The sequence below is a fragment of the Onychostoma macrolepis genome, chromosome 19 (assembly GCF_012432095.1).
Source record: "Onychostoma macrolepis isolate SWU-2019 chromosome 19, ASM1243209v1, whole genome shotgun sequence".
In the NCBI taxonomy this organism is placed as follows: Eukaryota; Metazoa; Chordata; class Actinopteri; order Cypriniformes; family Cyprinidae; genus Onychostoma; species Onychostoma macrolepis.
Genome location: NC_081173.1, coordinates 30,048,661 through 30,192,839, shown reverse-complemented (window position 1 = coordinate 30,192,839; position 144,179 = coordinate 30,048,661). Strand labels below are relative to the sequence as shown.

Genomic DNA, 144,179 nt, shown 5'->3' with positions numbered 1-144,179 from the left:
TCTATCACACACACACACACACACGGGACGGCTAACATCTGCACCTGCGGCTCTGAGCTGTCTCTGAGCGTCTGCTGCTGTCATTATGGGTCCTGTGAGGTCAGGGAGTGTCTCTGCCAGCGTGCCAACCGTCAAATAATCACAGCCTGTGTCCATGTGCCCCGCTTCACTCGTCACATGATATAATTATTCATATAAAAACAACCGCAGCAGTATAAACAAAAAAACCTACAATATCTGAGGGCGCCACAAGAATCCAGAAAATCCCGTGCAACGCCACACACAACCGCAACTAGAGAAACACACACATTCAACACTTACCAACATGCTGGAGAGCAAAACACACCCCATACGGATCTCAACGCACTGCTCCAGAAACACATCATAACATTACAGCTTTGTTTCTTCACAGAACGATGACATATTGTTATTCAGGCCAGCTGGGTGAGTGTCAAACCTCTGGCACTAAGCACGCTGCCTGATGCCGAGCGTCTGCAGCAGAGACGTGGAGCTACGCTTTCTGCAGGAGGTCGCGACCCCGCAGAGGTCAGCAGGGGAATTTTTGGAACTATGACATCATCTTTATTTTCCATTTGAATCTCGTTGCACACGTGCATTATTTTTCATTATTGTTGAGAGTGGTTTTTGAGTTGCATGTTGATGTGTTGTTACTAGGGTGTTTTCGATGGTTGCTAGGTGGTTACTTACTGGAGCGAGTCGAATGAGTCCACCCTCAAGTGATTTTCTGGTCTTATAAATATGGATCCGGTCCCACCTTCATTTATGTCTAAAGCACAAGCGGTGCAGGGATTCGCACACCATCCAGTTAAAAATAAGATAATTAAATAAAATAAACAACCAACAGCATAAAATGGTGTAAGACAAAACAAAACAAACAAACAAACAATTAACAGCTTAAACTGGAATTAGATAGTTCGCCGGTCTATTTTGAAATAATAAAATAAAACAAAACAAAACAAAACAAAACAGTAAACAAAAAGGTAAACCAACAATTAACATCCTGAACTGGCATACGATGATTTGCTGGTCTATTTTAAAATAAGATAAGATAAGATAAGAAGATAAGAAAATAAAATAATAAACAATCAATGAATCAGCAGCATAAACTGGCCTAAAATGGTTTGCTGGTCAATATATTGTAAAGTAAATAAATAAATAAACAGCTTAAATTGGCCTAAGATGTGCTGGTCTACATTTAAATAAATGAATTTAACTGTCCTAAGATGGCTTGCTTGATCTGGATCTTCCAGTTAAATTCTTTCAAAATGTTTTTTTTTTTTAAGCAGAATAAGTTCAATATTTCAGGTTAGAAGACTCAAATCTCTCTTTTCAGCTTCAAACCTGAAGGTTGGTGTTAGTAACAGTATAATGGCTGTTGATCTGAGGCTGAAAGTTTGGTTTATTGGGCACCATTGCGGGGCCGGTTCTCCCAGGAGCCTCTTTCTCAGCGTGACGTCTCCGTCTAGGGGCCGCGGTGCAGGGCTGAAAGAGAAATGGAGAAAACAGAGATGTGTTAGCAAAATTTAGATTCTTAGAGTTTCTGGTGTCTTTTTCTCAGGAGAAACATTTGAGAAGTGTCTCCATTTGCTCTTCATTTAATCTCACTGCAGTCTTAGGGAAAAAAAATTAATTACAGATATTCTTTCCTGTGGATTTGAATGAGTGTGTATGATGTTAACAGGAATCTACAAGCTCACATTTGCATGTAAATGCCATGTTTCCATGTGTTACGCATACAGCTGAATGCACTGCTCCTGCAGGCCGTGTAACACAGAAGGAAACGTCCCGAGTGTTTTGCGCTGCCACAGTAAATCATCTCTAATGAATGAATGGTTGAACAGCCCTTCGGCCCGGTGTATATCTGCACGAGAGGAGTGCCGTAGATCCCCGAGCCCCAGAGAGCCCAGGAATTCTGAGCAGAACGGATAAATCTCACACTCCTCCAGAGCTGCTCGCGTTTCTGCTCACCTCCAGAGAAAAACACCCACAGACGAGAGAGCAAAAATGCTCTACAGTCTCTAATAGACACTGCCCTCTGAGCCATCTGACAGCATTTTTAATGCATTATTTTTTAACATTTTAAATGCACTTTTATGTTGACTCATATGGTTTTTTCAATTTATGAAATGACTCAAGGCGGATGTGGCAGGGCATACAGACCATCACAAATTTCAGGGGCTGTGCTACTACTGCAGGGATTAATTACTCCACCCAACTGGCAGAGGAGCTGAACTGCTTCTTTGCACATTTCGAGGCAACCCAGCAAAATACAGCCTCTTCATTTCGGCCTAAACCAGCAAGAAACACCCCCGCACTCACCTTACAGAAGCATGAGGTGAGAAGGGTGATAAGGTCAGTGAACCCGAGAAAAGCAACTGGCCCAGACGGAGTACCTGGGAAGGTACTCGGGGCATGTGCTGACCAACTGACACCGGTTTGCACCAATGTCTTCAACCAGTCCCTCTTACAAGCCATCATACCACACTGCCTGAAGTCAGCTACCATCATACCAATCCCCAAAACATCTTTGCTGAGGAGCCTCAATGACTACCGCCCAGTAGCACTTACACTGGAAATCATGAAATGCTTCGAGAGGTTAGTCTTCTATCATATTAAAGCCAGTCTCCCCTCCACCTCTGATGAGCATCAGTTTGCCTACAGAATGAATATATCTGCTGAAGATGCTATAGCTCTAGCTCTACACACTGTACTGAGTCACCTGGAAAAACATAGAAAATAAGGTAAGGATGCTGTTCATTGATTATAGTTCAGCATTTAATACCATTATCACGGACATCCTGGTCAGTAAACTGACAAACCTAGGTCTTCCAACACTCACCTGCCACTGGATTAAGGACTTCCTGACGAACCGTTCTCAGAGGGTGAAGATGGGTCCTCATGTCTCCTCCACCTGCTTACTCAGCATTGGCTCTCCACAGGGGTGTGTGCTGAGCCCACTGCTGCATTCACTCTACACATGTGATTGTATCCCAGTTCATCGCAGTAACACCATCATCAAATTTGCAGATGACACAACAGTGACTGGCCTTATCACTGGGGGAGATGAGATGGACTATAGAAAGGAGGTCCAGTAACTAACATCATGGAGTTCAGCTAACAACCTGACCTTAGACATCTCTAAGACAAAAGAGCTCGTTATAGACTTCAGAAAGCATAAGACAGATCCACTCCCTCTATACATCAACGAGGACTGTGTTGTGAGGGTCCAATGCTTCAAATTTCTGGGTACCCTCATCTCTGCTGACCTATCCTGGAAGGCACATACTTCAGCGGTTATTAAGAAGGCACGGCAGCGTCTACATTTCTTAAGGATTCTTAGGAAAAACAATCTAAATGGAAAGCTGCTGGTAAACTTTTACCACTGTTCTATTGAGAGTGCGCTGACGTATTGCATTACAGCATGGCATGCTAGCTGTTCTGAGGCAGACAAGAAGGGGCTTCAAAAGATCATTAAGACTGCTGAGAGGATCGCTGGCAGTCCCCTACCATATAACTCTCGAGCCCTCAGTAAGGTCAAAAATATACTAAAGGACTCAACACACCCAGGTTTTCACTTGTTTCAGCTCTTGCCATCAGGCAGGCGCTACCGTTGCTTTAAAACAAGGATCAAGAGATTTAAGGACAGTTTCTTTCCTAGCGCCATAAACATTATGAACTCCAATGTGCACTGACCTCATACATTCTTCACTTGAATATCAGTCTTACGGTAATGCAGTGTTTTTCTTTCTTTTTTTTTTATTCTCCCCCTTGGGGGAGACTTAGTGCAATATATACTTGTGTGCAATATAATTCTCAACTGCTTTGCTAAAATTTTATCTTAAGTAACTCAACTCTTTATTGTGTAAGTATGTAACATGGTTAAAGTTGTGACTCATGTGTTTGTTAAATGTACACTACGTGATATATGTAAAGTATGCTGGGGGGAAGCTATCATAATTTCATTGTACGTGAGTATAATGACAATAAAAGGCATTCATTCATCAACTGCTTAAGATTGCTTGGAATCACTCCGAACACCTTAGCAACTGAATAGCAACACCCTAGCAACCACTATAGCAGCATAGCAACCATATTAGAGACACTGTACTTTGTATAACTAGAACAACTCAAGATTTTGGATTCACTCAGAACATCTTAGAAACTGCATAGCAACACCCTGGCAACCACTATAGCAGCATAGCAACCATATTATAGACACTTTGCATAACTAGAACACTTCACGATTGCTTGGAATCACTCAGAACACCTTAGCAACTGCATAGCAACACACTGACCCTAACAACCACTATATCAGCATAAAAGCCATATTATAGACACTTTGCATAACTAAATCAACTCAGGATTACTTGGAATCATATCATAACATATCATATTGACTTGCCATCACTGGAACAGCTTAAGATCGCTTGGAATCACTCATAACACCTTAGCAACTGCATAGCAACACCTTATCAGCCACTATAGCTGCATAGCAAACATATTATAGAGACTTGGCAACACTGGAAAAACCTTAAGATTGCTTGGAATCACTCATAACACCTTAGCAACACCATAGCAGCCACTCTAGCATCACAACAACCACATAACAGAGACTTGACACCACTGGAACACCTTAAGATTTCTTGAAATCACTCAGAACACCCTAGAAACCACTCTAGCATTATAGTAAAAATTCCTAGCATTGCTGGAACATCTTAAGATTGCTTGGAATCACTCAGAACACATTAGCAACCACATAGCAACATACTGGCAACCGCTCTATCATCAAAACAACCATATCATAGACAATTATCATTACTGAAACACCTCAAGATTGCTTGGAATCTCTCAGAACTCCTTAGCGACTCCATAGCAACACCCTAACAACCACTATAGAAGCATAGCAACCATACCATATAGACTTTGCATAACCAAAACAACTCAAGGTTTCTTCGAATCACTCAGAGTACATTAGCAACTGCATAGCAACATCATAGCAACCACATCACAGAGACTTGGCATCACTGGAACACCTCAAGATTGCTTGGAATAATTTAGAACACATTAGCAACTGTATAGCAACACCCTGACAACCAATCTAGCAAACTAATAACCATATTGACTTAGCAATAATGGAGCACCAAGATTGCTTGGAATCACTCATAATACAATAGCAACTGCATAGCAACACCTTTGAAACCACTCTAGCATCATGTAAACCATATTATAGATACTTGGCATTGCTGCAACACCTCAAGATTGCTTAGAGTCACAAACAGAGTCAAAATACATCAGCAACTCCATAGCAACACCCTGGAAACCACTCTAGCATCATAGCAACCCATTTTTAAGGGGAAGCTGCTCATTTATTCCTTGTAAAATACATAAAAATCTAGGTACTGCATTAAAAGGCTGTGCATCAGCACTATATGGAGCATTTGACACAATTAAGCTTTGTCTAGACGACTTTAAAACCATCGAATTCCTGCAGATTAGAAGGCCCAATTAATCTAGCAGAGTTGGCAGAGGTACAGGAGACAGAGACAGGACTCTAAAACTGTGGTCGGGCCCTTGTGTGGAGAAAAACATGCATTAAAACTACACTGGAAAAGGAGGGAAATGTCAACAAATGTTATACCAAAAAAAGCACTTTAAAACAAAATACAGCCCAGTCACGGCTCTCTCCAGCAGCAGGAGGGGCTGTTTATTTGTGTCATCACTCAAGAGTGACTGTGGTAGGTACAGCGCAGGATGATATTGCTGTAAGGTTATATGTAGGATTATTTTGAAATGACACACAGTGAGACGACTATGACACACACACACCCGGGTGGGCTGATGGCAGGTAATGCCCTGTGTCACTGCGGCAGAAACCCCAGGAGACAAGAGCTGGGCAGCGTGTCAAGGAAACCAAGCACAACCACAGTAAATGTGAGAATATAACAGCAGCAATGAGATAGTAAAGATAAGCAAAAGAAATGAGCACAGAGAATTCTTTCCCCTCATGTTGTTCCAAATCCACATGAGACATATAAGGAGAAATTTTAAAGAATCATCATGCTGCTCCTTTTTTGAACACAGAAAAAAATAAATAAATAAATAAATAAAACAGTGACCAGAGGCAAATAACTAAATGAAATAAAAGGAGTAAATAGGAAATACTCCAATAAATACAAATGACTCATGCAGTATGTTCCCACTCTTCTTGGAAAAATGACATGCCAGGTTTAATATGCAGAAGTGAAAATAAAATAAATTAAACACATAAATACAGCAATATAAACAGTAAGTAGCCCAATAAATATAATCCAATTGACTCATTCTGTATTAATCAATTCTTCTTGGAAAAGTTGCATGCTAGTTTCAATATGCAGAAATAATAAAATAAATAAATAAATCAAACACAATTTACATACAAAAATCTATTTATTTTATTATAAATATATAATAAGATAAACAGTAAATATTATATTATATAATAATATAACAGAAACAGACTTCTTAGAAATGTGTCATTATAATAAAACATAAATAATTTAATAAAAGAATATAATAAAATAAATAGTAAATATTATATAATTGAATAATATAATACAAGAAGTCTTTTTGGGAAAGTGATATACCAGTTCTAATACTCAGAAGGGTAAATAAAATAAACAACATAAATATAACAAAATAAATAGTAATATAGCTCAGTTGACTTGTGCATTATAATCCAAGACTTCTTGAAAAAGTGGCATGCCTGTTTTAACATGCAGAAGTGTAAAAATAAAATAATAATAATAAACTATATAAATAGAATAAGCTAAATAGTCCAATAAATATCAGTGTTAAGTTTTTTCTAAATCATTGCACAGTATTTTTGAAATGTGCTGCTTAGAATAAAACTTTTGTCTTGGTAACTAGAACAGAAATAATAGAATAACTTTGTGCTCTGGATATTGCCTCTGAAAGTGCTAAAGACTCTTGTAAGTGGACACGAATGTAGTTTGAGCAGTTTTCTCTCTGAGACCATTCACATGTGTGCGCTACAGCACATTTACGCCCTCTTGTGAACTGCCCAGTGTTGCCAACTTAGCAATTTTGGAACTTTTCAGAGTATCCTAGAAAATGTTTCCTCCAAAAGCACCTAGCAACAAATTTAGCTATTTTTAAAATGTATTTGGAAACTTTTCATAAGTGACTAAAATGATAAAAAGGCACACATTTACCATTTAAATTACACAAAAAGAGGAAACCAAAGATGCCTAGCAGTACACACATCACGTGTATTAAGTTAGCTGCTATTTGCAATTGCTTAATTTAATAATAATTTAATACTTTAATAATTTAATAATTGTTCATTTATGATACTTTGTTCGTAGCTTGTACCTGTGATTGTTAGTACACTGTAAGAAAAATAGCTAGAAAAAAAATGGAAAAGGTACTAGTAATTTTCCAGGACATTATCCGTTATCCATTATCTGTTGTTGTAACCCTGTAACCTGAAAACACAAAATACAATGCGTAATTAAAAATGCAGGTAAAAAAACCTGTGGAAAAATCAGTTTGGAAAATTCCACCATATTAACAGAGTTAAAGCAACTTTTAGCAACAAATCGACCTTCCTTTAGCAACTTTGCCTGAAAATGAGTTGGTGTGGCAACACTGGAACTGCCATCAACACATACGTTTCCTTTTTGCACTGATTCCAGAGTTAAAATACTCACTACTTCACTGAAAATCTAGACAAGATCTCAGTGACTTACAGTGAGAAGTACTGACAGTGAACATTTCTGAAGAAAATAAGTGGGAAAATACTGTCCTGTGAAATATTGGTCCCGAACGTCATCGTCCGTTAGTGTGGATGCTAATATAGTTTCGTTATCCTCTCATAGTTATCGATCTTGGTGTGAACAAGATAACAAGAAAGAAGAACAATATCACTGTAATCACTTTCAGAATTATTTTTTCCAGCAGATGAAATTTAAAAACACTGACAGCAAGTCAGAATCCATCCTGTTGAGCTCGCACATTTAAAGCAGCAGATGACGAAACTACAGCGCTTATAATAAACAGAACAATATTGTGCATTTGTGTGTACACTATTTATCGTTATCTTTGTAGTTACGTTTCTTAGAATTTGACACCACAACTACAGTGGGGCAAAAAAGTATTTAGTCAGCCACCAATTGTGCAAGTTCTCCCACTTAAAAAGATGAGAGAGGCCTGTAATTTTCATCATAGGTATACCTCAACTATGGACAAAATGAGAAAAAAAATCCAGAAAATCACATTGTAGGATTTTTAAAGAATTAATTGGTAAATTCCTCTGTAAAATAAGTATTTGGTCACCTACAAACAAGCAAGATTTCTGGCTCTCACAGACCTGTAACTTCTTCTTTAAGAGGCTCCTCTGTCCTCCACTTGTTACCTGTATTAATGGCATCTGTTTGAACTCGTTATCAGTATAAAAGACACCTGTCCACAACCTCAAACAGTCCAACTCCAAACTCCACCATGGCCAAGACCAAAGAGCTGTCAAAGGACACCAGAAACACAATTGTAGACCTGCACCAGGCTGGGAAGACTGAATCTGCAATAGGTAAGCAGCTTGGTGTGAAGAAATCAACTGTGGGAGCAATTATTAGAAAATGGAAGACATACAAGACCACTGATAATCTCCCTCGATCTGGGGCTCCACGCAAGATCTCACCCCGTGGGGTCAAAATAATCACAAGAACTGTGAGCAAAAATCCCAGAACCACACGGGGGACCTAGTGAATGACCTGCAGAGAGCTGGGACCAAAGTAACAAAGGCTACCATCAGTAACACACTGCGCCGCCAGGGACTCAAATCCTGCAGTGCCAGACGTGTCCCCCTGCTTAAGCCAGTACATGTCCGGCCCGTCTGAAGTTTGCTAGAGAGCATTTGGATGATCCAGAAGAGGATTGGGAGAATGTCATATGGTCAAATAGAACTTTTTGGTAAAAACTCAACTTGTCGTGTTTGGAGGAGAAAGAATGCTGAGTTGCATCCAAAGAACACCATACCTACTGTGAAGCATGGGGCTGTTTTTCTGCAAAGGGACCAGGACGACTGATCCGTGTAAACGAAAGAATGAATGGGGCCATGTATCGTGAGATTTTGAGTGAAAACCTCCTTCCATCAGCAAGGGCATTGAAGATGAAACATGGCTGGGTCTTTCAGCATGACAATGATCCCAAACACACTGCCCGGGCAACGAAGGAGTGGCTTCGTAAGAAGTATTTCAAGGTCCTGGAGTGGCCTAGCCAGTCTCCAGATCTCAACCCCATCGAAAGGTTGAAAGTCCGTGTTGCCCAGCGACAGCCCCAAAACATTACTGCTCTAGAGGAGATCTGCATGGAGGAATGGGCCAAAATACCAGCAACAGTGTGTGAAAACCTTGTGAAGACTTACAGAAAACGTTTGACCTCTGTCATTGCCAACAAAGGGTATATAACAAAGTATTGAGATGAAATTTTGTTATTGACCAAATACTTATTTTCCACCATAATTTGCAAATAAATTCTTTAAAAATCCTACAATGTGATTTTCTGGATTTTTTTCTCATTTTGTCTCTCATAGTTGAGGTATACCTATGATGAAAATTACAGGCCTCTCTCATCTTTTTAAGTGGGAGAACTTGCACAATTGGTGGCTGACTAAATACTTTTTTGCCCCACTGTACAACAATATCAACACAGAAGAACGGTATCGCTGGAATCACTTTGAGAATTACTTGAGAAAAGGACCCTTTTCACATTTCCGGAAGTCGTCATAGTTGGGTTAACTTGAATTGCAGTGAACGGGAGAGTAGCACAAATATATTTTTTTGCATTCCCATTTGCTCAAATAGCAAAAGAAAAACTCCACGATAGTGTTTTCACGACTTTTTAAAAAAGGAAAAAAATTAAGAGAGACTGATAACGGCAGTCAGAAGAGAGAACGATGACAAATTTACCATCGCTCACATTGATGCTGCATTAGAAGCACCCTCGCATTAGCGTTAGTTTTTTTGTAATTTGATGCAAAGGTGATTTAATACAAAGTATAGTGTTATAAATGTACATACATTTAAAAAAATATATAAATATAAAAAACTTTAGAGGATTTACGATGCTGATGACTGTTAAACGCGTGCGTCATCACAGTCTTGTGAAAAGGGTGTCCATAATCGGCAGCCGACAAAAATGCAGAACTTATAATAAAAACACATTAAAACCCAAACAGCAGTTTTGAAATACTACCCAAATAAGGCCCATTCACATCAAGAATGATAACTAAAATATTCGTGTCCACGAGTAACAAGGTTTTTTTTTTATTTTTGTTGTATAAACTGAAAACAAAAAGTTGAGAAAACTCAAAAATCTCATGAAGCTGGTTGCCTTAAACTTTTAAGTTTTCTCAACTTTAGATTTTTTTACAGTTTGTGGTAACGTTTATTATAAGCACAGCAGTTTTGTCACCTGCCGCTTTAAAGGCCCGAGCTCTTTAAAGTCGGATGTATTCTGATTGCCTGTCAATGTTCTTCTCAAATAATTCTCAAAGTGAGAATATGGGCATTATTAAAAGCCAAACACATTAAAAGCCACTCAGCAGTTTTGAAATAATACCCAAATTAGATGTTTGGTAAACAAAGCATCTTGGACTCTTTCTTTGGGGAAATCTAAGTGTCAAAGTATGCAAGTAAAAAAGCAGAGGTGCCAACAGGCCAATAAATTTCCCAGAAATGCCTTTGAAAAAGCCATAAAAAGATTTCACGGATGTCAGTGACCCCTTTGATATGATTCAATCCCACTATTTAAGCCAAGATACGGGTCCATGTTGGGCAAGCGGGTCGGGCTGTTAGAACGCTTAAGTGTTTTTTTCTTCTGTCTTTTTCTTTTACGACTTTCCAGTGCTGGGAGCTTGGAAAGCCAGAGCAGAACTGCTTACAAATCACTAATTATCACGGGAGGTGGCCGGCAGTGGGTCCGGGGGGCCCGTGAGGTGTGTCAGCGTGTCTGGACCCACACGTCACAACCGACGACCATTTCCCATAAATCCCTGCTGCTTTCATGTGTGTGGTTCAAAGCCTGTCCGCCTGGAAAGTTTGACACAGGCTACGTGGGGAGAGCCAGAGCCAATTAGCGCATTCATCCCCGCGGCAGAGCCCGAATACGAGCGAATATCACTTCTCTAGAACCCATCCGTGGGCTTTACCCGGGACGCCAGCAGCACGGCGGTCCAAATCCTCTCCACCCATCTCAGCTCATCTCTCTCCTCTGCAAGATGCACATAAATCCCAGCTGCAGGCGTCTCATCTGTCTTATGTCACTCGTGCTGGCAGCAGCCTGTCTCTGAGATCCACCGGCCATAAAACTCAAGAACATCAAACACTGAGCAGAGATTCATTTGAAAGTTAGAATTATACAGATAAATTATGTGAAACTGTCCGTTGCAGTAATTTTACCATGCTTAAGAGGTGCTGTGGTAAACCACTGTGTGGAAAAATGCACTTTAACACTTATTGCTTAAAAAAGGGCCAGCAACATAATATAGAAAAACTGCACTAAATATGCACAATTAGCAATAAGAATAATAATAATTATAATTATTAGAATAATATTACGAATAAAAAATTATCAATATGTAATATGGCCTATTAGTCCATTATTACAGTTGCCAAGTAACAATGAAAATTATTGAGTGAATACAAACGGTGAAATGGTTGGAGTTCTGTTATCACTAGAATATCACACTCTTATCAGCCAATTAGATTCGAGGATCAGAAAGAACTGTTGTGTGTATATATCTGTGTGTGTATGTATAACACACACACACACACACACAATTAACACTTTAATTCAGCAAGGATGCATTAAATTGACAGTGACAGTAAAGACATGTTGCAGACATAATAAAGACATAATGTTACAAAATAGTTATATCTTAAATAAATACTGTTCTTTTGAACTTTCTCTTTATCTAAGAATCCTGAAAATAAAAATGTATCACAGTTTCCACAAAAATAATAATTATACTTCCACAGCGCATTTGTTTTCAACATTGATAATAATAATAAAAAAAATGTTAATCAATAATCAAAATATGAAAAGAATCTCAATTATACTAAAATAACACAGATTGAGGCACACCCTCATGTGCCTAATTGCTTTTATAAAACATTGCCAAGAGCAAACATGCTTATATGCTAATTTTTACTAATAATCACAATAAACAATTGTACATCCAGGAAATATAGGTCAAAAACAGGGTGTTTACAGTCTTTTAAAATGTGTGCCTGCAGAAGGCCAAAATTATGCAATATCACTGCTCAATAATAATCATCCAAAAGCTCTACAACATTTGACAACAAACAGCTCAATCTGGCAACATTATGTTTAAAACAGAAGCAGAGAGAATGGAAAATATTAATCCCTGAGGCTTTTCACTTATTCACACACTCAAAATGTTAGTGATACTTTAAATGTCAAATATGAGCCAGGAAAACATTCCTGTGCTAGTCAGGGCGGAGCAGGGGGGATTCTAATGACTGTGGTTCAATCGTAACAAACAACCAATCAGCCGCTTATGCCACAAATCAACAATCAAGAGGATTCTGAAGAAGTGTATCACTCTGAAGGATGAGGTCACTTACTGTGGCAAGTCGTTTTAACATTTAATCTTAAAATGTACAAGTATCTATTTTAGTGCTACTAGTACTTATTCTTTAGCTAGTGCTTATTCTTTAGGTATGAGGGCTTATTCTTTTGTTACTAGTAACTTTTTAAGGAGATATATTAATTATTTATTAATCAACTAGTGTTTTCTGAGTCAGTGTCGCAACGTCGCAAGGATGAAGTTGCCGATCCTGACTTGCCATCTCCTCATTGGATGCGGCTTTAGAGAGAAATGCATCTTTACGGATTACATAATGAAATAGTTTTTGTATTTATGTATTTGCTGAGTTTCGGTTCATTTTTGTGAAGCGCTCCTGTTCACAGAGACTGAGACGGCAAAAAGCGCATCATGTTTGTTTTCTTTATTTTATAAAAACACAATGTTTTGTTGATATTGTGAGTGCACACAAATAAAAGTAGACCCTTTACAGTTCCGAATGATGTATTACTCTTACCTTTATGAGCAAAAATTACAGCGTATTTTAAGTTGTTTCCACTATCAAGAAAAAAATGCAAGTGACCGCTCTGGTGCCTCCATGTCCTGCAAAGCGTGCTTTAGCTTACACTCTCTGCACAAATGATTGGATATGCATCTAATAGCGCACATTTATCTAGATTTAACGTTTAAACTAACATTGTTATATGCTTAAACTGTTTTATACATTTTAGGCAAGTCGTGATGATTTGAGAAGGCAAAATTTATCAAATATAGGCTATGATCAACTCACTGACTGCCGCTGGCAGCTTGGTCGTTACTTTAAAAAAACAAAAACATACATTTTACGAACAAAAATTCATTCAGATATCAACTATTCAGAAACTATTCATTAGATACTAGTACGTATTTAATAGATACTAGTAGTCATTCATTACGTACTAGTACTTAATTATAAGACACTAGTATCTTAATCGTAATTGTTACTAACAAATCTTATTATACTAGTCACGACAGATTTTTTACTTGTCTTATGTTATGAACAGTCAGTTCAACTGAAAATCGTACTAGTAAAATTAACGTTACTAGTTTACTAGTTAAAAAAACGTGCTAGTAACATTTGAAATAAGCAGTAGTAAGAAATGTTTACTAGTATGTATTAAATAAACACTAGCAACTAATCAATAATTACTAGTATGTAATATATACTAGTATCTATGTAATAGGTACAAGTATCTAATGATTAAGTATCTAAAAATAAGTACCAGTACCCAAGGACTGCTAGTATATAAAAATAGGTACTAGTCACAATTGGAATAATAGTCAGAAATGAATAATTGAAATTGATTTCCATAGAAGTCAAAAGCAAAATATGGTATGCGTTACTAGTAACAAGAGAATAGTTACTAGTCACTCTTGAAATAAGTACTAGTGTCTAATAAATAAGTACTAGTATATATTTAATATGTACTAGTGTCTAATGAATATATCTAATGAAGAAGTACTAGTATATTTAATAAGTACCATTACTTAATAAATAATTACTAGTGTCTATTTAATAAGTACTAGTATCTAATGGATTAGTACTGGTAGGCTATCTAATAATAATAACTAATATCTAATAAATAATTACTAAATAATAATAAGCACTAGTAACAAACTAGCTAAAAATAAATAAGTACGTACTAGTAGCATAAATATAGATACTAGTCGTCCTACATTTTATAGATTGATTTTTAAAGTGGCTTGCCATACACTTCCTTTCTGAGGACGCCCTCTATAAACCAACATCAGAGACGAACGGACGACCCCCAAACTCGGGATAAATGAAGTGGCTGAATGCTTTTGTTAGTAGGCTATGTCTTTGAATTAAAAACCACACTCAAGTGGCGTTAAACACAAGCCCCATCCAAAACAGCACCATCTCCATGGAGACACACGACAGATGAGTGTTATCCAATGAGAATTTGGTTAGTTTTGGGAATTTTGGGAGTTTAGTCTAGGCAAACTGCGATGAGTCAGTCGTTCCCGACAGGTACTAAAAGACCTAGAGAGCCTGAGCTGAGGGTAAAGCCCGCCATGAGTCTGATCTGGCATGCAGAACAGGTTATTCTGGGTCATTATCTGCTATACGGAGCACAGATTTATAACGGCATGGTCTTGTTATGTCAATTAATTAACAAAGCTGAGAGGCAGGAAATAAGGATATCTGCCAGGAAATTAAAAACTGGAGACGATATAAAGTAATAGCAAAAAAGAAGAATATCATGCACGTTTTGGCAGCACCTCAGAAAGAGTCTGTGGGTTTATTTATGGCGCGAAAGCAATCGCTGTAAAAATAAACATAGCTTATGGCTCCGTTCCACAAACTAAAGAGCTGCCTTGCTGACTACTTAGGGAGCCTTATTTCTATAGAAGGCAACATTCTAACTGAAATGAAACCCTAATAAGTGACTGGTTTGGAACACCCTACATAGGCAACAACTTGTGTGTCATACAAATAGCACTCCTAACGTTAAGTGCACAAGAAACTATTTCAAGAGAGTTCAGAGTTAAGATAATAATGTGATACACTAAGCAATTACACAGTAGCTACACGCAAATGCTGTATTTAAAAGCCTGTTTGTAATTAGAAAGAACTGTTTTTATTGTTACTTTTGGGTATTTAAAATATATTTTTTTATAAGCATTCATCCCGCTTCCTCCACCAGATTATCTTCACTTTTTCATCACAGTGCCTAAGAAGGCCTAATTGCTATACTGTATATTAGACAAAATATTTCAACAACATTATCAAATTTTTCATTAACTATAAAAGTTACACTAAAAGAACTGTGTAAAAACAATTTCCACTCAGAAATTAATAGTGAATTTTACAAATAATTACAAGGCAAGTAATACATCAAATTAAACATATTTTGTAGAAACACTGAAATACAACTTCAAAAAATTATCATTTTTTACAGTGCATTTAGGAACAGTGTCGGGGAAAGTTACTTTGCATTACAATATTGCGTTACTCCATAAAACATAACTAATTGCGTTACTTAATTACTTTACATGGAAAGTAATGCATTACGTCAGTTTTTGTCACCTGTGCTGGGCTTGCTCATTTGACTTTAATATCAAAAACCCAAAAGTTATATTTTAGGCAACTCTAAAAGCCCTTTCACATCAAAAGTGAAATTAATAAGCCACTACACTTACTCCCAATTTCTCTCAACATGGGGACAGGAGAGCTGTAAGTCAATAAATGAAAGAAAGAAAAAAAATGCGTTACATATTCGAAAAAGTAACTCAGATATATTCTTGTAAATGTAAAAGTAATGCATTAATTTACTAGTCACTTGAAAAAAAAGTAATCTGATTACGTAACATGCGTTACCCCAACACTGTTTAGGAGTCAGATAAAAAGGTAATGATGTATCATTAACCACAAAACTTGTTTGGTCAAATCATAATTGGTATCAGATGATTTCTATGGCACTCTAAATTATTTTCCATTGGTTGGACAAACACGTCTGGATGAAATTGGCCACGAATCACTACACATTAGTTTTGGGTCGAAGTAAAGAGTGACGTTTGCTTTCAGAGACCCTGAATATCAGAGCTTTGGTTTGTCTCACACCCTGTATAACCTCAAAAAGACATAATTCACCTCATGTGAGCAAGGGCCACTTATCAGAGGTGAAGGCCTAATAAAACCGACGAAATATCACATTCTCACCCCCACCCGAATCACAGCACTCCCAGTGATGGAAAAACTAAGTGAGAACAATTCGAACTATGAGCCCGTCTGGCCACGATCCGACCCAAAACCTCCCACGGAGCTCCCAGGATCCTTCAGGATGAGAGATCCAACTCCCCTCGAGCCGTCAAAGAGACTCGCTTTGTCTAGTCGAACAAAAGGGGCAAAAGAAAAGCAGAATGTATCAGTCTGGACATAATCCCAGCTGACTTGAACCTGAAAGGAGTCCAGGTTGAGATGTTTCCTCACATCCTGGGGCCAGTTGTTCAAAAAGTTTAATCTGATCTGGATTTGGAAATCCCATGTTTTGCTATCCAGGATCTGGTGACCCATCTTACTTTTGTGCTGGTTTTTCAAAGCAAAATTGGATTGGATCACCCTGATCCAGATACACACTTCAGATTTCCAAATCTGGATTACTAGTGCTCTATGGAGCCCCTAAAGGGACATGCTGATGGGGGAAAAAAATGACGATGTTTTGCATTGTATTTACAATAATAACTACTCTGACTGGTCCATCTCTGATTGTGCCAATGAGTGATAAAAATAAAAAAAAACTTTAAATGAAATGTAATATTTTTGTTTGATATTGACAGCTGTCTGGGGTTAAAATGTTGTCTTTTTTGGACCAGTTTTAAAGTTTTATTACATTTTGTTTCCTAAAATCCACACTTCTGCTGGGATCAGAATAATCCTTTTTTTTTTTTTTAATCAAAAGTACCCCAATCTTACTAAAATGTTTTGAACAACACAAATTGAGGATTTAATCCAGATCAAATCCAAGATTGGATTTTTTGATCTAATCCGAATTCAGAATCCTTTTTTTTTTTTCTTTTGAACAACCCATTTTCAAGATTTGATCCAATCTGATGTCCAAAATCCGATCAGATAACTTTTGAACAACTGGCCCCTGACGTGCCGTGCGGCTGGACTCAAGAGCCGCTCTGGCTGAAGACCTCAGAAACCTTCAGCAATGCTCTGTGATTTACTGTAAAGATGCTCATACATATTTCCCATAACACACAGTTACTCACGCAGGAGGAGCGCTTTCCCACGAACACCTTGAGGTTTGGGATTGCAGGATGGATTCCCAGCAGTCCAGGATGTTACAGGAATCATGAGAGAAGCTGGCATCTCAAAAAAATGTGCTCTGGCTATTGAGCAATACCTGCGAATAAAAACAGGTCAAAGGTTCAGTGACATGTAAGAATGTCTGAGAAAACGAAACATCCAAAAATATGCATGAAATGAAATCTTTGTTTTCATGTGGTTTGGAAAAACCTTTGCACCACTTTCAGGAAATGTTTTGATTTAGTAGCTCTTCATGGAAATATCAAGTAAAAAAAAAGGCTTATTTCTTTTGCATCAGAAAAAAACCTGAGTTTACACATCTTGAAGGTTATTTTCAAATATAGTTTCAATGTACAACTTATATCTTTTATATAGATATTTTTAACAGTCTTCTTGTTTTAACATTTGACAAATTAAACTAGTGTTTCCATGTCTTAAATTGAATTATTATTATTAGACTTACCTTCACACACAGCCATGAGGGTCTGTAGGTGTTTCTAATGTCATTTCCCATTTCTTTATTTGTCACGACAACAAAATGCATTCTTGCTTGTTTTTTCATTGCAAATAACAAAAAGGCATTATCATTATAAAACAAACCCTCAATAAATCCAAGAACACATTTTTTTTTTAAATTACAAATAATAAATCGCAAATATGTAAAAGCACTTTCAATTAAAAAAAATTGCAAGTAATTTATATATTTAAGCCGCTCCTCTTTTTAAATTGCTTTAAGGATTGAGATACTTTTTAAAATAATTTTTAAATGCCACAGAACTTGCAGCAATTTCCCCAAATCTACATTTGTGTAACTAAAACTGATCTGTATGATTACACAAAAATTCAACCTCTTTGTTTTGCATAAAACACTAAACTTAGCGACATTCAGAAGCAGGTATTACATTGTTATTCATGAATATTGGTAAGTACTACATTGATTTGATTAGGTTTTTACAATTTTTAAACAAAGCAGCTTAGTTACATAATTTTAATTAATAATAAAATATACAATATTTTTCAAGATATATATATATATATATATATAGGTGTAGTCAACATTAGAAGTGGATTAAAAAACATTAATCAAAGTTCAAAGACAAGAATGCATTTTGGTTTTAGGTTTCAACTTTGATGAAAGGTTTTGATCCACTTCTAATGTTGACTACACCTATATATATATATATATATATATATATTCATTCATGTCATTGTATGAATGAAATTCATTTGTAATGTTTATTAATAAGTTATCAGATTCAGACACAAACATAGAACTGCACTAAAAATAAAGAATATTTTCAAATGCAGCAAAAAAACAAAAAAAATACTTATTCAAAAATAAGAATATTATATTTGTATCATCAAATGTAAGGAAAACTCTCAACTTTTGAAATAGTAAGAGCTATTATAAGTTACATCTTTAATGTTGAGACTGACTGTAATTAATGCAACTCTGACCAAAATCTGACCAATAAACAATGATGGACCGTTTTGACTAAAATATTTGAACTATAAATGTCTTATATTATTGTCGGCACTCTTTTATAATAGCTTATTCCGTTATTTTACCTTAATCGTAAAATGTCCAAATGAGGGATGCTTATGGATTTCCCCCATTTTAACTTCATTAGATAACACTGTTTAATGAGGAGAATATGGGAAGTTTCAGGATTGTGTGTGTAACAGAAAAGAAAAGTCAAAGTGAAATGCATGCTGCCCTCTTCAGGTGGAAAAATACAAATGTGCAAATACTCCAAAGGAAAAAAACATTTATTATAATATTCTGTAAATATAAATCACACAAAGTATCTCAGTCACATTGGGCTCATCATTCGTAGTTCATGAAACAGCCTGTGAGTGAAATCATTTGCTCTTTTTCTTCTTTTTGGCGGCAGGTGCGTCCTGCAGGCCGTCGTCGCTCTCGGCCGCTCTCTTTCTGCTGGTTTTTTCGCTTACGTATCCGCTGGAGTCACTCGTCGAGAGCTCAGAGGGCAAGATCTCATCTGACTCCTGTCGTTTGTCTTTCTTCTTCTTCTTCTTCTGTTTGTGATGTCCGTTTGCGTTGGAGTCCATCTCTGTGTCGGCGGCGGTTTGGTGGTTTTCTGATGTTTGCTCCAGGCTGCTGTCGTTCAGAGACTCGTCCGCTGCAGACTCTTTCTCATGCTTGTCTTTCTTCTTTTTCTTCTTGGCTTTTGGGCTGTCAATTGTGTCTTCTGTGGATTCTGGTTCTGTAGTTGATTCTACCGTTGATTCCTTTTGTTCGGTTTGGGCCACAAGCTCTTGTACTCTGAAAATCAATAAATTATTATTAATAACAATACACTTATCTCTCAAAATGATACTATTACAATACTTGGGTGCCAAACTGATGTACTGCACTTTTTATTTATTTTTTTGCAATGTATTGCAATTTTTGCTTGCTTTTCTAATGCTGCATACAAGTTGTACATGATGTATAAGAGGAGTAATATTTATTATATTATATAATATTTAGTGAGTTTTATTTCAGGAGCAACAAGCATTAAAGTACTACAAAATGGTCATTTCAAAACACCGGACTTCATATAAAAAAAATCAGTGAAGTAAAGTTAAAAAATACTTTTAAATAAATAAATAAATAAATAAAGTGCTACACTAAGCTGCTCCTGCCAATAAGAAAACAAATTATATAAGATTTTTTTTTTTTTTTTACAAAAGCTGAAATTAAAGTTTTCATTTTGCCAGGAAAACCAAGTCAAAACGCCCACCACCAGAGCGCTAATTAAACATCACTTCTTCAGTCAATAATTCTTTCTAAACAAGGACTAAAATAAAATAATTTCATATGAATTATTATTGATTCTGGAATTACATTTTTTTTTTTTTTTAAATGTAATCCACACCACTCCAGTCCACATAAGTTAACATCTTTTGAAGTGAACAGCTGTGTGTTTGTAAAAAAAACAAATCCACCATTAAGAAGTTTTAAACTTCAAACCATTGCTTCTAGCTAAAACATGAGTCCATAATCCATAATAACACTTACTCCAGTGAAGTCCACCTCCTGCTGTCTCTCACATCAAAAAGCGAGCTGCTTTTGCTTGTAATCTGTGCAGATTTCTCTCCTTATTCAGACGAGATAACTTTTTCACTGGAAGAAGTGTTAAGGATTATGGACTCATATTTTAGCTGAAAGCAACTGTAAATTGTCTGAATGATGGATTTGTTTCTTACAAACACAGCTTTTCGCTTCTCAAGATGTTAATCAGAGATGCAAACAGGTAAGGGGGAAAAAGGTGAGAACATTTCTTTGAAGATAATTGCTTTACATGCTCTTTTGTAGTTACTTTAAGGTGTTTTTTTGTTTGTTTGTTTGTTTTTATTATTGCCTTATATGTCCAAAACCGTTTTTTTTTTCTCACACAAAAAACAAAACAAAAAAAAAAACATTTTGTTGCAACATTTTACAAAAATCTAGATATTTGAATATACTTGGTCAAAATCCCATGTTATAAAAGATGAAGTGCTATCTGCAGGCTATTTAAGACAATATTGGCTGATTAGACAGCAACGCAGACCTAAAATGAAAAATGTTTGCCCTCTCTCTTCACCGTTCCCACATCTCAGACCTCAAATACATCAAATATTACCATTTTAGACAGTTTCTGAAATAAATAGAAAGAAAATACTACACTAAACTTATTGAAACAACTGTTTTTTATTTACCCGTGTAAGATCACAAGTACCCTTGTAAGATCCCACCTCCCTCCCTCCCTCCCTCACAAAAACAGTTTCTCATTGGACGTAAGCAAATCTCACTGGGGACCTATTTTGATCTCAAAAAGGTGAGGAGTTTGCATCAATGGTTAACTGATGGACTGGAGTGGTGTGGATTATTGTGATGTTTTTATCAGCTGTTTGGACTCATTTTGACGGCACCCATTCACTGCAGAGCATCCATTGCTGAGCAAGTGTTGCAAAGCTACATTTCTCCAAATCTGATGCAGAAACAAACTCCTCTACATCTCGGACAACCTGAGGAAGAGTGCATTCACAGCAAATGCTCATTTATGCCTGAACTATCCCTTTAATAAAGCTGTTTCCAGGTAAAAATAAATAAAAAATATGTTCACCGTACCTGGACATCTCCAGCCGTCCTCGGATCAGCAGAACTCCTGCAGCATCGGCGTCCAGCTGGAAGACCTCAAACTCCAGGTTTTGTCCGACACTCAGTCCAGAGTCCCTCCACTGCTCTGAGCTCAGCAGACTGGGCTTCACCACCGACGCGTTAAAGCAGCCGTGAACCAGACAGCCCACGTGACCCACTCCCATTTTATTAATCACACCCTGAGCGACACACAAACACAACATTGAAGGAATAGTTCCCCCAAAAATTCAAATCAGCCCATGTTTTACTCACCCTCAAGGCACCCTAGATGTACAATATATGACTTTTTGCGCATATTTTTCTTACAAAAACGCATCAATTCGATACAGGTGGCCTTTATTCACCCCCCGGAGCCATGTGAGGCACGTTTTATTATGGATGCACGCGCTTTATTTGACTAATTTTGGACTGTTGAACAAAAACACCCACCTACTCCCATCCTAAAGCTTGGAAAAGCAAGGATAATTTTTAATATAACTCTGATTGTACTCGTCTGAAAGAAGAAAGTCATATACACCTAAGATGCCTTGAGGGTGAGTAAAACATGGGCTAATTTTCATTTTGGGGTGAACTAACCCTTTAAACACCATCAGCCAATTAACTCATAATCATGCACAGAACATGATCTCTAGCTCACGAAGATCTCGTCAGACGTACCACGAGCTTCGATCCTTTCTTTGGTTTGAAGACCACGAACGACGCCTCGATGTTGAGGTGAATGAATCCTTGATCGTCATAAATATCTCCGTGCTTTCCTACGACTTTAATGTTGTCATATGCCATAGGAACACCTTTCAGACTGCAAAACAAGAGCAGAGATGAACGAGTGGCTGTTAGATATTTGTTTCAGTTGTAATCTTTATTAATAATAATTGCCTTGCCTAAACAAATTTTTAAAATCACGTTTATTTACTAATTTGATTGTTTTTTAATTATAAAATATTGTAATAATAATTTTCACCAATCAATTTAGTGAATAAAAATGTGATTAAAATACATAAGAACTATATCAAAATAAAAGAGTAATCTAACATAATTGAAAATAAATAAATATTTTCCAAATAACACAGTGATGCAAATTGAAAAAAAAAAAATATGCTGATCTGAAAAAAAAAAAGAAAGAAAATTAAAGCTGTATACAAGCATCCAAACTGCACAGAATTATAAACAAACTTTTTTAATGATATAATTATGTTTTTACTCCCATTTGTTGTTGAAATGTAAACATTTAAACAGTGAGTGTAATAAAACATGACAGATTTATTTAAAAATAAATAAATAATGAAGTTATTTCAGAATCAAGGGGATGTAAACTTTTGACTTCAACTGTATATTTAGCAAAATTCTCATTTCTAAAGCAAAAAATGACTATTATTTCCAACCATCAATTAAAACTTTCCATCACGTATAGCAAGAGATAGATAATTGTTTACTAGTTTTGTAATCTGCATGTTATAATCTGCTCATTTCTACACAAACTACATGCAAGTCATAATCAAACTAGTGCACTAGTTTTATTCTGTCTTTATAAGTTGACTGTCCTAGATTCAACTGACTTTAATGAGCAGTAAAAGTATGACAATCTTGCAAAGACAGAAAAAAGGGGGCCAAAAGTGTACCTTTTGGGGTACAACTACTTGTCATTGGAGCAGTACCCTTAAAAGGACATATTTGTACCTTTTTTACCCCTATTAGTAACATATGGGAACGTATTACTTCTCTAAGGTACTAATATGTACCTAATAGGGGTTAAAAAAAAAAAAAAAGGTACACATGTGTCCTTTCAAGGGTAACGTATTGCTCCAATAACAAGTTGTAGTACCCCAAAAGGTACACTTTTGGCCCCTTTTTTTTCTGTGTGAAGAGTACCATGGTATTACCGTACTTCTATATCAAATAGAAGCAGTGACACAATGACAAGTTTACAAAAAGCACTATAATAGCCAATGGTTTTATGGACTGTATCATAATACTGAAAGACAAGCACTTCTACACAAGTATCATATAGTTTGTAGCAAAATTCCGCGACGTTACCATCATTTACCGTGGTATTTTCTCTGCAGCCAGTGGTTTTACCTGCTGGAGTATTTGAGCAGCTCGGCGTTGAGTTCCTCCTGTATACCGGTGCGTTTCTTCCGCAGGTACAGCGGCGGCAGCGCGATGTGTCTACGGTGCGTGTCCAGCACGAGACACGAGTACCGCGCGCTCAGCAGCTTCACCGCGTCCGCGAACGACGGGATGAGACACGGTACCGGCGCGGAGACTCCGCCGGTTCTGGCCGCGACATCTCCACCCGATATCTGTGCTATCGTCGACACATCCGCGGGGTTTGAGACGGGTTTCGGAGCTCCGTCCTCCTGCGTCCAGTTCGCCATGCCGTACACATGAGGAGGAGCACGTGGTGCGTTCGCATGCTAAAAGTGCGGATTGACGCGCGACCACTGGCGGAGAGGAGGGGAACTACAGATAGAAAAATAAAATAAAATAACATTTTTAACATAAAATGTATTTATGTTGTTTTGGTTAATAGTAAGGAACTATTTAAAAGTTAGAAATAATTACCTTACTTAATTATAATTATAATGAACTAAAATAAAAATAACAATTATAATTATAAAAAATTCCAAATAATTAATACAATATAATATAATACAATAAAATTAATCTCTTGTGATTTTGTTTAGATTTTTTCTGTTGTTTTTGTAAATAGTAGGGGACTATTTAAAAGTAAAAAAATTAAATAAATTAACTTTATTAATTATAATTAACTAAAACATAAAAAATATAAATTATAAATATGTTAACATAATATTGTTTATGTTGTTTTGATAAATAGCAAGGAACTATTTAAAAGTTAATAATTAACTTTATTAATTATAATTATAATTAACTAAAATAAAATAAGAATTATAATTAAATATAAATTATAAATAATTAATCAGAAAAATAAAACAATAAAATACAATTAGTCTCTTGTGATTTTGTTTGATTTTTTCTGTTGTTTTTGTAAATAGTATGAGACTATTTAAAAGTAAAAACTAATTAACTTTGTTAATTATAATTATAATTAACTAAAATGTAAAAAAAAAAATATTCAATATACATTATAAATGACTAATTTAATAAATAAATAAAACGTGATTTTGCTCGAGTTATTTCAGCTGTTTTTGATATAAGCATATCAAAATTATTTACATTATTTACATTAATAGTAAGGAATTATTTAAAAGTAAAATATAGGATAAATAAAATTAAATATAATTTACAATTAGTGAGAAATAATCAAAAAGAAAAATTAAAAAAGAAAACAAAGAAAGGACTTAAATATTAAATTAAACAAGAAAATGTTTTATTTATTAATGGAATAAATGAAAAATGGATTAAAGGTACAATGACTGAAATAAAATAATGAGACACTTCTAAAAATCTTTTGTAGAGTTAGTCTAGTATGTATATTAAAGATGTAGGCTATATTAAAACAAAACTCTTTGGTGTGTGAATTAGAAGTGTTACTGTGTGTTAATGGCTTAATCATCAGTCATAATCCCACAAATTACATTTGACATCTTTATTTCATTTTCATATGAAGCCTCTATATAAAAATACTGTAAATTAATAAATATTTTACAGGCATTTTACAGTGTGCATTTATACGATCAGGATAAAAGCATTCAGTATACCATACAATATCAGGATTACAATTTCAGATTCAACATTCCCTTTATCTAGATACAGGGAGAGAGAAAGAGATACAGAAAGAGAGAGAAGATCGTTTGCATGCTTTTTCTTACTCAAATGTCTGTTTTCTCTATGCTGGTCATCAAGGTCATCAGCTCTGACCTCTCCTGAGGTCATCAGGTAACTGGACACTGATTGGCTGTCTGTCTGCTCAATACTGTTATCTGACGCTCTGTCTAAAGGATGTCCTGTGAACACCATCTGTGCTTCTACTGTCAACTCGACTCAGCCAATCAGAGTAAAGAACTGTCAGTCTGACTGAGCCAATCAGGTGGAAGAACTGTGCTGTTAAGAGCGAGTGGGCAGCGAGCTGTCACGGCGAAACATTCCGTCCGTTGTAGGAGATTTGAGAGATGCCATTGCTGGTGTTATCCAAAACCTCCTGTAAACAGACAAACACACGGCCGAGTTTGTGAGGAGGTTTTGCTACGAGATGCACATTCAAACAGACAGACAGAACAGACAGAGGGAAAACCTCCACTTTTAGCTACTGTTTGAGTGAGATGAGTTTGTTTCATCATCAGATTTGGAGAAATGTAGCATTGCATCACTTTCCATCCAGAGTGGATGCTCTGCAGTGAATGGGTGTCGTCAGAATGAGAGTCCAAACAGCTGATAAAAACATCACAATAATCCACACCACTCCAGTCCATCAGTTAACATCTTGAGAAGACAAAAGCTGCATGTTTGTAAGAAATAAATTCATCATGAAGATATTTTAAACTTCAAACCATTGCTTCCTGCTAAATTACGAGTCCATAATCCATAATTAACTCTTCATCCAGTGAAAAAGTGGTCTGGTCTGAATCAGGAGAGAAATCTGCACAGATCAAGCACTGTTTACAAGCCAAAACAGCTCTAAACAAATACGTTTTGTGGATTTTGATTTGAGAGACAACAGGAGATGGACCTTTTCCACACATTATTATGGATTATGGAATCGCCAGGTTTGATGTTAAAAATGTCTTAATGATAGATTTGTTTCTTACAAACACACAGCTTTTGGCTTCACAAGATGTTAACTGATGGACTGGAGTGGTGTGGATTATTGTGATGTTTTTATCAGCTGTTTGGAATCTCATTCTGACGGCACCCATTCACTGCAGAGCATCCATTGCTGAGACACTGATGCAATGCTGCATTTCTCCAAATCTGATGAAGAAACAAACTCATCTACATTAACCTTCAACTCTAATATATCAACAAAACGAAACAAGAAGTTTGAATCTGGCTTTATTCAATGTTCATATTTTTGTTCTGGAAATTTCTGTATTAAGAATGAAAACTGAGTCAGCTTTAATGTAATGTTGACTGCAGTGTATGAGATACATTGGCACACACAGAGCACACAAACATACCAGCTCCTGGCATACCTTCTCTGCCATTTCGTGCGAGTGATGGAGTGAATGTTCTCTCTCCAGAAACATGCGCTGCTGTTCGCTGCTGGCCAGTCTGCAGGTCAGCCATGTGGACAGCGTGCAGCTGCTGATGCCCAGACATGCTAGAGACATGACGGCTAAATGAAGAGAGCGCATGGCATCGGGACGCTTGACCAGCGCACGGACAAACTGGAAGTTCAGGATTCCACTGATTAACCCACAAATGCAGCAGGAGGAAAATAATATCATCTGAGAGAGAAAAACATACATAATTGTTAGTTGTTTGTGTATGCATATTGCGTGCATACAACATTCAAATAATAATGCATATTGAATGCATATATCATCAAAATAATAACATTGCATGTATATAATATCAAAATAATGCATATTGCATGCAAACATCATTAAAATAATAATGCATATTGTATGCATACATCATTAAACTAATAATGCATATTGCATCAATACAATATCAAAATGATCTTGCATATTGCACACATACAGTAAAATAACGCATATTGCATGCATACAATATTAAAAGATTAATGCATAAAACATGCATTCATCATTAAAATAATGCATACGTAATTACACTATTACAAATGCTTTAATAGTTTAATTATTTATGGTGGACTAAAATCAGTAAGTAAAATATAATCAGAAAGTAAAAATCAGACAGTAAAATATCAGTTAAATGATCAAAGTGGTGTTTGCCTATGTAAAAGTAACAACCAAAGTGCTAGGGGGGTTGCTATGCATTTGCTAAGGTGTTCTGATTGGTTTCCATGCTCATAAAGGTCACAGTATATTAATCGGGAAGCATACAGCACAGCAGAAATACTGTATACGGAGGATGAAGATGAAACCATTGTTTACTGGGAGAATGGATTGTGCTGCTCTGTGATTTTATAATCGGTCAGACCACGTCCAGACGGTGACATTATCTGCCTGCAGAAAACTGCCACCTCAACACTTCAGGACAGATCTGACCTCAAATTACTCAAGAGACTTCTGACTCCACAGCACTGTCGCACATTATCACGTTATTCTGATTCCTGGAAGGCACACCCCTTTTTAGTGCGCTATAACTATAGCTACTGTCACTGCTCGGTATTGTGCACTGCAGATATTGTTGGCTCCTATGATAAACTGCTTACACTAACAAGCGTGTGCAAATTACTAAAATGTAAATGTACTGTTGGTAGACACTATGATCATACTACCATACCACTTGATTTTTGCAGCATATACGGTGCACTAGGAAGGTCTATAATAAAGCATGTGCATTTCCATTCATATCAAAGGTCATTCTGCTCATCATTTATAATGATTACATTGTAAATATCCATTATTTGTGACTTCTTATTGTAAGGCACTACAGGTGAATAGGGTAAAATTTTAACTAATAATGTAAATATAAACATAAACCCAACTGAAGACAATTTTTTGCATTACAAAAAAATAATAAAATATGCTAATGAGGCATTATATGATTAAATATGCACTAATTTGCATACATTTCCAGACCAGAAATCTGAGCAATGGATTTGTTGCTGTGTTCTTTGGGGCAGCAAGCACGATGACATACGTCTTCTACTGTAATTTCCACATGAACATTAGATAAAGCCAGATTAAAAATTCTTGTTTCATTTTGTTGACATATTAGAGTTAGTGGTTTTTACTGAAGGGATTTTGGATATCTCCTTTTATCACTCTGTAAATGAGAAAATACTGTCAACAGGTAGAAAAATATACATTTTAACCATATTTTTAGGAATATAATTTTACAAAAAAGCTATGTAAATGATATATGAACAAATCCCTCAGTAAAAACCTTCAGAATATATATAGGAATAAAACTCTAAATATTGGTGTATGTAAGTTCAACTGAAGTACAGATGAAAACTCATTTGGAGAAACCAGCTTTGAAGATATGCATTGCAAATAGATAAAGTGCAGTAATAAATGCAGGTGAATGATGTATGAACAAACCCCTCAGTAAAAACCTTCAGAATAAAGATAGGAATAAAACTGTAAGTTTTAGTGTATGTAAGTGTTACTGAAGTAGAGATGAAAACTCATTTTAAGAAACCGACTATACATATATGCACTGTAACCAAAATAGATGAGGTGCAAAATGTTTTCTTTCCATTAGTCTGAAAGAAGACATGTTCTGGAAGCAAAATAGCACAAAATAACAATGGTTTTGCATGTAGGGTCTTGGCTTCAATCACAAAATTAGATTAAAATGAAAAATTGAAATGCATATAACCTCATTTATTTTTGAAAAATTTCTTGCATAATGTTTCACATTCAAATTTAAATTATAGAAGAGAATAAGCATATTCATTCCACCATTCTGTCATTTTCTTAAATTACTGCATTATCAATTCTGCTCAAACGGCATACCATCTCTCATATTATTTTACTGTAAAAAAAAACAAAAAAAACAATAGTATGCAGAACGTACTCAGCATACTATTAAGCTAGTATTCCATTCATAGAGCAGCCCATATCACGTTACACACTGAAAAAAAACAGCCAAAGCACACTTTTTACAGTATGTTCGCTGTTTAAGTATCTAAACCCTTCTGAGATAAGACTGTCCACTGGGACTAAAAGTCAATATGATTTACAGATAAAATGCTTAAGTGTTCTTGAGTAGTTCCTGACGTTACTGTCAGGAATTCAGAACCATTACAGGCTGACGGGGAGGGTTTCTTTTAGCCGTACAATAACATTACAGGCAGAGCATGGGCCGTGAAACAAAATCAATCAGCAGCAGAGAGCGAGAGATAAAACGAGAAACGGTAAAGCATGTTTGAGGACAAAGCTGAAAGCTTGTATACAAGAAACCAAAGGTAAACAAGTAATGATATGAAAAGAGACAAGTGGAGAGTAGGATGGGAGAGACGTGAAACCTCTCAGACTAGCGTTTCACTTCGGTATGGATTTGTGATTAACACTCTCCGCTGGGGCGGCTCACTCCACTCAGAGGTGGCTAATTGAATCTCGTCTCTCCAGTCAAGTATCCTGGGATATTTACACACACGCACACACACTCACTGCGAGCTGGAGCTACTCTCAGATGTCCACATTCGTCATAAAGAACATGTGTGATAAAGATGCATTATCTAATTAAATATGCACTCATTTGTATAAATTTACAGAACAGAAATCTAAACATGTAAACCAGGTTCAAAATTCTTGTTTAAAGGTGCCACAGAATGGAAAACTGTATTTACCTTGGCATGGTTGAATAATAAGAGTTCTGTACATGGAAATGGCATACCGTGAGCCTCAAACACCATTGTTTCCTCCTTCTTATGTAAATCTCGTGAATAAAAAGACCACTGAAAAATAGGCGAATCAGAACATAACCCCGACTGTGATGTAACAGTCGGGGACACTAATAGTTACGCCCCCAACATTTGCATATACCCGCCCATGTTCTAGGCCAGCCGCCAGCCGAACCATCAGAACTTCTGCAGGTAACGTTATTGTTTAGAAACAAGCGAGGACAACAGCGAAAATGGCAGATCAGGGAAATAAATGTTATGTTCCAGGCTGTGCAGGGGATGTGAAGTGCAGGGATGGGTTGGTGTCTGTATTCAGAAAGGCACGGAAAGCAAATAACGCGTTCTAATAAAATAATGCGAGCCACTAAAGGGACATGGTTAGCTCCTTGCTAGCGGTAGCCGGTTACACTGCAGTACATAAGATTTCACTTACCACATAAACAGAGTAAGGAGAGATGACTGAGGATGATGGCGAATGATTTACAGATCCTGAGTACCACTGACAAGCATCTGATCTTGTAAAATGTGTGGTAAGTTCTGCCGCTCCATAGTATAAACAGAGTTCGTGTGATCGCGAATCTTGAAAGTGAAAGTGAAAGTAAAAAGCGATCGTGCATTTGAAAGCAGTTTCAGTGCCCCGCATATTAATAGTAGCTCCCTGATGCCCACATTTTATTTACAGTATAATTACCTGATGATATAACTGCGAGAAAGTATTGAAATATATATTTTCCCTGTGTTTCCTTCCTGTAAGCAACTGAAATAAGCCGCACTGTGAAACAGCCAATCAGAGCAGAGCTCAACATTATTATTCATGACCCTTCCAAATAAGCCAATAACAGACCGTTTCATTCTAGGGAGAAATCCTAGGGTTGTAAATGCACATGTAAAACCGTTTCTGGAGATTTTTTGCCCTTACCTAAGCCACATACCTTCTATGTAGATATCACAGAACAATTCAAAATATTGTATCAATGCATTCTATGGCACCTTTAATTTTGTTGATATATTAAAGTTTTAAGGTTTTTACTGAGGGGATTTCGGATATGTCTTTTTATCACACCATAAATCAAAACAGTTTTGCCACATTTTACATCACAAAATTGGATTAAGATTTTTTTTTAAAAATGCTAAATGTAATATGTAATTGAAATTTACAGATGCAATGTAGACAATGTGCATGAAAATAAACACTTAAATTATAATTTTGGATGTTCTCTTTTCACTAGTCTGAAATAATACATGGTAAGAAAGTAAAATAGCCCAAAATCTCAAAATTGACAAGTGCATGAAAAACCCAATGGTTTTGCCTGTACTGTCTTGCATTAAAATCACAAAATTAGATTAAAATTAAAATGCAAAATAACCGTATTCATTTTCAAGATAACAACCTGACATATTTTCACTGAATTAAACATGCAATGTATTGAGGTCATGACAGAAAATGTAGCATACTACTGTTTGAAACATTTGTTGCATATTGTTTAACATGAAATTTGAAATAAAAAATTAATGTTGTTGGCATATTCAGTTTTTTTTTTTTTTTTTTTGCATAGGGGATATCCCTTTTATCGTTGCATAAATAAACACTTTAAAATAGTTTTAAAATAATAAATATACAAATAAATACAGTAGTTTATAATGGGAAAAATAAAAATAGTTTATACTGGTAACAGAGTATATTTTACAAAAATAGTCTCATATGGCCACCAAAATTTCTAAATTAGAATAGCATTTTAAAGTGAGTTTTTACATTCTACATTATAAACAACACAAACAAATCATGAATATGTGTGGTGAGATGTGTAAGTACACTAAAGAGTATGTTTTAGATCTTAAACTACAGTTAAAGATCTTCTATTTCTGTTCTACATTTTTAAAATGTTTTAATTTGAACCAAAAACCTGTTTAACTTCCATTTAGAACTTTTTATTAGGAAAAAAAAACATCTATGTTATCAAGCTTTACAGAACTCAGAAACCTGAGAAAACTGATCTGAAGAACCTTTAAAAAATAATGAAACATCAAGAGAATAACATACAGTATGTGTAGGAGACTACAATCTTATCTCTATTGGCCGTGAACAACGTTTAACATCCATGCAACCTTTTTAATGCACAAAAGTTTCTTTATAGTGAACCAAAAATGGTTCTTTTATGGTATTGATGCAAACAAAACCCCTTATGGAACCATTTTACTACAGTACGGTGTGTGCTCTACAGTAGAGTAAGTATACAGTACAGTAGTAGAACAGTGAAGTATGTGTACTTGCACAGCAGAATGTGTGTATGAGAATACTGAAGTGCATACTCACAATCAGTCCTGTCCTTTTCCGTGCACACAGCATGCCACACAGTCCACAGATAAGAAACTATGAGACAGAAAACAGCATGTTTGAGCATCTTACCAGAAATGAACTGAATTAAAAACATGCTGAAAATGGGAGAAATGGGACCCAATCATACTGAATTCAGATTACAATAGAGTCACACCTTACATGAACTGAACTGGACATGAACACACGCAAATGAGGTTAAGTTATACGAGTTAATGAAGGAAAGATCTCACATACACTCTGAAAATGCGACAACTTCACAAAATATCTGTGAAAACACCAAAGTTATTCAAAGTTTATGTCCATTCTGCTCTGTCATATTTCCTTTACAAAAAAATACTGTACTGTACCATAGTACAATATGAGTTACATCACTGTACATTCATACTGTACAGACCATGATATAAAAATGAATTTTATGGTATTGTCATGGTACATTAAGGTACTTAATGCCATGGTATTAAAATTGTGAAAAAGAAGTGTACTTAATTGTATTGAATGTGCACTTGCAGTTCAAATCTTAAAAGTATATTTTTAAACAACTTGCAGATTATATAATATCAATGAAATAAAATTGACACTTTCATGACTATGTTTCTTAACACACTTAAGTACACTTTCATATGAAGTGCACTTTGTAATGTCAAATTAAAATTTTAAAATACATTTTAAATCATTATGGCTTTAAAGAAGCACACTTATTTACTAACATTCCAAAGCATATGTGAAGTGCTTGATTATAATTGAAGTTCAATGTGTTATTTGATATTACATTTACAGTTATTATATGTCAAATGTACTGAATTGCAATATTCGCCAGTACAAACCACATTTCAAAGACAATTTAATTATGAAATTACATATAAAAACATTTAAGCGGGTCAAAAATGCATTTAATGTAAATTTAAACTATAATACTATAATGCAAATAACATGCAATTAAGTATCCGAAAACATTACATTAATTTCTCACATAAGTACTCATTTTAAAAGTATGCTAAAGTATGCTGTACTTGTTTTTGTATGCACCCCCAAAACGTTCCCAATTGGTAACGTTCCCAATCTGGTTACAAAAAGAACCTACAGACAACGTTCCCCGAACAACCTTCCCAGAACGTTCTGAGAATCAAAAATTGCCAGGTGGGTAGTACATTTTAATACAAATACAAAACATGCACACACACACACACAAAAACTGCACAAACTTTCAGTGCTTGAGAGTTTTGATAGATTTCTGATCAGTTGTTTATGCTGAAGAAGACTAGAAAAGTGAGACGTACACACACTCCGCTCCATACCGGAGAAGCGTCGCCCTGCTGGGTCTTGTGCTCCGCTTTCGCCCGGCAGATGCCCACCGCGCCCAGGGCGATGCTGGACACCCCGAGCCCTATCTCCAGCACCGACAGAACCAACAAACTCCAGATGATCTTCCGGCTGGAGCACATCTTCGCTCGGGCATCCTTCCTGACCGGTGCGCAAAACGCTTCACTCCATGTCTTCACAGATAAACCAAACGCATAAGATCCAGGAAAGTGTGCAGACGAACATCAACTTACGTGATTTCTCCAAAACACACCAGTAGTTCATGAGTCAGTGCGCAAAGGTGCTCTCCATGATGCGTAACCACCAGCAGTTTAACTTTACCCTCCTCCTTACTCTGTTTACCATGCTTCTGCTCCTGCCCCATGCGATTTCCCTCAGTCTGACAGAGGAAAAGCTCCGCCCACTGTCACCAACGAATTTCTTTACAGTGCGGCAGCAGAATGGCTCTAAAATAGTTTTGTAATCGTTATTTGATCATATACTTGACGTAATTGCTTAGAACGGTAATTGTTACAAATGTTCCAGATCTAATCTGGCGGGAAGAGTTGAGATTCTGTCAAACAGCGGAGCAGGTGTCCTGACGCGGTTATGCGCAATGGTGAGTAAAAGCGCTGATTGTGGTAAATGCGCCCCGGTCAGTTTATTGCATAAAACCAGTGAGTTGGACACCTAACGGCACATGTCAGCACAGCGCATTAAGACACTCAGTCACATTTTATTAGAATGGTTTAGAGTGGACCGAATCCATAATAGCGCGCATAAAAGTCCTTTATATAGGATGCTGAAACAAAAAGCATGCTTTTTGTAGCATTTGGATACTCTGTGATTATATTTGTGGAATTTCCCACGCACGCGCAATTGATTTCTAAATACATTTAGAGTGACACATGCAGAGAAAAAAAACATGACCATCCAGCAATCTCTTTGTAAAAGCTGATGGAAACTGCTGTAGAGCTGAGCATTACAGTGCATTTCCAAGAGCAATAATGAACATTGTAGAGCATTTTGGTATCTCAGATCAAACTCACAGTAAATGTTTGTTTATTTGCATTAAAACATCATTTCCTCACTGGCTGGCCAGAAAAGGAAATTGCTTTTCTGGGGAATAATAATAATTTAATTTATCCAGCTACATGGCCTCTCTAAATAATTCATAACTAGGTTTCATATGGAGAACTTTGGAAGAATATTAAACAAAGCATTGAAAACACTGTGCAATTGCTCTGTGAAAGTCTATATTGAACTGTAGCACTTCACACACTCCGTACAGGATGAAAAAACATCACATGAACCCAAGCACAGTTCTTTATGTGGTAAAGGTAGAAGCCTATCCTCACTGCAGTGTGCTGGATGTGCGTGCGACATTTGTGTTTTCAGTGTGTCTGCAGCAAATCACAGACAGTTCATTCCTGAACCCAAAACAGCAACTTTCTGCAGAAGGATGTTTGCGTTACTGTAACAACAGAAAGTCTAAAACAAACAGTGCAGAATATTATTTTGCAGTTACACTGCAGGTATAGGCCTATTTGAGGTGTGCTTTGCTTGTATCCGTTTATATTGCGTTTGAATCGGTATTCTTCAGTCAACAGAAAACACAATACCAGTCACACAGTAGAAAGCTTTGCCCATCTCGCATTGATTTCCAATAATCAGTCAATACAAAGAGCTTGAAAACATATATCACATTGCAAGTTGTGGTTAATTGGGGTTTTACCTTTGCTGACAGAAAAATAATATTAAAATAAATAATATTGACGAGTAAACTAATAGCTTTTACCAATTCTGATATAAAATAACAAAATACTCACAAAAATTAAATTAATTTGTCTTTTAGAACCTTGGATAATTGGTGAATTTGAAAAATACCAGCCACAGATATTTCAGCAATATACTGCATACTGTAATATAATATAAATATTAAATTAAATAATTTAAATAATTTTACAAAATTAAATATTTAAATATAGAAATATATACTATAATAATTGTGTGTGTGAGTGTGTAATTTAATAATGTATATATAACCTAATTACAATGGAATTATTTTTCTATTTGCATAGAAGTGTATGTATACAGTATATATATATATATATATATATATATAATATCGGCACCCTTGGTAAATATGATCAAAGAAGGCTGTGAAAATTAATCTGCATGGTTAATCCTTTTGATCTTTTATTTAAAAAATTCACAAAAATCTAACCTTTCATTGGATAATAAGAATTTAAAATGGGGGTCTCATTATGAAATAAATGTTTTTCTCAAATACACATTGGACACAATTACAATTACACACCCCTAGAAATTCTTATGAGTAAAATATCTCTGAAGTATATTCCCATTCATATTCACAATTTTGAGCACTCCAGGGTGATTATGAACATGAAATTATCCAGCCATGGCTTCCTGTTTCACAGAAATAAATATAGGAGGGAAAACAAAGTCCAAATTCCCTTAATCATCCATCACAATGAGAAAAACCAAAGAATATATTTCTGATGTGCAGCAAAAGATAATTGAGCTTCACAAATTAGTGAAGTGGCTTTAAGAAAAGAGCTAGAGCAGTGAAAATTCCCATTTCCACCATCAGGGCAATAATTAAGAATTTCCAATCATCATAAAATGTTACAAAACTGCCTGGAAGAGGACGTGTGTCTATATCGTCCTAATGCACGGTGAGAAGGAGAGTTTGAGCGGCTAAAGACTCTCCAAGGACCACAGCTGGAGAATTGCAGAAAATAGTTGAGTCTCGGGGGCAGAAAACCTTTAAAAAAAAATTGTCATACAGCCCCTACATCAGCACATGTTGTTTGGGAGGGTTTCAAGAAAAATTCTCCTCGCTCATCCAAAAACAAACTCCAGCATATTCAGTTATCAGACACGACTGGAACTTCAAATGGCACTGGCTTCTATGGTCAGATGAAACTAAAAAATGAGCTTTTTAGCAGCAAACACTCAAGATGGGTTTGGTGAACACAGGGATAAAAAGTATTTTTGATGTTGTGGGCCTATATTTCTGCTGGAGGTCCTGGACATCTTGTTTAGACACATGGCATCATGGATTCTATCAAATACCAACAGATAAAAAATCAATAAGTGACTGACTCTGTTGGAAATCTTATAATGGGCCATGTTTGGATCTTCCAACCGTACAATAATCCAAACACAAACCTCAAAAACAACACAAAAATGGGTCACTGAGCACAAAACCAAGCTTCTGCTGGCCATTCCAGTCCTCTGACCTGAACCCTGTAGAAAATGAGTGAACTGAAGAGAAGAAGCACCAACATGGAGCTGTGAATCTAAAGGGTCTGGAGTGATTCTGGATGAAGGAATGGTCTCTGATCTCTTGTCAGGTGTTCTCTAACCTCATCAGGCATTATAGGAGAACATTTAGAGCTGTTATTGAATAAAAGGGTGCCGTTAATTGTGGCCAATGTGTATTAGAGAAAAACATTTATTTCATAATGATATTTCCCCACATTTTAAATTCTTATTATCCAATGAAAGGTTAGATTTTTGTAATTTTTTTAAATAAAAGATCAAAAGAATTAACAACGTAGATTGATTTTCACAGCCTTCTTTGTTCATATTTACCAAGGGTACCAATATTTTTGGCCATGACTGTATATTATATATATATATACTGTATATATCTTACATTATATCACTTAAATATATTATTTAAAAAATTTAAATAAACCTAATTATGATGGCATTATTTTTCCATTTGCATTCAGGCATCAAACAGGCTTTACATCACGCAGGTTTCATTCAATTCAAAAATGCTGATCAAGCTGTCAGGATATTTGATCTGTTTCCTGTGGTATATAATTAATCGCACCGCACAGAATCCATTGTCTGTGAATCAGCTCGGGAACATCAGCTGTCCGTAATCTTGCCATTGATTCGATAACAAGACGCCCCCGTCCGTCTGCTGAGTCATCAAACTAGTGCTTCTTCTGTGTTTTCCTCCCTCTCGCCTGTGTTTGCAGGGTTTGTGGGAATGTGAAAGTGCTGAACTGATTGTCAGTTTCAAGACCCGGTTGTGACCGGTGATCTAGAAATAGCAGCAAAGAAAAGGTGGAGATATTTTTAGAACCTGCGACCATGAGTAAAGAGGGAGGAAAGTACATGGTGTATTGTTTGCACTTCAGGTATACTTCTGTACTATCAGACAATTCTGAGTGCAGTGTTAGTACTGTATTGTCCAAAAGTTGGACTATCACTTATATAATAAAACTATCACTTCTTGTTAGTCACATTGCCATTCTCAATGCCTTAAAGGGGTCATGAACTGCCTCTGTTTTTTTTATTATTTTGTACTGTTCTCTGAGGTCCACTTATAATGTTATAAAGATTTTTACATAAAAAAAATCATAATTTAGAAGTAATAAGCTATTCTCTGTCCCGTCATCAGAACGCTCTGTTTGAATAGGTGTGGCGGATTGTAGACTCGGAAGTAAACACCCACTGCTATCATTGACTTGTGTATATTTGACAGTCTACGTCCTTCACAAAGGGACGCTGCTGTGATTTAGGTTTAAAACGCATAAATAACTCTATACAAATCAAACTATCTGTAAGAAGAGACAAAGCAATAGTGACAAAAAACAGTTACTCACACTTGTGGTGAGACATTACTGTTGGATCCAATATAGTTGGTACAGCATCTTCTTTTGGTTTCAATCTTCAATCCCGTGTAGAATTGTGCCTTGTTCCTAAATGAATCTGCGGTAAAATTAAGTGAACAAAAGACCAAGTTCTTTCCTCACGTTTCCTAACACTGGGATCAGAAAGAGAGCAGCACAAACACTGTTTTTACACGACTTGGCACTGCACAGCATCTTGTTGTCTTCGGAGCATCTTTATTGTTTTGTTTCTGTGTAGACACGTTCGCCTCTCTCATAAACGCTACATGCGCGAATGGGTGGGCGGGGCTAAACAGGCAGTGATGCAGAATTGGCGGGCGGGGCTAAACAGGCAGTGATGTCGAAGCAGGCGTTGATCTTCTTCTGCAGAGGCGGAGCTTAGTCACACTATTACATCATAGAGTAGAACATTCCACAAGCTGTCGTTTTGTAAGGTTTTTTTTTTTTTTCAGTATCATCTGTTTTTAGACTAACGACAAAGTTTTGAGTTTTGAAATTTACAAGATGTTTTTATAGTACAATGAACTGTACTATACTAGTACTATATGTGACCCTGGACCACAAAACCAGTCTTAAGTGTCAATTTTTCAATTTTTAGGATCAGGCAATATTTGGCCGAGATACAACTATTTGTAAATCTGGAATCTGAGGGTGCCAAAAAATCTAAATATTGAGAAAATCGCCTTTAAAGTTGTCCAAATGAATTCTTAGCAATGCATATTACTTATCAAAAATGACGTTTTGATATATTTACAGTAGTAAATTTCTTCATGGAATATGATCTTTACTTAATATACTAATGATTTTTGGCATAAAAGAAAAATCTATAATTTTGACCCATACAGTGTATTTTTGGCTATTGCTACAAATATACCCCAGCAACTTAAGACACAAGGGTCACATATGTCAAAAAGGTCAAGGGAATTTTGGTTTCTCAGTGCATGACCCCTTTAAAAGTTCCAAGTGCGGAGAAAGTGCTTTTTAACCACAAAAGGATGTAGTTACTACGTCAACCAGCGGGAGCTAACTGACAAAACCACTAACCAGCCAAATTTATTAATATTTCTTTCTCACTTTTGTGAGAAAATGTCAGTAAGCTGCACCAAAACTGATGAACATTAATTCTTAAAGTTCAAAATCAAGTGTGAGATATTTGATGTCCCTGACTTTAATAATGATGTGTGCTTTCAAAGCAGTGCTTCGTGAAGCTTCGAATCATTTGTTTCAAAGCAGTGGTTTGAGCACGTAGGCTATCAAATGACTAAAGTCATGTGATTTCACCAACCGAGGCTTCATTACGTAACAACTGTTTCTAAATAAGTTGTTGCTGTTTTTTAGCATGTGTGTTTGGCTCAGTGTTATTTTTTAGGATTACTGATAAACTAATGCAGTTTGATTTGTATTTGTTATCTATTTTATTTTAGTTACAGTTGTACTAATGTTGTCACTTTATTCGTTTTTTTAAGTAAAGTTTTTATTTTTTTATTAACTTTTAGTTACTTTAGTTATTTTAGTACTTCAACATACTAAATGCAAATGAAATAATATATATATTGAATTTATATATATATATATATATATATATATATATATGTGTGTGTGTGTGTGTGTGTGTAGCTGTATATACACTTAGTTTTTTTTGGTTTTGTTTTGTTTTTTTGGTGTTTGGCTTAGTGTTATGTTAGTATCATTATTATACTCATACCTTTTGTTGTTTTAGTATTTTGAATTGTTTTAAGCTTTATTTTTTGTTTTCATTTAAATGTGTGGTTTTGAAATGTTGTTGTATACATTTGTCATTTTTATTTAATTTCTTTATTTTCTTAAATGTGTATATAAAGTATTTATAGAGTTTTAACTTTTAGTTTTAGTTACTTTTTCTTATTTGTAAGTCGCTTTGGATAAAAGCATCTGCTAAATGACTAAAAGTAAAGTAAAGGTTTCGAAATTTTAGTGGTTCGCCATGGGAGAATCGATCTCTTGTGAACTCATGAATCATGTGAGTTCACTGAGATCAAGCATTGAAAAGGTTATTTACTCCAATAAATTCCACTTAACTGAAGGGGGCTTCAAAGTCGCAAAACCACATACAGTTGCTTTAAGCTGTGCTGTCAAAGACAGCAGACGAGGGATTGTAGGACTACACGTCCAATTCACATATTTAAAAGGCCCTACAAAATGGTAAAACATATACTAGCTATAATATAATGAAATATTAGCGATATATCACAGATATACACAGCTTGCATTTTAGTATTATTTATATAGCTACTATTATAGTGTTTTAATATTTTTATAGCTTTAGTGATGTTATAGTAACACCAGTCAGTAACTTAAACTGACTTTCAGTTAGTTTCCAAGGTAACATTAATTTACATTTAAATTTTTTAAATTTAAAGTTCTTCAAGTTTTTCATCTAACATTTGTATTTTAGAACATTTCAGTGAAAAAAAAAAAAAAAATTTTAATAGTTCTAGTTTTAGTTAAAAATAGCAGCACTAATTTTAAGAACCAGATTGATGTGGTTACTGTTACGGGGCGAACATGTGACGTGCGGAGCCATTTGCAGGCTGTTATTTGACAAGAGACGTGGTCATAACAGGCTTGGTTCAAGCAGTGGCAAACAGGTACATATCAGGCAAGACAAAGACTATTCCTAGGGCAAGCATGGGTCTCCGATCGGCAAACAATATCCAGAGGGCTTGACAAGAGGGGTAATCCGATAATGTGAGTAATAGTCCAGGCAGTAGCAAACAGAGTACAAAACGACAAGAATAAAGTGAGATCCAAGGTAGGCTATAAACTTCAGGGCAGGCAGAGATCAGACAAGAAACGAGATACACAGGCTAGGATAAAGATACGAATGACTCAGGTGATAAACTACTTAGTCAGGCTTCCAGACAGTCTTATCTCCATACAATCCAGGAGGGCGGTGGAGTGGAGGCGGAACAGGGGGAGGGACGGAGGGCTAGGTCCACGTGGAAGTGGAGAGGCCAGGGACTGAGGCAGAGCCGGAAGAGCAGGGCACCAAGGCGGAGTAGGGAGCCAGGGCAGAACCAGCAGAGCAGGAAGCCAGGGCGGAGCCGATGGAGCACGAACCCACCAGGACGGAGCAGCCGGAACTGGAGCCCACCAGGGCGGAGCAGAAGACCACCAGGCTGGAGCAGAAGACAACCACGGAGGGTCAGACTGATCAGGAGACCATGGCCGAAACTGAGACCTAGGAAGAGCAGAGACAGACAACACAGACACTATTCACGGCCCCAAGGACCGAGGCAGGCAACACAAAGGCTTCGGTCTCCTTAAAGATAACAGGGCGGACAGACAGTTCAAAACCAGATACATTAGGGAGAACCGGAGGGGCAGATAGTTCGTAATTAAACTCATAGACTGAAACTGGCAAGACAGATAGTTCGTAATTAAATGCATTGACTAGAATAGGACTGGCAGATAGTTCACAATCAAGGGCTCTGAAAGAGGTTGAAGTGGACAGCTCAGAATCAGACTTACTGAGGGAAACTGGACTGGTAGGTAGTTCACAAACAGATTCATGGGCTGATAAGGGATAGACTGACAGTTCAAAATTAGTTGTATTAACTGAAGCTGAACTGGTAGACATTTCAGTGACTAAAACTGGACAGACAGATGGTTCAAAACTAGACTTGGTGTTAACAGAAACCAGATCAGCAGACAGTTCTAAGTCTGATCTTACAGCTACACTTGTACAGATGGATCATTCATAACTAGGTGCATCGACTGAAACTGGACTGGTAGACATTTCAGTGAGGAAAACTAAACTGGCAGACAATTCACAGACTCATTCGTTGAAATAGGACAGACAGATACCTGGGAATCGAACTCATTGACAGAAACAGTATAACCAAACTGCTCATACTCAGACTCCTTGGTTGGAACCGGACAGACAAAAAGTTCATTGACAGACACTAGGCTGACAGGAAGTTTGCAATCAGACATATCATTAGAAATAGAACAGACAGGTGGCTCAATCTCAGGCTTATTGTTTGAAACTGGACACACAGACAGCTCAGAATTAAACTCATTGACTGGAAAGGGAAAGACAGACTGTTCACTAAAGGTCTCTTTGGCAATGACATGATTAACAGGGCATACGAAACAGGACAGGATGAGGATTCGCAGACAGCCTCCATAGCCGTGACAGGACAGAATGAGAGTTCATAAGTGGGTACCACTGACACCTCTAGAGGGTCTGCAGCGGATGTTTCCACCTCTGGGAGTTCTACAGTAGTACCATCAGGATACAAGGAGAGTTCAGCAACGGTTCCTTCGACCGTGACATGACAGGCTGAAAGTGCATTGCTGGGCACCACCACCACGCAAGGAGCTGAAGCAAGCACCGCCACTTCGGGAGGTTCTGCAGCATGCGCAGCCATCTCAGGAGAAACTGCAGCGTGCACCATCGCTTCGCGGAACACAGCAGCGAGCGCCACTACCTCAGATGGTTCTGCAGCATCAGCCGCCACATCTGAAGACATCACAGTGGACGCTGCCACCTCTGGCATTTCTGTGGTGGTGTATGCAGCCCAAACACACCAAAAACCGATCCATCATGGGAAGCACTTCAGATAGGGAAATCAGTTCAGGAACAGAAGGGGTAGACTGAGTAGGTTTGGGGATACCAGCTGGGCGTGCAGACACCAGCTGTACATCCCTCACACTGGATACCAGACTGGGATGTCGAAGGACTGACCTTGAATATCCGGGTTCAACAGACAGGGAGTGACAGGACTCTGGATGAACAGACGAGAAGTGACGAGACTCTGGACAATCAGCTGAGATGTGAGATTCTGCATGATCAACCGTGACTTGACTGGACTCACAACGATTGACTGTGACTTGACTTGATTCATGAAGATCTGCAGTGTCCTGGCCTAACTGAAGATTGGCAGCTGTGACGTGACAGGGCGCTGTTGTGTCTGCCATTTTGCGATCAGGCTCCACTATCGCCGCCATTTTGTGAGTGCACTCTGGTGCAGCCACCATTTCAGTCACAGACGCGGTGTCGCGTTCCTCCTCCGTGACACCCACAGAAAACAAAGAGCCAGCAAACAGCAAATCATAGTCCATAAAGTCCTTTAAACTACAATTAAACTTCCCCTCGGGTAACCATGACTTTATGGGCTCACTTACACCGTGTCCTAACTACACGCGACGCGGCGACGCGACGCCGCGACACGCGATAAAAGGTATCTTTTCCATGTTAATCAGAGTTTTTGTCCTAACTAGCCGCGACGGCGACACGCAAAATTTCTAATTTAGAAACGGTTTCTATTTCCGCGACGTCGCGGCTGGAACAACAACATACAAACTATATGACAGTAGATAATCTCAGGTGATTATATGCTTTATTCAAAGTTAAACGTGTCTAATATGAGTTTAAATATCATATTGCGTGACCCTATAGCCATACTGAAAGCAACAACAGATAGTTTACCTCAGATCTTGAAAAATAAATTAAATCAAAGATGACCGTTAAAACTGTGAACTCACTGCGAACCAACGAGTGTATTCCATAACAAAGATGTTATCAGTCACTCAGTATGTATATTTAATGATGTTAAAAAGCTTTAAAATTTATGAATTAGATTATAAACGTATCCATTTTGTTGCAAGAGCAGTGCGCTTCGAGAGAGCCCGCCCACACACGCTTCTGATTGGCTGTGATATTTGATTGATTCTGTCGCGTCGCGGTGTCGCGTCGCGTCTGGTGTGGACACCCAAATTGCTTGTCGCTGGAATCTTGTCGCGTCGCGTGTAGTTAGGACACGGTGTTAGATGACGTAAGGTGACATACTCCTCAATGGATAAACTCCTTTGTCGCAGGTCGAGCAGCTGGTCGACTGTGTCCATACCTGGCCAGGGTCCTTTAGAAATGCCATTGGATCCTCGTGTGGCCAAGTATTCTGTTACGGGACGAACGAGACGTGAGACATGCGGATTCATTTGCAGGCTTTTATTTGGCAGAGACGTAGTCATAACAGGCTTGGATCAAGAAGTGGCAAACAGGTACATATCAGGCAAGACAAAGAGTATTCCTAGGGCAAGCGTGGGTCTCCGATCGGCGAACAATATCGGTAATCCGATAACGTGAGTAATAGTCCAGGCAGGAGCAAACAGAATACAAAATGACAAGACTAAAGAGAGATCCAAGGTAGGCTATAAACTTCAGGGCAGGCAGAGATCAGACAAGAAACGAGATACACAGGCTAGGATAAAGATACGAATGACTCAGGCGATAAACTAGATTTAAACTTAGACTCAGAAAACACAGAGGGGCTCCGTAGAGTAGCTATCACTGGGAGAGCGATAAACACTAGACAATACTCAGCAGTGAGAAAGAGGAAGTCCATGGCTTATGTAGCATGTCTGATTGAATTCAGCTGTGTATGTATACTCAGTGCATTCAGCTGTGTATGTGTAATCAGTGCAATGGATGATGGGAACTGTAGTCTGGGGTGAAGTGCAACAGTTAGTGTGGTGCAAGAGTCCATAGTAGTGAGCGGGTGATCTCTGGTGGTGAGCGAACGGAAGTGCATGAACAGAACTCGTGACAGTTACAGCATACCAGCAGGGGTTAATGGGGTCTCGCTAACCAGCCAAACCTTGAGGCTCTATCAATGCATTTATCATTCTTGTGCAGAGAATTGAGCAGAGAATTATGGGAAATGTAGTTAAGCAGTGCAAGCTTGTTGCCTCACAAACTGTTGTGCGCTTGCACGATTAATCACTAATTTTCTAACTTTCTTAAACAACATTGTGCTGGTGTTCACATGCAATCTCATAAATTCCAGCATGGGTTGAAAGCAGCATGATTGCTCTTCAGAAAGAACAGAGAATCCCTTACAGTGCTAAAGATCAGAATGTTTTTTGAGAGAGTGTAATTTGCCTCCCGTGGCAGTTCTGTCCTGTCGTTTGTCCTCCTGTATCTCAGTTTGGCTCTTTGCACCATATTAACTTCCATTAGCATCACCGCAGTAGGACAGAAGAGCTGCTTCCTATACACACGCTCTCACATCCTCCATCTATTTATAACCACTGCAGCGCAGTCCGTTTGTGTCTGTTCATCTTCCTCCTTTCTCTTCCTCGCTCTTTCTCTTCATGTGAGGTGGAAGGTTCTCATACTGGAATAAATCACTTTGTTCCTGTCCACTTGCAAACTCGGCTCCGTTTCAAAACAGTGAGCTGCCTTGCTGTTTGCTGCCTACAAGGACGACTAGGGATGCATGGATTTGACATTTTTTACCGATACTGATATTTTGCCACTTTGGATGTTAAACAGGCCTACATTAGACACACAATTGAAGAAAAATAATTTAAAAAATATATATTTTATGACATTTTCATATAGGTTATATAACTTTTATTAATTAAAAGAACATTACAAAATTATGGAAGCATGTTTCTGCCATGGAATAAAAAAATTAAAAAATGCAATTCTTTTATATCAAAATTTCTGACTTTTTTTCTCTGAATTCTGAGTTTATATCTTGCATTTCTGTTTCTGCCATGCCAAACTGTAAGTTTAAATCTCGCAATTCAGCATTTATATGTCACAATTCTGTTTATAATTTTTTTTTTTCTCAGAATTGTGAGAAAAACAGTCTGAATTATGAGATAAAAATCTGATTAAAAATACAAATGTATTCTTCTTTTACAAAAAAAATGTAATTAGTCTTTTATAACATCAAGAAATGAAGAAAAATTACTGCCATTAATATCGATAAATATTTATTACAAAATATTTCTTATAGCAGTTCAACCATTTTCCAATTTTAGTTATATATATTTAAAATGATAAAATTCCCCCAAAAAATAAATAAATAAATAAATAAATAAAAGTTATATACATTTAAATGAACTTTTTGATTGTTTTTTTTTTTTTTTTTTTATAGTTTTTTTAAGTATCAAGCATGCTTTACATCATGCAAGTTTCATTAATTTGGGTAAACATTGATTATATTGTGAACAATAAAACAGATAGATAATGTATAAAGTTGTTTTTCAATCATTTGTTTGCTGATGTTGTATTGGTTTTGTTCTATCGTCTAATGCAATGGCATCCATATATTTTTATGTCTCTAAATACATTTATGGGGCCACTGTCACATTATTTGACTGTAACCCCATGATGTTTTGACTCTTTGCATCATTATACAAGAGCTCATTTTCCCTGCAATAACTATGTCAGTTTTGTCACACTGGAAATATGCCCATGTCACGGATTGCCCTGGAGCACTGTTTAATGGTCCACAAGGGACTGCTTGAATCCGAAGGGGTCCTGCCAACAGCGGTTTTATTGGCACATATTGAGAACATCACCGCCTGTGAAAGCACAGGACCCGGTTATAATGATATGCTGCTGCTAACCAGGCTCAGTTAAGTTTAAAGTAACTGTAATTTTAGTGAAAAATGGATTGGTGTATTGTTGTGTGTTCATCTTGCAATCAATAATTGTCAGTGCCTCGTTAAAAAGTGAAGCTATTTCTGTGTCACTATCAGTGGTGGACGACAACACAAACACTGTACTGAAGTTAAAGTAACCTACAGATACACTGTTGAAATGTTACTCCAGTAAAAGTAAGTAGCCTTCTGCCCTATTATGAATTATGTTTTTCTGTCATAATCACACGCATACAATGAGTTTCTAAATAACTCACTCTTTTACATCTGATTTAGCACATAAATGACTTGTAGTCATTTATAACCGAAATAGGCCTATGATTTTAATTTAATAATAGTAAACTTCCAATTTTCAAATTCTTTCATTTTGAATTAAGCACAGGCAAGTCGGTGAATTGTTAATCACTTTAAATCACTTTTTTTTTATTTGTATTTTTATTTTTTTAAAGAAGTTACCAGCATGATAGAACTCGGCGCTGGACAAAAAACGGTGAGTGCGTAGATTCCAACCTAAACACCTCTGATTGGTCATTGCGTTTTAGAAATCAACAAACATGTCTGTGATTGGCTACTTTGCTCCCCTCTGCGAAAATGCATTGTAAAATCATTTGACGCTTTCCAAAGCAGAAGATACACTGGATTGTTTGCCAAATCTATTTCTTTGTGCTATTATTACAAAGAAAACAGATCCTAGACCAGGAGTTATGGGCAGTTTTTCCATCTAAAAGCAATCAGTTAGACTATTTTACCTGCTAAACTAAACTTCCGGCCGTCCCCCTCGGTCCTGCTGAAAAAACAATAGAAACCATCACAGAAATTCTGATGGTTTCCACTACAAATACCATTGAAAACATTACAAATCATCAGGTTTTAGCCATTAACGTTAACAAATGGTTTGGGACATATTGCAGTAGGATTTAGTGGTTTTAACAAGCCACCAACAGAAGATGACCAATTACCAGTAGAAACCAACAGGGACTATTACAGTTTCTATTAAAACCAGTACAATTACCATTATAACCAGTAATACCATTACAAATTATGTGATGGTTTCTATTGTTTTATCAACAACAGCAAACAAAGAGTTTCATCAGAGTTTGCCAAACTTGACCTGTGCATTGCATAATACAACATAATGAAAAAATGTGTAAATGCTATTCTGAACACACTCGTATAGCACAATAATGATGCAAACAAGCTTGAGCAGTATTTAATAGTGAAATTATTGAGTCCAGCCTTCAATCTGTGTTAGCCGTGCTTGTTTAGTTCAAGTCTAGCTCGACTTTCTTGTCAGCGTAAGTAAATTATGCTAAAATATCTTGCATCTGCAGATTCTGACAGAAAATCCCAACTGGCCATTGACAGTTTCCAAAATTAATGCGACAACGATCCTGGGAAAAAAAACCCTGAGGGGACGTGAAACTCTTCAACACACAGGCATTATGAAAAAGTACCATGGTATTACCATAAAAATATATAATGCACTCTAACTTGATAGTAATACCATGGTATTCTTTGAATACATTACAAAGGTATGTAAACAAGATACCAAGTGTACCATATAGGCATATATCAAAGTACCATGGTGCTGCTGCAATATTTATTTATTTATTTCTGTGCATTCATAAATTAAACAAAGCATGAATGTTTTTGCAAGTACCTCAACATGAAAAAAAAGAGCAGTTTTTAGTTTTTGTCAGGAACTTTTAGTTGTAAAAACCTCTTATTGTTTTAATGCCCAAGGATGTTGTAAAGCTTGGTCAGGAAACAAGGACTCTGGGATCATTCTTGCATCCCTGAGGAAGATAAAGAGAAAAACAGCTAGTGGCGACTCCAGCATGAGGGCAGTGTTATATGAGCGGGAGGATCGGTGCATTGTATGCTAATTGTTTGAAAGCACCATTTTTCCTCACACTGGCCAGGATCGGACACTTGCTGATTCTGTAGGTTTCTTGAAGGGAATTAATGCACAAAGGCGATACACATTACTGCAAAAGGTGTTGCACAGCAGTGAAAATGTAAAAAAACACACGCACACTGTCAGAGGCTTTGCCTGTTTAACTTCCATTATAGGAGGAACAAGAAAAGGGACGTTTTTAGTAACACCATTATGTGACAAAGCGCTTATCTCACTGTGGCCAAAAATGAGTTAATTTGCATGGCTCTTTGTGATGGCAATGAAAAACTTGCCAAAAATCATTATGCAATTATGCAAGTGCCAGTGAAAGTAGAAGTACAGCTATCTTTAGATGCCATACAAATATTACATCAGGATTTCAAAAACCTTAATACATTCTTACGTTTGTTTCAACAGAGAGAGACATGCAATTTTAATTAGGCAATACCAATTAGTGAAGCTGTCAAGGCAAATATTCAGATTCAAAATAAAATGTACTAAAGTACTAAAATAACTAGTACTAATAAATAAAAATACATAGACATATTTAAACTAGAATTAATAAATAAAAATACATAGACATATTTAAAAAATAATAGTAATGACAAAACACAAAAAAATTACAAAAATTTGAACTAAAATGAAAGTCAAAGCCAAAATTTGGAAGAAGAAAAAAATTAAATTCAAAATTTGCCAAGGCAACATTTCTGATTTGAAATTAGTTTAACCTGACGTACTACATAAGCTAAAACTAAAAGATTAAAAATACATAGACACATTTAAAAAAATAAATAAATAAAGATGACTAAAACTCACAGCAAAATGTCTAAAACTTAAACTAAAAATACAATCTAATTCAAAATGTGCCAAAGCTCTAGTTTAACTTGAATTACTAAAATAACTAACACTAAATAAACTAAAACTAATAAATAAAAAATATATAAACATTTTAAATGATAAAACAAAATACAAAAATCTACTTCAAAATATTAACAAAAACTACCAGGAACGTGCATTAAGTAAACAGGATCACTTTTGGGAATGTTCTGGAGAAACGGATGGCGTCTCCATCTGATGTAACACAATTGATCTGCTTCTTCCTGAGCCACACACAAAATCCCTGAAGGTTTGACTTCAGCGAGTCAGATGGACTGAAGGAGAGGATGAAGAGGATGAGGAGAAGTTTCCTGTTACAGAAGCCTCTGTGTTTGATGACTTGGAGAAAGTCACTTAACCTGAGACGGAGGAGAGACGCCGCAGATGCACTGATGATGGCAGCAAAGACAGCAGAGATCAATGGGTCGGGCCTCCACTGGGCCAAAATCAATCACGGCAACACCCAGAGCCTCCAGCTCAGATTAAAACACCCTCCGACTGCTTTCCCAGCTAACAGAGAACCTTCTGGCAAGGTTATGAACAATAACAATCTCAGTTATCTGGTCTTTAATAAGGTTCTCAAAACACGAGAACAAAAATGTTATTTATCATCGTTCATGTTTCACTTCTAAAGGTTTTAGCTGAATGTTTGTCTAAGGTTTTTTAAATGTAACTACTTGTTTCAGAACATTCTAACATTAGTATGAATGTTTGCAAAATTCTAAAATGGAATGCTCTCTTAACTTTCACATAACCAAAAAAATTAAAAAATTAAAAAAATTTTGAACATTCAGAGAAATTCAGAAATAACGTTTTCATAGCTTAATGTGAATGTTAACAAAACATACTTAGAATATATTTTTGTTAGTTGGGTTAAGTACTGTTTCTTAAAAAGTAAAAAAGGTAATTGCGATGTTTCATTTCACGTTCTTGATTTTTTTTTCTCAGAATTGCAAGATATAAAGTCACAATTGCGAGTTACAAAGTCAAAACTGCGAGATTAGAATTTGCAATTCTGAGATAAAAAGTATTTTTGTCCCTCGGAATTGGACTTTATGACCAGCAATTGCGAATCTATATCTCAGAAATCTGAGAAAAGAAGTCAGAATTGTGAGATATAAACACGCAATTGTGAGAAAGAAAATCAGAATTGCGAGATAAAAAGTCACAATTACCTTTTTTTTTTTAATTTAGTGGCTTCCACAAAGACCAGACCAGCTGACAAAAACACATTTTAAGAACATTTTGAAGTTATGAGTGGTCACGAAAAAAAAATGTCTGAATGTTTTCAGATTTTCAAATTGTTCATTTTTTTAATGTACACCGAAAAAATGATTCATTGAATTTTTTGGTTGCAATCAATTTATTTTAGCTACATTTAAATAAACAAATTTAAATAAACAAATTTAGTTGACTAACTTTCAACTTTTTTTTTTTTGTAAAAGTAGCTAAAATAAATTGATTGCAACCACTTACCTTAAAATAGCTTTTAGTAAATTCAGTGAATCGTTTTTTTCAGTGTATTAATAACGTTTCTTCTTAGTTGCGTTAATGTTAGAGCAACATTCCATTCTAACATTTAGTAAACATTATGAGAACATTCCCCGTAAGTTGATCCTTCTAATGATTAAAACACTTTCTGAGAATAATAGTCAAAACAAAAGTTTTCACCCAAGATTTAGTTCACCAGATACGTATAATAAATATTAATAAGAATTTTGTTCTTAAAACATTTTCTATTAACATTATAAAAACATTAAGCAAATATTATTAACATGATAAGGACACTCTGAGAACATTGTTCTATGAACATTTCCTCTCAACATTATAAGAATGTAAATTGAATATTAATAATCTTATAAGAATATTCCATAAATATTGTTTTAAGAATCTTTTGTCGTAACGTTTATATAACCTTTGTTCTCTTTGATAGTTATAGGAGTGATCCTTGTTTACTGGGAACATTGTCCTTTGGAGAAATAAAAGGCACACATGAGTCACAGAAACAGTAAATACTGCAGTTTTTCTTTACGACTGCATGATTGTGAGCTGGTGTGATGATTTTGTGTGACCTCGGTTTTTATGCTTTCCAAAAAGCTCTTGGCAGTGAAATAGCAGTCTAAGAAAGAGAGCTGACGGCCTGTCAACAGACCTCCAGACGTGTCAGATCCTCTCAGCGCGACTGAGCTCCACATTCTGACACGCTGGTGAGTGTGATTCCATGTGAAGGACCTTTACAGGACCGAACATACTTCATGATGTCCTACGGTGCAACTTCTCTCAACACAGCCGAGGAGACGCTCAACATGCTGGACGGTACATAATAAACACTATTTTCACATCTCAAGCTATAAAATATACTTTAACATGTTCATATTATACTTGAGTGAGACAGAAGATGGAGAGAAAATAGAGAGAAACATGAAGCAACGTTGATACTTGTATTCCTCAAGGATGCATTAAATGGATCAAAAGTGGCAGTAAAGGCATTTATAATGTTACAAAAGATTTCTGTTTCTAATAAATGCTGTTCTTTTGAACTTTCTATGCATCTGTAAATCCTAAAAAAAAAAAAAAATGTATCACTGTTTCCACAAAAATATGAAGCAGCACAACTGTTTTCAACATTGATAATAATTAGAAATGTTTCTTGAGCAGCAAATCAGTATATTAGAATGATTTCTGAAGATCATGTGACACTGAAGACTAGAGTAATGATGCTGAAAATTCAGATTTGACCACAGAAATAAATTACATTTTACAATATATTCACATAGAAAACAGTTGATTTAAATTGTTATAATATTTCACATTTTTACAGTTTTTACTGTATTTATGACCAAATAAATGAAGCCTTGGTGGACAGAAGAGACTTCTTTCAAAAACAAACAAAAAAAATCTCACCCCAAACTCAGCCCTAAACAGTTGAACAGTAGTTTAAGTAAACTGCAAACAAACAAACAATCAATCAATCAATCAATCAATAAAATGTCAGCTGCAAATATAGTATTACCTTTATAGGGAATAACAAAACAACTAATGAAGTAATACTAAACATAAATGAAGTATAATTATATTATATAAAAATAACTAAAATTACTCTTTTTTTTATTCATGTTCAAGATTATCCAACTGTGTGCAGACACAGATTAACTGTGCACTTTAGAATGACCTTAAAGTGTCCTGTCTGATTTTGTCCATCTCATATAACTGTGGGAAGCATTAAACACAACCTGACATGGTCAAAACATGATCGGTGTCACATAACGAGCAGAAGTGCTGAGCAGGAGGGTGGTGTACGTGCTGCACGCTCGTGGCCTCGTCCAGAATCGCTCTCTGAAGGGCAATGCCATGTCGTGCCTGTGCCGCTTTGCCGTTTGCGATGAGACATTGTGGCTCCACGCGGCAGAAGAGACGAGACTGGCAGAAGAGAAGTCCTGTCCATGACATCCTTGGCTCTGCAGTGAGATTGGTTGCCTTCAGAGAGGCCTGAGTCAGTGCAACCCACTCACAAACTGCAGCACTGAGAGAAAGAGAGGAAACCAATCATATATTCACAACACACAGTATAAAGCATGATCATAGAGCATCAGAGAGACAGACATTAAAGGAGTAGTTAACCCAAAAATGAAAATTGTCTGAAAATGTGTTCACTTTCAGATCATTCAAGATGTAGATGAGTTTGTTTCTTCATCAGATTTGGAGAAATGTAGCATTGCATCACTTGCTCACCAGTGGATCCTCTGAAGTGAATGGGTGCCGTCAGAATGAGAGTCCAAACAGCTGATAAAAACATCACAATAATCCACAAGTAATCCTAACCAATCCAGTCCATCAGTTAACATCATGAGAAGACAAAAGAAACAAATCCATCATTAAGATGTTTCATTATTTCATCATTAAGTCCATAATCTATAATAAAGCTTCCTCCAGTGAAAAAGTGGTCTGGTCTGAATCAGGAGAGAAATCTGCACAGATCAAGCACCGTTTACAAGCAAAAACAGCTCTAAACAAATATGTGGATGGATTTTGATGTGAGAGATAACAGGAGATGGATTTGTCACTGGAGGAAGCATGGATTATGGACTAATTTTAGCCGGAAGCAACAGTTTGAAGTTAAAATCGTCTTAATGATGGATTTGTTTCAAACACGCAGTAACTGATGGACTGGATTTGTTAGGATTACTTGTGGATTATTGTGATGTTTTTATCAGCTGTTTGGACTCTCATTCTGACGGCACCCATTCACTGCAGAGCATCCGTTGCTGATTTCTCCAAATCTGATGAAGAAACAAAGTCTTCTACATTTCTAATGGCCTGAGGGTTGGCATATTTTCAACAAATTTTTATTTTTGGCTGAACTATTCCTTAAATATATTTATCACAGCTTTTGAGTACTTTTTTATGAAAGGATGTTCATTAACAGACAGATGATGTGACTAGAGAAACAGGCAGCCTGAAGCATTGTGGCATGGATTCAAGTGGACATTCATGCTTGGAGATACTCAGTGAGACAGATGCATTATGGGAACACACTGTATGCTTTATTTGGGTCAGCTTTATTTAGTGTTCGGATCTCTGTTCTGACAAACGTAAAAATAGGCATACATTATTATCCAGAACAGCACAGTTTGATAAGAGCATGTTTAAAATGGGTTTCCTCTGAGAAACAGCAATCAGAGTTAGAGAGTATGAGAGCTGATCTAAAAGGAAACTTTGAATTTTTCACAGATGATTGAAGTGCTGGCTTTGTCTCAGGTGTTTCTCCCAAAGCGAAATAATTAAAGAAAAGACAAATGAGTAAAGAGATATAAAATTACAACATTTTGTCCTGGAAAAGGTTTATGAAAAATGTTTGAGTTCATATCGAGATCTAATAATTATGCATATACATGCATACATGTGTATGCATTTATTTATGTAAATAAATAAAAGTGCAAAAATAAATGCATAAATCAATAAATAAATGTATAAATATATGCGTAAGTGCAAAAATAAATAAGTGTAAAAATAAATGCATAAAATAAATAAATAAATGTATATATAAATAAATGCATAAGTGTGAAAATAAATGCATAAATCAAAATATGAATAAATAAGTGAAAAATAAATGAATAAGTGCAAAAATAACTCAATAAATAAATGTATAAATAAATGCACAAGTGCTAAAATAAATGTATGAATCAATAAATGTATAAACAAATAAATAAATGCATAAATAAAAGCACAAGTGCAAAAATAAATGCATAAATAAGTAAATAAATAAGAGCAAAAATAAACCAATAAATAAGTGCAAAAATAAATGCATAAATAAGAAAAAACATAAGAGCAAAAATAAACCAATAAATAAATGCACAATTGCTAAAATAAATGTATGAATCAATAAATGTATGAACAAATAAATAGATGCATAAGTGCAAACATAAATCCATAAACCAATCAATAAATGTATAAACAAATAAATAAATGCATAAATAAATGCACACGTGCAAAAATAAATTAGTGCAAAAAAATAAGTGTATAAATAAATGAATAAGTGCAAAGATAAATGCATAAATAAATAATTGCATACATAATTAAATAAATACTGAGTATATACAGCTCAGAATGAACAGGAAAAAAAACTTTATTATAACTCCAATTTAATAACACACAGTATTTGGCTTCTGGATCCAGCAGCTGCTGAGGTTTAGGAGATTCAGTCAATGGCATCTGTTCTGATAGCTTTCTTTTTCAGGATTTCTGCAGGATTTTTAAGCTTAAATTTAAGCGGGATATGAGCGGGGTAGGGCAATGTACCATATTAAACTGTAAAATGACTGTAAAAAGCATAATTTACAATTCAGATACAAGTTTTCACAAAAACAAAAAGTTTTGTAAAATGATAAACTTTACATTTCAGTCTTTAAACCATTTTTAAGAAAAGGGATAAGTCAAAAGCATTAATAATATTGATTTCAACAATTATTATCAATAAATTATTATATAAATTAAATAACATGAATTAGGAGTGTGTGAAATTGGCAAAAAATGATATCTTGATATTTTCTGGGATTTTATCGATAATGATAATTAGATGATATTTTGTTGAGTGTGTTATTGTGCTGGTATCTTAAAGATTACCGTGGACAGCTGATTCCTGAATTTTCTTTTTTCATATTCTTCATATTCTGTGTGGTCAGTTCACAGCAGTGATAGAAATGAGTCTTTTCCAACAAGTTTTATGGGCATTTTTACCTTTAAGCCATTTTTTCTAAAAGTGTGCATAATCTTTTGAGTCAAATTCTTGCATTTGGGCTGTTACCAAGCAAATTAAATCTGTATCAACAAAATGTATCTTTGCAATGCATCTGAAATGGAATTTAGATATATTTACACACTGTTTAATGCAGCTCAGAGGGACATAGAATGCTAACCTGCGCAGTTACAAATGCATAAATGATGTTTTGATATTTGACACATAAAACGTTAAAAACTGATGTTTAAAATTATTTTTAAAAAATGAAGATACTTTAAATGTGAAATTAAAACCGCCAGCAGGTGGCAGTAAGTCAGCGTTAATAAGGGAGTCATTGCGATTGAACCGAATCATTTAAACGATTGATTCATTCAGGAATGAAACACCGTCATGTTACTCAGAGACGCAAAACACCGCGGAAACCCTATTTTTTATTTCTGTGAAATGTTGGTGGCCTTTTGGAGAAAATGATGTCCTAATTTGCTCACTGGGAGTCTGGAGAGATGGAGGTTGTGACTTTGGCTGTCGGCTGTGGGTCGGTCGGCCGTCTGTGAGGCCCTTAGTGAATGTTTAATTCACTGCGGCCCTTTATAAAACTGAGACTGTGATGAGATTTAGACTTGATTAGGTCTCTGGTGCCTATAAAAAGATTTTAGGTCATGGATGAGAGATGACAGTATGGGTTCTCACAAATATCTCAGATTAAACAATGAGACGTGATAAAGGACTCCACTGTACTGTGGAACAATTACAATCAATTTGAGTTGTAATGGTACTAAACTAAAATAAAATAAAATAAAATAAAATAATAAAATAAAATAAAATAAAATAAATTGCCTACCTGAAAGAGCTTGAAAGTTAGAAGAGATAATTACTCTTGTTCAAATAGTCAATGAAAAATTCATTATGCACATCCATTTCTGAAAAACTGAATTGCTTAGAAAATAAAAGCTAATATTCAAATTGTGGAACATTTTTAATCAATTTTAGTTGTAATGTTAAATAATGCAATTTGAAATAAAAATAAAATAAAATAAAATAAAATAAAATAAAATAAAATAAAATAAAATAAAATAAAATAAAATAAAATAAAATAAAATAAAATAAAATAAAATAAAATAAAATAAAATAAAATGCCTAATTGTAAAATGTTAAAACACACACACACACACACACACAAATAATAATATATGCTACAAGTAGTTAAAATATTGGGTGTCACTGCTGTGACTGTAAAGACTGATATTAAATGAAAGAATTTGAGCTTAAAATTGATTTTCAGTCAATCTGAGTTGCAATGCTACTGAAATGAAACATAAAAAATAAGATAAAATAAAATTCCTAATAATAAATATAATTCCTATTAATAAAATAAAGGAGAGAGAGAGAGAGAGAGAGTTGTAATGTTACTGAAATAAATCATAAAATTAATTAAAATATAAAATAAGTAAGGCAAGGTAAGGTAAAATAAAATGCCTTATATTTCGTATTTATTTATTTAATAATTTACATTTTAAAAATATATATAGGCTACAAAAATATATATATATATATATATATATATATATATATATTGAAAACATGTGCTCATAAAATATTGAAATTTCAGGACTTGTCACTCCTGAGACTGTAAAAACTGAAATGAATTGAAAGAAACTGACCTCAAAAGCTGGAAGAGACCATTACTGTTCAAATATCCAATGAAAAATTCATTATGCACATCCATTTCTGGAAAAATTCATTGGATATAGAAAACAAAGAAAAAGAAAAGCAAACAAACTGTGCAGAACGAGTTACAAAAAGCAACCCCAGAGTCTAAGCAGCAGTGATGCTTTCCTTCTTGTACTGTATGTGAAAGCATTTTTATGAAAGTTAAAAGGTTAAAAACATCTAGCGATGAATAAAAGTGATGCACGCGCCGTAAACGCACGTCTGTGATGCTCTCAGCCGTTGCGGGACTGCTGACGTATCATCTCTAAATGTTAGCACATTTGTTCCTCTCACAGACAGTATAATGCTGGCATCACACTTTTCACACAGTTTGGATCCACACTGAAAGCACAGAGTAAGCAGAGCGCGGCTGTCCCGCTGTGACGACGGTGATGAAGGTGCGGCGGCTCGTCTCAGCGTGAGCTCCTCGTTTGCACGGCCGATAATGAACTCTAATTGCAGGGCTGAGATGGGGCCGCTGGGCTCTACGGGACGGCTTCAGCCCACTGAGACTCGCTAACAGATCTACAGCTGCCTGCGACGCTTCAAATGAGCCGTTTATAGCTGGAATTAATTAGCAGACAGGTAGTTAAATACATGGATTGAAGGTGATGAACGGCTAATGAATGCAGCGCTTCCTCGCGCTGACCTTAGGTCAGAATCAAATACTAACACGCTGCATACTAGTAGTATTTTCTGTAAAAATTATTAACATTTCAAACAGCAACTCGCATGATAAAGTCAGCAAGTGGCATGCCGTTCATTCTCAAAATTAATATTTTTTCCAGGGTTATTATTGTTAACTAAAACTAAAACCACAAAAAAAAAAGTTCATAATTTCAAATAGAATAAACATGAACTAAAATAAAATAGTAAGTAAAACCATAAACTTACTTTATTTCAGGTAGCTGTCAATGCAAAATTTCTCATTTTTGTTTTGAAGCTCTAAAATATCTAAAACTAAAAATATTTAAAATATAAACGTAATATTTAAATATTTTAAATATACTAATACATTTTTTTAAACGAATAAAATGACAACACAACAAAATTACTGAAACTAAAATTAAAATTAAAACAAGTTATACTAAAATAACACAGATTTTTTAAAATCTTTTAATCCAATTTTTTTGTAAAAATTGTGAATTGGGCAATAGAACTCCGTTGTGACAACTAGCCCCAGCAGTGAAAGGGGGAAGGGAAAAAGCTCTCTCTTTCTTCACATTTTTACGAGTCCTTGTGTTGGATTAAAGGTGATGTGAGACACAGACTGGAGCCTCTAATACAGTCAGATATACGTGTGCTTTTGGAAAGACTCCAAACGAGTCAAAGAGCCAAACGCACTCAATTCCCAGAATAAAAACAACAGAAAAAACTTTTCTTTCTTCCCATGTTTTTCCTCCAATCTATTTTCTCCCACTTTTTCCCCCTAATCTACTTCTCCTCTCTTTCCATCTTTCCCCTAATCTATTTTCTGCCACTTTCTTTCACACTTTCCCCTAATTTTATTTCTCCCACGCTCTTTTTCCGCATTTTCTGTCTTTAAACTTCCGCCCATTTTCTTCCACTTTTTTCCCAATTCATTTAGCATTTTTCTCACTTTTCCCCAATCTATTTTTCCTACTTTCCTTCCACTTTCCCTCCTTTTCCCCCAATTTATTTCTTCCCAATTTGTTCCAAACTGTTTTCTCCCACTTTCTTCTCCCCACTTTCTTTCCAATTTCTTTCTTTCTACCTTTCCCCCCAATTTGTTCTACTTTCTTTCAGCCCAAGTTTCCCCATTTTTTCCACTTTCTGTCTTTACACTTTTTCCTTAATCTATTTCCTACCACTTTTTCCCCATTTTCTCCCTTTTTTCCCAATCAGTTTTCTCTCAACTTGCATTTTTCTCACTTTTCCCAAATCTATTTTTCTTACTTTCTTCCCACTTTTTTCTCATTTTGCTCCAAACGGTTTTCTCCCACTTTCTTTCTCCCCATGCATTTTTTTCCAATATATTTTCTCATTTTTCCCAAATCTATTGTCTCCTCCATTCTTTCTTCCCACTTTTTTTCCAAACTGTTTTCTCACAGCTTTCTTTTTCTCATTTTTTGACCCCATCCATTTTCAACACAATAACGTATTCAACAACTACACTCATTCCTTCCATTCAACATCCCAATTATTTGTATGCATGTTGGTAAAACAACACCATTAGGCTGCTAGATGAAAAGATAGCTATGTATTCTCATGAAATAATTTAACATTTCAACATACATGTATTTACTATGCAATGAGTTTTTTTAGCCATTCTAATCTTCAACACCAACATTTCCCATGCAATTTTAAATCCCCAGTTTTAATATGCACTTTATCACAAAAACCAAGTGATTCTACTGGAATGTCCTCTATTTTTCTAAATCAGGTGGTCTATGTGTTATGCAAACACACGTCGCAGTCATAAACTTCAGTCTCTGACAGAAAAACGCCGCACGGAAATGACTGTCCAATCGATATTACTCTCCGAGGATCTGGCTGAGCTATGAAAGCCTGCCCCAACACGCTTTAACTCACTTTTATCGCCAGCCGTCGCTATTTGTTTATCAATAGGACATTAGACACGATTAAGCCTCTGCTCAGAGACTCGAGTCACACTAACAGCTCCTTTCTGCTTACTTTAGCACTGCCACAGAACTGCTTGCGTTAGAAAGCACAATGTGCGATTATAAATAGCACTGACATTTTAATAATCTATTAAATAAGGAGGCTTTGCCTGAATGAGGTAAAAGCAAGTGCTTTATTGAATTTAGGGTGATAGATTGAAGTCTAAAGAAGCCTGGAGAAAAAAATGCATTGCTTGAGACTTACACAATAGTTTATTCTGCATGTGCACAATGCTATCTCCTGTGAAACTCATAAGATCTCAGAAGAAACATCTGAGAAGCAGGATATTTCTCTCTATTTAATCTCAGTGTTTTCTAGGAGAAACTGTTGAGATATTGAAGAGATTGTATTTTTCTGTGCACAGTGGATTTGTTCCCTGCAGCATGACAGATTAAAGTAGGGAATTTACCTGGGCATTTACCCAGAGGCTGGTCTTTCCCGAAGGCAATTTGTTGTGTTACTCGACTAAGTTTAACCCCTCAGAGATTCAGCATCCATTTGTGACATTTATGTGTTTGTGATGGGTTAATGATTTCAGCCAGAGGTGGATGTTTAATGAATGAAGCCGTCGTTAATAATTCAACGGGCAGGAATTGGCATCCAAACTCTTCCAGAGGGAGACGGGATGTGTTTCACTTTCCCTGACCTCATGCAAACGCATTTACTGTGTGTGTGTGTGTGTGTGTGTGAGTGTGTACGCATTTTTGTGGTAAATTAAGACATAAATTTGTATAATGACATGGGTATGACATAGGTATTACAAGGAACAGGTGACTTATGAGTACATTACCCCATGCCCCCATTTTTCAAAACGCTTATAAACCATACAGAGTGAGTTTTTTTTTTTTTTTTAGAAAATAAAAACGCACAAAGTTTCCTGTAAGGGGTAGGTTTAGGTGTAGGGTTGGTGTACGGCAATAGCACATACAGTTTGTAAAGTATAAAATCCATTACGCCCACTTTTCACAAATTCTATCTATCTATCTATCTATCTATCTATCTATCTATCTATCTATCTATCTATCTATCTATCTATCTATCTATCTATCTATCTATCTATCTATATGTCTGTCTGTCTATCTATCTATCTGTCTGTCTGTCTGTCTCTGTCTATCTGTCTGTCTGTCTATCTATCTAACTGTCTATCTATCTATATGTCTGTCTGTCTGTCTGTCTGTCTGTCTAACTATCTATCTATCTATCTATCTATCTATCTATCTGTCTATCTGTCTATCTGTCTGTCTGTCTGTCTGTCTGTCTGTCTGTCTGTCTGTGTGTGTGTCTGTCTGTCTGTCTGTCTGTCTGTCTGTCTGTCTGTCTATCTAACTATCTATCTATCTGTCTGTCTGTCTGTCTGTCTGTCTGTCTGTCTGTCTGTCTGTCTATCATGTATCTATCAAATGGTCAGGTGGCCACTCTGACAGAAAAACAAACGTGTGTGTGTGGTTGGTTTGTCTTATCTCAGACTATCTCAGTTGACATCTGCTGTGTCAGTGTCCATTCGCCCAAGTAAACAAGGCCCTCATTAACTATTTATTCACCCACACAAGAGAAGAGTGACCCACGCGTCTCCAGAGACCGCAGGAAGTGCCCACTAAGGCGTTTTGGGTGAAATCGTGATGAACGGAACTGTGTAGCGTCTGAGGTAGTGGTTTATATTTCACTGAATGTAAGCGAGACGTTTGTGGCCTATTTAACTCCACAGAAACACTGATGACAGAAATGGAACAAAATAGAGGCCAGTTAAAGAAAATACATACTGAAGTGTATCTGAGTGTATTTAATAAATAGGCTGAATGCTGTTACATATATTTTGGTAATAAACAATATTATTTTTTTCACATATGTGACCCTGGACCACAAAACCAGTCTTAAGTCGCTGGGGTATATTGTAGCAATAGCCAAAAATACATTGTATGGGTCAAAATTATCGATTTTTCTTTTATGCTAAAAATTATTAGGATATTACAGTTTTTCTCGATTGCTAACACACTATAACTGATTCATTTGGCCCAATTTTCCAAACCATTCATATAGTTCTCAAAACAAAGACATGTTTCTCAAAACCTTTAACACATTTCACCTGTTTGCACACACGTTCCAATTTGCTCAATGTTTTCTGCAAAACTCTACACAAAAACGGCAGCATTTTGCACAGGTTTAACCATGTTCTCATTCAGAAAACACAAACACACAATATAATTAACTCAAGCATCAAAAAATAAACTCAAACAGTGCACATTTATCCATGTGTGAACATTCAGTAGCAAAACTGATGACACACAGGTCAGAATCTCATGGTGATATGAACAAGAGCACAGGTGATTATGTGTTTTGGAAAATGAATCATGGTAGTGGGAGACAAAGAGGAATAGGAGGAGAAAAGAAAAATGAAGGGGATGAGGTCAAAGGTCATTTGTTCCTGATGAAATACAAAGCACTATAGTTGACCATGTTCTTCTGCATGCACTGACCATGAGGGAAGATGGCCTACAGGCTCATCTACAAGGTCTCAATACTACTGACACATACAATATAATTACAGTACATAGCAGCAGTACTTCAGATGAGACAACTTTCATTATTCTATGTACAGTACATATTGTAGCACATGTTGTACACCCTCAAACTCATTACTGTTGAATTGATTTGTAGCCAAGTAGTCCTTACATCTACTCTATTTTTGCAGAACTGAGAGTTGTCTGTCTAGGGGAGGCAGACAAGTCTTTTTTCAGAAGACTAAGAAACTGCTATAACAAATAAGGATACTACCAATACTGTAATTGGCTGAGGATGCTGAATTAATTAATTTATTTATTTATTTACAGTAAATGACATTATATTCCAGTGTGTGTTTACTGTATATTCAGTTGTTTGGTCTTCGAACTTTTCTCTTCTAGTGCTTTTCATCTACTAGAAGATCTCTTTACAGAAGTGTAATGAAAGTAAACTTTTCTTAAAGTTTATTTTTGAATTTTACTGTATCTGCACTCCTTTATTTATGCTGTATACTGTAACAGTCATTGACTAGCAAAAGGATTCCTGTTTCCCAAAATGATGTTTTTGTAACAGTGTTTTGAATAGATCTCACTAGTGTTCTCTAGACAGGAAAGTAGTCTGAGTATTTGACAGGTTTGTGTATCATCTGAGGCCAAAGTTTGAGTCTGACAAAAGAGAACACGTTTTTGACTAAACTATTTGATTTTGACCTGGAAGTTTGAAGTTTGCACAAGTTGGTGTGTAGTTTTGAGATTGTGTCTATAGTTGTGAGAAAATGGTGAATTGTTTCATGAATTGTGTGTTAGCAATCGAGAAAAACTGTAAGTAAAGATCATGTTCCATAAAGATATTTTGTAAATTTCTTACCATAAATATATCAAAACTTCATTTTTGATTAGTAATATGCATTCCTAAGAACTTAATTTGAACAACTTTAAAGGCGATTTTCTCAATATTTTGATTTCTTTGCACCCTCAGATTCCAGATTTTCAGTTGTATCTCGGCCAAATATTGTCCGATCATAACAAACCATACATCAATGGAAAGCTTATTTATTCAGTATAAATCTGAATTTCGAAAAATTGACACTCAAGACTGGTTTTGTGATCCAGGGTCATAGAGAGAGAGAGAGAGAGAGAGCGAGAGAGAGAATTATTTTAATATATAAGCTAATAATAATAATAATAATAATAATAATAATCACAGTAAGAGTGCCTACTGTAAGAGTGACTACACTATGTCTGTTGTAGTAGTCAAGACTTGGTTCCTGTCTATACAAAAATTATTTTTAAAATGAAACCTACCTTGACAAATAATCACTAGAGTAAAAAGTGCGACAACTAGTCTCATTTAAACAAACATATAGATAGATAGATAGATAGATAGATAGATAGATAGATAGATAGATAGATAGATAGATAGATAGATAGATAGATAGATAGATAGATAGATAGATAGATAAACAAAAAACAGCAAATGTTTTTACCACATGATGGCGCTCATAACACTCTTAATCAATGATGCATTTTTCAGAAATAATGTCCAGCTGTATGTTTAGAGTTTTTTTCAGCTGCTTACACACAAAATCTTTACTTGTCACACAATTTCTGAAAGCTGAAACTCAAACAGCAGAAGCACACACTGAATCTGCAAAACCATACACTAATTCAAGTTTTCAATTTCATAAAACACAACACACAATTCACTATGTAACAGGAATTAATATTATGGCAAAGGTGTTTGCAAATGTTTGCTTTTGAGATAAGTTTGATATTTTGAATGCAGTGCTTCATTTTGCAAGAGATGTGAGGCATTTTGCATTTTGTGTGTGCAATTCTTGGATTTGTATGTAAAGTTTTGAAAAAAAAAAGGTAAAGTTTTGAAAATGTGTGTAAGCAGTTGAAAAAAAATGTAAATCTGTATCTAAAGTTAATTATAAATCATAAAGTCAATTATAAACAATAAATATATAAATTACTTATGAACTATATTGAGATCGGTCTGATGTTGGGAAAATTTGCTGGAATTTTATAAGTTATTTAATGCAGATTGGAGTCTGACAGACCTTTGACTCTGTAATGTCATTAGTGTTAAAGTTCATGAAATGTCAGGAGTCTCATTGCTGAGTGAAGCTGTGAATCCCCTTTCCATGCATGCGTCATAATGAAAGACCTCTAGTGCACAGTGCTCTATACGCACCACTGCTCGCTCTCAAACATTCACAGGTGTACAGGAAATCAGGAATCATTAAAGGTGCTGTCTGGGATCGACTCCTACTGTGCCTTTCTTCCCCTTATTCAGAGGAAAGTCCCTCAGACTCCTGCGTGCGCCTGCTGGCACAATAATCACAGAAAACCCCAAAATCAAACACACGGAGATTAGAGAGCTTTCGCAGTAATGAAAAACCAAAACATTTGTTTCTTTCTCAGAACTTCAGGAAAATCAAAGAGGCTCTGAAGAAAGACATTTCCAGAACCCCGCTAATAGGGAATGTTCACTGTAATGTTTTTAAAAAGTGCTATGACAGAACATTCATATGGGGCATTATTATAACTTTATTAATAGTTTATGTACTTTCTTATAACATAGACAACAACATTCTCAGAACGTCCACATGATGGCATTTGTACTTGATGAACATTCTCATAATGTTGAGAGAAAGCATTTTTAGCATTTAAATAATGCTTTACTTTTGGTGAATATAAAGTTAGTAGAACATTGTATGAAACATTTTAAGAACCTTAAATACCATTCTAATCACGACAAGAAAAGTGGACATTTTAACGTTTTTGAAAGTTGAAGGTTTATTTTATAATGTAGACTGTCGTAAGAAGCGATAGATAAGGTCTGTGACACACAGCCATATCCAGCAGGAAGTTCTCAAGCTTATTTCAATAGGTTTGGACTCTGGAATAGTAATGCTTTTACCTTGGGTGTGTTCCTCACAGAAATCAATATTTATATCTGTTTTGTGACCACAGGCTCTGTAATCCTACGCCAGCAGAATACCGTCCGCCTCACTGCGGTGACTGTGAATTCCCAGTTTTTGATTTAGATCCACTGGTTTCCTAAGAAAAAGGTACATTACAGCAGTCCCAGCTATAGGCCCACACACCTAGTTTTATGTTTTGTTTCAGAGGTCAACAGGGGAATATTTAGAAAATTCACTACTAATAATACAATGTTTGCAACCATTGTCAGTATAATTATCATACAGTATATAATTCCAGATAGCTTTTGCTTTTGCTTTTACTGTAAACAAAACTCATCACACAACTATTTGCAGTGTGTCATTTCTGCACCGTTAGTGGGCACAGCAACTGGAATAGCAAAATTACCTTGACTTCTGAAGAAAATGTGAGAGCTGCTCATCCGGTTAGAACTTACTGCCATCAGGAAATTATATATTCTGTGATACTCTTTTGATCTTTTCTTCAAGTCTATGGGATGAGAAAGAATTCTGAAAAGTTTGGGGTCGGTATGATTTTTAATGTTTTGAAAGAAGGTCAACAAGGCTGCATTTATTTGATCAAAAATACAAGAAAATCTGTAAAATTGTGAAATATTATTACAATTTAGAATAGCTGTTTTCTATGTGAATATATAGTCAAATGTAATTTATTCCTGTGAAGCAACGCTGCATTTTCAGCATCATTGCTCCAGTCTTCAGTGTCACATGATCTTCAGAAATCATTCTAATATGCTGCTTTGCTGCTCAAGAAACATTTCTGATTATTATCAATGTTGAAAACACTTGTACTGCTGAATATTTTTATGGAAACAGTGATAATTTACTGGCTAATTTAAATTTACCAACAGAATAGTAACTGATGACAAATGTGTTTGATTCGCAACACAAATATCTCATTATTTAGCATTCCCTTCACATCTGTACTCTCAAAATGACTTTGGGTTGGCAAAAACAAGCAATCCACAAATTAACTTCTTCACCCAGTCAAGACAGTCATCATACAGTCGGATATAAACCATTGAAAGTCACACAGACTGGCCTCTTATTGATAATAAACAATCATAAATGACAGAAAATGTGTATTGAACTTGAAGTCTGTCTTAGCACGTGTTTTGTACTCTCTGCCATTCTGGTAAGAAAAAAACAAACATAAATGTCACTGATTCTTCATTATGGCTCAGCATTATTTGCCTCAGACATCTGTTTAATTAGTTGAGGGGAATTTCTTTCAGTGAAAGCCTACGCGTCTGACTCAGTTCATCTTCTCGTTCACTTCTTGTTCTTCCGTCCGGTTAGTACTCAACCTGCTCCTCAGCAACATTACACTTCTCTGTGGTTCATGAGATTATATGCCATACAAGGACACATCAGCAGAAAAGCCTCCATCTCTGAAACTGAACCCATTATTTTTTACGTCACAGTGTGGCGAGCGTGTTCCTCAGTTATGGCTGTATGATGATGAAATCGCAGCGATTCCACATAGCGTAGCGTGGTCAACCGCTCAACCCACGCTGCTGATGTGACGGTATGCAGTCAGGAAGACCATAAACATGAGCTCCAGTGGGAGCGGAAGGACATGATTTGTGTCATTCTCACAGACGTGGTTAAATCCAGTGTGTGGTTAAACCACTGCCAGGCTGGTAAAACATGCTAAATCTCTGCCACAAAACACTTCTGCAATGGATATAGTGGGACTTTTCTGTGACGTTAGATTATAGCATGACATAGACACTGAGAATATGAAAAACAACCTACAGATGTATTTTAAAAATATCTATAAATATTATCTTAACATATTTCATTGTTGTGATGGTTTTGATTTATTTAAAAAAAAAAATGTAAATGTTTTTTTAAATACTTCTATTCTATTTGTCATGTCTGGGTCTTATTTCACCCCAAAATCAAATAATTTATATTAATATTATATTATATTATTTAGGAATTTTATTTAATTGTTCTTGCCATAATGTAACAAAAAACAATATTGCAACAACAATAATGATATATTGTTTGTATAGTATGCAAATGTAAAAAAAATAAAAATAAAATTGTACTATACATTACACTGGAGATTTTAAACAAAAACAAAAATGAAAAGAAAATATTCTCATATTTTATGCTATTTGCATTGTCCAGGTCTTATTTCACCCCAAAATCAAATAAGAATTTATATTAATATTATATTTTATTTGTATTTAAGATTTTTTCTTAATTTTTAGATTTAAAGCCTAATTTTGTTCTATGTATTTATTTTTTGCATTGTGACATGATTTTCTCAGTAATTCTTCTTAATAATACATAATTTGAAAAATATCTTTCTCAATACTGTATTGCAAAAACAGTAATGATATATTGATTGTATAGTATTTCAATTTAAAGGAAACCATTGTACTAAAATATTTTTACTGCAATACAGCATAATATAATTGAAAAAGTCTGCATTGAGATGTGAAAAAAAAACAACTAAAAAACAATAAACTAAAGTAAAATCTTCAGATGCACACTGGACATGTCAGGACATTATGTTTGAAAACACAATGCAATGCGTAATTCAAAAATTAACTTCAGAAAATAACTTCATATTAACACTACATTTTTACAGACTTCTTGGAGTGCTTTCATAAGAACATGCATGGACAAAGTGCTTAATTGGCATGAAAATAATGTTATAGTACAATAAAATGTTATATATGCTTTATTTTCTTTATTAGATATAGGCTTTATTTTCTCAATGCAGAATATCATTTCATTTGATTTTAGGTGAAATGTGACATTTGTTGCTCTGAGTCTATATGCATACTCATTTAAACCATGTGACGATGCTTTAATCAATCACTAATGTGTGGGTGTTTCCATTTTCAGATCTATAAATACGTTGGGGTTTAGTTGGTTTCACAGCATCATAAACACAGAAGCATCTTAGGGGAATTCAGTACATCTTCCCCTTTCTAAAGGTAAAGTGCAGAGGTTGTGATAACATTTAAAATGATGATCTTAAGGCCACATGAAGGAAAGCAAAATGTCACAAAGATTCCTTTAGATATACTGATGAATGGCTAATTAATTGTCTTTGTGATGTGCTGCTAATGTGCATATAATGCAACCAAGTGTATTTATATAAATATTAAGTTATTAGTAATTAATAAAAATTGCAATATTTAGAATTGCTAATAAATGTCTGGTGTGATGTTTAATATGAAAATAAACATAATTTGGTTATATTGATTATGATAATCAATATAACCAATATAACCATATAACCAAATAATTTCATATTAAACATCACAACAGACAAATATCACATTTATTACTCATTTTATGAAAATAAACATAATTTTGTTATATTAGATGTGTATTTTATCAGATAAAAAAACACATCTAATGCAGACCAGGTCTACTATTATTGTAGTTATAGTCAATTAAAACTAAAATGAAAACCTTAAAAAAATGTGTACTTGAAATAGCTTTTTATTTCAGCTAGCTGCCAAGCCAACATTTCTCATTTTAATTTCACTTGACGTACTAAAATAACTCAAATTGAAACTGTAATTTTTTTTTTTAATTGTTACTTTAAATAAAATAAATGTTAACTGAAATACAATATAAAAAAGCAACAATTCTCATTTTAATTTAGCTTAACTTGATGTACTAAAATAATACAATGAAATAAAAATTAATAAAAACTATATAGACATATTTAAAAAATACTAAAAATTTGTAAAAATACAACAAAATTAAAACTTAAAGTGGAAAATATAAAAATAAGAACTGAATCAAAATTTTAATAAAATCTATAATATTATCTCAGTTGTACTAAAATAACACTTCAACAGACATTTATCACTCAGTTTAGCAATTTTAAATGATTTATTTATATTAAAATTACTGGATTGAGAACTAAAACATCCTAACAAATGTTTAGCAACACACTAAAAACCAGTAGAATCAGGGCTTTTTTTTGCACGTAACTTTTTGCTTAGAAAGCTCTTAAACGATGTGCAAAATTGCGAGAATCCTGTAGTGACGGCTGGTGCTTTTTAGCAAGTGTTTATGCCGTTAACCTGCAGCAGTTTCCCTTTGACCCGTGAACCCTGATTGATGAGTCCAGGAGCCGGTTAGCGAATTAGAGCCGTGACCTCTGATGCGTCCACCATGTGAGGTATGGCAACCCGAGTTAGACTGACCTTTGACCTTTATGTAGAACATTCTTTAGTTTGTCTGTTCCAAAATTTAGTGTGAGTGTGACATCAGCATGTTGATAATACTCAAATAAGCATAAGAATACACAAATAATAAATAAAATAGTCTATTTTTAATTAGATTGAACCATTTTAGTGATAATTTCCCATACAAATTAAGAAGCACATTTAAAATTGAGCATTCTAAATTCTAAAAGCATTTGCATTTTAAACTTTTGAGTTAATTGAGGTCAAATTGAGAGTTCTAAATTTAAATTTTAAATTCTAAATGCTTTTGCATTTTAAAATTGAGAGTTCTAAATTCGAAATTTAAATTCTAAATGCTTTTGCGTTCTAAAAATCAAAAGCATTCTAAAATGCTTGATGGGTGCTATGATGCCTTAAAATGGCTCTAGGTAGGCAGCTCACTAGGTTTTGGAACGGAGCTGAAATCATCATGCCAAAGAGTGTTTTACAGCATGCAAAGCAAGTGAAATATTGAAGTTGTCACTGGCCTTTTAAGGCTTTAACCAAAACATGTCACAGCAGAGAAAATAACCGTGATGCTATCCAGAGAGAAGCGTTTGTTTGGGAGTTTGACAAAAAGCCCCGTTGGGTCAGCGGGCAGCCCGAGCGGAGAGACCCACAGTCCAGGCAGGGGAATGTGATATATTGTGGCAGGAAGATTAAACCAGACCAGCGTGGCCTCAAGCCCAACCGACCAGTAAGAAAAACAACGGCCTGAGAAGAACATACGATGCATGGGGGAGGATGAGAAACACGCAGAAATCTTACAGTCACTGAATACACGGCCTGCCAGTCTTCATTATTAGTACTGACCACATTTTAGAGTACTAAAAGACACAGAAACTAAAAAAAAGAACAAGTATTGGAAGTATAAAACTAATTGTCAAGCACTGAAGTAGCTTCATATCAAAAAAGAATCATTTAAAAGAGTCGTTCACCCAATAATGAATATTCAGTTATTTATTTGCCTTTATGTTGTTTTTAACCCATATGAGGATTAATTTTGAAGGAAATTTCCAATTTTATTCAGCAAGTGACATACAGTCATGGCCAAAAATATCGGCACCCTTGGTCAATATGATCAAAGAAGGCTGTGAAAATTAATCTGCATTGTTAATCCTTTTGATCTTTTATTTTAAAAATTCACAAAAATCTAACCTTTCATGGGATAATAAGAATTTAAAATGGGTGGAAATATCATCATGAAATAAATGTTTTTCTCAAATACACATTGGCCACAATTAACGGCACCCTTTTATTCAATAACAGCTCTAAATGTTCTCCTATAATGCCTGATGAGGTTAGAGAACACCTGGCAAGAGATCAGAGACCATTCCTTCATCCAGAATCACTCCAGACCCTTTAGATTCACAGCTCCATGTTGCTGCCTCTTCTCTTCAGTTCACTCATCTTCTACAGGGTTCAGGTCAGAGGACTGGAATGGTCAGCAGAAGCTTGGTTTTGTGCTCAGTGACCCATTTTTGTGTTGTTTTTGAGGTTTGTGTTTGGATTATTGTATGGTTGGATAATCCAAACATGGCCCATTATAAGAGTCAGTCACTTATTGATTTTTTATCTGTTGGTATTTGATAGAATCCATGATGCCATGTGTCTAAACAAGATGTCCAGGACCTCCAGCAGAAATATAGGCCCACAACATCAAAAATACAGCAGTATATTTCATTGTACACATGGGGTACTTTTTATCCCTGTGTTCACCAAACCCATCTTGAGTGTTTGCTGCTAAAAAGCAGATTTTTTTAGTTTCATCTGACCATAGAAGCCAGTTCCATTTGAAGTTCCAGTCGTGTCTGATAACTGAATATGCTGGAGTTTGTTTTTGGGTGAGCCAGGAGAATTTTTCTTGAAACCCTCCCTGTTACGTTCATGTTTTGTTTCTAATTCATTCTTAATTAGCCAATGTTAATTTCACATGTGTTTGATCAATTATCTCGTTTACCCATTCATTTGCTCCCCTTCTTAAACCTTCAGTTGACCATTTACCTTTGTCTGTTCTACTTGGTTACTACTTTGATTTTGTTTGATGTCTACTCAGCATTTTGTATATTAAAGATCAATTATATTTTTTCATTGGGCCTCCTGCCTTTTCTCCGTCTCCACGGACGTAACAAAAGAACAGACCAACAAAACATGGAAGTCACCGCTCACGCTAGCCCGCCGCCGATAACTCCAGGCCGCCGCCATCTGCGGCTGGTCCCAGCTCGCTGGTCAGACTTCAGGCTGGTTCGGCTGCCAAGCCCACCGCCATTCGCGGCGAAGTCAAGGCTGCCATGGGCGGCTCTCCCAAGCTTGCCTCTGTTTGAGGCTCTCCTGAGCCCGCCGCCATCCGTGGCCAACGTATGCCCGCCGTCCGCAGCCAATGCAAGTCTGCCATTCGCGGCTCACCCAAGCCCGCCACCATTTGCAGCCCCGGCGAGCCCGCCTGCAGAGAGTATGGCAAGCTCACTGATGGAGGCTCAAGTGCCTTTAGGCCTATTAGTGGTATTTGAGGGGATGTCGTGGATTCCAGTGCCCGCTCCTCGCAAGAGCCCTCCTACGTCTCCGCTGGTTCCGTCCAGCTCCGCGCTTTCCGAGCGCCCCTAAGAGTCCGCGCTTCCTGAGCGCCCCCCTCCAGGGCCAGTCCCTCCAGAGCCCGCGCCTCCTGAGCGCCCCCCAGAGGTGGACTTCCCCAAGATAATTTTTTGGGGGGGCCAAATAGCCAGTCCCTGGCGGAGTCCCTGGACCCGCCCTGAAGGTCTCCCTTGTCCTGGTCCTACACTGACCTCCAGGGTGCCCGCCACCCCCTCCCCGGTAGAACTTCTGCGGCGCGAGACGATATGTTACGTTCATGTTTTGTTTCTAGTTCATTCTTAATTAGCCTTTTCCCCTGTGACCGAGTTTTAGTTAGCCTCCTAATTATCATTCTTTTCACATGTGTTTGATCAATTATCTCGTTTACCCATTCATTTGCTCCCTTTCTTAAACCTTCAGTTCGCCATTTACCTTTGTCTGTTCTACTTGGTTACTACTTTGATTTCGTTTGCTGTCTACTCAGCATTTTGTTTATTAAAGATCAATTATATTTTTTCACTGAGCCTCCTGCCTTTTCTCCGTCTCCACGGACGTAACACTCCCAAACAACATGTGGTGATGTAGGTGCTGTTTGACTTTTTTTTTTTTTTTTTTTTTAAAAGGTTTTCTGCCCCCGAGACTCAACTATTTTCTGCAATTCTCCAGCTGTGATCCTTGGAGAGTCTTTAGCCACTCAAACTGTCCTTCTCACCGTGCATTAGGACGATATAGACACACGTCCTCTTCCAGGCAGTTTTGTAACATTTTATGTTGATTGGAAATTCTTAATTATTGCCCTGATGGTGGAAATGTGAATTTTCCTTGCTCTAGCTCTTTTCTTAAAGCCACTTCACTAATTTGTGAAGCTCAATTATCTTTTGTTGCACATCAGAAATATATTCTTTGGTTTTTCTCATTGTGATGGATGATTAAGGGAATTTGGGCTTTGTTTTCCCTCCTGTTTATATTTCTGTGAAACAGGAAGCCATGGCTGGATAATTTCATGTTCATAATCACGCTGGAGTGCTCAAAATTGTGAATATGAATGGGAATATACTTCAGAGATATTTTACTCATAAGAATTTCTAGGGGTGCCAATAATTGTGTCCAACGTGTATTTGAGAAAAACATTTATTTCATAATGATATTTCCCCATTTTAAATTCTTATCATCCAATGAAAGGTTAGATTTTTGTGAATTTTTAAATAAAAGATCAAAAGGATTAACAATGCAGATTAATTTTCACAGCCTTCTTTGATCATATTTACCAAGGGTGCCATGACTATATATATATATATATATATATATATATATATATATATATATATAAAGTTACAAAAGATTTGTATTTCAAATAAATGCTGTTCTTTTTAAATCAAAGGATCCCGAAAAATAAAATGTATCACAGTTTCCACAAAAATATTGGGCAACACAATTGTTTTCAGCATTGATAATAATCATAAATGTTTCTTGAGCAGCAAATCTGCATATTAGAATGATTTCTGAAGGATCATGTGACACTGAAGACTGGAGTGATGATGCTGAAAATTCAGATTTGATCACAGAAATAAATTACATTTTAACAGATATTCACATAGACAAGAGTTATCTTAAATTATAATAATATTTCATAATATTACTGTTTTTACTGTATTTATGATCAAATAAATGCAGCCTTGGTGAACAGAAGAGACTTTTTTTCAAAAACATTAAAAAAGCTTACTGACCCCAAACTTTTAATTCTATAAAATTATATTTTATTCAACATGTGTATGTATATATATATATATATATATATAAAATCTCAACAATAATTAGATTTAGTTATGTGTGTGTGTGTGTGTGTGTGTGTGTGTGTGTGTGTGTATATAACAACATGTGGGCAAGTAAATAATGACCAGATTTTTTTTTATTTTCAGTGATATAACAATTATGAAAAACATACATGACTGTTACCTTATATCTGCCATGAATTGGGGAAAAGTTTAGCACAAAGCCTAATTAAACATGATGAAGTGTTACTTATTCTGAGTAAGTCGCAGAAGCAACGACAACTCTTGTCTTATCATCAGTCTCATGACCTACATTACAACATAATGACAGTGAAGTCAGATCACAGTGATTTACCGTCCTTTCACTTTCTCTCTTTCTCCTCTGTTCCTCACAGTTCGTCTCTGTGACAGTGGCGACGTCCCTCTGCTGGGACACGTCCTACATCCTGGACCAACTCCCGTAATCTGCTTCCACTGAGCCCTTATCTGGAGAATAGGAGACACCATTGTCCTCCTCCACCCATGGTGAAACACTCATTTTGGCTTGGAGAGATGGGCTGTTATTTGTTGACCCGGTTTTTCACAGTCTGTTGTGTACAAGTGAAATAAACCGTTGTGCTTGGGCTCAATAAATGTCTGAAAATGAAGTCTGATCTGTTTGTTAAATGAATACATGAATACCTTTAACTGCATTGTTACTGACCAGGGGCGTCATGCACTCATTATTTTTGAGGGGGCACGAGGGGGTGGGTGGGGGGATGTGTCATGTGACACACAGCAGCCACAATAGCACTTATGTTTTATTTATTTATTTATTTATTTATTTTTCACAAAAATTATTAAAACATAATTTTTATCCTAAACATTCCCAAACGCATTAATATCTCGATTGTCACCTAGATTACGATGGTAAAATTTGCCTAATAATGTTGTCTATTAACTATGCAAACCCTGTCTGTTTACTTAACAATATGCCATAACATATTTTTAATACGACTGACTTTATATTTAATGTGAATATTAAAAACATTGTAAATTAGGCTACTTATAACACTTTCATTGTACAGAAAGAGAGCAAAGAACATTTTCACCGACAGTTTAGAGTTCAAGCACTCTCAAAATTTGTTTACACTATGAAATGAATATTACTTACAGATTTATACACACATCTGCACTTTGTTGTCGAGATAATTCGCCAGAAAGAGGTATTCAGTCAGTGAGCTAATGAAGAAAACACCGACATTTTAGCGATGACTCATCTGAGCACCTCTGATTGGTCATTGCATTCATAAGCTCAACAGCATCGTGTGTGGTTGGTTATACTGCGCAGCGCTGTAAAAACGCGTCTGTCTCTGGCTCAGCGAACGCAGATTTGAATTTAGCAGCTGATGATATGACGCTTTGAACGATTTAATCACGCTGGTGTGTATTTTTTATCTTTTGGAAGCTGCATTCAAAATCCACTTGGCTCAGAAATCTGAGGGGGCACGTGCCCCTCACTCTGAATGGGCATGACGCCTCTGTTACTGACACATCTAATTGGAAACGCATTGCATATAGTGCAATGCTATGTGCTTCTGGAGAGACTAATGAAAAATTCTGTCACCATTTACCTGTAGGCTATGTCATTCCAAAATGATTTTTCTTTCTTCCATGGAAATACAAATGGAAGTGAATGAGGACGGGTGACATTAGGGGCAAAATGCACCACAAAAGTGATCCATAAAACCTGTGCAATTGAACTTGGACATTCATCAAAAGAATCCTGAAAAACATATGTATCACAGTTTCCACAAAAGTATGAAGCAGCACTGAAAGAAATTCCCCTCAACTAATTAAACAGATGTCTGAGGCAAATAATGCTGAGCCATAATGAAGAATCAGTGACATTTATGTTTGTTTTTTTCTTACCAGAATGGCAGAGAGTACAAAACACGTGCTAAGACAGACTTCAATTTCAATACACATTTTCTGTCATTTATGATTGTTTATTATCAATAAGAGGCCAGTCTGTGTGACTTTCAATGGTTTATATCCGACTGTATGATGACTGTCTTGACTGGGTGAAGAAGTAAATTTGTGGATTGCTTGTTTTTGCCAACCCAAAGTCATTTTGAGAGTACAGATGTGAAGGGAATGCTAAATAATGAGATATTTGTGTTGCGAATCAAACACATTTGTCATCAGTTACTATTCTGTTGGTAAATTTAAATTAGCCAGTAAATTATCACTGTTTCCATAAAAATATTCAGCAGTACAAGTGTTTTCAACATTGATAATAATCAGAAATGTTTCTTGAGCAGCAAAGCAGCATATTAGAATGATTTCTGAAGATCATGTGACACTGAAGACTGGAGCAATGATGCTGAAAATTCAACTTTGATCACAAAAATAAATTACATTTTAAAATATATTCAAATAGAAAACAATTATTTTCAATTGTAATAATATTTCATAATATTGCTGTTTACTACATTTTTGGTCAAATAAATACAGCCTTGGTGAGCAGAAGAGACTTATTTCAGAAACATGCTCGTTTTTTTTTATTTATTTTTTCACTTTTTTAAGCTCAGCAGCTCCAGTCCCCTTTCACTTTCATTGTATGACAAACAGCATCATAAACTTTAGACTAAACATCTCGTATTTGGTAGAAAAAATGTCAAACGAGTTTGGAATATCATGAGGGTGAGGAAATGACAGAATGTTCATTTCTGAGTGAGCCATTCCTTTCCTTAGTATGGAAGTGCGGGAATTCTATAATCGCTGAACTCACAATTAAATAAAATTTTCCAAATCAGCATCAAAATCTGAAATTTAATTCCCCATAAATGTTGTTTCTTATGCTCACATAGCATTAAAAAGGCTTATTTCTAACGGCAGATGCAGTGACGCAATGACTTTACCAATCAGTGATTGGCTGTTTTATTCAGAAGGCGGGACTATTCCGCCATATTGCACGTTGCAGTTTCTCCCACTCATAAGTGAAAGGAGTGAACCGTCTTTGTATATCTATAGTCATTGGTAATTTATTTCACAACTTTCAAAATGGTTTTATGGGGGTTTTGTTTACTTTTGTCAGCTGAACAGTCAGTTTGTTGTAAAACTACAGTACAAATGCGCTGCACTTCAGCACCTCAATGTAGAGCCCTGCGACTGTTTCTTAATCCCGCTCCCGCAAACATTATAATATTGTAGTATATAATTTTCACGCATCAGGGAGCCACTATCAATACGTGGGGTGTTGAAATCGTTTTTGAATCTGCACTCGCTGTTCACTTTCACTTTCACTTTCGATTTTGTGATCTCACGGGAGCGCATTTTACCAGGTAAGAAATTTGTCAATGAGCTCAGGATCTGTTGAGCAGCAAATCCTCCAGCATGGTCTGTGAGTCATCTCTCCTTACTCTCCACCTGTGATCAGTCATGTTGGATGCACGTTTGCCAAGTCTATGTTTTTTTCAGCGGAACTTGGCTACTTCAAAATGTTACCAAGGGTTGATTTTTCACTGTAGGTTAATGGTTTGAAATATTGCATAAATAAAATTTGACTGAAATGCTTGCATTGAAATATTTCGCATTCTATCTACAATAAAACTGCCCTAAATGTTAGGTTTTGTTAAAGAGGGCCATTGAGAGGAAGCACCAATAGCTTTGTGGGCGGTGCACTTACATATAGGCCTAGTGCTGTTGCGCTACTGGTGTCCCAAGTTCGAATCCCTGCACGTGAACCTTTCCTAATCCCCTTCCCTCTTGCAATTCCTGTGTTAAACTCTCCTATCTAAATAAAGTCAAAAACAAATCTTTTCAAAATAATATAAATATTAGTTACATTTTTTTGTTTAAATATGGTGCTACCTTGACTGAGGCGAATTAACTACGAGTTTTTATCAGATAATTCTGACTTTTTTCCCATAATTGCAAGTTTATATGTCGTAATTTTCGTAACTGCGAGAAAAAAAGTCGTAATTGTGAGATATAAACTAAGAAACACTAGGGGAAAAGGTCTTTATGGGCAGCGCACTTACTTATAGTGCTGTTGCTATATTGGCGTCCCGAGTTCGAATTCCCGCAATCCTGTTCCCTCTTGCACTTCCTGTCATTACACTTTCCTATCTAAATAAAAACAAATCGTTACAAAATAAAATAAATAAATATTAGTTTAAAATAAATAAATAAATAAATGCGCTACCTTGACTGAGGTGAATTAACTGTGAGTTTTTAATCTGACAATTCTGACTTTTTTCTCATAATTGCAAGTTTATACGTCGTAATTCTCGTAACTGTGAAAAAAAAGTCATAATTGTGAAATATAAACTAAGAAACACTAGGGAAAACGTCAGAAAGTCATGTACTTGTCATTGCTTTATGGGCAGCGCACTTATTTATAATGCTGTTGCTCTACTGACGTCCCAAGTTCGAGTCCCGGCAATCCTGTTCCCTCTTGCACTTCCTGTCGTTACACTTTCCTATCTATATAAAGTCAAAAACAAATCGTTAAATCGTTCAAAAATAAAATAAATAAATATTAGTTTAAAAAAAAATTGAATATGGGCTACCTTGACTGAGGTGAATTAACTGCAAGTTTTCTCATAATTGCAATTTTATACGTCATAATTCTCGTAACTGCGAAAAAAAAGAGTCGCAATTGTGAGATATAAACTAAGAAACACTAGGGGAAAAGTCAGAAAGCCATGTACCCGTCATTGTTTAAATCACACTGACGCAGAGGCGTTCAATACAAACCCTGCCAGAGTTTTCCTCAACAACCTCTCATTCTCAAAAGGGGAAAAGCGGGGGGAACAGTAAAATTCCTGCTCCTCCTCTGTATAGTAGTTACCAGAGCGCAGCCTGACTCAGTTCACACAGACCTGGGCGTTCATCAGCTCCACTTTCAAAATCACTGCAATGAACAACAATGATTGCAGTTTCTTGCGTTGCCGAGCACCTTTAAGGGATGACGCGCAGACGGTGACCTTTGCGCGACTGTATAAGAAGACCGCGGATGCCAAACGCGGCGCGTCCCCTGCGTGTCCGAAGCGTAAAAGCGCGCAATGACAAAAAAACGCGCACACTGCGGTCCCGCCGCGCTTCATCTGAATCTGGAAATTAGGATTATGAGGTTGTTGGGTGAAGCGAATCGCCCTCCTTTGTTCGCGCGGATGAGGGTCTGACGTGTTCCCGGGGGATTTTCAGTCGCGGTTCAAACGCTGGAAACATACACACACACACACACACTTAATGCTGCTATGACTTCCTGCATGCGTCTGCACTGTGATCTGATTGCTCTTCGCATGCTGCTGCTGTTGATCTCGGTGCTGCTCGTGTTTGTGAGGTCCGATTCGGGTGAGTTTGGCTGTCGATTGTAACCCTTTCGCTGTGCGTTTCATTGTTTGTATCTTGTCATGCTGTAGCCGGACGCATCTTGAGATCGCGAACTCATGGGAATGAATGGAAATGTCAGTAAGTGTTTACACACGGGGCAAGTTGTCACGCGGTTTACAGCAAGGTTCTGAGTCGAAACTATGTTATGTCGGTTTCCACATATTCCAGCATCATACTGGATAGCTTGTTTGGTGACAAGGGAACACTTCAAACCGCAATAGTAGGCTATACATCAGAATAGGAGTCAGAATATGGTTTAACGTCCATAAAAAATTAATTTTTTAAAAAACTGTCATTTTTTTCCCTAAATGTCTAGTTTATTTATCAGTTTCCTTTCATGGCTTTGATGTTGGTGTAATTTTTCCTATTTAGGTAGTATTAATAGCCTATAATACATTTTAAATACATATGTGACCCTGGACCACAAAACCAATCATAAGGGTCAATTTTTTAAAAATTGAGATTTATACATCATCCGAAAGCTGAATAAATAAGCTTTCCATTGATGTATGCATATTTGGCTGATATACAACTATTTCAAAAATCTGGAATCTGAGGTTGCGAAAAAAAAAAAAAATCAAAATATTGAGAAAATCACCTTTAAAGTTGTCCAAATTAAGTTCTTAGCAATGCATGTTACTAAACAAAAATTAAGTTTTGTTATATTTACGGTAGGAAATTTACAAAAAATCTACTTGGAACATGATCTTAATACCCTAATGATTTTTGGCATAAAAGAAAAATCAATAATTTTGACCCATGCAATGTATTTTTGGCTATTGCTACAAATATACCCGTGCTACTTATGACTGGTTTTGTGCTCTAGGGTCACACATGTTAATGCCATTTTTTGTGTTAGATAGTATTTAGTAGAATTCAAAACACAGGATTTGTATTGTCAGTGTCAGTAACCCACAGGTTCCTATTGTGACAACTTGCCCCATACTGTATACTGGTTGATTAGCTGGGTTCCCAACTAAGACTAGACTGACCAGCTAAAGAAGTTGCCAAACCCCCTCTAAAGCCAGATTCCTAAACCAACTGGAACCAGACCAGCTGAAACCAGCCAAAAAAAACTGTATTTTTTCCAGAAATGTGAAGTTTATTTATCAGTTTCTCTTAATCAAAACAATGGCATTTAGTAGGCTATAATACATTTTAAATGCATATATGTTGTGGATGATAACTGGCAGGTTCCCACTGTGACAACGTGCCCCATACTGTATTGTGGCACAACAGGATCTCCTGCTTAAAAAAAAAAAAAAAAAAAAAAATATATATATATATATATATATATATATATATATATATATATATATATATATATATATATATATATATATATATATATATATATATATATATATATATATATATATATATATTAAAAAGCCATCCAAATCCAGCCTAAGCTGGTGTTTGACAGATTTTAGTTGGTTTGTCAGCTGGTTTCCCAGCCTGATCAGCTACAGAAGTGGTAAAAACCAACTGGAACCAGACCAAGCTAGAAAACTAGCTTGGTTGGTTGTGCACATTAATATCTACTATTTTATCTGATTTGTTCATCTTTCTGAGACCGTTTCTTTCCAAACAGTGTGCTGTTCTGTCCTGACAAGGTCTGTGTTGGACACAAAGGCCTGCTGAGGATCTGAACACTCGCTCATTCATGTGTAAATGTCTCTGTCTCTGTGTTCAGCGGATAACCGATGCTTGTCGTCTCTCATCTCCACATGTGAAGACTGTCTGAGACGTGGCCCTGAATGCGTGTGGTGCTCTCAGGAGGTAATGTGTGTGTGTGTGTGTGTGTGTGTGTGTGTGTGTGTGAGCTGCTATTGTTGTATCTCAGCACACAGCTCAAGGTTTGAGTGTGTGAAGTGCTCATGTTTGGTCTGTTAGTGATAAAGCACCAGAGCCCTAATCCCCAGAATGCACCGGTGATCGTGGGAACCCGCAAAACAGAAATGCGGAAACATCTTTGTGCCCTATTTACCCCTAATACTACTACTCTGAAAGCACATATTAGTCACTAAAGTGAACATGTAAGTACCTTTTGAAAGTGACCGTTTTGCACCTTTTTTCTGAGAGTGTAGTGAAGACAAATTGTACATGAAATCTCAGTTGTTTATATCAATGAGGTTCAGCTATTACTGACTAATTTCTCAAACATCTGAAAAAAGTTGATTCTTGAATAAATGAAGAACACATTCTGAGCAGTTACAACTTGGTTTAACCCATTGTTGTTATTGTAAGATAAAACAATAAAGAATTGAAATAAAGCTGAAAAAATAAAATACAAATATACTATATGCTATAGTGTATAGATGATTCAACTAAAATGTATCTAAAACAAATCAAAGCAAAATAGAAATATTAAAAACATTACCAAAACCAAAATATATTAAAGCTAATTAGAAGTGTAAAAACAAAAACAAAAATGATGAAAACGCATAACAAAATTACTAACACTTTTCAAATATAGAACTATTTCAAAATATTAATAAATAAAATAATAGTATTTAAATAATACTGAAATGACACTGGTTTAACCAGGAAAATAAATATTTTAGTGATTATATTAAACACATTCCTTTGAGTTTTTATTTGTTTATTTTTTTCACATTATAAATTAAAAGGCAGTCTTTCCAAAGAATAGTTAATCAAATACTGTAATGCTTGTTCATTAAAGTACGGTTATGGTTTAGTCCAGAAGTAGTAAAATTATATCATTATATATTAAATAAAATAAATGAAAGCTAAAAATATATATTTAACATAATTAATGAAACTTAAAATTAAAATGAAAACTGAAAAGATCACATTAAAAGCCAATTCTAAATATTAATAAATACTATAATGATAATAATAATAATAATTTTTCACATTATTAATCAAAAGTCCTTCCAAAAAGGAGTAAATCAAATATGTAAACACTTGTCCATTAAAGTCTGGTCGTGGTTTGGTCAGGCTTTAGTCAGTCAGTTTATAGAGTTTTAACTTTCTCCATCACTGACGTGTTTATTTTCTTGGGACGAACAATTGATTTAAATGCTTTCTTTGTACAGAGAGTCATGCATATTCCCGGGATTGTGGTTAAATTCATTGAGTGGCTGCGGTGCTCGGCACCAGTCAGACTAATCCCTGACCAACATCTCAGAAACGATCTCTGAGCTAAAGAGCTTTCAATAATGCCACCCTACACAACAGTCACCTTGTTTCTTGAAGAAACAGGCATTAGCGGTGACCCTTGACCCGTCTGACGGTTTGTTTACAGAGGTTTCTGGACGGGGCTCATGTAAGTCAGCGATGTGGATCTGTGTCTGACCTGAGAGTCCGGGGCTGTGAAGAGGCTTTTATCCAAAACCCAAATGTGAAAGTGGAAGTAAATGCCACTATCGGCAGCTCACAGGTGTCACCGAGAGAGATTAACATCCACCTACGACCAGGTAACGTCTGACCACTAAACCACTGCACCCTAGCAACACCTTTGCAACCTATAACACCTTAGAAACAACAACCCAAAAACTTAGAAGCCAAATAACAACGTTCCAACATAAATGCAGAACACCTTAGCAACCTCATAGCAATGCCATGGCAACCACCCAGAACACCCTATAGGGTGTTATTGCTATAGCAACGCCTTAGCAACCCGAAACACCTCAGAAACAACAACCCAGCAATTTAGAAACCACATAACAAAGTGCTTACATAAATGCGGAACACCTTAGCAACCTCATAGAAATTCCATGGCAACCACCAAGAACACCCTAGCAATGCCTTAGCAACCCAAAACACCTTAGAAACCACATAACAAAGTGCTAACATAAATGCAGAACACCTTAGCAACCTCATAGAAACGTAATGGCAACCACCAAGAACGCCTTAGCAACACAAAACACCTTGAAAACAATAAACCAACACTTTAGAAACCACATAACAAAATGCTAACATAAATGCAGAACACCTTAGCAACCTCATAGAAATGCCATAGCAACCACCTAGAACACCCAATGCTTTAGCAACCCAAAACACCTTAGAAACCACATAACAATGTGTCAACATAAATGCAGAACACCTTAGCAACGCCATGGTAACCGCCAAGAACACCCTAGCAACGCAACCCAAAGCACCTTAGAAAGTACATTACAACATGTCAACATAAATGCAGAACACCATAGCAACTCCATGGCAACCAGCAGGAATTTTCTCCTAAAAAGTAAAATGGTAAATGTAGCGTTGTGATGATGTCACTTCCTGTGTCAGGCGGCGAGGTGTCGTTTGTGGTGGAGGTGCAGCAGTTGGAGCGCTATCCTGTGGATCTGTACTATCTAGTGGACGTCTCGGCCTCCATGCAGGATAATCTGGACCGGCTGAAGACGGCGGGTCTGGCTCTGTCTCATCTGATGAAGGAGCACTCCAGTGACTTTAGAGTGGGCTTCGGCTCATTCGTGGATAAACCGCTGTCTCCTTACATTGACGTCCATCCCTCCAAACTCCTGAACCCCTGCAGGTGAACACACCCGACCCAAAACTGCAGCACAACAAGCCAAAGAACAAATGACAAAAACTTGATGATAATTCAGAGAAAACTATTCTCATAATGAAGAAATTGTAAAAAAAAAAATAATAATAATAATAATTCAGTCAGTCATTTCACCTAACAGCAGTGTGATTTAAATATGCAATTAAATCAAATATTTATTTAAAATTATCTAACCTAACGAGAACATTTAAAAAAAAAAAAAAAGAATTATTATTATTATTATTTTAACTACTAAATATTAAGTTATTAAATAATAATTATTAATAATAATAATAATTATTGTTATTATTATTATTATTATTATTTAAAAAATAATTAAATCAAATTAAATTAATCAATTTATTATTATTTAATAACTTAATATTTTAGGTATCTATTCTCATAATTATATTTATTTCAAATATAAATCAAATTTAACATTAATAATAATAATAATAATTATTATTATTAAATAATACTACATTTATAAATTATTAATTTGATAACATTAATATTTTAAGGGTTTTTTTCAATACATTTTAATAATGAATTATTACAATTATATTTAAATAATAAAAAATTATAATTCAGTCATTTCTCCTGGCAACTGCGATTTTTTTTTTTTTTTTTTTTTTTTTTTTTTTTATAAATATGCAGTCAAAGATTTTTCTTAACAGATGATCTAAATAGTTACAATATTCTTACCGTTCTATTCTTTGCATTTTTGACTCGTATGCATCTACTTTTTATTTTGGAAAGGAATTTTAGGAGAAACATGTGAGTTGATACTTGAGTTCTTTTGTAAATATTATTGCTGTGTATCGCTGTGCACTTCATGCATCTGAACTGAGATTGGCGCAGAATCACACAGTTCAGTTTTTTTTTTGGAGAACAAGATTTTGTCCACATTGTCCAGATCGTATCTCTTGTGAAACCTTTTGTTGCCTTTTTATGAAGGACATCATTTTTTATATCGTTGTTCCCTGGAAGCTCTTGACCCTAAAATGATTCTCTAAAGTGACACTGCAAATGGAAAGATCCAAAATGTTTAAACAATATATTTAATATTTATTTTCTTCATAAACTGGGTAAAATATGCATGCTCATGACAAGATTGAGTATTTACTTTTGTCGCAAATGTTTCTCCTAAAATTCTTTAGAAATTTTTTTTTTTAAGAAATTGATGAGAAATGATTTCATTCAATTTATCAGTGTTATTTCAGTATTTTTATGAATTGTCTTTTATTGTTACAGTTTCTTTTTTAATTTTAATATAAGTTTGTATGTTTACTAATTTTATTTTTATTTTAGTAATTTGTGTTTTCTTAGTTTGTTTTTAAAAATATTAATTTCAGTTTGTCATTTTAGTACTTATAATATAATAATAATAATAATAATCATAATAATGATGATGATGATATTATTATTATTATTATTATTATTAAGTACAGAATTACTAAAACAACAATTACATAATTGTTAATTATTCCATAATTATATTTACATAATATTTAATTATAATTACATAATTTTACCAAATAAATACTAAAAATAAGTAAATAATAATAATCTATATAGTGATAATATTTCTTAAGTATTTATTTATTTATTTTGTTATTTACTTATATTTATTTATATTTTAGTAATTTGTTTTAGTAATTTTAGTACTTTTCAATTTTGTTTGTTTTTGTCTTTTTTTTTTAATTAGTTTTTATTTTTAGTGTTTCTATACAGCTTTTATTTATTTTATTTCAGTTTTAGTCATTTTAATTGTTGTTGTTATTGTTAATAATCATTTGCATTGTGTTGTTTGAATTTTTTGTTGTGCTTTTTATTTATTTATTACGTTTTAAAATGAATTTTTATGAAGTTTTACTTCTACTAATTTTAGTTGTTGTTGTTGTTATTATTATTATTACTATTATTATAGGATTTTTGTGCTTTGTTTCATTTTTTATATATATATATATATATATATTTCTCTTTTTGACATTTTTCTTTTTCGCTCTATTTTTACTGCAGTTTTCATAGCTCTAGTAATTTCAGTTCTTCAACTTACTTCATTTGAAGTTAGTTCCTAAAGCAAGATTTCAAATTTTTATATACGCTTTAAGTTTGCGTTTTTCATCTAATCTTCGTTTTATTTCCGCTTTATTTCAGTTTTCAAGGTTTTAGTTCACAGTAACCAGAGCTGACTCTGAGCAGAACTCTAGAGCAGATTGACGTGAGAACACAGATGAGACACTGTTGTGAGTTTTCTGTGTGTGTCTCAGTGATTATGAGGTGAACTGCAGGCCGGCCCACGGCTTCATCCATGTCCTACCCATCACACACAACATGACGGAGTTCACGCGGGTCATCCAGGAGCAGAGGATCTCCGGGAACATGGACACGCCGGAGGGAGGCTTCGACGCCATGCTGCAGGCCACCGTCTGTCAGGTAAACACACCTGAGCCAAAGCACTGCATTCAGAAAATCAACACCACACTGATCAGTGATGCTTCGTTTCTGTGTATTAGCTAGGCAGGTTTGGCGGGTTGCCAGGGTGATGTTTTGTAGTTGCATGTTGCAGTTTGGTTTGTTAAGGTGTACTCGGTGGTTTTTAGCATGTTTTGAGTAAGCTGATTGGATGTTGCTATGCAGTTCTGGGTGGTTGCTAGGTTGTTCCTTACATGCTCAAGCCAAAAGAGGTCACTATTATGAGTGATTATTCAAAATGTTATAGTTTATTTATTTACATGTTTATGTATTTTAGTTATTAGTGTTTCCACTTTTTTGTTAGTGGTGATTGCTGGATCATTCCCTACTGGCTCGAGTCAAAAACGCTTGTATTCATTTTAGTAATGTTATAGTTTATTTATTTTTATATTAGTAAATATTTATTTTTATTTTTATTTTTAGTATTATGACTTGATTTAATTTTTGCTATTTATTTATTTTTAGTATTTCTAGTAATGTATTATGTTTCTTTATTTAGTTTTTATTATGTGTTTATTTATTATTATGTTTTTGATTTTATAGCTTTATTTATTTATTTATTTATTTATTTATTAGTGTTTGTTTTGTAATGATATTTCCATTTTTTTGTTAATGGTGATTGCTGGATTGTTCCTTACTGGCTCAAGTTAAAAATGGTAGTATTCGTTTTAATAACATTACAGTTTTATTTACTTTTGGTATTTATTTATTCATTTTATTTTTATTTTTTTAGTATTTCTGATCATTTTGTGATATAAATATTATTTTATATATTTATTTTTTGTTTTGTTTTGTTTTAGTATTTATTTATTTATTATTTCTTTTAACTTTTTATAATATATTTGTTTTTGTTGTTGTTTTTATTTTTGTTAAGATTTTCAAATAGTTGTATCTCAGCCAAATATTGTCCGATCCTAACAAACCATACATCAATGGAAAGCTTATAGCTTAAGCATCAGTGTTGAGCACGTTACTTTAAAAAAGTAATTAGTTATAGTTACTAGTTACTTCTCACAAATAGTAACTGAGTAAGTAACTGAGTTACATCATTATAAAAGTAACTAATTACCAGGGCAAGTAACTATTGTGTTACTAAAAATGTAAAAAAAAAAATCAAATATGTCAAATAACTTGGATGCCCCCAATATTAAATATGTTAAATGAAGGAAATGGACACTAAATTGAATAAATTATTAATATAATTCATTGTACACTAATCTACACTATTTTAATGTTACTGTGTTACTGTGGGACAATGTGTAAGACACCTGTCAAATTCAATATATTATTGTAAATATTATCAACCCTCTATGGGCACCTTGGCAATAGAATTGTTTGTCATTTAGATATTGTTTGTCATTTAGTGTTTATATAAAAAAGGGGGGGAAACTAAAAATAATAGGCTAATGATAAGATAACAAAACTACTACAATTCTACTACTAATAACAATATAAAACGCACTAAGGATTAATGAGCTGCTGGGTTCATGAATATTAATCACGTGTGCATTCGCTCAAATTGATTTGCTGAAATCAAAACAGGGATGATGATAGGTGAGCGCCAGCCAATGAGAATGTCATTTTCACGTATTAGCTCCGCCCACTACCAGAGAACTCGACAGTTCTTAAAAGCTGAAGAATTCCAAAGGAACTCCGTTATTTTGACAGGAAAATACAACAAAGAATATTGTTTACATGTAGCGCGTCAATTCTGCATGTTATGAAAGACTCTCTCGCTCTGTCTCTTTCTTCACACTAGAGTTTACAGTACGTCAAATACAGGTACACTGCGCATCCATTCAGATGAACTGAAAAATAAAATTATAGTAATATTATAATAAATTTTAGTAACACCGCATATCATTGTCAGTAACGGTAATGGCGTTGTAACGGGGGAAACAGAAATTCATTTGATTACTCGTTACTGAAAAAAATAACGCTGTTAGTAACACTGTTTATTTATAACGCCGTTATTCCCATCACTGTAAATCATATAAAAAAAAAAAATTGACACTTATGACTGGTTTTGTGTAAGGTCTTATAAGGTCTTGTGAACGATTCATCTAAACCCATAGAAACCCAGTCCGTTAGCATGACTCCTCCTGTGTCATCAGCACATATTTCTCCTGCGGTCGCTGCAGAGACGGTCTGGGAACCGGAACGATTCCTGAAGAGTCACAGCACACTCATCAAGCACAAAGAGCTGCATCAGCCGCATCTCCATCTCGTCACTGCTCAGAGCAGCCCAGCAGCATCAACAAAGCCTCTTTATGGGATCCGGCCGCTGGGATTTTTCCCGTGAATGATAAGCGAATGCTTTCTGAGCTGTGGGCCTGAAAGGTTTTGTGACCTTGACTGAGTTTCAGTCTTCGTAATGTGCCTCCGTGAGCTGGAAAGCGAAACGAAACCTTTCGGCTCTCAGGTGGAATAGCGTTTGTTTCCCGTCCTCCTGCCGTCATGCATGAGTTACGCAGATGCCTCGCTGTTCGCTAACTAGCAGTTGTAGCTTTAAAAGGTAGTTCCTGTTTGCATCTTGTCAGGATTTTTTAGTCAAACATTACTCATTACTCCTGGCAGCTAAAAATGCTCAACTTGTGCAGTTTGTGTTCAATTAGTAACCCAGGTTCAGTTCAGAAGAGTCCACCCACAAATCTCTTATGAGTGACATTATGATATTATTTATTTAATTTTTAGGATTATTTTTGTAACAATTTATTTTTATTGTTAGTTTTTATTTATTCATTTATTTGTTTGTTTTATTATCTGTCAAGCAAAGTTATACATCAGTTAAGCACTTTTTTCCTCAAGACATGATTTAAGGAATTATTAATTCAAACGTTACTCATCCTGGCAAAAAAAAAAAAAAAAAACTCAACTAGTGCACTTTTAGTAACACAGACTGTTGTAGTTTGTTTATTTATTTATTTGTTTATTTTTGTAGTATTTATTTGTTTATTTAGTTTTTTTATTTTTAATATTTCATTTATTTTTATTTTATTTATTTTTAGTTATTATTTCTATTAACAAATAATTTATTTAGTCTTTTTTTAATTGGTTTATGAAATTTTTGTTTTATCTTTGTTTAGTTATTGCATGCATTTATTTTTTGTATTTTTTATGTATTTACATTTAGGATTTTCTTGCATGTTATATTTTTTGTTGTTTTTTTGTTTTTTTACTTTTGGTTCTTGTATTTCTTTATTTTGATTTTTTTATTTATTGCATTTTATTTTTGGTATATATTTTATTTTTATTGTTTATTTATATTACATTTTTAATAAATTTGTTGTATTTATTTATTTGTTTTGTATTTCTCTTTTGTATTACATTTTATTTATTTATTTATTTATTTATTTATTTATTTATTGCAGGTATCATCTGTCAAGCATAGAGCTTATTATATTATGGTTTATTTTATTTTCAGTTGTTTTTTATGTATTTTTTTTTATTATTGTTTCTTTGTTTCATTCCCAGTGTGTATTATTATTATTATTATTATAAATTTTTAACTGTTAATTGGTTTTTGTATTTTATTTCAATATTTATTTATTTTTATGTTTCTTTTGACTTTTTGTTTTTATTTACTTCTTTTGTATTTATTTATTGTTTTTATTTTTGCTTTATCATCTGTCGAGGAAAATTGTAAATCAGCAAAGTAACAGCACTCTTTTTCTCAAGACATGATTTAAGGAATGATCAATCCAAGCATTAGTCATCCTGGCATCTGAACGCTGGAGCAGTGCAGTTTGTCTTGTGTTAATAACACAGGACAGATGTATGCTATGTAGAAATCCTCTGACTGCTGAGTAAACTTTATGCTAAGCACACACTCAGCAGATTTGTAAAGCTTGATTCATCTCTGCAGAAAGACATCGGATGGCGACCCGAAGCGAAGCGTCTGCTGCTGGTTATGACAGACCAGCCGTCTCATCTGGCTCTGGACAGTAAACTGTCTGGTATCGTGGTTCCTCACGACGGCCGCTGCCATCTAGAGGATAACATCTACTCCCAAACCACTACTATGGTACGATTAACCAAAGCACTAAACACACAAAACACCAGGGGCCTGTACCATGATGGTAGATGAACAAATTCAGTTATAGGATAAGTTTTAAGTTGACAAAACCAAACCACTCCAATCTGGCTTTGTTGGTACCATGAAGCTGATCATCAACTTTCTCTGTCAACTCAGGCTTGATCCTGAGTTAATGGAGCATGTGCACATGAAAGTGTGACATCAGCAGCGAACAGCCAATCACAACACAGAGCAAGTGTGATTCACTTCTCACGAGAGAGCCAGCGAGATTCAGAACTCTTTTGTTAAAGGTTAAGAGATTAAAGAATATGAGGAATTTAAACGTATTTGCACTGAAGTACTTGTTCAATTATTGTTCAATTATCTTGCTCTATCAGTGCAGTCACAAGTGAAACTTGTGAAGTTAGTTTATATAGTTGATCATATATAGCGATAGAGACTCAAACATGTAAGGTCACATGTAGCCATTTTTAAAGTGTTATCTATTGATTCTACCACTTATTTATATTACATATGATCTGTATTTATTAATATTCATTTAAAATAAATACTTTATAATAATTGTCCAATTAAAAGTGCTTGTGTGTTATGGAGTAATAATAATATAAATCATATTATAATAAGCCAGACAATATTGTTGTGTGTGTATATATACAGTATATATATAATTTTTTTTTTAAGGTACTTCATAGTGAGCTTTAATTTGTAGGAAGAGAGACTTGGGGAGTGACTTTTTTGTGTCAGACATGTCACTTTTCTCACATCTGATTGGTCCAATTTCAGTTTGAGTTCTCTAACCCCGAACATAACCTGCCCCGGAGCAGGTTAGCTGTGGAGTAAGTTACTATGGCAATGAACGCAGCTAAAAGCCAAGCCGCTTTCATGGTACCTAAAACCCAGGATTGGTGCAAACTAAACTGAAACTTACCTGGCTAGCAGCTAAACCGGCTTCATGGTAGGCCCCAGACGTAACGCTGCGCAGTAGTTCAGTTTTGTCTGCGACGTGTCTCGAACCAATTCCATCTCTCTCTTCCTCAAAAATGCCTTGCCTTTTTAATGGTCTCTTTTCATAAAAGGGGCAAATGCTGTATAAAACATACGCATGGGCTGGAAGAATCAGTTCTTCCATTACAAAAAAAGGTAATGCGATTGTACTTTAATATATATATATATATATACACACCATGGTGCTGAACAGCATTGTTTCATTATTTATTGTTTATATATTAATATTTTATTTATTTATTTATTAATATTTGAATTGGCTTTTATTTTTAGATTTTTTAGTTGACATTTTAGTTATTTTATTATGTGCTTTTGTCATTTCTATCATTTTCTTATTTTAATATATTTTATATGTGTATGTATGTATATATATATATATATATATATTCTAGAATAATATATTCTGTGTAGCTTTAATTATTTTTATTTTATTACTTAAACTTATTTTAGTTAGCTGCCAAGTAAATGTTTTTTAAGTACTAAAATGAAAGTTTAAGTAAAGTTTAATTGTTTCATCTAATATTTAATATTAACATTAATAATGTAGTATTATTTATGTATTTGTATAGAATTAATATTTAATTAATATAGATAATTATAATTGATATTTTGAATGTTTTAATTTTCACTTTAAGTTTTATTCATTTTGTTATGTGCTTTTGTCACATTACTTTTTTACATTTCTACTTGACTTTTATTTGTATTTCAGTTGAAGTCATTTTATTAATTTCAATTAGTTTTTAATTTTAAATTTAATATTTAATATTATTAATATAGTAATAGTTTTACACACTTATAGTATTTATTAATATTTGGAATTGGCTTTCATTTTTATATTTTCAGTTTTCATTTTAGTTTGTTTTAGGCATTTAATGTGCTTTTATAATTGTATTAGTTTTTTTATGTCTATTTAACTTTAATTATTTTAATAATTTTAATTTCAGTTTTAATAATTTTAGTCATTCAACTCAAACTTATTTCACTTAGTTGTCAAAGCAATGTTTTTCATCTAATGTTTAAAATAAATATTAATAATATAGTATTATTTATTTACTATTATAGTCATTTTGTTATACGTCACATTTATTTATTATTTATTTTCAGCTTTAATATATTTCTATTTAATTCATTTTATTTCAGTTTTAGTCATTTTGGTACTTAAAGGGTCATGAAGCCCTAAAACAAATTTTTTGAGATGTTAACATATATGAACAGGTTGCACATCAGTGAAAACAATAATAGCACTCATTATGTCTATTATTAAGGGAAAAGTGATTGTTTTTTCACTTTTTGGGTTTGGGTTACCTAACCCTACCTAAACCAATTACCTAATTACCTAACCCTAATTTATTGAGATTGAAGACTTGAGATTGAAGTTTTTGATCTAATATTAATATTTATTTTATTTTAGCTTTATTTCAATTCACAAAAAAATGTATAGTTTTAATTTAAGCTAATTCAGCAAATGTATTGTTGTTATTGTCACATACCATAGTATGCACATGATTCTACAAGGTACTTCAAAGAATAACATGGTATTACCACAGTGCATGTTAATACATGCTTTGGTTTGGATATATACCATCCATGATAATGAATAATTAACATTAATAGTACTTTAAATAAAAACATGGTGCAACTGCTAATACCATGCAAGCATGTCCAAAAACATGGTCATATTCTTTTGTACATGATTGTACAAAATTCACAACGTTGTTGTTGTTGTTGTTGTTTAGGAGCACCCAACAATCGCTCAACTGGCAGAGAAGCTTCTGGAGAACAGCGTTTACTCCATCTTTGCAGTGGACCAGGTGCAATATCGGTGGTATGAGGTAATTTCTCTCCACACCATGAGTTTGGGTGTTTCCTACAGAAATCAGTCCGTTTTGCAACAGTGATTTCAAGAACGCTGGCAGTGATTTATGGGAACACACACAGCGACTTGTTCAATCAGTGATTATAGCGCTGGTTTAACAAATATGTGCATGAAAGAAGCTCAACTTAATGAAATATTCTGGATTAAATGCAATTTATGTGGTTAAAAGTAAAAATGCAAATAAATGTGCACATACAAAATATGCAAAAAATGCTAAACTCCACCCAAAAAAATTACCAGAAGTTCCACCTCGAAATGATTATGAATGATGACTTGACAGCTCAAACTGACTTGTTTTTACTCATGTGTTTCTATGTTTAAAAAAAAATTAAAAAAAATAGCTTCACATTTCTGCTGTTAAAGACTCAGTTCACTTCCATTCTAAATGCATGGAGTGTAACAGTTGAGTTCTGGAAGTAAAACACCCATTCATTTTCTCCAGAGGAAGATTGAGCTTTTGGGAGTTCTGAGGTTGTAAACCAATGGTATGTGCTTTTGTTAAAGCCATCTGCTAATGTTATTTCAACTTATTTTTAGTATAATTCTGTTTAACGCCTGAAGTTGTGTTAAAAAAAAAACTACATTACCCATGATGCTGTGCAGAAAATTCCTCCAATCAGAGGTCAGCAAGGAATGCTGCAAATGATGTAATTGGGTCTTGATATGTTCTCAAAATGCTTATAAAAAATTATGTATATTTTGCATAAATCTAAAATATATTGCTCAGAAAACCATATGAACGTTGTTTTTCTCTCATTGAAATTAAATAGAGGTATTTTATAAAAATGTTATGGTGACCAGGGGCTCAAATAAAAAAAAAAAATAATTTTATATATATGATGAAAGTTGCCAGTGGCTATCAAAACATGGCTATCAAAAAATAAATAAATAAATAAAAACATGAAAGTAGTAGTTTTGTGTTTTTATTTATTTTATTTTTATTTTGTATAATGAAAGTTCATCAAATCAAATCAAATCTCTTTATTGTCACACATCATGTACACAAGTGTACCAATGGTGAAATTCTTAGGTGCAGACTCTGTGCCATGGCAGTACAAGCAACAAGATGTGAAAGTTTACAATATACATAAACAAGAATATACAACAATATACACACTTTACACAATATACACATTTGCACAGTATACAATAAACAATATACAGTTGTGGTGACAATGGCTTTCAAAGCTTAAAAAGTAACATAAAAGTAGTACATACACATTTTATTTTTATTTATTTAAAAAATATGGTAACACTTTACTTTACAAGGTTCATTAGTTAAACATTAGTTCATGTATTAACTAACATGAACTAACCATGAGCAATACATTTGTTACTGTATTTACTAATCTTCGCTAACGTTAGTTAATAAAAATACAGATGTTCATTGTTAGTTCATGTTAGCTCACAGTGCATTAACTAATGTTAACAAGATTTTAATAATGTATTAGTAAATGTTGAAATTAACATTAACAAAGATTAATAAACGCTGTATAAGTGCAGTTTATTATTAGTTCATGTTAACTAATGAACCTTATTGTAAAGTGTTACCAAAAATATATATATATATTATTATTATTATTATCATTTTTATTTTGTATTTTTTCCCATGCTATACAAGAAAATTCCACCAATCAGAGCTCAGCAAGGAAAGCTGCTAATGATGTCTCAATGATCTCAAAATGCTAAAAAATATTTATGTACAACTTTTAATGAGTAGTTTTATATTTCAAAATCATGTCTAAGTCAGTTATGTCACTTCCAGTGCTGTATGGCAGGGGTGCCCTTGTGTGGGGATATACTTTTCAAATGAGAAACTCACTGAGATCTACCAAGTGAAAAAATAAAAAATAATAATAAAATGCATATAAAATAAATAGGCCTAAATAAAAAAAGCTTGTTTGGATGTTTCTTTATATTGCATTAATTAAATTTTTAATCATAAAAAAAAAATAATAATAATGTTCAATTCTTAGTACCCCCATAGAACCGTGCCTGCATTTACCTAAAGCAGTGGTTTTGAGCCGCCGTTCAGTCTGTGTTTCACAAAGCGCGATGGGAAACGGTTTGCTGCTCCAAAACACAGAATATCACAGAATACGTAGAGAGGTGGTGTTATTTATTTATATATTTTTACTTATTAGTCACAACATTAGTGAATATTATATTACAGTTTTAAGTTACCTCGCGCCCCCCGGTAGAGAAGCACTGACCTAAAGCGCGATCTACCAGCATTGCCTTCGCGATCGAACTATTGGCCACCCCTGCTGTATGGGATTGTAGTTCTTTCCCTCATTAAAGCAGTCTTGTCTTTTTTTCCGATTTTCAAATGCTTTTCTGCTTCAAAACAAAAGCTGATAATGCTGTGATTCCCCTCAGAGCTGGTTGGTTCGGTTCATGACTCATAACGCTTTAACAAAGCCTTTTTTAAATCCATCTGGTAAATAATTAGTAGAAAAATACTTGCAGAACCAATGGTGCTGAATAAGTGGGCGGCACTGATGCACTCGATTACTGTAAACACATTTGTTTTGACAAACCGAGGCGTGACTCAGTATTATTTTTGTGTCAAGTTGTACTTTTAAAATGCTTCATCTTTTCCCCTGAACAGGATCTGCTGGACTTGATTCCTGGAAGTTACGTGGGCCGACTCTTTCCCAAAGCATCTAATCTAAAAGATTTAGTAGTGCATGCCTACAAGGTAAACAGCTTTACTTTCTCTTTCACTCCGCTCTCTCTGTCCACTCAAGGACAATATGATTAGAAGTGCAGAAGGTCCCCAACATTTCAGAGCGCTCGCTTTCGGTTCAGCGGGAAAAGCACCGGCTGTAATGCCAGAATCTGTTCCGGCATGCATTTAAGGAGAGGAATAATCTTGTGGCAAGCACAACAATGCATTGTCCTCCTCAAAATCCAGTGATCCCAGCGAACAGAAGCCTGCATTATGTAAACGGCCTCCGAGTACTGGGCCAAAAATGCTGCGAGCTCCAATCAGAGCCACTATTTTTATCCCAGCCTTTTCCCAGTGAACCTGCTTATACCAGAGACAATGGGCTCTTTCTGAGCTGCTCTCCTGTCTTCTCTTGCAGAAGCTGCTGTCGGATGTGGAGGTGCAGATCGGGCTGGAGGACGGCCAGGCTCAGCGCTTCCGGGTGAGCGTCACGGCCCTCTGCCCCGACGGATCCACTGTCTCTGGAAACACGAAATGCTCCGGCGTTCGGCCCAAACAAACAGTACGTCTGTGTTCAGCACAGTGCACAGAGATGCTGGCTTTGATATGAAAAGTGCTCAAATTATAAGACTAGCTCGGCCAAAAATAATGTTTGGTCACCTGCATGTTGCTCAAAACCGTATGATTGTAATTTTCTCTCATTTTAAAAGGAGAGATTTTCATGCAGTGAAAGTTCATGGTGACCAGTAGATGTCAAGACCAAAAAAGTAACATAGAAATATTACATACACTTTATTTTATTTTATTTTTTAGACAATGTAGGTTCATGGTGACCAGTGGCTATAACATAAAAGTAGTTATTTTATTTTATTTTTATACAATAAAACTCCATGGTGAACAGTGGCTATCAAAGCCAACAAAGTAGTACATGCACTACTATATATTTTTTTGTTTGTTTGTTTTTTTGTTTTTTTATTAAACAAATACTTTTATTTAGCAAGAATGCATTAACTTGATCAAAAGTGACAGTAAAGACATTTATAATGTTACAGAAGATTTCTATTTCAAATAAATGCTGTTCTTTTGAACTGTCTATTCATCAAAGAATCCTGAAAAATAAAATGTATCTCGGTTTCCACAAAAAAATTAAGCAGCACAACTGTTTTCAACATTGATAATAATCAGAAATGTTTCTTGAGCAGCAAATCAGCATATTAGCATGATTTCTGAAGGATCATGTGACACTGAAGACTGAAGTAATGATCATAGAAATAAATTACATTTTACAATATATTCACATAAAAAAACAGCTATATTAAATCTTAAAACTGTTTCCTATTTTTGTACTTTTTTGGAGCTTGACAGCCTATTTACATTTGTTGCATGGAGAAAAACAGCCTTCTTTTAAGCATCTCCTTTTGTGTTTCAAAGGAAAACATTATATGTTGTTTTTAGTTGATGATGATATAATTGATGATATAAGGATGAGCGAATGATGATATAATAGTCTTTTTAGTTGAACTGTCCTTTTAAGGTAATACATGCCTTGGAGATTTTTAGTTTCAAGTAAAGGTTTACAGTATCTTTGGTTTCTTTTGTCCCATGAGAAAATAGTACAAGCTAATGGAAGTAATTATACTTGTTTATAACGCCACAAATTTATAAGCTGTTTTATATGATCATGTGACCTGTGTTGAAATATCCAGCACATTAGGAACATAGCAGAGAGACCGCAAACCCAGATATAATGCTGTTGCACCACAGCTAGATTTTGACGTCTTCTGAAAAAAACACCCTTGCATTTTGGTGTTGGGTTTTGCATGGGAAAACGCAAATCACATTTTCTTCAAGAAATATTGAAAAATCTTGATTTATATACAGTACCATTCATAAGTTTGGGCTTTTATTAAAGAAATTAATACTTTTAAGCAAACATTCTTTCAAAACATTAAAAAAAATCCCTCTTTTGTGTTCACAGAAGAAAAAAAACATACAGATCAGTGTTGTTACTGTTAACTAAAACTAATGCTAAAACTATTAAAATACATTTTGTTAACTGAAATAAAGGTGAAATAAAATACAAATATTAGATGAAATCTTCAAAATTAGATTAAATTTAGACATGAAAAGATGATTAGCTGGCAGAACTAAAACTAAAACAACTAAATTAAAGCTAAATAAATAGAATAGAAAAATATTACAAATTACCAAAAAAAAATTAAAATTACAAAATGTAATTGAATTTTGTTGGCAGTACTAAAGCAACAAATTAAAACTGAAATAAAAATAAAGCTAAATATAATGGAACAAATTAAATATGACTATTAGCTAAACTACTTAAACTTATGAAACTAAATTGAAAATTAGAAGTAAAAAGAATCAAATAAATTAGTAAAACTATTTAAAATAAAACGTATTAAAGCTAAACTTATAACTAATAAAAATTACAAAACATACTTAAAACTGAAAATATACAAATAAATGCTCATTTTAAATATGAATAAATGTTAATAAATTCTTTAAATAAATTAAAATATGAATAAATACCCCACACATATAGTATAAGGATGCTGAAAATTCAGCTTTGCAACACAGATATAAATAACATTTTACCATTCACATATAAACAGCTTTTTTGAATAGTAATAATATTTCATAATTTTACTGTATTTTTTTATCAAATAAATGCAGCCTTGGTGAGCAAGAGAGATTTTTTTATTTATTTATTTATTTTTTTGAAACATTAAAAATATTACCGAACCCAAACTTTTGAACCGTACACTCTTAAAAATAATAAAGGTGCTTCACGGTGCCATAGAGGAACCTTTTTTGACCAAATGGGTCCATAAAGAACCTTTAACATTTTCACAAAAGGTTCTTTGTGGTGAAAGAAGGTTTTTCAGATTATAAAGAGATGGTTCTTTAAAGAACCTTTGACTATTTTTCTTCCAAAAATGGTTCTTCTTATTTTTAGGAGTGTCGGTCAGAATGAGATATTTTCTGAACTGTCGTCAGTGGGGGTTATCTCTGTGTTTGTCTCGTCTGAAGGTTTTCTTCAGGGTGACTGTAGGAATGAGCAGTTGTCCGGCGGACGGCGGCGATCGGGATGTTTTGATGTCCGTCAGGCCCGTGGGCTTTAACGAGTCCATGAGCGTCCGGATCCGTCAGATGTGTGCCTGCGACTGCGCTCAGACGGGCCGCTGTCGTGATGACCCCGATCCCGCGGACTGTCCCGCGGAGACCAGCGGCTGTAGAGCGCACCGGAGCGCAGCCGTCTGCAGCGGGAGAGGGGTCTGTAAGTGCGGGACGTGTGTGTGTGACTCCAGCAGACTGGGAAACATCTACGGCAAGTTCTGTGAGATGGACGACTTCTCCTGTCCGTATGTGAAGGGCCTGGTGTGTGCAGGTGAGCGCCGAGATGTGTGTAAGGTCTGAACTAGGCCTGCCTGACTAACTAACTATATTATATAGTATAATGTATATTAAATCAATTAATAATAAGTTTGGAATTTAATGCCATTTTTAAAAGTTCTATATAATAAAAAAATATATATATATATATATATTAGATATTTTTTAAATATGTATAATGTATATGTGTGCATATAATTTGTGTGCATGTATAATTAATATGAAATTTGGATCTTAAAAAGTTGTAGGTATTAAATTAATTTGGTAATTCTTCTTTTAAATTATATAACCTAATATTTATTTATTTATTTATTTATTTATTTATTTTAATTTAAAAATGTTTTATATATTGAATATTCATTTGATCATTTCTATTTTTAAAATAAAAGATAAAATAGTAAATATAATAAAAGTAATTTTATAATATAATTTTTTTAATAGTAAATGTATATTAAATAATCATTCGTTAATACCTATTTTTGAAATAAATATCTAACAATGAAAGGTACTCATAATCTCATTTTATGTATTATAAATGTATAAAAAATGTGTATTTCTTTAAACAACATAAAAATCTCTGGAATGGACACATTTGTACTGGTATATACCGTCATATAAATGTGTGTTTTTATGCTTTGATGTTTCAGGACACGGCCGGTGTGTTTCGGGTGAGTGTGTGTGTCTCCCTGGCTGGACGGGTGAGTCCTGCGACTGTCCCGTCTCCACCGAGAGCTGCGTGTCAGATGACGGCTTGATTTGCAGCGGCTGGGGAAAGTGTGTGTGCGGCAAGTGTGTGTGTGACGACACTCGGCGATCTGGAGCCTTCTGTGAGAAATGCCCCATCTGCTACAGTTCCTGTCAATCACACTGGTAACCGCTTGCACTGATTGGCTAGAACAGCTGTCAATCACACAATTAAAAAGAGCGTTTGTATACCTTTCTAAAGGGGCGTCACACTAGACTTTGCCTTCTATTCACTTTCATTCATGCGCATGTAAACGTGGGAATGCAAGAGAAAATGTTTTGTCTTCCTCTGCATACCGGAGTTAAAAATAATTTTGTAAAGAGAAAACACGTTTGACCAATAGAGGATGTAACCGTCATAAAAATGGAATAGATCAGATGTATTTATTTATTAAACTATTTTAAATGCTTTGTATATGTAACATTTGTAACAAGGACACCGTAAAATAAAGGGTTACCAATTTATGTAAATTTATGTAAATTAATTTAATAATAATTTTAATATTTATTAAAAACAGACACCCTGGAATATGACGTCATATCCTGTTGCCCATATTTTTGTGTAAAATAATTTTTCATGCTAAGTTTTGTGGGACTAGCACTTTAGGTTTTGTTCTTAATGGAAAACAAGTATACTGCATACTGCACAGTATATACTGCATGCTATTTTTAATGTAAAATAGTGTGTAGTATTCAGCAACAATGTAGTACAAAAACATCAAATTACATGTGTAATTCCAGTTGTGAAATCATTTTGCATACTTGCAATTTTGCATACGTAAAGCACACATTAAAAAAAAAAAAAAATCGTACTGCATACTGTACAGTACTGTATGCTAGTTTAGAAGTTGAATGTACAATTGTGCAGTATTCATCAATGAAGTAGCTCAACTACATTATATTGCATGTGTAATTCCAGTTCTGAAATAATTTTGCATACTTTAAATTTTGCAATACCTTTGCATAATTAAAAAATACAAGCACACTGCTTACTGCACAATATATACTGTATACTAGTTTTAAGAGTTGGAGGTGAAACAGCATGTAGTACTCAGCAATATAGTAGTACGCTACACAACCTCATGTTGCATGTGCAATTCTGCATACTTACAATTTTGCATACTTAAAGCATACAATATTTAAATATACAATAATTTTGCATACTTAAAGAATACAAGCTTACTGCATGTGAATGTAAAATTGTGCAGTATTCATCAATGCAGTAGCACAACTACATTATATTGCATGTGTAATTCCAGTTCTGAAATAATTTTGCATACTTTAAATTTTGCAATACCTTTGCGTAATTAAAAAATACAAGCACACTGCTTACTGCAAAGCACATACTGTATGCTATTTTTAAGAGTTGTAAATAAAATATGTAGTATTCACCAGTAAAGTAGTACGCTACACAACCTCATCATGTTGCATGTATGATTTCAGTTCTGAAATAATTTTGCATACTTACAATTTTGCATACTGAGAGAATACAAGCATACTGCATACTGCACAGTAATACTGTATAAAAATGCAAGTATTCTTTAAAAAGCATTTTGAATGTCTCTACTGTTTGTACTGAAATGAAATAATGAGTCATTGATAACATTTCCAGCTCATTCCTCACACTGGAAATGGAAGGTCAGATCAAGCACATTGCATTGTGGGATGCAGTCTTCTGTGCAGAGTAGAAATAGTAAGTAGAAATAGTACAAGTAGTACGCCATTTTGAACATTGCATAAATTCACAACATAACCTAAAGTGTTGGTCACTATGAAAACAAGTATGTAAAATTGTTAGGGATGCATGATCGCTCACTTCGCACACACATCATATGGATTAAGACTACATCATAAATAAAATGTAAAAAAATTGGGGAATTCACTATAAACAACATTTATTTTAAACGTCAAGCATGCACAACTTATTTAAAGTGAAAGTGAAACTGAAACTAGGAGCCTGTGTGAAATGCGCTCGGCTATTATGATCTATTATGGATCAGTGTAAAAAAAACGTGACTTAAGTTTCAGAAAATATGTTCATCACTGTTAAAAGTGCAATGAAAATACAGGTATCGGTACTTAGTATCGGCAAGTACCAAAAATAAAAGTATCGTATTGGCCAGTTCTGGAAAAAGCTGAAATTATGTCATATTCCAGGATGCTTTTTACATTAATAATATTAAAAAATATTATTATTTTAAATAAATGTATTATTATATAATATTATTAATTATATTTAAATTAGTGCTATTTTAGTATCATTGAAATACTATTATTGTTTTTATTAATATTTTGAATCAGTTTTTTCCGTTTTCATTGTAATTTTAGTTAGTTTTAGTAATTTTGTTGTTTATTTTTGTCAATGTTTGTGTGTGCATGTGTATATATTTTTTATTATTATTATTATTATTATTTATTTTTTGGCTTTAAACAAACAGGGAAAATTAACAACCTGTACATTAAATACTGCAGTTGTAAGTGTAGACAACAGGGTTTACACAGCCATCGTTTGAGAATATAGTATACAAAGTGATCAGCTAATTAACTGACTACATATGACATGCAGATGTATGTATATACCCATACACACACTTTCATATAACATGCATCCAAACACCTATACACACATGCATGCATGCATATGCATATGCATATATATATATATATATATATATATATATATATATATATATATATATATATATATATATATATATATATATATATATATATATATATATATATATATATATATATATATATATATATATATATATATATATATATATATATATATACAAATTCTTGAAGGCATATATATTTACAACCCACATTTGTCATTATGAAGATACTTGACAGCTAAATAATTTAACTGATAAAAACATAGAATATACGAATACAAGAAGTTATTAGTGACTATAACACCTCTTGTCAATCAGGATACTGCTTGTTCCCTAACATAAACATTATACAATAATAATACAATAACCTAATTGTCGGATATCTTATAATTCTTTGTTGAAAAATTAAACAATATATAAAATTATACAATTATTTCAAACTCTCGTGTGCACCCCTAATCTTGACCCCTATGTCGAGAAGTAGTTATAAGTCTAAATTGTTAATTAAGGATTTTATTGGGTTCCATATTCTTGAAAATATTTTTTGTCTATCTAATAACTTATATCTCAGCTCTTCTAGGGGTAACACATAGCTTAGGTCTCGTTGCCAAACTTCGAATACAGGCTCAGATTCAGACTTCCATTTCTGTCAAATTGCCTTTTTTGCTAAGATCATGCATAAAGAAACAGCTTGTGACACACATTTACTTCCTATATCTGATGTATCTCCAAAAATACCCAATTTTGGTTCAGGTGGCAAATTAATTTGATATGCTTCTGAAATAAGTCTGAACATACTTTGCCAGAATGGTCTAATTTTATGACATGTCCAAAAAAAATGAGACAACATGCCTTCTGAGATTTTACATTTGTTACATATTTGAGGATACATTTGGGAAAATCTTATGTAGTTTGGTTTTCGAATAATGAAGTCTGAATAACTTTGAATTGAATCACACTATGCCTTGCATTAATAGAGCATTCATGAATTTCATTAAGACACTCTTCCCATGACTCACCAGATAATTCTATACCAAGTTCCTTTCCCCATTCTTGCCTAATATAATCAGTGTTTACATTCACCTTATCCAGTAGTAAAGCATAAAAGAAAGAAACAGTGCCTCGTTTTATTGGACTGCGATTACATATCATTTCAAGAGTTTGATGTATAGCCATGTTTTCAAAACCAGTGAAATGTTTCCTAGTAAAATCTCTAATTTGTAAATAGCGGAAAGAATCTGTGGGTAAAACATCATATTTCAATTTAAGTTGACTAAATGAGCAAAATTTATTCTCAATATATAGATCTCTTATGGAAATGAAACCCTTTTGCTTCCATCGGGAGAAAACCTTGTCTTGTAAGCCAGGGGTAAAGACATGGTTTTTACAAATTGGGCTGTCCAAATATATATGTGGAAGATCCAAAAATGATTTAATCTGTTTCCAAATCTTTAGAGAGTTATTTATTACCATATTTTCATTATAATACCTTGACTCAATTTGTATTGGACTATTCAACAAAGCCTCTAAAGATGTCGTCCTACAAGAAGTTCTTTCTAACCAAACCCATTCTGGTATCTCCACCTTATTCTCTGGAGTTTGTCTGTAAATTAGCGGCCCAGGAGTAACTTCTGAAGGAAGGAAGACTGAATCCTCCTTCTGCTTTGGGCTTACATAGATGTTTTTTAGATATTCTGACAGCTTTATAATTCCATATAAAAGAAATAATTATAGACTCTAATTTTGTAAATAGTTTTGCCGGTATCGGAACTGGAATAGAGCAAAATAAATACAAAAATCGAGGAAGCGTTACCATTATGATTGCATTGATCTTTCCTGCCATAGACGCAGGTAAAGTCCTCCAAAATTGTATATTATCTTTTAGCTGATTCACTTTCACATGCTAGTTCGCCTTTAGAAGTGCATCTGCCTTTCTTGTGAATATAATTCCTAAATGTTTATGAGCAATCTTAAATGGTATAGAATTTAAAAAAAATTTGTCAATATCCTCAGTTAGGGGCATTAACTTAGCCTGACCACGTCAGACTTCGTACTTCCGCTCAATTTCAGTTCGCTTCTGTACTCGGTCTGATATAGCAGACCATCTCCCAGATTATCTCCGGCTCCGCAGCAGCCGTCCAACCAGCGAACAGAGGGCGGGCTGAGAGCCGAATTTAAGATTGTAGTTTAGGTGAGGGAAATCTAAAACGACAGCGGACATGAGGACACGGGATGCTATTCGCTCTGTTGTGGAGAATATTCCCGGGATTTGCCAACTGAAGCCCGAACAAGAAGAGTGTCTGGTTCACATTTTGAATGGAGGTGATTGTTGTGGCCCTACTCCCGACAGGTTTTGGGAAAAGTTGAATTTATCAACTGTTACCGAGAAACTGGGGAGGCCAAAGTTCGGCAAGGCGATAATTGTGGATGCGTAGATTTACTTCACATAATCTGCAAAAGTCGTTCACAGCCATCTTCACTCCGATATTTCGCTCGATGCTTTTGTTTTCACCGCACACCTGTGTTTACAGCGGAAGTTCGAGGCGGGTGAGCCGGCACATAACATATGTCATAACCAAACGTTATGTGATTGGCTTACGGGTACACCAATGATTTTAAACTTCAGACAAGCGCCCGCCCACGAGAAAGTAAACGCTTGTCAGTTATGCCCTTCCAGACTCTGTCTACGAAGCAAAGCGAAGTAGCACAGTTTGTTATTACCAGGCTAGCATTAACTCACTTTTATCCCAATTTACTGTAAAACCCGACAGTTTATTAAATGATTCTAAAAGCTTCAAAAGAGGTGGAATAGACAATTCTGGCTTTGCTCTATATATAAAAGTACATCATCTGCATATAAAGATACTGTATATATTGGGGTCTATTCGCTAGTGCAAATAGATGGGAGGAGAGAGGCCTTGGCGTGTTCCTCTGTATAGTGGGAATGAGGCTGAAAATGTAAAGTTTGTTAGGACTGAAGATTTTGGATTAGCATACAAAATATTAATCCATTGAATGAATTTGTCCCCAAATCCAAATCTTTTTAGAGTTGCGAACATATAAGGCCATTCAATTTGATCAAATGCACATTGTGCATCTAAGGAAATCAAACATGCTTTTGTTGTATGTTTCGTGTATATTATATTATAAAGACGTCTCAAGTTTAATTGTATGTGCCGATTAGGCATAAATCCTGTCTGATCTTGATTTATGATTGAACATATATGCTGTTGCAGTCTATTAGCTAATACCTTGCTAATGATTTTTGCCTCTATTGGAATAAGAGAGACTGGAAGATGTGATGACAACTTAATTTTATCCCGTCCGGGCTTAGGTATCAATACTACGTTAGCATTATAAAGTGTTGGGGGGAGTTTCAATTGAGAGAATGAATATATTGAAGAAACACTGGGGCGAGAATCTCCCAGAAATTTTTCATAATATTCTGCACTAAACCCATCTGGGCCTGCACATTTATTATTAGGGAGGTTATTAACAACTTCGTTTACTTCATTTAGAGTAATTTCCTTTTCCAACATTTCAACAGCTTCTTCACTTATTTGGGGAAGTTCAATATTAGATAAGAATTTATTTATTTCATTTGTATCTATTTCTTTTGGATGTGCATACTACTTTTTAAAAGTCTGCAAAGCATTTATTTATCCGTTTCGGATCTGTTATTATTTCCCCACTCTCCGTCTGAATCTTATGAATGGCTCTAGATGCGTCTCACCTAATTCAAAATGGTATTGTTTAATTTGATTAAGCTGTTTAGCAATTTTTTTTGGCAAGAATAGAATTATATTCACTTCTCAAAGTTACTGTTTTCTTTAAAGTAGTTGAACAATAATTGGTTTTATAACTTTCCTCTAATTCAGTAATTTATCCATTTCATTTAATCTCTTATCTTCTTTATTTTTTCTGATCTGAAACGAAATTATATCTCCCCTGATAACAGCTTTCATTGAATCCCATAGGACAGAATCTGTCACATTGCCAATATCATTTTCAGACAAAAAGTACCCAATTTTTTCTTTAATGCAATCACAGAATTTAATGTCATTCAAAAGAGAGTTGTCAAATCTCCAATTATACGTCCCTTTTTCCGACTTCAATTTTAGATCCAGTGATAATGGGGCATGATCTGATATTAATCTGTTATGATATTGAGTGGACTTAACCATTTTTAACAAACTGGAATCTATAATAAAAAGCTAAATTCTGGAATAGGATTTATGTACTGAGTAAAAAGAATATTCTCGAGCGGGTTTAAACACCGCCAGATGTTGAAATTTCTCAAATAGTTATGTAAAGTGGCTGCAGATTTACTTTTTGTGGTGCAACTAGGCCATGCATCTTTAACTGGGTCAATAACACAATTAAAATCTCCCCCAATAATCACGTTATATAAAGCAAAGTCGGGTATTTTGTCTAAAACCCTTTCGGGTCATCATAATTAGGACCATACAAGTTAACCAATTTAATAGGAACTGAATGTATTTCACCACAAACAATTATATATCTACCATTTTTATCAGATATTGTCTGTTTATGTATAAATGGTACTTGCTTTTTTACGATAACCGCTACTCCCCTTGATTTAGTAGAGAAGTTTGACTTGAGCTGCCCATCCAGGATTAAGAAGAGCCTTCGCTGTTTGTTTTATACGAGTCTCTTGTAGAAATATAATTTCAGCATGAAGTTTATTAATATGAGTATATACCTTATGTCTTTTCAGTGGATGATTCAAATCTCTCACATTCTTTACTGTGCCTTCTCTGTGTGTTTGATCTATTCTAAATATTTATATAAAAGTAGATATTTTTTCTGATATGATATCTGATGCTATTTTAATTTTACTAGGCCATAGCGAACCATAACTGTAGATTCCAGCCTCCTCTGGTGTGTCAAATGTTTTAGTCTCACCTTCTTTTGCGGTCACGATGAGTGTAGATGGGAATCGAAACCTGTACTTGACGCCGAGATTTTTGCATTTTTTTTCTTTATTTCGGCAAATCGGTATCTCTGCTTCAACACATCTGAGGTCAAATCTGGAAAAATGTGCACCCTTTTTCCTTTGTATTCTAGAGATTTCTCTCTGGCCAGCTTCATGATTAACTCTTTTGTTTGGTAATGTTGTACCCTGATGACAAACGCTCTTGGACGAACATCTCTCGGTCTGGATAGGTTTGCTGAAGTGTATATAAACTGTTTTCTTCCTTCTCTGCAACTCCTATCAGCCGAATGTTATTGTGTCTGGAGCGGGACTCGAGGTCGTTATATTTGTCTCTGAGTCTCTTACACTCCTCCAGTAGTTCTGCACGCTGTTTTTCTACACGTCAGCTGGGTTTCTTGGTTTGTAGTAGCCTCTTCGATCGTCGTGACTTTTTCTGCCATGGTTGTCAGCATCGATCGTAGCTCAGTCAGTGTTTGCGTGAACGTGTCAGATTTTTGGCTAAATTAAGCATTTAAGGGTTGTCATGGCGTCCATGATGTCTTGAGTGCTAGGAGAATTTGCGCTAGCGTCTGGCCTCGGCTCCCCGCAGCGTTGTTCGAGGCCTTGCCCTGATCGTCGGCCTCTTCATGTAGTTTGCCGTCTTTTTTCAGATGTTTTGGCACTGTTGTGGTTTTATTAACTTCTTGACTGACTTCTGAACAACTCAGGTTAAACATTAAATTTCAGATTAATTTATTACGAAATTATCCGGAGGATTAGCGGAGTTTAGACGAAAGCGGCTTTGTCCGTGTGAACCGGAACCGGAACTCTTTTTAAATAATTTTTTATCTCAGTTTTTGTCTATTTTATTTATTTGTTGTTGTTTTTTTGTGTTGAATTTTAAGCAATTTGTTTATTTTTACTTCAGTTTTACTTATCTAAGCACTTAAAAGTTGATCTAAATTAAAATGCATATTAAATAAAACAAAACCCAATTTTATATAATATTTAATATTTATTTATGTATATTATATTTATTTTTGTTGAATTGTAAGCTATTTATTTTTAATTATTTGTTTTTATTTATATATATATATATATATATATATATATATATATAACAAATAATTATGTATGCATTTCTGTATAGTTCTTATTCATTTTTATTTAGTACATTAGGTTAAACTAAATCAAAATAAGAAATTTTGTTTTGGCAACTAGCTGAAATAAACATTTATTTTGTATTTTATTTTAGTTAACGTTTTTTTTTTTTTTTTCTGGTTGAATTGTGTCAGGCGGATAAAGAGGTTCAGGGAAAGGGGTTGTTTTCATTTTAGTTTTAATAAATGACCCTGATTTATATAATTTAATTATAATAGTTCATTTATTATTTATTAATTTAATAAGGTTGTTAAAATAATGTAATTAATATATTAAATAATAATAATTTTATAAATGTATATGATCTACTCCACTTCTCTTTTCTAAGAGTTCAATCTGTGTCGTTTACATCCTCAACTGATGAGTCGTCATTATTAGTTTCCGTGCTAATAATCGTAATGTCATGCTCTCTATCATCAGGAGCTGTGTGAAGTGTCACCTCTCTCACGGCCTGGGATCAGACGCGCTGCAGCTCTGTAATCACAGCTGTGCTCCAGCGGTGGAGTATGTGGAAGACATCACAGGTACTACAGCACAAACACAGAGAGAAACACGGGAGGCTACAGTGCGTCTGAATGAACTGTGCTGTTGTTCAGAGCTGGTGCGGGGGAAATACTGCCAGTATCCCAGCAGTGAGAAGTGTCAGCATCGATTCCTCGTGGACTTGGCTTCGGATCGGCCTCAGCTGCACATCAGTCAACATCCTGGTGAGGAAATGAATTCTTCTCTTCATCTGCTCCTCCTCCGCCTTTCCCTTTTCCCACCTCTGTTCAACAGCGCTGAAAAATTTGAAATTATATTTCACTCACAGAATGAAGCCTATTTTAAGACTGTTTGTGACATTATTTTATTCTCATTACTGTAATGTGTCCAGTCCAGATGTTTTAGTTTAGAGTTGTTTTTTCTCATTTGATTCTTATTCCTGTAATACAACGTTGTTGTTTTTTTATTTTGGTATTTAAATTTTATTTAAACTCAATTAAATGCAGTTCAACAATGACTGCTGTTCCATGACATATAAATACTTTACAGTTTTGTGTTACTAAATATTTTAGAGTCGTTATTTTCCACATTACAGTAATGTTAAAAGTAATTTTTTGCATTACAGTAGTGCAATTTTATTATGGAATTGTGCTTAATTTGAGTTAATTGTAAGTTATTTGTTTGTTTTTAATATTTATTTTGTTTATATTTTATTTTATTTATTTTATGTTTATATGTATTTTATTTTCATTTATATTTTATTTATTTGATTTTGTGGTGAATCATAGTGTATTGTAAGCTATTTATTTGTTTGTTTACTTGTTTTGTATTTTGTTTATTTATTTATTTTGTTTTATATTTTAATATATACTTTATTTTTAATTTGATTTTATTATGAATGCTATTCATTTATTTTTAATTCATTGTATTATTTATTTATTGTTTATTTAATTTGTATTTAATTTTTTTTAGAAATTGGGGGGGGGTGAATTGTAAGCTGTCTATTTATTTTATTTATAATTTTATATACCTTTTATTTATTGTTTGTTTATTTTTATTTTTATTTTTTGTCTTATACATTATTTATTTATTTACTTAATTTTTGGTGAATTGTAAGCTGTTTTCCTCCATTTTATTTATTTATTTATTTTGTATTTTAAATTTGTATTAATTAATTATTATTATTTTTTTTTTTTTACTTATTTAGATTTTGTGGCAACATTCAGGAGATTCACTCTACTCTGTGCTGATTTGTTGCCAAAAGGAGTCTTTATTGCTCATAGTTTGCTCAGGAGGTTTATAGGAGTTTTGTTTCTTTTGAAGTATAAGTTTCAAAGCTTAAGTTCTTCTTTAAATTCACACACACACACACACACACACACACACTTACAGTAAAGAGCAGCTCAGATAATTTGATGAGTTCATATTGAGATCTATTCTGATTGCTTTTCTGGGCTTTTTTTCAGGAGACATCATTGCTGTCTAGGAAAAACATCTGATATGTTTTTAGCAGATGCAGTTTTAATGCATTTAAAAAAACTAATTTCTTTCAAAATCTTCACTGTGCTGGTTGAATTGTGTCAGGCGGATAAAGAGGTTCAGGGAAAGGGTTTGTTTAGGACAAAAGAATCCAATAATTCATTCATAAGCTAAACAGCGGCCAGATGTTTCTGTTGTGTGCCGTTACGACATCAGCAGCAGCTGAGCTACACACATCCAGCGTTCCTGTTCTCAGTGGCTCCGATCCAGTCCGGCCCCAACACAGAGGACACAGAGTAGCATATTGACATTTAGCAGGTTTCCATGGTGATCTTGAAGCAGCACACACACACACACACACACAAAGGCTTGTGCTGTTTCAGTGCAGCGCTGAGGGGGCGTGGGGTGTGTCCTAAACGCCATTCGGATGAGTGGCTTTATAATGGAGAATGTTCAGGAGACCAAAACAACACTATTGAGATCTCTGTAATATCTCTGTTGCTTTGCCGTGACAGTAATGCGATTAAACGGAGAGACTACTGCTTTATTAAGCCTCGTTCACACCAGAGATGATAATTATAACCTTCAGGTGCTGGCATGGCAATGAAATGAATGTAGAATATTTTTGTTTGATAATGTTTTTCTATATATTTTGTATTTTTAGGGGATTTTATAGTACTGAATTATATTTCTGCAGGAGTTATAATTTAATATATTACCTTTTAGCCACTTTTTGAGCATAGAAAATTAAATTGAATGCACAGATCAAAGTTTGGTCTCTTTTTAAAGAAGACACTTGGCTACTATTTGCAAGTTTTATATGAAATGTATATTCTCCAAATCATGTTTTACTCTGAAACTGCATGAAAGTCAAACCCATGAAGTTGTGTTCCAAATTTGAGGTTGATATCACAAAATATGAGCTTTCAGTAAGATTTAGTTTGGGCGCAGTACCAAATGCTTCCACTAGATGAAATTCGCTTTAGTAATAGTAAAATAGTAACAAAAATGACTGAAGAACACCTGAGGTCTGTTCTGATCTATTCTGTTCTATTCTATTACGCTTTAATTTAGTTTTATTAATTTTAGTACTTTAGTACAGCAAAATATTTCTAATTTTCATTCAAGTTTTATAAGTTCAAGTTTATCTAACATTTCCATTTCTATTCTATTATATTATATTATATTATATTCTGCAACTCAAGCATTTATCATCAAATAATCTGATCTACTCCACATTTATTTATCTTACGGTATTCATTCTCACTGTATGTCTGCTATTGACTAAAGAATTTTACGAGAAATTATTATCTCTTTGAAGGAGGCGGCTTCTGAGTAGTATGACATCCTGTGGGATCAGAGATGAGCAAAATTCAGTCTTGTGATGACTTTGGCTGTTGTTTGTGTTGGTTATAGTCTGGTCTCTGTTGTGTAACAGTGTGTGTTTGGAGTCGGCGGTACTTTAAGACGTTCCTCAGCGCCTTCCTTCTGACCGTCACACTGGGAATCGGCATGCTGGCCGCCATCCGACAGCTGCTGAGAGCTAGAAACTGCTCGTGGCAGTCCAACCCTGAGCAACAGTTTGACCACAGCCGTAAGGTAATGTGGGTTCATGTGTGTGTTCAGTATGAGAAAACTACAGCTGAGTTCAATTTTAAAGAAATGTTCACTCGCCCAAAAAAACTAATAATATTAATATTCATTTATTATTATTTACTCACCTTCATGTCATTCCAAACCAATGTTGTTTTAGTGTATGTATAAAATATAATTTTTTCCCCCAGATATATTCAGAATAATTTTAGTTTTTTTTTTTTTTTTTTTTTCATTTCTAATTTTCAATTAGGTTTTATGAGTGTAACAGTGCAGAGAAGCTCTTTTCTCAGTATGGAGTTAGACTCGGTGAGTGTGGTGGCGCATCTCACCAACGAGCGTGCCCAGTCCATGCTGACCTACCTGAGTTCCTTCAGAGGCAGGATGGTGGTACCACTGAAACGCTTTCAGAGGCTTCTGGGGTATATGGCATCCGCAGCTGCAGTCTCGCAGCTCGGATTGCTTCATATGGGACCACTTCAGCACAGGTTACACTCCCGAGTCCCGAGATGGGCATGGCGCCGCGGTACAGTTCGCGTGACCATCACGCCAACGTGTTTCCACTCATTCAGCCTCTGGATGGACCTTGTCTTTCTACGGGTCGAAGTACCCTTAGAACAAGTGTCTCGGCATGTCGTTGTCACTGTGGATGCCTTCAGTGCAGGCTGGTGCGCTACATGCAGCAGGCAGGCAGCCTCGGGCCTCTGGACGGGGCCTCGACTGCTTTGGCACATCAACTGCCTCGAGATTGCTGGCAGTGCTACTAGCTGCAGCTGTCTCGTACATCAACTGGCAGGGTTGTCTACGTTCACGTCGCATGTCACAGCTCGCCTGGCATCTCCTCCTCTGAAGTCAGACGCAGTGCAAGAGAGCTCAATCGTGCAGCCGATGTGCTCTCACGACAGCTCACGTTCCCCGGAGAATGGCGACTCCGTCCCGAGACGATCCGGCTGTTCTGGAGTCGATTCGGGGAAGCTCAGGTAAACCTGGTTGCCAGACTTAAGTGTTTTGTCCACCAGCAGTGGAAGACACTTTCACTCAGGCCAGAGCCCTCTCTACGAGGCGAGTTCTTGCCTTAGAGTTGAGTCTGTTTGTGATCTAGTATTCTTCTCGCCAAGAAGACCCCCAAAGATGCACAATTGAAGTAGTGCGTTTTTCCTGCAGGAAAGGTTGGAGCGTAGGCTGTCACCCTCCACCTTGAAAGCGTATGTGGCTGCTATCGCAGCACATCACGTTGCAGTGGACGGCCGGTCCCTGGGAAAGCACAATCTCATCGTCAGGTTCCTGAGGGTGCCAGAAGGTTAAATCCTCCTAGGCTACCCCTGATGCCCTCCTGGAATCTCTCTATCATCCTGGCTGGACTTCAGAGGGGTCCCTTTGAGCTGCTGGATTCAGTCAAGCTGAAGTTCCTGTCTGCTAGGACAGCACTCCTGACCGTGCTCACTTCCATCAAGAGGGTCGGGAACCTCCTAGCATTTTCGGCGAGCGAAGAGTGCCTTGTGTTCGGGCCGGACTACTCTCACGTTGTCCTGAGACTCCGGTCTGGATACGTGCCCAAGGTTCCCACCACGCCTTTTCGTGGTCATGTGGTGAACCTGTAAGCACTGCCCTCGGAGAAGGCAGATCCAGCCTTGGCGTTGCTGTGTCCCGTAAGAGCGTTGCGCATCCTACGGGCAGGATGTGGCCTCCATAGCACCCTTCTCTGGAAGGTTCGCTTCTCCGTCGTTACTGCCGAGCTGTAACAACAAATAGGAAAGACTTGAAGCAATCTTTCATTGAAGGTTGAAATCCCTTCTAAGTGAAAGGAACAGCGGCTTGGCTATCACCAGCTGCGATGTACTCACCTTTGGTCCCTGCAGGTACCAAGGTCAGCGAATTTGCCCTGGGGAGATGGGAAGGTTACGAGCTTTGCATGGCATTTGTCTGTCATGCGCTTCCTTGTCAACATTTGCAATGCCGTAAGGTTGTGACGGGGTTCAGGTTGTGGTGCTTTCCATGGACCCCTAATGTCGTCACGACATAACTCGTAATGAGCGACAGATAGGGAACGTCTCCATTACGTACGTAACCCTCGTTCCCTAATGGAGGGAACGGAGATGTTATGTCCCCATGCCACAATCTTGAACCATCAATGGGTGCCAGGGACACGTTCTCGGCTCCTCAGCGGAAAACCTGATGAGTGGATGCACCTGTCGCCTATTTACACCTGTATGCACGGGGAGTGGCTCAGGTATGCAAAATCCACTAGCCAATATACATTGGCGTTTTCTCTTAAAGTCAGAGATGATTGGGGCTCCCAAGTGAATCCCCTAATGTCGCCACGACATAACGTCTCCGTTCCCTCCATCAGGGAACGTGGGTTACAGTACGTAACCGAGACGTTCCTTAGTACTGCCAGCTAAACATTTATAAAAAATAGTATTTCAGTTGTAGTGTTAGTTGTAGTTTTAGTCTCTGTGGAGCACAAAAGCCTGCTCACCAAGGCAGCATTTATTTGATTAAAAACACGGTAAAATCAGTAAAATTGTGAAATATTATTACAATTTAAAATAACTGTTTTCTATGTGAATATATTTTAAAATGTAATTTATTTTTGTGATCAAAGCTGCATTTTCAGCATCATTACTCCAGTATTCAGTGTCACATGATCCTTCAGAAATCATTCTAATATGCTGATCTGCTGCTCAAGAAACATTTCTGATTATTATAAGTATTGAAAACAGTTTTGCTGCTTCATATTTTTGTGAAAACTGTGATAGATTTTATTTTTCAGGGTTCTCTAATGAATAGTTCAAAAGAATAGCATTTATTCATAATATAAATCTTTTGTGACATTATAAATGTCTTTACTGACACTTTTGATCAATTTAATGCTTCCTTGCTTAATAAAAGATGTATTCCTCTTTCTTTCTGAATGCAGAACTCATACGTCCCCACGACCAATGAGAAGACGATCACATACAGGAGGGACCGTCTGCCGAATCACCCGGTGGAGATGCACTCGCACGTGCCCAAGAAGCCCCTGAGCGATGCCTGGCAGTGATGATGAGGGTCAAAGGTCGCTCTAGAACCGAAGCACTACCTGAATGAAAACACAATCTTTCTCTTTAAGCACTTACTTCACGAGAGGTGTTTTTCATTTCATTTCTCATGTATGATGTTGAATGGCATTAAATCTCTTGTCTTGAAGCCACACAGAAAAAGAGACGGTACAGTAAACCCTTACTGATGTGCTTTAGCCACGTTCACCTCAATAGGCCAGTTTTCTGCTGAGTTACTGTTTGTTTATGTCTGTGAGCAGATGTGAAGGTGTGTTTGTGATATCTTTACTTGTTTTATTTTAATCGTCAACACGCTACAGACTCTGGCTGCGTTCAGAATAGCGTACTTGCATACTGTGCATTCTATTTCTGCAGGATGCATGCAGAAAATACACAGACCAATGCAATGGGCTTGACACTTCCAGTATAACGATGCTTTGTTTGGACTTAATTATTATATTATCAATTAATTATATGATCAATTGCATTAAATTATTTTTAGATTTATATAGTTTACATTTTAGTAATTTTATGTGCTTTTATTGTTTATATATGAATAAATTAAAGCTAAATAGAAATATTAAATATTTTGTTTACTATGTATGATATTTTATATTTCTTTTTTAACTTTATTTATTTTTTCATTTTAGTAGGCTACTTTAAATTCTGGAATGATCATTTTAGCAGCTTATTATTATTATTATTATTATTACTTTTTGTAATAGCAATGTTCACAGTATCCACCTTATTTTGCGACACGGAAGTAAGCTATTTTCTGTGAATGTTCGAGAATATCCGATTCTTTAGCTGCTAGGTAAATAACAAAGTGCAGTAAACGGTAAAACTTTTTGTTAATAATATGATAAGCAATAATATCAAGCAGCATAACGGACTTTGCACAGCTAAAATACCTGGAAGCTAATGATACCGGAAGTCTCGCACATTCAAATTACAAATGGCGCACCCGATCGTCAAAAATAAAGTGGATAGTACAGCTGATCCTGCACAGTACGCTTAAAGGGATAGTTCACCCAAAAATGATAACTCTGTCATCATTTACTCACCCTCAAATAGTTCCAAACCTGTATGAATTTCTTTGTTCTGCCGAATACAAAGGAAGATATTTTGAAGAAAGTTTGTAACCAGGCTGTTTTGGGGCACCATTGACTTCCATAGTAGGAAGAAAAAAAATTCTATGGAAGTCAATGGTGCCCCAGAACTGCTCTGTTTCCCACATTCTTCAGAATATCTTCCTTTGTGTTCAGCAGAACAAAGACATTCATACAGGTTTGGAACTACTTGAGGGTGAATAAATGATGACAGAATTTTCATTTTTCATGCCAGTACTCAATTCTGAACAAGTCGTGCTGACTTGGATTAGTATGCCACCTAGTGTTCAACACATTCTTAACCATTTCTAACAACTTTAGCAGGGGGATTTTTCTGAATTTTTTTTTTTGTAGTGAACATGGCATTGGGGTTTATTGAATGTGTTAATATTTAAGCGGAGATCTCAGAACTGTAGCCTAAGTTATTTCCCAGCACTTTTCCCAGCTCAAATGATTCCCTGATACAACTGGAGTTTTAAGGAAGTTTCTTCCTACACTAGTTTACTGTATGTTCAGATTTGCGCTTTGAGTTGTGTGTTAATTATTTAGCTGCTGGTCGGTATTTATATCTGTTGTCGTGTACTACTGAGGGCCCGTTTGTCCCCGGCAGCGGCCCAATAACGCAGTGCGTGATGGTACGAACCCTTGAGGTCACCATAGCATTCCTGTGGCTCTAATAAATCCAATTTTAACACACTGTTTACATTGGGAGAACATTAAACAATATTTATTTTTAGTATTTTTATTTTTTTCTCTCTCTTTTGTTAAAATATATATATATATATATATATATATATATATATATATATATATATATATATATATATATATATATATATATATATATATATATTGTTTTTGTATAGTGTGAACAGATCTGGTACAGAGCAATATTGTTAGCATGTGTATCCACACATTTCTGACTGATATGTGAATGTATTTGTGTAAAGCAAACATCACACCAGCCATTCTGGTTATGCTTTGTAGCCGGTTTAATGAAATAAATAAATAAAAATCATAACACTGTTCTTCAGTTGCATGGTGTCATCATTCAAGTTCATTATTGTGAGTTTATGAAAACTTAAGAAAAAAATTAAGATTGTATATCAAATTATTTTAAATGTAGGCTATTCAATTTATTTATTTATTTATTTATTATTTTTGATTTTAAAATCAGCATGAAAGGTGAAAGATTACAAAACTGAGAGCAAGGATTTGAATGTGAAAAATTGTAGCCAACAATAAATGTTTGTATACTAATATTTAAACTTAATTTTTAGCATACAAGTACAAATATTGTTCCCAAATTTAAATCGACATACTCTCGAGTTTTGCTACTCTTTTAGCTTCATACCACCATTTTTTAACTTAAATGCGAGCGGCTTCCGGTGTCATTCCTTTCCAGTTATTTTCCCAGTATAAAACAGTACTTTATGCTGCGTGGTGTTCCTTGTCATTGTATTTTAATTTGCTGTCGTAATCATGAACATATTTGTTTGCAGCACAATTTTACTGCACTTTGTTATTCTTAGATATTTAGCCTATATTGCGGCAAATGAATCCGAAGTCTCGCACAATTCACAGAATATGCTTCCGCGTTGCAAAACAAGTGAACACGATAAATACTGTGTCCTAATGTTATTCCTAACAGTTTTCATTTGTATTCTGGTAAAGCAGAGGATTAATAGGCTGTGAAATATAGCTGCAGTTCCGCCAGCGACCACTAAGAGGCGCCAAATACTCATAAGAGCGCTGCTGTAATAAATCAAATGTCACTGCGTCACAGATTTGAAACTAAACTTTGATTTTAGGAATTGATTTTAAGAATTAGAATTAGAATTAGAAATGACTAGTTATAGTGTGAGTATGTGCTGAGATAAAGTCACTTCCATATACACAGTTCGTGCAAACCTCTTTTAGATCATGATTATTTAAAAGAAATAAAACTTTGGATCATGGATCATGATTATAAATAAATAATTTATATATATTTTTTTTATTTATTATTATATTATGTATAATTATATTTATTTATTTTTAAAAATCGAGATTTTTTATTTAACTTTGTTATCTAACAGCTCGGTCACAGACATGTCTGATCAAAACCAACAGAGATTTTTTTCAAGTAGGCCTACTCTGAGTTCATTTCTATTTATTTTAAATTATTAAATACTTTAAAACATTCGATATCTCGCTTTGTTTCTTCACAGCATGTGACATCGTCTTTTATCTCATAGAGGCTTTAATAACGCTGCGTAGGCTATTTATTAATATGTGCGCATGTCAACAGAACACATAGCGACTATTTTTGTGGTAAACCATCATTATTGTTATCAACCCACAGACCACATACTTCCCCCAAAAACAGTCCAAATAGCCAAGTCATATTTGACTTTATTACCTTAAAGTAAACGGTCAGTAAATACAAACACACATGCTCAATTAAATAATAATAAAACAAAAGATAAACCAACGATCCTGAAATTATAAATATAGATTCAAAGTGCGACTCTGATAGACTTCAAAGCACAAATCAAACTCGATGATAAATAGAGTTTCAAGACAATCCTATGTACAATTTCACTTTGCATTGAGAAGAGTTCAGATTCACGGTCATAGATATCAACTGCACGACTAATGTACAAAAACGCACTTTTCATCTCCAGATTAGGCGTATTATTAAAGACTTTCCGTTTCAAAATCAAGGAGCACAAAATAAAACAGTTCAGTTGGCAAATACAGAATAATAAGACATTTGTGCAGCTGTTGAGGAATAAAATCCTTGATTTTCTTATTTAGTTAATAAAGTGCCTCAATAGACGTGAGTGAATGGAGAATCTGTAGATGCAGCGCAAATATTAAAGTTCAGCAGTTTGTTTCATCTTTATCTGCAAGACGAGGTTATTTTCATCACTGCATCCAAAAAGGACTATTTTAAATATCCAAGAACACCTGAGAGCGACCTTCTGCTGATTTACAGTCAAATATGATCAAAATTGGCGTCTGATAAACTCACTGGCCTTCGCGTGATTTCACTGCGCACCGAAATTAGTGCGTTCACATGTGAACACTCTTAAAAACAAGGGTTCTTTAATGAACATCCATTTCTTGAAGACCAAGACACACTTTCTGTATAGAGTTCTTGAATTGCTGCACTCTTGAAAATAAAAGTTCTTTATTGGTATCAATGGTTCCATAAAGAACGTTTAACATCCGTTACGCAAAATGTTGTTTATAATGGGGGGAAAAAAATCTTTAGACTTTTCAAACGTTCTTTACACAAAGAAAAAATGCTTTTAAGAACTTTTCACTGAAAGGTTCTTTGAGGAACCAAAAATGGTGGTTCTATCGCATAGCTGCGAAAAATGCCATTTGGAACGTTTAATTTTAAGAGTGTTTATGCACTCTAAAAAAAAAAAAAAAAAATGCTGGGTTGTTTCAACCCAACTTTGGGTGAAATATGAACTAACCCAGCTCTTGGGTTAAATTTTTACATTATATTTTTAACCCAAAGGTTGGGTTAGTCCATATTTGACCCAAAGCTGGTTTGAAACAACCCAGCATTTTTTAGAGAGGAGATTAAAACGGCTCATGTTTTACAGGTTTTCAGATCAGTGTTTCGGGTTCTTTAAAGTACCAGACTGGTTTTCGAAGGAATTTGAGAATAGAAAGTTATGTTTTGGCTCTAATGAGAACCTTTATCTTTAAGAACGCATGTTATCTATATCTCTTCTCAGAGGCCGTTCTGGACAGGTTCTGTGTTGTGGATCATTTCGGGTGACTGGCAGGCTGGGCTGCCCGGTACACTCTGTTCGCTGTCGGTATCGCTGCCCTTCTTAACCCCGTTGGAGCCGGGCTCGCAGGCGCTGTGCGTTTTCACGTGTTTACTGAGATGGTCGCTGCGCATGAAGCGCTTGTTGCACACCGGACAGGCGAATCTCTTTTCCCCGGTGTGTGTGCGTAAATGCCGCTGGAGCTCGTCGGACCTGGTGAAGCGCTTCCCGCAGAAGAGCCAATTACAAACGAACGGCCTTTCTCCGGTGTGCCAACGCAAATGCGCTTTGAGGTGCGATGTCTTTCCGTATACCTTTCCGCAGCCCGGGATGTGGCAGCTGTGGAGGCCCTTTCTGCGCAAACTGGCCCCCGAGGGCCCCAGGCGCTCCGCCTCTTGACAGTTTGGACAGTCGCAGGTCGCTCTGCCGGAGTACCGCCGGGTGGATGAGCGCGGAGATCCGGCTAACACTGCTCCGTTAGTACCTGGGCTGGTTTCTGGGTAAGTGGCGGATAAAACCGGTTTGAATCCGTCCATCAGGTGCTGGCCACCTGTGAGGAGATGCGGAGACGGACTGGCGCTGAACGCGGAGTGAGGGAGGGAGGAATACTCTGAGTTGTATCCACCCAAGGGTGAATGCAAAGAGCTCTGGAGCGCGGCGCCGTTCGCGCTTTGAACGTCAATCCAACCAGTGCCAACATCCCACCAAGAGGAGCCGCCACCGGCGCTCACGTCTCCGGGGGAGATGCCAGCGTGCGCGGATTTGAACCACGTCTCATACGGATGCGCGACGCTCATCCTCGGGTAAATCCCCTGCAGAGTGTCCACTTTGGAGATGAACACTGACTGCGCACTCGCGTCCTGAGAACTGTTGGCCACTGAAGTTTGAAACACGGGATAGTCGTTTCCAAACGGACTGGTGGAGGCGTTGGTGCCCGCTAAGGAGAACGAGCTGTTGGCGCTGAACGAGTCGTTCCGCTGCGCGCCGAACGGAGAGAGAGAACAGCTGCTGGGCGCTGCGCGCTTCCACGGGTGAAAACCTCCTTTTCCAAACGAGCCGCTGTCCGAGGAGGGACTCGAGCTCCCGATTTTATTACAGGTCGCTGCTAACATGGCCAATGGAGTGGATCCAACCCTCGGTTCCTCCTGTGACCATAAAAACATTCACATTTACACTCAAGGCGCTTTTATTCAAAGCGACTTTCAAAAGAAGAGCAAAAAGGCAACAACATTGCTCATAAACAATGCCAAACACATTGTTTATAAAGCTGATAGGAGATCAAGGACTTTTCCCTTTGCTACATATCAAAATATGGTCAATTTAAACGTGAAATAAAGAGTTGCAATCCTTTAAACGCAGCATGTTTTGCAAATTTTCCTGCAATAAACTTTTCAGAGATAGTTGATTTGTCCATGAGAATAATGCAATCGAAATATAATCTTAAACAACTAATACATTTTTGCATTAAATTGATTTAAGTATAGTTCTACAAAGCAAAGAGTTGCGATTGTTTAAACTCAATCCGCTGTATTGCCATTAGCAGTTCTTTTATGAGTGTTACAGTTTTATACTACAGGAGAAGCTTGTAATTCAATTATATTTCATTAAACCTTCTATGTTTTTGGTGTTTTTAAAAAACCCAGGAACCAAAACACCGATCTGAAGAACCTAATGAAACATCAGTAATTTTTTACTCTCCAGATGTTTTATATAATTACAGGATTCTTTGGTGAATATTATTTTCAAAGAACACTTATTTTTAGGATTGTAGCCTACTATTTTCTCCTGCAATCCGAATGCAACTCGACTGCATTTCAGCATTACGCAGAATTACGCACAAACATGCTTGCAGCCTGAGAATAGCTATACAGCAAATAAACTTTAAACAATCTTAGATAGTTCTATTTTCAGCTGAAAATCCACTCGAGATCTCCCCTGGACGGACACAAGAGCTGTATCTATACTCACCCCAAGAAGTGAAGTTGCCATCACCTGTGAAAGGTCTTTGCATTTATAAGTCCCTCGGCTGTTTTGGAGACTTTTACCGCCCACCGCTGAACAAATGCGCTCGGCTCCGGCTTTGAACATCCGGCAGATCCCGCGCGACCAATCAGATCTGCGTTCGCTGGTGATGTCATCGGCGGAGCGCGGGTAATTGTTTACAAGTGGGAGGAGCGCGAGGGCCAGTGAACCTTTCCCAGACCCTTTTTTTTTAATTGTTGGGGAAACCCATGTAAGGATAGCCTATCTAATATTTTATGCGTGTGGGTGTTTCTTGATTATTATTTTTTTTTTTCCTTTTTTTTTTTTTCCTGAGCAAAATTCACCACTATCTTTAAACATCTGAATATGACATATTTGAATAAAATATTTAACAGTGCATGATATTCGTCAGGGCTCGTTGTGAATTCTGGGTCGGAGGGCGTGGCGGGAAACTCGAGGGGGTGGAGGTGGGTGTTGCACGTGGAGCAGCAGCTTCACAAACAAGAGATGAACTTCATCCACGAGCTCTTTCCTCTTTCATCTCATTCACAGACAGCAGAGATTCATGTGTGCTTAATCCACAGGCAGTCCTGCACTCCGCTTTCTGATCTGATTTACTCCTGTTTATGTGGATCGTTTTAAATCATCTACAGTTCTGTAATCGTTGTGCAAATTTCCAGTTAAACATAACTGCAAGCATTGCGAAATACAGTGGAATGCAAAAAGTCTGAGATTTCCCAGTAATGCTTTCATTATGTATCCTTTTCTAATTCTAATGCCTTCATTACAGATTATAATTTTAGTGTAAGAAGATATGAATTAGGGATTCACTGCATGATTTGAGAAGGTCACAAAGCCCACATTTTGGGCTTTAATGGAAGCAAGAATATCTGCCCAATATCCAGTTCATTTGATCACGCTCACAACATGCCTATTTAGGCATTTAGAAATACCATAAAATATAGCCTATATTTTTTCTGCATGTTATTTGTAACTTTTACAAAACGTGCAATTTGTTTTTGTTTTTTCTACCTTAAACTTTCTATTTATTTCCATGTCTGTATTAGATTTTGAATTGCAGATATTCAGTGTAAGCAGATTTGTTTTTTTGTTTTGTTTTTTGGCCAGGAAATCAAATGCATAAAAGTGGTAGGCTATAACAGTATGCAGTTTCACACGAGCGCGCATCAGCATGCAGTGCACGTGGATATCATGCGTTTAATTTGACTTTCAAATTTAATAAAGAGGTGAGCTTTAATCACATGCCGTTTTATTTGTTTGATATTAATGTTCGATCATTACAGGGCAGCGGGAAAAAGTTAATTAAAATCACGCGCGGGATCAGTGCAGTTTTCCGTTCATCACAATTAGGCTACAGAAAATTAACCAGAATGCGAGACTCGGGCGAGGCATCACAGACTCGTTTGATTTTATATAGCTAATGAAATCACGCGTAATATTTTTAAGTAGCCTATATTTCTCTCATTTTGGTATTTTTTTCTCTTTAATTTTCCCAATATCTTTTAATTTCAGGAAATGCGAAATGATATGAATTATAGTAAAATATCGAAATAGTTTTATACATCGGCTATTTGTATACATATTTATTGGAAACATTGGATAAATATCCTTCTCAAGTAACATAAATAAATAAAGCGTATATTTTCTGTTTTTCTCGTGGAACTTTTTTTTGTCCTTTTCTCCTATACAAAATACAGAAAAGAAAAAACAAATCCGTCACAAACATAGTCTATGCTATCAGTCGTTTAAACCGAGTGCATTTTTTAAATAAAATAAATAAATAAACATAAAGTGCGGTAAGGTCGTAGTCGATCAGCGGTAAAGTTAACCAGAGTTCAGAGGTCACGATACAGTAGACCTGCACATTTGTGTGTGTTGAACAGATGTCTCTCTCTCTCTGTCTCTCTCTCTTCGCATTCTTTCCCACACGTATATGTGCAGAAATCCCGCGAGGAACCTGTTCTCATAATAAGCGCGTTAACACGGACCATCGAGCACCGACAAAACGCACTGACCGAGAGAGAGAAGGGGAGGGAGGGGGGACTTTAATTGTTTGCTTGTAGGTTTTTGAGAGAACGTAAAATATCTCTCCAGAAATGCACAGAGAACCCGTTTAATATCATGCAATTAGGCCTACATGACAATTAAAGCCAATCATGTTGAGTGGAAACCAAAGAAAAAATGTTCCAATTGTGCAGTTTGTGATCAGCATTAGTAGGCTACTCAATTTAAAACCGAAAAGATTCAATAATAACAATTAAATACAAAATGTAAAAACAAAATTAAATGTTAAATATTTTATATCAGGTTTTATAGGGTAGCGCCATATGTAGTTTTTGACAGAGGCTGTGAGAGCCTTAAGCAGGCCTGCGGGGTGTTTATAGGACTTGCTCAGCTGACGAAAGCATACAAAAACTCCACAAAGTTGGCATTTCTGAAAATTACACAATCTAGGACATTTATACACTGTGCCTAATTGTAAACACTGCACACTTATCCCTCACGGTCTCCTTTTCATCCATGTTAAATATGGCATCTCTCCCGATTAGGGTCTTCTGGACGTTGCTTTGAGTATATTTTATTTTCAAGCAGTATTTTTCTTATAAACTTGATTTAATTCTAGTAAATTGAAAATTCTGTATAGTAAATTCACATAGGCTATATATTTATATGCTATAGATACACTCTGTTTCAAGAGTTCATAAAAGTCTTTTCATCCTCACTGTAGTAAACATTGTTGACATTGTTGTGATCAGACACATTTTGCACCCACTTTTATGACACTTTGCCTGAACATGGCCTGTCTGTCAGTCAGGGTGTGTAACATGAAATGTGTGTGTGTGTGTGTGGATTGTTAAACAGGTTTGACAGCTGTGTGATTTTGAGTATGCATTCAAGCAGACATAAGTTTGAATACAAATGTAACTCCAGAAGTGAGCCAAATCTTAAATCTCTCTTTGAGTTTGATGATGTCTTCATTTGGACAAAATGAATAATAAATAGCCAACCTTTAAATAATTTTTTCTTAAACATTTGTTGAGTTTTATTTTAATAAAGTCTTTTAGGGGGAGGGTTTGAGTCTAGTGTTTATAATTCAGGAAAACAGTTGCAGGTATATCTTCATTTAGAAGCTGAGTAAATGTGTGTTTGTATATTTGTGTGTGTGTGTGTGTGTGTGTCTCTGAGCAGGATTGACAGCTTCCTCTTCTCTCATTATCCTCTTGAGAGGGAGTGTCTCGTCCCGAGGACATGCTGGTGGAAGTTATTCACTGTCTGTCATCATGAGAGAATGAGTGTGTGTGAAGTTTGCACTGTAACAACAAACTGATTGCATTCATAATGCAAATATAACATGACTTTAAGTGTCAAAAAGGAGACTGAATATTTACGCTGCTCATTTCGATATGATAAATACACAAGGCACATGAAGTATAATGTCTCAAATTTAACCTGTTCCACACACAAAGCCATTTTATGACTTTAGGAGAGTTTTATGATATGTTTATGGTGCTTTTGGAGCTTGATAGCATCTGTCCTCATTCACTTTTCTTGTGTTTTCTTGTACTCAAGTAAACAATGACAGAATTTAAATTTTTGTCTAAATTAACACTTTAATTACAGTCCAGTGTTATATTTGTAGATGCTTTAGATAGCTTTTATCAATATTTTGAATCAGTTTTTCTTTAACATTTTTGTTAAAGTTATAGTAATTGTGTTTTTGTCTTTTTTGACTTAAATATGTCTAGTTCTTATTCATTTAATTTCATGAAAATGAGAAATGTTGCTTTGGCAACAACTTAAAGTTTAAGTTCTTAAATGTTTTATTTCAGTTCAAGTTTATTTTATTTAAAAAACAAATGAATATTTAACCCTGGTACAGTCTGAAGTGCCACTATCATTAGATCAGATGGAAACGGTTGCCTGTTTTCCTGCTGTGTGTCTGACTCTGAACATCCACTAGAGAGCCACAGACGCTTCATTAGCGCTCAGATCTGCAGATTTCCCAGAGGAATCCATCTCTCTCTCTCTATTAGGTTGATTTGTCGTACGCTAAACACACTCTGCATTGTTTTTAATCAACCTGTTGTCCATCTGTAGACATGGTAATTTATGCCTATCGACAGAAAAGACGGAGACGGATTTTGCAAGCATTCCAGAGTCCTCGAGGTCGCAGAGGTCAGGCGTCATCATCGTGTGTCTTCCTGAGTGAATTCTTGGTAATGTAATTAGTGTGCCGAAGAGGTCTAGACTCTAATTGCGTAAGTTTATTTATGTACATTTAAGCATATGTACACTTACACAATGAGATTGCATGATTACGGATTGCTTTGAAAGTCGATGGGGTCCAATGTTGCATGCACTGTATATATATATATATGTGTGTGTATATAACGCCTAAGTCTCTAGATAGTGCTCTGTTGTAAAGCCTGTTGAATCCTCAGTGAATCTAAGGAAGAGAAAGATGGATCTCCAGGGAATCGCAGAGACGACAGGTTGAATTATGGGTCAGCGGCGACAATCACATCCCCCATCATAACATGATCATCTAAATCAGGAGCCCTGATACCACTTTGAGTCAATGACTGCCTGCGTCCTTCCATGACGCTAAAGTATGTGGCTTGTGGAAGTTTATTATTATAGGTTTGTGTGTGATTTGAGGCTGTAGTGTATCATACTGTAAGTGTGTGTGTGTCGCTCTGGTTTAATCAAAACTCTCTTATTGACAGTCATTCTGTGTATGTTGTAAGCAGTTGCTGTCCAAGGTTAAATTAAATTGCAGTATGTCAGATTTTCTTTGTGAGCCGAGCAAAAGAGAAAGATGGATATATGTGTAGAGAGAGAGAGAGAGGGGTAAAGGCGATAGACAGAGGTATAGAAAGTGAATCTTCCTCTAGCCTGTGATAAATGTGAACCCTGATCAACACAAGAGCACCATTAAGTAATTCATCACAGGCATAATTTAAGCACTCATCACATCTGTGGTTTCGCGCACACGTATGTTTGGTAGTGTGTGTGTGTGTGTGTGTTGTGTGTAGTAAGGAAGAATCAATAAAATTTCAGATTTGTTGCGTCATTGGATAAATAGTAGTCAGTAGCCTATTATGTAACAGGATTATGCAAAAACATAATTAAATTGCTGGCTGCTTTGGCAAACAGTCTGCAATAAATCTGCAATAAAAAGTACAGTGAATGAGTGAATTGTGGTTTTAATACTTAAGGAAAACAAATTATAATTAGAAATTAAGGATAGGCCTACTATAGGCACCCAAGACTGCAGGTTATCCTGTTTATATAAAGAATAATTTAACAGCTGCTCCAGAAATAAGTTTACAGTAAGTTTAAAAGTGAGAATCAAAGCTGAGTTTGTGCAATTAACATTAAATGTCTTTAAGAATTTCTACAGGTCATTTTGAGTTTTGTCGCGTTTTCGCGCCTATAGCTACAGTTCCACAAACATCTTCACGACGTTTAAAACAAAACATTAGATTTTCATATAGCCTAACTGTGTAATATAACGAGTTAAAAGTACTACTTGTGTCGCTCGAGCGCTGTGCTGTTGATATAGTTACCGGCATACATCGCGAACGCGATTTCTTCTCACAGGTGTTTCTTCGGCTGCGCGCCCTCTTTAATAATATAACGATTGAATATGCTGTTGGAATATGTTTCGTATGTAATATAAGTTTAAAGGTTTTTAAGAAACCTCTACGCTTTTGTTCTGACTTCTTACCGTCGTTCGCCGAATTTTCGCGGGCAAAATCCAGTCATGATGGGAATCCACGCGATCGAGTATGGAAGATTTCTCCTCGAAATTTGCCGCATTGACCAATAGAAAGTTGCTTGGTTTTCAAATGACTCTGTGTGGGATGCTTCTTACATCGTTACGCTATTTACTAAGATAATACACCTTTTTGCCTAGGAAAAATGCAACGTGACTGCTCGTTAGCATCTAAGTAGCCTATAGCGCTACCAGGTAAGACAAAACACCTGAGATACACAACTAAGACAAAGCTCAATGAGATAAGCTGTTGTTTTGACAAGATTTCACAGTTTTGTCTTCCAGACTTTCTGATGGAGATAGGCTATCAGTTCTTTGTGGATGTAGGAAATTAAGTCATCAACAACACGGATAGTTCATTGAACCTTTATGCTACAGTTAAATGATGTTCATTGTTTATTAAGAATAAACAACTCATTCACATCAAAGTAGGACAAAATTTTGAAGTTAATGAGAACACTTATAAATTAATCAGGATGTCAGAATCCGTGTTGGTGGTAACGCATTACAAGTAATGCGAGTTACGTTAACTTTTTGAAGTAACTGGTAAAGTTACTTTTTCAAATAAGTAACGCCAGGGACATTGTTTTGCCATTTATTGACTGACTGACGGCTCGTCCACATGTTCAGAGAAATCGGGAGTAACTGCAGAGGTGTTGTGTGCGCTGTGTGAACATGATGTTACTGTAGATCTAGACTAAATGTCAACATGCATTTAGTCATCTCACCTGCAAAAAAACAGATTCAGTATTCCTCAAAATGAATAAAAACAGTGAAATGCAAACTCAGAATATGAGGCAAACCTGCAATAATTAAATATATTAAATAACCTATTTTATTTACCAGTGGATTTTGCTGCTGACCTTCGATGATCCAGTTCAACTATAATAATAAGCAATGACTTTAGTTAAACATGATTGAGTTTCATTTTATTTTTTAAATGCTGAAGAGTGTTGAACTTTCTTCTCCTGCGTCCTATTCTCTAATGCAATCCAGAATGGCAGCACAGCTAAATGTTCTGTTTGTTTGTTTGTTTGTACAGATGTGATTTTACAATTCCTTCCGCCTGAGGCTTATTCATGTCATTTTTGGTGAGAAAGAGCTTTTACATTTGCCAAAATAGAATTTTTTTAATATTAAAAACAAACAGGCAAGCCCTGCCCAGATTTAAAAAGTAACAAAAGTAACATAATGCATTACTTTTCATAAAAAGTAACTAAGTAATGTAATTAGTTACTTTTTAGGGAGTAAGGCAATATTGCAATGCATTACTTTTTAAAGTAACTTTTCCCAACACGAATCAATCACACATTGAATCCGCTGAGCTTTGAACAGTTAGGGGTGAATTCAGGTGGATTGGGAAATTTTTTGCCATTGAAATAACTGGGAAAAAGTGTCCTAATCAACTTGAATTTACAATTTATGTACGAACATAATGCTGATGCATCAAAATACATCACGGCTCTCAGTGCCAAACGGATCTTGGCTTCTCTGTTGTGAGTGTTATTTACATCTCAATAAACCGTTATCTCATTGACACCTTAAAAACACTTTCAGATTCATGGCGGAGGCCTTTTTGTTTTCTCACACTCTTAATTAAAAGTTATTGAGAGGAAGAATTGAATTGAATCTCATTGATTTGATACAAGGTTTCTTCAGTGTCTCAGAGTCACGCTATGAGACTTGCACTTTATTTATTCTCGTTCGGACGGATGAATTTACAGTCGGTCTGATCGATGGAAGGATGGATTAATAGGCTGACTGAAACAGTTCTTCCCGTCACATTTATCACCTCGTTTTACTGTAACGTCAATGCTGGGCGGTTCATGCATAGCTAGACACGTCTAGGGTCCTGCTGTCACGCTCCTCAACCAATAAACTCCACCTGAGGTCAGCAGACGAGGTCACTTAACCACGTCTAAATTAGCCGGAGCCTTTTATGTGTCTTTATTTGTCCTCAGGGATGTGCGGTCTGGTTAGGACGGTGTTTAGGACAGTAGTGGACAGTAAGTGGACGATGGTCCCTATGGGATCCTTTCACCCATTAATACAGCCTCTCCTCTCCTCCTCTGCCCCAGTGACCTCTGGATAATAAAACAATATTATCTGTCAGCAGAATGAAGGAGGGGGGCAATTAGCGGCTTTTGTCCCAGCGGCGTGTTTAGAGATGAACCCCGAGAGGTTAAAGTCTCTGATTAAAGACCCAAATGAAGAAGACAACCGCTGCCTGGCGGTCGCACGAGGGTTTTAACGTCTGTCCACTGGTGAGTGTTTATCCCACCCGGCTGTGTTTATCAAAAGGGGTTAAATGACATAAGTGGGTTAATCCGTGAAAGGCTTTGGTTTTTCACATATGTTCTTTGTCGGCGTGGCTTGTGAAGGGCTTGGTGTTAGCCTCATTCAGCTTACGCCAGTGAAAGGAAATGCTTATGAATAGAAGCGATTCTCACACTAAAGAAGAGAATGTGCCATCTGAAACCCTGATATTAGCTGCTTTTGTGGTTAATCCTCTCTAAGTGTGTGTGAGAGGAACGGACAAGCTTCTCAGGTGAATGTTCTGGCACAGGTTGACATCATTGTTTCTCAGTGCATTTCTTCCGAATTCATTCTGTTGGTTAGTCGATGCATGTAAATTCAGTTTTTGCCCTGTTTCGACCCTTCTACTCTTATTTCCTGCTTTTGCCTAATTGCAACAAGCACTTTAAACTTTTGAACTTTTATTGTTTTTGGAACTTTTAAGGTACAGTTGTTTTTACAGTGTCTATGTCTGAATATAATACTAGTGTACTGCATACTGCAAAGTATATACTGTATTCTGCATGCCTAATTTTTAAAAATAGAATTTGAGTCTGTGTAACAATAAATACTTCCAACAGTATTACGTCACCAGGGTTGTGCGCCATTCAGAACTGAATTGAGAATTAACTTTAAATTCATTTAAAGGTCATTCAGGAACAGGCCTGAGCTGCTTTATTTCCCTGCATACTGGATGTGTTATGTGATGAGTCTATCTATCTATCTATCTATCTATCTATCTATCTATCTATCTATCTATCTATCTATCTATCTATCTATCTATCTGTCTGTCTGTCTGTCTATCTATCTATCAATCTAGCTGTCTGTCTATCTGTCTGTCTATCTATCTATCTGTCTGTCTGTCTGTCTGTCTATCTGTCTGTCTATCTGTCTACCTATCATTCTATTGTTCTATCATTCTATCACTATCCATCTATCTATATCTATCTATCTATCTATCTATCTATCTATCTATCTATCTATAGTTCTATTATTCTATTGTTCTATCATTATCTATCATTTTCTATCTATCGATCTTTCTACAACCCGAATTCCAGAAATGTTGGGATGTTTTTTAAATTTGAATAAAATTAAAACTAAAAGACTTTCAAATCACATGAGCCAATATTTTATTCACAATAGAACATAGAGTACATAAATGTTTAAACTGAGAAATTTTATAATTTTATCAACTAAATGAGCTCATTTCAAATTTGATGCCTGCTACAGGTCTCAAAAAAGTTGACACGGGTGCAACAAAGGGCTGAAAAAGCAAGACATTTTGAAAAGATTCAGCTGGGAGAACATCTAGCAACTAATTAAGTTAAAATTTTTCTCAGTGGCTTTGGTGCATTTCTCAAATCAGAAATGAAATTCTCAAAACTACTTGTTCAACCTCCACATCATCTAGTCACTTGTGCACATCATAAAAGCAGTTTTTCATTCTTTTGAAGATAGTTGCGATTGCTTTGGTACATTCAGGCAACTGATTATGTACATTTGTCTGCGGTTTCCTACATTATCAGTTGCTATTGTCATGTTGCTCAAAATGTATTATATAGTTCTCTGTGCTATAGTCTTACCCCTCAAAACATCTAGTCATTAGTTCATCGAATAAGTCATTGCATGCAAAATGGTTAATCTAGTTGTCATAAACTGTCAAGCATATGTTCTACACATTTCTATTAGACTTTTTGTAAATTTGCCATGAATTGTGCAGGTGAAACTTGACTCTCACAAATGAAGAGAATGTAGATCAACCAATGATAAACCAGTTATCTGAAATTCCTCATACAGTGCTGCATGCAAAAGCAAAGTTCTGCCTAAGGGGTCATGTTTGCCTTTTTATAATTTTGTGTTTTCGCCTTTGTGCCTATATTTATTTTTCTATATCTCAACGGTGTTGTAATGTGTGTTTTGTTGTTGTTGTTGTTGTTGTCAGACCACTAGTAAAAGTGTAACTGTGAATCCTTTCCAGTCTTTTTCAATGAATATTCCACATACAGTAATGTGTAAATTTGTATGTTTGAAATGGATATATGGCATACATAAAAAGTGCAGCCTTCTGCATTTCAGTACAGTAATGTCATCCAAACTGTTGCCATAGTGTACATCAGGTAATACTAACACTGAGTGCACTGTTATATTGGCAAAATGACTAAGCATCTTGTTTGTGAACAATGACACAAGGACTTTTCATTCTGATGGCACTGATATGTTCATTGACATAAATACTTACTTTTGAGAGATGAACTAAAGGTTTTGAGTAAGTTACAGGCTTTTGCAGGTAATCCATTGTGTGGTGCTGTTTGTACGAATTGTTTTGAGAAATGCACATACTTCTTTGCAAATATTAAGGATGATTCGAGAAATGCACCAAAGTGAATGAGAAAAACTGTAATTGGCATCAGGTCTGTAACATGATTAGCTATAAAAGGGATGTCTTAGAGAGGCAGAGTCTCTCAGAAGTAATGATGGGCAGAGGCTCTCCAATCTATGAAAGAGTGCTTAAAAACATTGTGGAATACTTTAAAACAACTTTCCTCAATGTCAAATGTCAAATGCAAATCTCATCATCTACAGTGCATAACATCATCAAAAGATTCAGAGAAACTGGAGAAATCTCTGTGCGTAAGGGTCAAGGCCGAAGACCTTTGTTGGATGCCCGTGGTCTTCGGCCCTCAGACGACACTGCATCACTCATCGGCATGATTCTGTCATTGACATTACTAAATGGGCTCAGGAATACTTCCAGAAACCACTGTCGGTAAACACAATCCACCGTGCCATCTGCAGGTGCCAACTAAAGCTCTATCATGCAAAAAGGAAGCCATATGTGAACATGGTCCAGAAGGCTCATTTAAAATGGACTGTTTCAAAGTGGAAAAGTGTTCTATGGTCAGACGAGTCCAAATTTGACATTCTTGTTGGACATCACGGACATGTTGTCCTCCGGGCTAAAGAGGAGGGAGAACTTCCAGCGTGTCATCAGTGTTCAGTTCAGAAGCCGGCATCTCTGATGGTATGGGGGTGCTTAAGTGCATACGGTATGGGCAGCTTGCATGTTTTGGAAGGCACTATGAATGCTGAAAGGTATATAAAAGTTTTAGAGTAACATATGCTCCCCTCCAGACGACGTCTATTTCAGTAGGACAATGCAAAACCATATACTGCAGCTATTACAACAGCATGACTTCGTAGTAGAAGAGTCTGAATTGGCCTCCCTGCAGTCCAGATCTTTCACCTATAGAGAACATTTGGACCATCATTAAACGAAAAATACATCAAAGATGACTACGAACTCCTCAGCAGCTGGAAACCTATATCAGGCAAGAATGGGACCAAATTCTAACACCAAAACTCCAGAAACTCGTAACCTCGATGCCCAGACGTCTTCAAACTGTTTTGAAAAGAAGAGGAGATGCTACACCATGGTAAACATGCCCCCGTCCCAACTATTTTGAGACCTGTAGCAGGCATCAAATTTGAAATGAGCTCATTTTGTGCATAAAATTGTACAATTTCTCATTGTAAACATTTGTTATGTTATATTATGGTCTATTGTGAATGAAATATTGGCTCATGTGATTTGAAAGTCTTTTAGTTTTCATTTTATTCAAATTTAAAAAATGTCCCTTTCTGGAATTCGGGTTGTATCTATCATTCTATTATTATATTGTTCTATCATTCTATCTATCATTCTATCATTATCTATCTATCTATCTATCTATCTATCTATCTATAGTTCTATCTATCGTTCTGTCTATCGTTCTATCATTGTATCATTATCTATATCTATCTCTATCATTCTATCGTTCTATCTATCGTTTTATCTATCAAGTTAAGATATGTTTCGTTATAACATGCACTGAATGATAATTTATTGTTTGTTTGGTACTTTTACTACAGATAATTGAGATTTATATAGTTACTTGGAAGTAACATTCAGGTGTGTGTTTGTGTGCGTGTGCATTTGCGTTTGTGTGTGTGTGTGTGTGTGTGTGTGTGTGTGTGTGTTTGAACAGTTTTTTTAGGCGTTTGCATTTGTCTCCCAGGCTGATGGAGAGATAGAAAAACAGAGATGAGATACAGAGATGAGAGATAAAGTGCAAATACTGAGTGTCTGGATTGAGGAGGATTAGATAGAGTGTGAATGTAAATCTGCTCGGTCAGGAGTTGTTCTAGCAGTGATTGTGTGAGTATGATGGAGACTCTCTCCGCTCACCAATGCCTTTCATAAATAAAGAAGTGGACAGCAGCGCTTTTGTTAACATTTACTCGCGCTGTGCCACACTGGCGCCCTTGACTTCCACTTCAGAAAATTGTTGCCCCATCAGAGCGCAGCCAGAGAAAGCTGACAGGTAATGGTTAAGGTGATAACTGCTCCGATTTCATCAACTGTCTGCTCCATCTCTGGCGCTCCGTCTTATTGTGGGTGTGCTGTTTGGAGGGAAACTCTCCGAAAGATTAGAAATCAGATGAAAACTGCGCTCGCTTCTCTGATGGAGGAGAAAAAGAGAGATATTTAGACATCAGCCATCACAGAGCGAAAGATGAAACGATGCCGTCCAATCTGGCAGAGCAATCGTACTCTCCTCTCTACTCTCATATTTTTAGTAGTGTAGTAAAATAGATAGCATCGAACCACTGTATTTAACCGTGATTTACGGTGCTGTTGGGAATCTCTGTGCATGTCAAGTGTCTCTGTGTGAGTGACAGCTGCTCCATCACCATGGCAGCGGAATCTCGCGGTGCTGATGCTGGGCTGCGCGGTTGTCATGGCACCTGGAGGAACACTCAACTTTTCAAGCAGGAATGCTAAAATTGAAAGGTGTCTAAACTGTTATTATGTGCTATTTGGCGGTTGAACATGTGCATCAAAGCGTGAAGAGAAAAACACGGGGGGGAAAAAGCAGATAGGATGTGACGGATCACACTTAAGCCTTTCAGCCATGCTAAAACCATTACACCATTTACTATAATGATATTAAAATGATATGATGATTGTTGTGATATTTTAGAAAGATGCCTTACCAAACTGAATTTTATTGTTTACAATACAAAAATACAATATCACATTTTGCCTTCCTTTTGAATATAATCAAGTCTGATTTAATTTGTATACCAGTGTTACTTTAGTATCACTAAGATACTATTGCAGTCAATTCAATTTTAGTTACGTTTTAGTTCAAGTTCGAGTCATTTTTAAAAATACCTGTGTCATTTTTATTTCAGTTTTATTTATGTTAGTACAAGTTAAAATTAATAAATATTGTGGTCTGGTTCTGATTGCAAATCATCTGATTAGTAACAATGTGGATTACACATATTACACAATGTAATCTGACTACTTTTTATTACTTTTAGATTACTCTTAACCTAACTTGATTATCACAGACTTGATTGGGATTATTGTGCATCATACCAAAAAAAAAAAAGAAAAAGAAATGTAAAATGAAAAATAGAAAAAGAAGAATTGGCTTGAATGAACAAATTCTGAATAATTTAATGCCATTGTGTGAATAATATGTTACTTTAGTCTGATTATAAGCCTTTTAAAATGTAATATAATCTAATTACAAGTACTTATTTTTTTGGAATCTGATTATTTAATCCAGATTATGTAATCAAGTGCCTAAAACTTTTAACAGTACTGTAGCTTTGCAGGAAGGTTTCTTGAAGCGTCTTGGCGACGTTGCCACAGTTCTTCTGGATGTAGTCTGTCTCAGTTTGTTCTGTTTCTTCATGTTACTCCAGACAGACTGATGATGATCAGATCAGATCTCTGTGTGCAGCACTGGCTGTAGTCAGACAAAAATCTCACTGGATTATTACAATTAATGGCAAAATGAATGTTTGGAAATCTATCCATCTCTCTTTTTTTCAGGATTTCAGTTTGATATCCTTTATATCCTATTTCATATCCTATGAGTTTTATGTTCTATACTGTGTTGAAGGTTGACAAATTATTTGACACTTGAAGAAGTTTTACTGATTTTCAGCAGAAGAGTAGTGATGAACAGCAAAAGAAGCACTTTGAATTCCTCTCCGAGAGAAAAGCACTTTGGCAGATTCATGACAGATTCCACACAGTGATTATTGCATTAGAAACACTCTGATAGAATCACATAAAACATGTCATTTTAAGAATATGCAGAAAAATGTCAAGAGGGTAAAAGAGACGCTGAATGACTGTGTGTGTGTTTTCAGGAAAAACAGCTGTGGGAACCTTATAACACGTTAAGTATTCCAGCGCTTTCAGATGGTGAAATTGGGCGTATAATCTCTCTGGCACACTTTTTTATTTTAACGGAGTGTGGATTGATCTCACAAAAACATCTGGTCCAGCTTGATTAACACTCGCTCGCTTCCATCCGGCTGATCAGATATGACCTACCAAAGGTTTGTCGGACATAGCCGTAATTTTGTTTTTCGTGTTCATTTTCACCCTATCACTGACCTTAATGTATACATGCAAATGACCTCTGTTATGATTAGCTAATAATTACAGTCTTTTCACACTTTAATTGTGGCATAAATCCCATGTTAAAGCTACTTTTAACCCTGGGACAAGCCAGTATATGAACAATGAGAAGAAAAATTAACCCAAAATTACCTTAAAAAGTAAGTGTGAAATGTTCATTGCTTGTTATAAGCCCCCATTGCTTTCAAATCTCATTTGCATATTTAAAGTGCCACATCTGACTTTTTAGATTTGAATATGCGCATATATGCAGATGAGTTTTGAGACCTATGCAAAGGGAGAGAAATTCAGTGACAAACTTAAAGGGATAGTTCACCCAAAAATTAAAAAAATTTGCTGTTAATTTACTCACCCTCATGCCGTCCACTTTTTTTTCTTGAGAAGAACAGTAAAGAAGATTTTTAACTGAAAACGAGAATTACATTTTTCTATTAAATAATCTATTTAAAAATATGCATATTAAAAGAAACGTCATTTAATATCTTGTTTTTATTGTAATGCACAATTTGAACACGTATTGGGCCACTGAAGGGTTAAAGCAGAAGAAAGGGAGAAAAAGTTGAGCATCAAGAGGGACAGGGAAACTTCTGATCATGGTCATTTCGCTTTTTTGAGTGACGTCAAAACTACAAACTCTGGAAAATGTCAGAGCAATTGCCATACATTCAGTCCCAAAGGTATTCTGGGTAATTTCAGCGGTCCATATCCATGCATACATCCATTTGCACAGATCCAGAGGCCTTCTTTCTGCTTTCTCTGTCTCTCTCGCTGTCTGTCTTCCTGTTGACTTTTCCCCTGTGACATTTGAGGGCCGCGTGTGTCTAGCATGGACTGATATTTTCAACTCTGTGTCATTTGGTCTGCACTGAAGTCAGCTCCACGTGGGTCTAAAAGCAGACAAATTGCACACAAATTGCATCAGATTACCAACATGTTGAAAAGGTAAATTGCTTGCAAATCTATTATGAGCAGATGACCAGCCCCCCGGAACGGCAGAACTTCTGGAACGGTCTAATTGGTCAGCGGCTCTCCGTTGTGCGGCGGTAATAAGAGCAAGAGAGCACTTACTGGACCAGTTATGCCATTGTCCAGTAGATTTAGTCTTTTCATATGTGGATGCTATTTCTGAAATGTCATCAAGTGCACAGTGAGAGTTGCTTTTCATGTAGGGCAAGCATTTACTTTAAATCTGATTGGTGTGAACCAGCGTTTTTGAAAGAAGTTTCTTCTGCAAAGCAGCATTTAGTTGATCAAAAATACAGTAAAAAAAAAAAATTGTGAAATATTATTACAAGTTAAGTGTTTTTTTTATGTGAATAAATTGTAAAATGTAATCTATTCCTGTGATGAAAAGCTGAGTTTTCAGCATCATTACTCCAGTCTTCAGTGTCACATGATCCTTCAGAAATCATTCTAATATGCAGATTTGCTGCTCAAGAAACATTTCTGATTATTCATATTTTTGTGGAAACTGATACATTTATTTTTCAGGATAAAAAGAGCAGCATTTATTTGCAATATAATTTCTTTGTAACATTATTGTCTTTGCTGTCACTTTTGATCAGCCTAATGCGTCATTGGTGAATAAAAGTGTGTAGTACATGAATTTCACTTCACAACCTTACATTCAATTCTGCATTCTGTTTTGTTATTTTAATATCATTTGGATACATTCATAGTTTTTAATGGAAAGTAATGCATTACGTTACTTTTACGTTACTTTTTGTCACCTGGGCTGGGTTTGCTTATTTATTTTTAATAACAAAAAAGTTATACTTTTGGGCTATATGTAACCCAAAAGTTATATTTCTGGCAACTGTAAAGGCCCTTTCGCACCAAAAGCAGAATACTAGTTACTTTTTAAAAAAGTAATCTGATTACATTACTTGTAATGCTTTACCCCCAACACTGGTAGTCTAAAATGTTCACTACTCTGTATGTCACATCTCCAGAAGATCAATTCCCCTTCTTCTCCTATGCACTCATTTCCAGAAGCTCAGATCCCATCTGATCTGGTTGGTGTGTGTGTGTGTGTGTGTGTGTGTGTTTTGTGTTGTTGAAGCTGAATTGATGGTTTAAAGCAGCTCAGAGTAATCAAACCTCAGAAACGCTCGTTTTTATCTGTCTGTCAACATGTGATTTCATCACAGCACACCGACTAGGTGCATCTATGCATGTGTGTGTGTGTGTGTGTGTGTGTGTGTGTTCGTCCCATTTAATACCATTTATCTCTGCCATACTTGAGTTCACTGCTGGAGTCTGAGGTTGTTCTGCATCATTAGAGAGACGTGCTCGTCCCTCGAGAAGCGGATCGACCCTGGACTGATGACATTACCTATACAGGTCAAGAGGTCACAACATAAAATCTGGTACTTGAGCATGTGTGTGTGTGTGTGTGTGTGTGTGTGGAGGGCAATGCAATTCATTTTGGCCAAAGCTGCACTTTTAGATGCGGAATGTAATGGAAAGGAAAGCTGAACTTGCCTCGTCTTCCCTGTTTGTGCTCAGTAGTCCGGTTCCTGATGGGATAAAGAGAAGAGGTCCAGTTAAAAGCCGCTTGAACAACTGAATCAAATCAAAGATGAGGGACATTGCTTGTGAATTGGCTCCTGGTCCCGATCTGTCCGTCTCTCTCTGGGAGGCGTGCCGGCAGGTGGCTGTCATGTCTCTAATTGGCCTCTGTGGTGTGAAATTGTGTTCATTATGTGCAGGAGGAAAGCACAAGAACCCCTGCGAGCTCCCAGAGAAAGACAGAGAGAGAGCATTCATGAGAAAGTGTGTTTGACAAACTGATTCAAAGGACGTGTACGATAAACCGCATATGGGAAACTTTTTAGCTCACCACTGCACTGCAAAAATCATTTTGTAACACAGACTTGTTTCTTGTTACAAATATGTAAAAATATGAAATTCTTAATCAAGGTACATTTAGTCAAGAAGCAAAATGACTGTTAGGTCTATTAGATATTTTTTATTGTTTTAATCATAAACTCTGTTGATATGTTTTTCAGAAATCAATCTTGATTTAAGCGTTTAGACATTTTTACTGGAAAACAAGACAAATATTCAGCAAAAAAAAATTTTTAAATCTGGAAGTGAAAAATAATCTTGTTTTTGCTTTAAATTAAGTTAATTTTTCTTACCCAATTGACAGATAGTTTTCTTGTTTTAAGCAATAAATAATTTAAAAAATACACTTAATTTTGATATATATTTTCAAGAAAGACATAATGTTAATGTAATATCAAGACTTAATAAAAATGTATCTTGATTTAAAAAAAAATTGATATTTGTACTGAATGAGCACAAAACTCACAATTTTGATTCATTTTTCAGAAAACAAGACTTTGTTTGTATTTTGATTTAAAAATGTTTAAATATTTGGAATGAGAAACAAAAAAATACAAAATTTACAAAAAATTTTGCAGTGTGAGAATGTTTTTTTTACATTACTTTCTATATGAAGAAATTATTATGAAAGAACAGAATTCTTTTCACCTTAATTTATAAACATAAATTGTCAATTTTTTTTTTTTTTCAATTACTTCCCTTGTGTTCCCTTCCTTAAGTCAAGAAGTTCCTCATTATTAAGTTGCTTTGTATAAAAGCATCTGATAAATGTATACATGTAAACATGATTTGAGAGTGAGTGCATTTTTGCAAATTTTTGATAATATTTAATGATATTGTTTATCATTTCAGACCATATAAACTGATTGGACATAATGTTTGAGGGAAGTGACTGAAAAACAAGAGGGCTTCGTGATGTCAGCTGGAAAGGAAAATTCTAAATCTGCATTAATGAATTGTGCACAACCAGAGCAAGAAATAGAATTAAGACAATAAATAGGGTCAGTTTTAGTTTCATGTTGACTTGAACGCAGCTGTAAGCAATGTTATCCGTCCTGCTAACATCTGACAGACTAATGCTGCACTCCATTCAAAGTCAGATGTGGGATATATTCATACCTGACATCCCAGAATTCAGCCATCAGTGTGGTGCATTGTGTGCAGCTCAGAAGATGATGTATATGTTAAGTTTGCAGGTGTTTGATTGAAGCTGTCTAGCAATGAAATTGCAGAGGATAGATGATGCTATGCTACTCTAGCATTTGTTCTGCAGGTGTGCCATAGACAGATGTGATTTCACCTGTTACACTGATGACCGTCCGGGAGTTTGTATGTGGTTCCAGAAAAATCGCTGACAGCAGCTTTCATTTATGTACTATTTTTGTTTAGTGTGATCGTAAGCAGATGAGCTGCAATTAAATCTGCATCCCAATTAGACTCTGGCCAAAACATGTGTAAAATATTTTTTAATAAATATTCTATCATTTTTCTAATAATATTTCATATGTAATTTTTTTAATTACTATATATATATATATATATATATATATATATATATATATATTAAGTAAATATATATCAATTTTATATATTTACATATACACGACACTGCAAAATATAAATTAAATAGTGTATTACATTATTTTTTGTCTGTGTGTGTGTATACTGATCTTGAAATGTTTTCTTCAATTGTATGTGTAATCAGTAAAATAAAAATAAAATAAATATAAAATATGCAATGCAGTTTCACTCTTTTATATGTATGTGTGTGTATGTGTATATATATGCATAAAATATAAATATAAACTATGTAAATATTTATATAAAATATATGTAAATAATGTATATATATATATATATATATATATAAATGTTTTGGAATGTTTTGCTTGATGTGTACTTTAATGTATTTTTTTTATGCAATGCAATGGCATTTTTAAATGCGTTTCGTGGCCTCTGAATGTTTCTCAATGCTTTATGGTGTTGGAGGCTCTTGGCCGTGGAGAGAGGAGCAGCGAGCGAGCGCATGAGGAGGGAGGCGTGACGGGGAAATGTTCCACCTCACTGCAGTTTCCATGGCTGGAGGGTCAGGCTGCTGGGGCACTCGCGCCCAATAACCTGGGAAACCAGCCTCGCTCTTCAGTCTGGAGGGGTTTTCCCCTTAAACACTACCGTCCTCTTTCAAAGAGTCTCCAGAAGTCACCTCCTCTGCTCTAGTTCACTTCATTTGTCTTTCTTATCATATCAGAGCCTCTCTGTGATGCATGCCAGTGCGGGACAGGAAGTGATGCGATGGATTAAGCCGAAAGAGAGAGTAGGAAATGGACACAAAGACAGCTGGGAGGAACTGTGAAGGATTAGGACGTTGTTTTGATGCTTGGGCGTTTATGAAGAGACCGGATGGATTGATAGACGGAGGAGCGAAGGCGAGCTAACTGCCGATGCTGGGCTCATGGGGGAAGCCTGAATGAACCGCAGCGCTCGTAATGGGCACAAATTGTCCCTGTGCTGTGTGACTAAACGCTGGAGTTTAGAGCCGTATGGAGGCTTTTGTTTGGGGGCAGTAATGAGTCAAAAGCCCTCGGGGGGTCAATAAAACCAAGGAGGGGGTTGTTGTAAAAGAAGCCAGGGAAGAGAATTTATCAATCACTCTTCTCTCTTCTTCTCCCGCATGCGATGAATGAAAATCTGTTGCTTAAAGTCCTTAGAAAGTCCTTCGCTTCGAGTGCGTCCATTCATCACCTGCGACGGGGGTGAGGGGCCAAAACCAAACCGAATCCGATTATCACTAAAACTCGGCACTCGGTGTTTGTTAATTAAAGATACTTGACACCAGTGCGCTACAGTGATTAGAAAGGGAGGTATAATGCTTTTTACATTTTCTCAGAATCTGAAATCGAACTTTTACAGCAAATATGATTTTACCTTCCCATTTGCTCCAGTAGCAAAAGTTGGTTTCTGCAGGTCTTTAAAAGTTCCCTTCCACAAATTAAGATCTTTAAAGGTCGTAAATAAGTGGAGAAATCTTAAATTCACTTACACGTTACACTTTATGTTAAGGTGTCCTTGTTCCAGTGTAATTATACATTTAAGTACTGAGTAATAATAATTAACTACATGTACTTACTGTATGGTTAGGGTTAGGATTAGGGTTTGTTTTAGGGTTACTTGCATGTAATTATGCATCATTTATTGTTATTAAAATAGTAAGTACATGTAACGTGTAACAATGGCACCTTAAAATAAAATAAAAAATAAACGTCTTCCTCTGTATTTTTGTCTTGTTTTGCAGTAGAAATGTCAGAATCAATGTCAGTTTATTGCCACACACAAGGAATTCATCAGGAGCTTCCAGAAAGTACATATAATTTAAGGCAATAAAAACACTAATTAAAGAGAATAGACAATAAATTATAAATAGCAATATAGTAATAAAATATCTCAGCACCCTTAAATTGAGAAACATTTACTTGAGATGCAAAATGAAGATATAAAGTCTTGAATAACTATGGTGTTTTTGATATGTGTGAGCTACTACTTTTGGACTTCTTATTTTATCATTTTGCTTCTCAAGAATTTTTAGTCATTTGCACTGGAAAACAAGATAACAAAATAGCCTATACTGATCAAAACAAAATCTATTGGACATTGTATTTAAAAAATGTTCAATTTTAAAAATGAAAATGTAAAAAATGTTACTAGATTTACGATGTTAATTACGATGGAAACACATTATCACAGTCTGTGTGTCCGTTGTAGCAAAAAATACAGTAAAAACAGTAATATTGTGAAATATAGTTGTAATTTAAAATAGCTGTTTTCTATATGAATATATTTCTGCGATCAAAGCTGAATTTTCAGCATCATTACTCATCATTCAGAAATCATTCTAATATGCTGATTTGCTGCTCAAAAAACATTTCTGATTATTATCAATGTTGAAAACAATTGTGCTGCACAATATTTTTGTGGAAACCGTGATGCATTTTATGTTTCAGGATTCACAGATGCATAGAAAGTTCAAAAGAACAGCGTTTATTTGAAATAGAATCTTTTGTAACATTTTAAATGTCTTTACGGAATTTTGATGCACTTGCTGACCCTAAACTTTTGAAAGGCCATATAACAAAGGTCATTAAAGCTTCTCACACTGAAGTCAATCCCATATTAATTTACTATGATTTTATAGGAACATTGGTGTTTTGGCAGAAGCTGTAGTTACCATGGTAAATGTTAGTAAGGGTCAGCGCTCAGCCCAGCCCCCCGTGTCTGTGTGTGTGAATAGAGTGTTTAATGTGAGCGCTATCA

At 35.5% G+C, this 144,179-nt stretch overlaps 4 protein-coding genes across 7 annotated transcripts; 1 reads left to right on the top strand and 3 right to left on the bottom strand.

The window, feature by feature from the left end:
• Nucleotides 1-19,199: 19,199 nt before the first annotated feature.
• On the bottom strand, nucleotides 19,200-24,021 carry polr1f (RNA polymerase I subunit F). Its single transcript, XM_058753650.1, has 4 exons — nucleotides 23,665-24,021; nucleotides 22,246-22,387; nucleotides 21,559-21,767; nucleotides 19,200-19,728 (listed from the first exon to the last, which is right to left on the bottom strand). Exons 1-4 carry the CDS (start codon nucleotides 23,961-23,963, stop codon nucleotides 19,305-19,307), a joined length of 1,074 nt encoding a protein of 357 aa, XP_058609633.1. The 5' UTR covers nucleotides 23,964-24,021; the 3' UTR covers nucleotides 19,200-19,304.
• Nucleotides 24,022-25,182: 1,161 nt separating this feature from the next.
• LOC131526082 (transmembrane protein 196) lies at nucleotides 25,183-34,260 on the bottom strand. 4 transcript variants are annotated; one of them, XM_058754188.1, is made up of 5 exons: nucleotides 33,919-34,260; nucleotides 33,623-33,838; nucleotides 32,322-32,378; nucleotides 26,685-26,954; nucleotides 25,183-25,708 (listed from the first exon to the last, which is right to left on the bottom strand). In XM_058754188.1, the coding sequence occupies exons 1-5, from the start codon at nucleotides 34,027-34,029 to the stop codon at nucleotides 25,640-25,642; spliced, it is 723 nt and encodes a 240-aa protein (XP_058610171.1). In that variant the 5' UTR covers nucleotides 34,030-34,260; the 3' UTR covers nucleotides 25,183-25,639. The 4 variants fall into 4 exon arrangements, with proteins under 4 accessions (XP_058610171.1, XP_058610172.1, XP_058610173.1 ...); XM_058754189.1 differs by having other exon boundaries at nucleotides 26,700-26,954; XM_058754190.1 differs by having other exon boundaries at nucleotides 33,641-33,838.
• A 44,677-nt stretch (nucleotides 34,261-78,937) lies between these two features.
• On the top strand, nucleotides 78,938-116,678 carry itgb8 (integrin, beta 8). The gene is made up of 15 exons (XM_058754745.1): nucleotides 78,938-79,484; nucleotides 81,220-81,305; nucleotides 82,795-82,966; nucleotides 83,784-84,030; nucleotides 86,316-86,481; nucleotides 90,386-90,544; nucleotides 93,298-93,393; nucleotides 96,049-96,138; nucleotides 96,527-96,670; nucleotides 99,157-99,514; nucleotides 100,167-100,389; nucleotides 109,402-109,505; nucleotides 109,578-109,688; nucleotides 112,382-112,542; nucleotides 115,457-116,678. Exons 1-15 carry the CDS (start codon nucleotides 79,388-79,390, stop codon nucleotides 115,577-115,579), a joined length of 2,337 nt encoding a protein of 778 aa, XP_058610728.1. The 5' UTR covers nucleotides 78,938-79,387; the 3' UTR covers nucleotides 115,580-116,678.
• A 3,528-nt stretch (nucleotides 116,679-120,206) lies between these two features.
• sp8a (sp8 transcription factor a) lies at nucleotides 120,207-122,571 on the bottom strand. The gene is made up of 2 exons (XM_058753808.1): nucleotides 122,428-122,571; nucleotides 120,207-121,604 (listed from the first exon to the last, which is right to left on the bottom strand). Exons 1-2 carry the CDS (start codon nucleotides 122,545-122,547, stop codon nucleotides 120,420-120,422), a joined length of 1,305 nt encoding a protein of 434 aa, XP_058609791.1. The 5' UTR covers nucleotides 122,548-122,571; the 3' UTR covers nucleotides 120,207-120,419.
• Nucleotides 122,572-144,179: the final 21,608 nt, after the last annotated feature.

Excerpts from the sequence above, each read along its gene's own strand:
- itgb8 (XM_058754745.1), top strand. The coding sequence starts at position 79,388 with ATGACTTCCTGCATGCGTCTGCACTGTGATCTGATTGCTCTTCGCATG. Across the intron at positions 84,031-86,315 it reads AAACTCCTGAACCCCTGCAG|TGATTATGAGGTGAACTGCA; the intron begins GTGAACACACCC and ends TGTGTGTCTCAG. Across the intron at positions 90,545-93,297 it reads ACTCCCAAACCACTACTATG|GAGCACCCAACAATCGCTCA; the intron begins GTACGATTAACC and ends GTTGTTGTTTAG.
- LOC131526082 (XM_058754188.1), bottom strand. The coding sequence starts at position 34,029 with ATGGGGCAGGAGCAGAAGCATGGTAAACAGAGTAAGGAGGAGGGTAAA. Across the intron at positions 33,839-33,918 it reads CACTGACTCATGAACTACTG|ACATGGAGTGAAGCGTTTTG; the intron begins GTGTGTTTTGGA and ends TTATCTGTGAAG. Across the intron at positions 26,955-32,321 it reads GGAAAAGGACAGGACTGATT|ATGATATTATTTTCCTCCTG; the intron begins GTGAGTATGCAC and ends TTTCTCTCTCAG.
- sp8a (XM_058753808.1), bottom strand. The coding sequence starts at position 122,547 with ATGTTCAAAGCCGGAGCCGAGCGCATTTGTTCAGCGGTGGGCGGTAAA. Across the intron at positions 121,605-122,427 it reads TGGCAACTTCACTTCTTGGG|GAGGAACCGAGGGTTGGATC; the intron begins GTGAGTATAGAT and ends TTATGGTCACAG.
- polr1f (XM_058753650.1), bottom strand. The coding sequence starts at position 23,963 with ATGGCGAACTGGACGCAGGAGGACGGAGCTCCGAAACCCGTCTCAAAC. Across the intron at positions 22,388-23,664 it reads CTGCTCAAATACTCCAGCAG|TCTGAAAGGTGTTCCTATGG; the intron begins GTAAAACCACTG and ends CTTGTTTTGCAG. Across the intron at positions 21,768-22,245 it reads AGAAAGGATCGAAGCTCGTG|GGTGTGATTAATAAAATGGG; the intron begins GTACGTCTGACG and ends TGTGTCGCTCAG.